At 37.9% G+C, this 121896-nt stretch overlaps 1 protein-coding gene across 3 annotated transcripts; it reads right to left on the bottom strand.

The window, feature by feature from the left end:
* Positions 1-369: 369 nt before the first annotated feature.
* Lnpep (leucyl and cystinyl aminopeptidase) lies at positions 370-87026 on the bottom strand. 3 transcript variants are annotated; one of them, XM_060373440.1, is made up of 19 exons: positions 86889-86995; positions 55044-55063; positions 51481-52321; positions 46672-46810; positions 45368-45499; positions 37502-37622; positions 36750-36904; positions 34339-34452; positions 32165-32296; positions 26494-26625; positions 24696-24856; positions 24397-24485; positions 18894-19077; positions 16435-16591; positions 13520-13704; positions 11682-11843; positions 10399-10539; positions 9703-9784; positions 370-8644 (listed from the first exon to the last, which is right to left on the bottom strand). In XM_060373440.1, the coding sequence occupies exons 3-19, from the start codon at positions 52296-52298 to the stop codon at positions 8513-8515; spliced, it is 3036 nt and encodes a 1011-aa protein (XP_060229423.1). In that variant the 5' UTR covers positions 52299-52321; positions 55044-55063; positions 86889-86995; the 3' UTR covers positions 370-8512. The 3 variants fall into 3 exon arrangements, with proteins under 3 accessions (XP_060229423.1, XP_021510631.1, XP_060229422.1); XM_021654956.2 differs by lacking the exon at positions 55044-55063 and having other exon boundaries at positions 86889-87026; XM_060373439.1 differs by lacking the exons at positions 55044-55063; positions 86889-86995 and adding an exon at positions 63256-63539.
* Positions 87027-121896: the final 34870 nt, after the last annotated feature.

The following is a 121896-nucleotide window of genomic DNA, read 5'->3' as shown; positions in this document are numbered from 1 at the left end:
GTTGTCCCAAGCATCCACATACAATTTTAATAACTGTCAGTCCAGGGAACATTTGTGTATAAATGAAGTAAACTTTTTAATTCTCAGAAGGGCTGGAGTGAGGTGTTGCTATCGGCAGTTGTTTATTTGTACTTGAAACTGGCACCAATAGTCAGGGTGGATGTTGAAAGCTCTATGGTCTGTATAACAATATCTCAAAGCAACAAAATAGTTGACAGTGAGTTTGGGTTCCTACATGTTAAGGATACTAGCGTGAGGCAGGAAGTAAACTGGATAAATTAATATATATAAGAACAGTTCTGATAAAACTTAGAACTGAGATGAAAAACTTGTAATATATAGTCTGTCTAATTAGATGAATCCACACAGTTATTTGTATTTAAATACTTTTATTTTCATTTTACAAAGAAAGCAACAGTGTTTGCAGTTAAACATGCTGTTCAATCAGTGCTGGTCATATGCAAAACAAGTACAAAGAAAAATAAGCATTTTCCCTTTACAAGTAAAACAATACAATTTGCATATACAATATTTAAACATACTATCTTCAAAAATTTCCACAAAAGACGGATTAGAATACAGATTTAGAATTCTACCCGCAAACTCAGACTGAATAAACTGAAGGTTTCTACTGGTGTTTAAATAAAAAAAAAAAAAAAAAGGTAATACCTTTGTAAATTTCCAAGTAATCACTTTCCAAAGTATTTGCAAGAAAGAGACTCTTCCTCCCAACCACAAGGAACACTTGGCTTTAATCAAGACAGCCGACTACAGTTTGACTCAGAGTGATTGGCTGATGAATGCAAATGCTCCAATTATGTGGCAATTCTCATTTCATACACACACACACACACACACACACACACACACACACACACAAAGGATATTATTGTACTGATGATTTATACAGCCCAACTTCTGGAGCATTTTTTTTTTTTTTGAGCTAAGCCATGACCTTTACTTCCTTTGAAGTATTTCAAATTAAAAACGGTTCAAAAATATCACTAATGACTACCATGACTAACTCCAAAAAGGTGGCCCTTTCTCTTTTATTTATGATCAAAGGTAAATGTGTCATGAATAAACTTTTTCCTACAGCAGCAGGTATAAGTAACAGCAATGTTACTAGGCTAATTTTCCAACACATTCCTGAGAGTTTGATATGCTAAATAATGTCTTTGAGAATTTCTAGGAGTCCTATCTATCACTCAGTGTTTCTTAAATGGATATGGGAAATCTTCCTCATGGAGTACCAGTAAAAATGTGAAAACAAGCTAAGATGCTGGAAGGACAGGAAGTTTTCACATGCATTTTCTCTAATGTAGACAAATGTGTAGTTGTAACATTTACCATGTGGTGGATAAAGAGACAATGTGAAATATAAGAATTCTGAGAGCAACATAGAGGCTCGGGTACAAGAAATGCACAGAGTCACAAAGCTAATGAGAAAGCAGCATTAGCTTAAATTTGTGAGTGCAACTTAAGATAGCATCTAACAACAATGAAGGCACTGAAGGCAAAGGCAAAACAGAACAGGAATGGTTCAGTTAAGAGAGAACTGGGGAGAGAGATGCAGCCACACCAAAGAGTTCTGGGTAAGAAAGGGCCAGTGTGCCCTGCCGCATGAAGATATTCTAAGATAGAAAGGCTTGCCCCTGAAATTCTTTTGGGACCATGTTGTCTGTCAGTCACCAGCGGAGCAGCAGTCATTCAGATGATCCATTCTAAGAATCACAATGACTTCTCCTGGGTACTCGAGAAGATTCAACAGAACTCTGAAGAGAACTCTGAACTCCAGGCCTCACAGTAAGACTACTCCTAAGGGCTCTTCAAGTCAGTTGTAGGAAACACTGATCCTGGTCATAAGCTTCAATAGCACACCTCCATCAAAATACAACTTTACTCAGCACTTCCGTCTGTTCTTCTGTTTTTTGGTTTTATGGAAATGCTGGCTCTAGTTAGTTTCCACAGTACAGCCACATCTGAGTGTCTTCTCCCACCTTATTTGCTGCATGCCCACTGCCACATCAGACATGGAATCGTAGGGCTACAATTCCAGTCAGATACCTAAGATGTAAGGAACCTTTACTTTTTCCTAGGTGCATGTAGAAACCTTCAAGGGAAAAAGTATTAAAGGGAAATGACGAGGGAAAGAGAGAAAATTAAATATGCATGCATATATATTTGCATCTTAAAAGATATATATCCAGAGAACAACCAGAAATAAACAGAAAACAACCGTACTACCTACTGCTAAGTAAGGAACTATGTATGAAAAGATGTGCCCTGTTATATTATGAAACTAATTTTCATTATGTCCTTTACAGTTAGGCAAAGGACAGAATACAAAATGAAATAAAGAAAACTTTATATTAAGAAATCTACTATCAAAAATATAAATCCAAAACAATTAAGTAAGTAACACACAAGTGCTCTACTAACTATTGCCAATACAGGCATAGGGGAGGGGGAGAATAGGAGATCTGTCTTACACTGACCCTTAATTTTGACTAGGTGCCCATTTATCCATGCAAAGGACTATGGGCCTAATCAGTACCGTGAAAAAATATATTTTAAAATCATGCACTCATCCCTTTCCCCAACCACTACCCACCTAAGCAATTCCACCCCCCCAAAAAAACACCAAACAGGTTATAAAAGTATTGCCTTTGTAGGCAACAAGGAAAAGGGAGCAGGATAGAGTTATCATACGCTGGACCTCAATGTTTCATTATATATCTACAAATCCCAGCAAACAACTGGTGCTATGTGGAATAACATATAGAAAGTACCAATTATTTATATACTTAAAAAATATGTATATATATATATACACACACCCAGAACACCCCCCCCAACAAACAAAAGATAAGTAAGTAAAACATCTAGTCTACCACTGCCTACCAGGCAATGAGGGATAGGGATTGGGGAGAGTTTTCATAGAATCAATCTCAGTGTTCATTAAGTACATATTAAAAAATAGTCACACCAAGGACCAGGTTCAAAATGAACTTAACACCACAAGGCATATACAATCATTTTCTAACAAGCATATTATAAGCAACAAACAAACAGACAAAACAAGAAGCCAAGCCTAACAGTACTTACACACTACAGTATGGCACAGTGATAGAGTAAAGGACAGACATTCCACGCTTCTGGGTACAGACTCTTGCTTCTTTAGACAACATCAAAGCAGACTGGGAGCGAAAAACTGAAATAACTGGCAATCTTTTAAAGACATTTCAAAAAGTAAAAACCCAGAAATCTTTTACTCCATACTCTATGCCAAAGCTACACAACTACTCTACAAGCCATTGCCCAGACAGGCAATGAGGGAAGGGGAAGGGGACATTTTTCATAGAATGAACCTCAATATTCCTTATGTACCTAAGTGTCCATAAACAGATTTAGGTACAAAAGAAGTAACAACAACAAAAAGATTAAAAAATTCATATTTACATTTTAAAGTATATACATACACACACATACATATATATATATATCAAGTTCCTCTGGGGGAACAGAATTAGAAAATCTATGCTACTCTATAACTATTGCCCACAGAGGCAATGAGGAAAAGGGAAAGAGGACGTTTTCATACATCCGGACCTCCACGTCTCATTAGGTACTTAGACACCCATGTAAGGGATTCAGTACCAAATGAAAAAAAAATATATATATATACACATATTTATATTTGTAAAGAGTATATCTCCTGCCCTTAAGTCCCCACTAAAGCTAACGGAAAAAACTGAAAAGAAAAACCTGCCTGTGGGAGGACACTAAATTCAGAGTTCCATGGTTCATCAGAAACCTACAAGTCCAAGTTCAGGACAGGCACCCCCACCAAAAAAAAAAAAAAAAAAAAAAAAAAAAAAAAAAAAAAAAAAAATGCAGTGACCAAGAAGCCAAAGCACATAGCAAAACACAGTGAAACCCTATGGCACCCCTCAACCCGGAGCAGCCCCTAAGCGTGGTCTGTGCTACTAAACACTCTGCATAGCCAATGCTAAGAGAAGGAAGAAGCTTCTCAGAGATCCCAGCTTTCCTCATAAATTCATGGAAAGGACAGGGAAACAAAGGAAGTAAAAATGCAGCAACAACATGTTCATACACTTAAAAAGTATATATACTCTTGCCCCCAAACTACTTTTCCTGCCTAGCAAAAACCAACCAAGCAAACCATGACCACCCTAAGTCCAAACCCAGCTATTTCAATTAACTCAAACTACTTTCAAAAGTATTGCACCCAGGCAATATTGGAAAGGGAAAGAGGACACTGTTATACATCTGAACTCCACAGTACAGTGGGTACCTTCCACTCTGAGCACCCAGTGAATTAATACAAGATAGCAGTAAGAAATAAACATATATCCAGACATTGCATACACCTCCCTGTGTCTCCCACACTCCACTCCCACTCTATGAACAGCTTTTGTTCAACAGGCAGGAAAAGATGAGAAGTGCTGGCTCTTCACATCTAGTCTTCCATGTTTCCCCAGGTATTTCCACATGCATTTAAAGGGCATAAGGCCAAATGAATTAGTAACAAAAAGCAATAGGAAGCACTACTCTACTCTCTTCCACACTCTCCCAAACAAAACAGTCAGCTCTTGCCTTAGGAGGCAACAAGAAAAAGGGTAGCATCTGCCATACTCAATCACACGGTAATTAAGTGTCTATGAAAACAAACCAGTCTAAGTGAAATATAAAAAGTGACACTGCGTTTATAAAAAGCTTGAAAGGCTGAGAGACAACCTAAGTTCCTAAGACTGGAACAAAACAGTAAGCACTACTATCATTCTCCTATTGCCAACACATCTGTGTGGCCTTGCATGGTTTATGTACATGTCCACAAGAAGAATGTAACGAGGGTGGCAATAAGAAAGTCCAAAATAGCAGCAAACTATTTCCATACACTTTTAAAAGAAGCTACCTTGCTCCCCTCCTTTCAAAAATTAAAACCAAATTACTCTATAACTCCTATAGCAGGCAACATGGGAAAATGAAAGATGAACACTCTTTACCAAGACAAAACTTAAAATATAAAAGCATATAAAATACATGTGTATGGCTCAAAATTATGTATCAGCCCCTCAAAAGCTCCTATAAACCCTCTAAAAGTCAATCACTTATTCTATTTATTGTCTACCCAGGCAATAAGGGATGGGGAAAAAGAGTAGATTTGTCATACTTTGGGACCTCCACTTTTTATTTGGTACTTCTTTGATATTTCAGAAATTTAAGAGCAAAATCAAAGAACACAAAACCCAGCAAAAACATACACCTGAGTTTTAAGAAATACAAATATAAGGAGACAGAACAGTTCCAAAAAAAGAGAATTAATCTTGTATACACAAAAGTAAGGCAAAGGTGAGAATATATACATTAAACCCATGATCCCAATTCTTAGAGGCCTATGTAAACCAAGCCATTCCTATGTAAACTCTGCCCCAGGACTGCAGTCCTCTGCAACAGTGCACCTGAGACGCACCGTGCCATCTCTGGAACCCACAGAACATATGGTCTTATAAGCAAGTGCTCAGCAGTCTGGCTGAAGATTATCATTCCAGGTGCTTTAGATTAGGTAAGCATCTTTAAAATTCAACTCTACAACAGGCTATCAATCATTCAACAACACAAGACCTATTTTTAATTTCTTGCTTCCCAATAATCAGAAAGGATTGTTTGGTACCCAGTAAACCTGATGCAGCTGGCTTTTTTTATACCCAGGACTCTACTGGCAGCTTTTGTTCTAATGGTAGCTAAAGTCTAATAAAATAAAAACACATATGGCAAAGAAAATCAGCTAAGAAGAACCTGTGATAGCGAGAAAGTCTGTAAACACTGAAGTAACGACAAATACAATTTCATTTTAAAAAAACAAATAAAAGGAGACAGAAGAAGGCACAAGCGTGTGGGTGGGGAGGGAATTGCCACTACTTTATTATAGCTAAACTCATACTAGTAGAGCAAACTTGTCTCCTCCAATTCCTAACTTTAATAAACTTTCAGATCTCCAAATCAATTTTTTTCCACAAACCGAGATTTCCAATTCTATCTTTCCTAATAATCAAGATGTAGCTTTCAAATTACATTCAATATACCCTTTCTTTGTAGTGAGCAGAATGCTCATTCAGCTGCTACCCAGTGATGTAAGGTCTTGGTGTGCTTACACCCAAACCACAAGCTGACCCTGTGCTTCAATCTTCCTTCTTAAAAGTACAGAGTGCAGGACTATACTTCAGAGGAGAAAAATCTGAATGCTACCAGTACATTTATCAGACTATAAAGGCCACTTCTCAGCCTTACAGCCCTGACTTTGAGTTAGCTGTAAGAAGTTGCACATAAAAAGGTTACCAAAACACGAAAATTTACACAATTCTGTGGGGGAATTAAGAGGCAGCCTACCAAAATTAAAAACCATTGAGGTGAATGTTATAGGTAAGACTGAAAATATTATGGCTCCAGTGTCCTGGGAATGAAAAGCTTGTTTTACCATTGGATCAAGAATTCCTTCTTTTTAGGCCCACACCTTCCTCAGGCTTTATTTACAACAGCACACACCATACACATTCACACTCATCCATGGAAAAAAGTGTTATTTAACACAAGATTTGCCATATGAAGAGTTGCAAAGTCTTTAGGATCAATGCCAAGATGGGCAGGTAAATCTCAAGATTGAACTGATCTTGAAAAGTAGCAAAAGTTAAACTCTGTATCAAAGTAGAATTTAGTAATACAACATGGTAAAAAACCAAAAAGGAGCAATCAAAACCTGTAAGAGTATTTTTCCTTCACTCTAAAAATACAAAACCCCACTAACCTTCAGTATCAACTGAACTATCACTCATTTACCAAAAGCACGGGGAAATAAAGATCTACAATTACATATTTTACTAAGATATCAAGATGATTCTGTGATTCTCAGGAATAACATTTTCTACTCAAAAACACAAAAATGTTTATAAAAGACAAAACTGGGATCAAACACTAGGATTAAAGCAGGCTATTTTTCAGCTTGTCAGCCATTAAAGTTTTGTTATATAAAAATATTCTCATAAAATAAACTATAATTTTGTATACAACTCCACATATTCTAACTTTACAACAGCTGAATAAAAAAAGTGGCCTTTCTGTGGTCTGACCCTGTGGAGTGTTTTCAGTGTTCACAAATGAGTAATTCCCTTTTATGTACATGGACACTGTTTTCAAACAAAATACAGAATTCTCATGAGTTACTAAGAAGAAAACTTTTCTCCTAAGAATCAAAGAAACACAGCAATCTAGGCATAAGTCTGCATAGCTCAAAAAATTCAAGTACAGTATTTCTCCTTCAGAAGGAGCGGAGACACCTGCATCCCTCTCTAGTCACCCTCCCTCACTTTTCCTTTGCTTGATCCTTGGCTACTTTGTTTAACATAGTTTGCCCATGATAAAAGAAAAAAAGCCTCTAATTTTTTCAACTAAACAAAAGCACTGTTTTTAACAGTGAAAAAAGAAGCCAGAGTCCACCATATTTTCAACTTATTCCTGTTCCACATTCTCATTGTCCCTTTAAGGTACTATGGTGAACTTCAAAATAAAAAGCTTTAATTTCTTGAAGACACTATTTAAGAAATGCTTTGAATACAGTCTTTAACATAAAGTAAAAACCCACGCCTGGGTATGATCCACAGAGAAAAGGGCATGGCTTGTTACACTCTTGGTGAGGAAGTAATGACAAAAACAGCTTAACAGAAAGCTCGCCACAGCTTATGAATAGCCTCTCCAGCAGGAAGTCTAACCAGGTACGCGCCATTGGGGGATACTGGCATTCCTGAATAAAATAATTAAGATTAACTCAGTTCAGAACCTACACAGTGCCATAAAGATGAAGCAAAAAGTGTTAGATATTTGGAAAACTGAAAATTTGAGTCTGTTTTTTCAGCTGTTCAACTTAAGAGAAACATGAAAACTTCCATAGAATTTTCTGTACGAAATATTATTCTATAGACATAGACTAGGATTTAAGAACACTAGTCAGGGTAGACATCCACAGCTGAGGTCACTTGTCTATAGCTGCATCTTCAATGCTTTTGTTACTGCACTCTTCCAGGCTAGCGCCCACATTCCAGTGTATCTATCAGCAAGAAGCAACAAACTGCTGACCAATCAGCAACCTACAACTACAGTTGTTCCTTCAGCAGACCTTCCTTGGTTGCACTATGCCAGTAACACTCTGGACACTAAGAAATACAGCAGAACTTCAAATCTGACTTTTTTCTCCATGTGTATGTCAAAGAAAAATTACTGTTTTTATATATGGTTGGCATACAGGTGAATATAATTTTGTAATAAATAACTATTTGCTGCCTAAAGACTTTTCAGAAAGGACATAAAAAATACAGTTGGGCCCTGAGCTAACTAGAACTCCTAACAGTGCAAACAACTCTGCAGCAGGCCTGCCTTCACCTCAACCTTTGCAAAAGCAGCAGAGCTGTGGGCATCAGAAGGTCAGCTGTGAGTGCTAGAGCCACCACGTCAGCGTTTTCAGATTCCTTGCCATCCACTGGATATTCAGCTGAATAACTTCCAAAGCCTCCTGGACACACCGAAGCTGCAAGGTTGCCTCTGACTGATTTTCAAAGAATGCCTGGACCTGCAAGTTCCACAAAGAAATATTTTAAACAAAGAAAGGCTGGGCCTCCTGAAGTAAGTTTTAACTATGTGATGGTAGCTCCAAGATCTGACATGTAGGAAGTAGGAGGAGCATACTAAAGTAAAAGAGTAGCCCTATACTTTACCATCCAAGGTATTTGCCTTAATCAAGTGAAGTAATCCTAAAAAAACAAAAACAAAAACGAACTTTTCTTCCCTGCTGGTGCCTCCACTCCCATATCTACTACTTCTTCTTTCCTTATTATGTCTTAAAATAGAAAAAGAACTCTGAAGAAAAAATGAGTCCTTATGGAAGAAGAGGGAGATAGAAAGACCTGGAGGGGACAGAACTCCACAAGGAGAACAACAGAGCCAAACTACCTGGGCCCAGGGGTCCCTGCAGAGTCCAATACTACACAGAAGGAGCTTGCATCAAGAGGACCTAGAACCCCCTGCTCAGAGGAAGCCCATAGACTGCTCGGTTTCCAAGTAGGTTTCCTAGTAAGGGGAGCAGGGACTGTCTCTGACATGAACTCAGTGGCTGGCTCTTTGATCACCTCCCCTTGGGGGTGCAGCCTTGACAGGCCATAGAGGAAGATGATGCAGCCAGTACTGTTGAGACATGATAGACAGATAGAAGGGGAGGAGATGCTCCCCTATCAGAGGACTAGGGAAAGGACATAGGGGGAGGAGGAGCGTGGGTGGGAATGGGAGGAGATGAGGGAGGGGGCTACAGCTGGGATACAAAGTGAATAAATTGTAAATAAATGGATGAATGAATAAATAGAAAAGAAAGAGAAAAAGTCAATCTAAAATTAGGCTTGATAAATTCACTCTGAATGGAATTTCTCAAAATAATTTCACTACTACTAACATTATTTATATTGAGGAGAGAGGAAGTAGTGCTGACAATGGAACCAGAGCTTCACCCCCGGCTATATATGCAACCATTTAAAAATAATCTCAATGCAGAATCATTAGCATTGGTGAAAGAAAACTGAAGGGACTAGAATTCGCACAGCAAGTCTCCACTCCTTGCTAGTATTTTGTATAACCAACCTCAGACAAATGTGTCTTTGTTGAAAACAAGTGAGTAGATCCAGCAACGATACTTTGCATGGTGTAGGAGCCCAGATGGAACCTGAAGAAACACAAATATAAGACAAAAAAAAAAAAAAAAAAAAAAAAAAAAATGAAGCAGCTGCTGACAACCAAAGCACTGTTCTAGAGTATGAAGGAAATGCTTTAATGTAAAGGCAGAGTGGGGTCTTCCTTTTGGAAATTCAGTTCAAAAGCTAGGGCATCTTTCACACTAACTGCCACTGGGCAGGAAAGGAGGTGGAGGCTTGGGATATTCTGATAGAATTTTAATCCGATTCTCAAAAATCAGCTATATCCAGAAAAAAAAATATTGCTTTACGAGAAGAAGAAAACACCTATATGTGCTACCTAGCTAAGTGTGATTCCTTAACTGATGTCTTGGCAATCAAGAAATATTTCTAACACATATAACCAAGCAGCTTCTCTGAAAAAGCCCATGGTCATGCTAGGTCCACTAGCTTATTAGGTGTCCCTGGCCTTGATCAGCATTTCAGTGGAATACCACTGTTACATAGTGTAATGCTTATAAATACAGAAAGCTGCTTCCTTAGACGTGGTAGGACAAATCATAACCGCAGGGAGCCAGCAAGGAACAATGAGCCTTTTGCAAATGTATAGCCTGAGAATATTAAAGTCATTTCCCAAGAAACTTACTTATGTACAAGCTTACTCCAGTTTTCTTTAACAAAATCCCATGCTAGCAAGTGTCCAGGAAAGTGTCTGCCCACTGTTCTAATGATAAGTGACAGCTTCTGTGTCCGGATGATATCACCATCAAGGCTACTTTTCATTAACCTGAAAAAGGAAACAGATTTAGCCTTCAAAATAATTGTTTTTGAAGTGATAAACAAACTGATATTAGCATCAGGTTTCAACGTAAAGCTCTTTATCAATTCACGGTAAATCAGGTTGGACTAGGCTAAGATTAGTATCCACGCTGAAACTTGTCAATTATTTTACAAGTCATGATACACACATTCATGTTTTGTCACAAAATGATTTGTGAAATATCAAGGAAAAAATTCTGCAACTTTCTACAGTTTTCTGGTTTTTAAGTCAGGAATTCTCAGCCTGTATATTTCTGTATACAAATACACAGATCAGTACTGATACTACTAAACAAGAAGAAAAATAGTACAAAGTGGACAAAAGTATTTTACATTGTATTCTCTATGTTCAGGTGCTGTTTGAATGTTTATAATGGAAATTTATAGTATACTGTGCTAAGGACAGAGGCTGGCCAGTGATTTAAAGATAATGCTTATTTACAAAGTGTCATTTAGCAAGTGGGTCTGGGCAGGGGCCAAGGATGTCTCCTGGAGACTGTTAGGATTTAGCTGAGGGGATTTATATAAGAGAAGAACCAGGCTAAGATGATCCCTCTACCCATGGTATGGCTTTCGGTGTCTATGTCCTACGATGAATGCACCTTTGATTTCACTTGGCCACTTGAACCTTTACTCTGCCTCTTTCTTTCTTTCTTTGTGTTGTATCTCACTGCCTTTCTTTCACCTGCATGAGGCTCCCAATTGGACATTACGAAGTATAAGCAATAAATTCATAGGAGGATAAAAATATACAGTTCTATAGTTATCTATTTTTGAAGTGTTTGCGTTTTCAAAATGACAGCATGAACAGATCATATATAGTACCAGTAGAGTTTAGAACATCATGCCAAGGCAGAACATTTTCTCCCTTGGGCATGGATGGTTTTGTGATTATTAACATCTTGAAATCTCTCAAACAAAGTGTATTCTGCACATCTGCCAAGGGTCAGTCCCCAAGAAGAAGTCAAGCTCATGCAAACTCTGCACGTACTGTCCAAGTCAGCAAGTAGTCAGATTGAGAACTCAAGAGAAAATGGGCTCCTGTCTTACAGAGCAAAGAGCTTTCATCTTTTGGTTTCCTTCTATCAAGTTCTTTGAGTGGTTCCATACCAGTGAAGTTTCCGTACATCCTCTGAGCTGGCAAGGGCTTCAAGTATTTTGTTCTTTTCTGCTTCAGAGCCCATGGAGGAATACATTCTTAACAGGAACAACCAGCCTTTCTCAGTTCTTGCTCCAACTTTGAACACAGTGGTCATGACATCAGTAGGCAGGCTATAAGAGAGATAATGAAGCACGAGAATAACAAGGAAAATATATTACTTCAAAGGCAAGAAGTTGACTGGTAGTGTTTCTGGGTTCAGGTTAAATAATAACTGTAAATCTTCATACACTTTATAGAGTTAATTCAATGATTGCTACTTTCCTACAGTTATGACTTTAAAGAACGTAAGTTCAATATAATAGTTATTTACTGAGAAGACACATGGCTGCATACTGAGGAGGAATAGAGGGAGGAAGGAGACACACTCTTTTCTCTGTAGGTGATTATGGGCTATGCCAAAGTATACACAGTAACAATACACATTATAATACAGTGTGCTAAGTTTTATGGTATAAATAAAGCAGTATATATATGTTTGGGAGACTGGGTGTACAAAGGGAATGAAACATAGCCAACTGCCTTTATTAAGATCTTAGATCTAGGAAATATTTCAGACCATTATTCAAATTACCCATTTCAACTTTCCAAATGAAATTTTAATCATTGTTCCAAAATTCTCAATAAGGAGACTGGAAAGAATTCTACATTCAGTAGCATGTCTTCTAACTACACACTGTACCAGTCATTTCACTTCTAAATTAAAGGAGACATCTCTCATACCCTGAGAATTATCTCCTATCAAAAACTCAGAAAATTGGGGTCATGGAGATAGCTCCATCATTTAAAGTACTCACCATATAAGCCGGAGGACCTGAGCTCAGCTACTACCCACCTAGTACCCATGAGTACAACAGAGCTGAGATTGGGAGGATGCACTGTGATTCCAGTGCTGGGGAAATGGGGATAGCTGAGCAGAGGTCGGTGGCAGAACATGTGTCTAACAAGCGTGGGACCCTGGGTTAGATGCTCAGCACCACAGGGGGAAAAGTTTTAAATACAAAGAAAGCAGAAAAGGAGGCCACGTATGGAAGTGCTTATTTTAATGTCAGCATTCAGGAGGCAGAGGTAGGCTAAGAAGGGCTACACAGTTAGACCCTATCTCAAAACCAAACCTTCCAAACATAACCAGAAAACATATGTTGGCAAGGATAGAGAAAAACTGGAATGTTTCTACTGTGTTGGTGGAAACATAAAATTAGAAATTACTATGGGAAACTACAACGGGAAATATTGAAGTTCCTCAAAAATTAAAAATGGAATGGTAGGGGAAATAGTTCAATCAGTAAAGAGCTTGCGAAGCAAGCATGAGTACATGAGTCTGATCTCCAGAACCCACATAATAAAGTCAAGTGCAGAAAACCAGGGGCTCTCTAGAGATCTAACCTAGGCTATTCAGTGAACACCAGGCCAGTGGAGGCCACTGTCTCAAAAAAAGTGTTTATCAGGATTGCCATCAGAGATGGTTTTCTGGCCTCCACACACATGTGTACTTACACAAATACATACATAGATATATGTATATGATAAAACAAAACAAATAATAAATTCTCTATGATCCAGCAATACCACTTTTGGATATATACCAAAAGAATTTAAATTAGGTTTGCAAGAGTTAAAAACTGTATGCTCAAATTCATGGCAGTAATATTTACAATGGGCAAGAAATAGAAGCAATTCAAAGGTCATAAAAATGTATTAAATAGGGCATGTGCATACAGGGGGATATCATGCTTTCCTTCTTTAGGAAGTAATAAATGGAAACCATTAAAATAGATGTGCACTTCACCTCTGAGTTCCATTTGATGCCATCCAATTGTCAAACAGCTTTGTAGCCATAGAGGTACAGTTCTCTAGGTTGTGGGCACAGGCAAATTCCAGTAAGGCTGACCGAAGCTCTCGCATGGATGGCATGCCCTCGTCAGTCCAAGTCTGCTGCTGGATTTGGTTCTGGAGCAATTTATATACCCTGGTCTACAAAGATGAAAATTTAAGGTACTTATCAGAAGCAAAGAAACAATGTGTGGAATCATATTGAGAGACATGGCAGCAACAGTGGAAACGGCACTTTGACTGGAGCAGAGAAAGCCTGACACTTGAAGAAGCTTACACTAAGCCCTAAGCACTCATACCCTAAAATCAGAGACCATGGTTTTGCTAGCCTCCTACACCAAATGATTGAGAAAGAATCTCAAAATATTTTATGTATATTTGAAAGTATGATAAACATTTTACTACAATCAATTATTCTATTTTCATAAAAATCTTGTTGTTGTAAATATGACTATTTAAATAAGTGATTCAGGTTTTGTCTTCAATATTATTTATATTAACAGCAGGCGTCTCCACTTGTCTTTTCCTCTTATGGAATGAAATATACTTCTCATATGGTTTCTAGATTAACCTTTTAAAGTTAAGGTAATTAAACAACTACCACTAATTTCATAAGGAATGGCAGGCAAAAAGAGGAAGAGAATAAAGAGATGTGTCATATAAGCTACCAATACTATATATATGCAATAAAATACAGCAACAATGACAAAATTACTTTAAAAATAAAACAGAAAAAAAATACTGACACTTTGCTACGTATTACATTTCGATTTACTGCTTTAATTTTACACCAATACACTCAGGAAGGTTCTTTCCTAAGTTAATGTCATTTCTTAAAAGAGAACTGTCAGCTTTATTGCAAAGGCTTATCCCACCAATGCTTCATATGAAGGAGAATGACAGATTTGTAAGTTATAAAACAGGAATATGACTAAAACCAGTCATTAACTTCAGATGTGAGCAATTTAACATAATTCAAATGTCCCCTCCAGACCTTTCCGACCAAACCAAAGCAAAGTCCACGAAATGTTGTATGCATCATGCACTGTTTTTAAGACAGAGTGACAGATTAATAAAAAGTGTTCTGGTTATAACAGCATAAATATTAATCAGACACCAATATCAAACAGCAATACACTTGAATTCAAGGGCTTGGAAATGTCTGCCATCCCACTTCCTAACTACAAAATGGTTTCACAATTTGATAGTTTTGAGGCTATCAAAATCCCCTAAGACTAAAACAGGAATTTTAATGTTTTTCCTCTTTATGTAAGGAGTTACAGCACTAAAAGAGTCCAAGTCTTAGAAATAGACATGAAGTTTCCCACCCTTGCCCTTTAGTCGTCAGTCCATGGATCTTACGCTATATTAGGTCTCAAGAATGGGGAGGAGGTCCCCCCCATCAGTGGACTTGGAAAGGGGCACGGTGGAGATGAGGGAGGGAGGGAGGGAGGGACTGGGAGGGAATGAGGGATCGGGACACGGCTGGGATACAGAGTTAATAAAATGTAACTGATAAAAAAAAATAAAATAAAAAAAAAGAAAAAAAAAAAAGACCAAAAAAAAAAAATAAAATAAAATAAAACTTAAAAAAAAAAACAAAAAAACAAACACCTGCAGCCACCGATGGTGAAGATGCCACAGGAGAGAGGTTACTTGAACACCAAAGGAAAATACTACAAAGACCCAATCTACGATTTTAACAAAGGGATAGCTTGAGGTACTCACCAAGTGTCTCCTAAGAGTAATCTTAAATAGAGTAGAGAAAGGCACACAGAAGAAGGGCTTCTACTACCATGAAACTAACAAGCTATACAGTTGGAATAGGCAGATGGTTTGGCTCCCTTTAGGATATTTTTTAAACCCTTCAAATCAGTGTCCTTCAAAAGTGGTAAAAATGAGTGATGTGCACTAGTCTTGTCTGTTACTACCCATACCACATACTACTGTACCTTCTCCCAATTTCTGTAACCTTAATTGGGACCAGTGTCTCTGGAGATATAATCAAGGAAAAACGAAGCTAAACAGGGTTACTACTATGGGCTCTAACCTAAGGGTTGGTACATCTATGACAACTGGCACATCTGGGCACAGAAACACAATACAGTGCTTTGTGAACAGAGACAGGACAGGAGTGACAGGGTTTAAGGAAGGAATGCCAAGGATTGGCAGCATTCAGTTTAAGCTAAAGGAAAGGCAGGTAGATTATCCTTTACAAAATACTCTACCCTGCCAACACCTTGACTTTAGCCTTCTACTGTCCAGAGGCATAATACATACATCTCTGCTCTCTTTGTACATTACAACTTTGTAATATAGTAAGAACATCCTAGGTAACTATTATACTACCTTAGTTAGTCTTGAAGTGTCAAAAGCAGCAGCTGTTGTGATTAGGTGACTAGTTTTAAGAAAGGTGACTTCTTTAGAGCTTGGACAGTCACTGCTACCTACTACCCAGGGCAGTGTAGTCAGCAACAACTCCTACGTAGGACATTTTCAGTCCATACATGCTGCATTTTATAATGACCACTAGCAAATTAATAGGCTATCTACATTCTAAAAGACCCTATTTTTATGTTGTGTAAAAACAAAAGAGGGTTCCCAGAGACATTTTCTTTTTAGATGGCTCCATTTGACAGCAGTCAATTGTCTGTGTTTTGATATTCAAACAATACTATTTCATGTAAAAGCTTCAACTCTTTATGGTTAGTAATGGCATTTTGATCTGGAGATTTTACAACTAGCAAAGTAAAGAAACTGGAAGTTAACTGCTTTTTTTTTTTTTTTTTTTAAAGTAATGTTAAGAGCCGAACAGAATGGTAAATACCAGTATTAAAGGTAGGCTACAAGAGAAACTGAAGAAAGACTTACCACCAATCTTGAGGCCAGGTCCATGTGTCCCAGTTTTTCCAGGAGGTTATAGATGAGGCCTGTCTGGTACAGGGCTTCAGCGATAGGTGCAGTATGGGTCTCATTTTTAAGATAGTCAATCAAATTAAATGCCATTTTAAGAGACACTTTGCCAAGGCTAAAGAATAAATGGAGAGGAAGTATAAATCCACTGAGGGAAACTTTACAGTGAGCTGGTAAGTTCTGCAGACAAGAAACTTAAGTAGCGCCAGACAAAGTTGGACTCAATTAATTATATTTAACTAGTTCCTAGGTAAAGATGCATTTTAACAGAAAGATATACAACAGCTCAGTTTTGGATCCAGAAGTCATCTATTATTTGCCACTGACTAAGTAAAAGCATCACACTGTCTTGGAAAAAACAACTGCTATCAATTTTATTTACTAATTACTTCTATTTCCCACATGATTAGGAGGGACATAATCACTATCTGAGCCAGTATCTGATTTAGAGCACCTGGATCAGAAAACAGACAAATCAAGCACCTGTTATGCTAGGAGGCGGTGGGGCACACTTTAATCCTAGCACTCGGGAGGCAGAGGCAGGTGGATCTTTGAGTGGTCTGAGTTCAAGACCAGCTTGGTCTACAGAGTGAGTTCTAGGACAGCCAGGGCTACACAGTGAAACCGTATCTCAAAACACAAAACAAACAAACAAACAGAAAGCAGACAAATCTTTTTTTTTTTTTTCTGTAAAAACAATCAGTCTGCCAAATTTGTTAATACAAGGTCTATTGTGAGTTTACAGTGAATGCCCTTTAAAAACTAAGCAGTTAGGTTGGGTAGGGCATTACATGCATTTAATTCTAATACCCAAGAGGAAGAGAGGTGGATCTCTGTGAGTTTGAAGCCAGCATGGTCCAGTTCCTGGCCAGTCAGCCAAGGCTAAAACACACACACACACACACACACACACACACACACACACACACACACACACACACACACACACAAAACATAGCAGTTTGAAAAAGGAACTTTTATTCTCCCGCTTCAGTTGTTGTCTTGGAGGATACTGCTTTCTTCTGCTAACTTAGGTCTTAGTCCTAGAAGCTTCTAGACTCTCTACAATCTACCCTGGGCTTAAAGGTCTTCAGCCCCTGAGACCTACTGCTTAATAAGCTCACCCGATCTTGTTCTTTCTGAGCTCTGGCCTGGGCTGGTTCAGTTGTTCTGGCTCAAACTCCTCTCCCCACTGACTTATTCAATTTGGCTTTTCTCTCAGCTCCTGAGTTGCTCTGCTTGGCCTCAAACTAAGTCCAGCAACCTTTTCTAAGCTTCTGGCTCCTTCTCATTCTCTGGCTGATTTGGTCTTCATCTGAGTTCTCTCTCAGCAACCTGTCTCTTTATTACTGTCTTGGTAAAACTGCCTCTTCTCTTTCTCTCTCTCTCTCTATGTATTGCCCCTTAAGTAGCTTCTCTTTCCTCTCTCTTTTCACAAGAGTTCACCATATCCTATTATGTCAAGTCTTTCTCTGATTTGTCACCTTTTCATTTAGACATCACTTTCAAACATGGGAGCTTTCTTCTACAAACTAACTTTACCTTTATTGTTCAGGATTAAAGGTGTGTGCCACCTTGCCTGGATCTATGCTTTTCTTTACATGGAACTGGCTCTATACCAGGCTGGCCTTGAACTCAGATATGCTTGCCTCTGTCTCCTGGATTAAATGCATGTTTGTTTCCAGCCAGATCACACAGACCTAGAAGGTCTTTGGAGGTGATCTTTTGCCAGAACAGCCATGTTCTGAATTAAAATTCCCCTACACTACTTCATATTTAAAACACAAGTCAAAACTGAAAAATAATGGTAAGTATTCCTTGTGTTTCTAGGAGTAGAATCAATCTAAATTTGTAAACTATTCAGAAGATACTTTTATGAAAGCCCATTGCCTCTCCTGGCCTTGGGCTTCTATAATGTGCGTGGCAGCTGGGGAGGCAAACCATGTCCACATAAAAGAGGCTCTGGGCACTAGAGAGGACAGTCAGCCCATAGGTTAGCACTAGGCTTTCGGCAGGAGCCAATTGCTTCATCAAGAGAACTCTTTCATGAAATGATGTGAAGCTTGAATTCCTACAACATTTTTACTGAACAAAGTATGTACCCAGCCTGTTGGTATCTACTCTTGAACTAGCAGTTGATCCTGCTAGTTTTTTGCTAATTATTTAATATGTTCATAGCTCATGTTTCTAATACATTATAAGCTCTCTAAAAGCAACGACCATGTCTTACATTTTCCAGAGTTTTAATACATTATAAACTCTCTGAAAGCAATGAACATGTCTTCCATTTTCCAAAGTTTCTAGGACCGTACCTAACAGCCAATATAACTGTTCTTTCAAACTGTTTTCTGAATTTTTCTTTACCGCAATAGCATTTTTAAAAATGACAACAACAATATAAATTGAGCATACTCTACCCTGCAAGTTCAAAGATATTATTGATGAGGTTGGCTCGGTCTCTGTCACTTAAAACATATGGATTTCTTTTTAACTGACTGATGAGAGCTGCCCAGTCGTCATCAGCATAGTGAACAATATAATAGCCAGTCATGTTTGCATTGACTTTGACCCACTGCACTTGTTCTGGGAGACTGATGACATCTAAAAGAGAGGAAAAATTAAAATATCAAGAGAGAAGACAATAGGGGACTTTAGTTTTTTCAAAGTTAACAAGGTATGTTTTCATATCTATGATTCTTTTAAGATACTAAATACTTGTGTGCTGGTACAGTAAGTGTCACATTAATGAAGGCTGCTACTCACTTATTTAAACATTATTTATTCATCACACACTATTAGTTCTAGGACAAGCACTGTAAAACAAACGACAAACAAGGCAGAGAGTCCTGTTTTTATGGGCTAATAAAAGCACCCAGATATAATATTACGTAAGTGTCATTGGTGGAAAAATAAAACACAACATTCCATGAAAGCACACAGAAATATTTCACTCTTAAGGGCAGTCTGGAAAGGCTTTATAAAAGAAAATATGTCTAAGATGTCATTCTTTTAAGTGACTTCAGAATACACATGCCTTAAGAAATTATGTATGGTGTGTGTGTATGTGGGGAAGGGATGGTGTGCAGAATGAAGCAGCAACTAAAATATGTCCCATCTCAAAATCTGTCTTTTATTATACTTGTTAAGAAAGAAAACAAAGTTATTTAGAAAATAATTCATAGTTATTAGAATAAACATTAAGAAAAGCTTAAGTTTTTGCTAGGCATAAGATAAGAAATAATCAAATTAAAATAATAGAATAATGAAAGTATTTTGTAACCCATACATGTATGTGCGCATATGCATGTCTGTGTACATGCGCAGTGTATGTGTTGAGAGAATTGTTAGAAATGTCTATTGTTTTTTTGGGGGGAATGGGAAGAGAATGTACAAACAACAAGGAACTGACTACAAAATATACTGATGAATTTTCAGCATAAGTTGAAATTAACAATTGAGTTAAAATAACAGAAGATTGGCAAGTATTTTTTAACCCATACGGTACCTGTGTCTGTGTGTGTGTGTGTTGAGAGAACTGTTAGAAATGCCTATGGATTTGTTTTTTGTGGGGTGAGAGAATGTACAAACAAGAAACTGACTATTGATATTTTCAACATGCTTAAAATTACTAATAAAAATGTTCTTAAAAGTTGACAATAAGGATGTAGGCACGATGTAGGCACAGCAGAAAAGTCATTCTTGGACAGACCTTGAGGTGAAGACTCCTAGAATACAAGTTTTATGTGCTGATCCTTCACTGCTAACTTCTCAGGTGATACAGTGAGGTACCTCGCAGATAACAAACTCTTATCAAATGAATGAATAAATAATGACTAATGTCTTAACAAATACTTTCAAATCAGATTAAAATCTGAGTAATATTTATCTTCTGATCTTAAAGTAAAAGCATACTTTTTATTTATAAAAAAGAAAAAAACCTAATCTAAACCCAATGATACCACAGCAGAGTATATTTATTGCCATGCTTTTCCTACACTTGTTTAACTGCCTGTACTATTTCCTACAGTATTGACGACTTTCATGCTGAAGCCTTTAAGGCTTCGCCACCCCCTGTCTTTATATGAACCGTTAAATACCCAACTTTTCACTTCAGGACTTGCCCACTCTAGCGAACTCTTCTTTTGAAATATCATTTTAAAAATTTTGCTATCATTATACTTATAAAATGAATTATTTGTATACAAATTGCTTTAGAAACACATTCTAAAAAAAGATGTTAGTACTTGAAGTTAGACTTACAGTTTGACAAGTTCAAAAGTACAAATTATTAGAATTTATTTGATTCCTTTTATTACTCTAATTTTGTTGATATTATGAAGATGGAAATGCATCTAATTATGTCTCAACAGAACTATCAGTCTTTTTTATTAAAAGATTCAGTATTAATTTCTGTTATATTCTTGACATAGTAACAGATGGAAAAGATCAGTTAGATGAACTAAATTTCTTTTTTCCAGAGCAGTATGTAGTTTTGTATAGTATTTGTGACAGAAAAAGTTATAGTTCCAGGTTAGGGTCATTGTAAACAGGTTTATAACTGATGAGATTAATTATATCTAGCTAATCCGAAAAGTACTAATACTCTACATCTGGGTTGGCAAGCACAGTCTTCTACGGAAGAGTTAAAGATAAAACGCTATGAAGAAGTATGATACATCTCTATCTCGACTGACCTAAAAAGGAAAGATAAGCATGATAAGCATTTCACTTGATAGGGTTAGGAAATGGTGTCCTCAAAACAAAATGACAGCCTACAGACTGGGAAAGGATCTTCACCAACCTTATATCTGACAGAGGGCAAAAAACAAAACAAAACAAAACAGTATATATAAAGAACTCAAGAAGTTAAACAGCAATAAATCAAGCAATCCAATTAAAAAATGGGGTATAGAGCTAAACAGAGAATTCTCAATAGAGGAACATCAAATGGCAGAGAAACACTTAAAGAAATGTTCAGTGTCCTTAGTCGTCAGGGAAATGCAAATCAAAACGACCCTGAGATTTCACCTTACACCCATCAGAATGGCTAAGATCAAAAACTCAAGTGACAACATATGCTGGAGAGGATGTGGGGAAAGGCAACTCTTCCTCCACTGCCAGTGGGAATGTAAACTTGCACAACCACTTTGGAAATCAAACTGGCCCTTTCTCAGACAGTTAGGAATAGTGTTTCCTCAAGATCCAGCTCTACCACTTCTGATGTTGAGGAATGGATAGAGAAATTGTGGTACATCTACATAATGGAATATTACTCAGCAAAAACAATAACAACAACAACAAGGAAATCATGAAATTTGCAGGTAAATGATGGGGACTGGAAAAGATCATCCTGAGTGAGGATGAAAAGCCGAAAAACACACAGTATATACACAGGGTATATACTCACTCATAAGTAGATATTAGATACATAATATAGGATAAACATACTAAAATCTGTCCACCTAAGGAAGCTAAACAAGAAGGACGACCCTGGGTAAGATGCTCAATCCCCATTCAGAAAGGCAAAAAGGATTGACATCGGAGGAGGGAGAAAACAGGGAACAGGACAGGAGCCTACCACAGAGGGCCTCTGAAAGGCTCTACCCGGCAGGGTATCAAGGCAGATGCTGAGACTCATAGCCAAACTTTGGGCAGAGTGCAAGGAAACTTATGACATTAATTCAGTGGCTGGCTCTTTGATCACCTCCCGATGAAGTGGATGCAGCCTTGCCAGGCCACAGAAGACAATGCAGCCACTCCTGATGAGACCTGATAGACTAGGATCAGAGGGAAGGGGAGGAGGACCTCCCCTATCAGTGGCACAGGTGGGAAAGAGGGAGGGAAGGTGAGATTGGGAAGGAAAGAGGGAGGGAGGTATGGGGGGGATACAAAATGAATAAATTGTAATTAATAAAAATAAAAATAATTTAAAAAATAGCATTTTCATTGATGAGCCCTTTGCCATACTGCATACATGGCCAACTCCAGATAGGAAAGAAAAGGAATACAGCTGAGAGTATATTTCAGATTATTACTGTCCTAAAGTTGCCAACACATGAGCAACACAGCTAACAGCAGAAGGAGAGAGGAAACTTATCATACCAAGAATAGTATGCACTAGGATTCAGGATCTCAAAACCACATGTATATAAAAAAAAATTGCTTTATACACAAGGGACTAAACTGGTTGCTAGCTCAAATGCAGATGAGACTACTTTTATATGTTTTCAATTTATTATAATTATTAGCAGATTAACAGTTTCATTTTTATAGTCTATTGTATAGTAAAATATTGAGCAATTTAATTTTAAGTGGCAAAAACCCAGGCAAAGTAATTTAATTGAGATTTTAAAAGCTAATTGTCAAAAAGCTATGAAAATCAACTACTGTTTTATAGATATTCAAGTCCTGAAACAAACAAAGATATGTGTTTACTATAAAATTAGAATATATGAGATCAAGTCTACTGCAGGGTTTACCATAGCACACAGTTTAACTACACCTCTTGCAAAAGTCCTTCCTTCTTTGATTCACTTCCGTTATTCTTTATCTTATTAAGTAGGAAAAAAGATCAAATAACAGCACATGAAGGTATGCTAATAAATCACTTCCCCTTATTTTTCTTTCTACTTGCTTTTTCTTCCAATGATACGTCTTTTAGTTTCATGGAAATATTTCTTGTATGATGATACACTTTTTCAGAAACATAACATTTCCTGTTAGAATTAAATACCTCCTACAGTTAAGGTTTTCAAACTTAAGGTTTGAAAAAAAATAGAGATAACAGAAAAAGCAGGAAGGACAAAATAGAAAATTTTAGTATAATCTAAAAATTGATCCGTTAGACCATTATTAGGCACAACAACAATTAAAAAATAATGTGTTTAGGACTGATATTAACACATATACACAACTGACCTACCAAACTAAGCCTGGAGCTCTGTAGACTTACGAAACCAGAGGATTCTGATATGGAAGAAGAGGGAGATAGAAAGACCTGGAGAGGAGAGGAACTCCACAAGGAGAACAACAGAGCCAAAAAAATCTGGGCCTGGGACGGCCTGCAGAGACTGATACTCCAACCAAGGACCATGCATGGAGATAACCTAGAACTCCTGCACAGATGTAGCCCATGGCAGCTCAGTGTCCAAGTGAGTTCCCTAGTAATGAATGGGAACAGGGCCTGTCTCTGACAAGAAATCAGTGGCTGGCTCTTTCCTCCCCCTGAGGGGTGGGTTGCAGCCTTGCCAGGCCACAGAGGAAGAGATACAGACAATTATGATGAGACCTGAAAGGCTAGGGTCATACAGAAGGGAAGGAGGTCCTCTCCTATCAGGGGACTAGGAAAAGGGGGAGAAAAGGGAGGGTGAGTGAGACTGGGAGGAGATGAGGGAGGGGAGCTGCAGGGGGGACACAAAGTGAATAAATTCTAATAAAGAAATATATAAATAAAATTAAATTTAAAAATTAAAACAAAAAGAAACCAGAGGATTCTATAGTGCAGCAATGTTGCATGACCTAAAATAAGCCTGAAGTCATCTTCTTTGCTACATTTTGAGAATAGAAAAAATGCAACTAAGGTGAAAGTAATTACTATTGGGGTATCAGGAGCCAAGAAGATTTAACTGTCCTTAGTGTCAAACATTTTCTTATAAGAGTATAGTGTTTTAAAATCTTAACCGGCAGAAATTAAAGCATCACAGCCATAGGGGAACAGAGCAAAACAGAGAATTCTCAACAGAGGAATATCGAATGGCAGAGATACACTTAAAGAAATGCTCAATGTCTTTAGTCATCTGAGAAATGCAAATCAAAATGACCCTGAGATTCCACCTCATGCCTATCAGATTGGCTAAGATCAAAATTTTAAACTACACTATTAGTAATTTTTTATCAGAAAAGTATTAACTATAGTCACACCTGATTTCTTGTCCAGTAGTGAGACTGATCGATATTCTGAATAGTTTCTTCCATCGGTGACATAGGATATTGGAATATGCCAAAGGTGGCTGTAAAAGGAAAACACAGGAGGTTAGCTCTCTTCCTAATATTTCAGTTAGTCAGGATTTGGTGGTATGGGACAATAACTGAATGTTTCCAAACTCCTTCCAGAAAGGGAAGACCTCATCAGGTTTCACAAAAATGATGGTATAGAACCTCTAAAATCCTTATAGCTGAAGGTGGGAACAAGATAGGCTGGGAAGAAAGAGGGATGATACCTTTCATCGGAAGCCTGAATTTCTGGTTGCTTGCTTAGAAAAAATCTTTCTTGTTTCAGAAGCAGCTCAGTACCCTTCCTCTGGACGGTCACTAATGGGAATCCTTTCTGTAGGGTCCAAGTTTTCATCATTTTCTTTACATCTAGTGTTTTGTTTGTGACCTATTAAATTAAGAAGAATTAATTTTGCTTAAAGATAAAATCAGCTTAAAAGTTTTAGTTTAATCTGCATGTCACTTTAACTCTTTCCCTAATGTACTTCATGAAGACCACATAGAATTGATCCTAAGGTTAGTTTACATTTTTCACCATGCTAAGAAGCTGTTTAAGCCAACTAGCTTGGAATATAAGTGAGAGTTTCAGTATGAATCCCGCTAAAAAGCAGCATGTGTGTTACCAACCGTAGACTTTAACATTAGAATCCATAGAGAATGTAAGTGCACTTTAGGTGACAGCATCTCCTCTTCACTGGATTGAATTGTTGCAACTCAGTTCTGAGAAGCAGCAAATCTACACTCTTCTTTATTCCCCTACTCTGCTTCTTCACTGTCTTTTAAAGACCCATTCTTGGGGGAGAGCTAATATCAGCAGCACTTATAGAAAACTCTGGTCCCTTAACTGAGTCTCTTAAAGAACAATAATAGTAAACTTGTTTTGGGATCATTTCCCACTCCCACCCCCCAAAATACACAAACTTTTCTGTAAAATCTAAGATCTAATGTATCAGGTTATTAGACCCTCTAAAGCTCACTACCCAGAAGACATCTGGTATCAATGACCAAAAAGCGATTTATAATAAATGGTCTCTTTAAAGCAGGAAGATCACGTTTATGATTTAGCCTATTTTTCTGGATACACATACATGTAAATTCAAGCCACCACATCATCAAAAGGCAGGTTCTACTTCAATCACTATATGGCTGTTTAAAGTACAGAAGTATGGAACAATGATTTCCAATTTCACTGAGGTATTAATCTTGCCTTTCTCATGGCTTCCACCTATCTACTTCAGGACCAAAGGCTGGGAAGAAAAGCAAGACACTTTGAGAAGTTGAAAACAGTAATAAAAAAAAGAGACTATCATATAGTTTGATAATGATGCTGAAAAAACTGAGAATAATGTTAGAAACTAGGTCGAGATGGGGCAGCAGCATTATTTGCAGTGAGTGATGAAGGCAGGCATATGTTCCAAATGTCAAGAGTTGTATAAACAGAAAGCAAAAAAGTGATGGCTCTAAACTGGAATGCCAACACATGATTAGAGGAAAAAAAATAATACAGAAGCAAGTGTTAGGTAATAAGAATTAATTCCTTTTCTCAAACAGGTAGGTCCTACATTTTGGACAAAAAGTTAATACTAGAGAACATCACCACCCACAGTGGGCAATGAGACTCATTCAAAGCAAGGGTTCTTGACCCAGCATCCACAGGACTCTGAAACTATGTGTGATGTTCTGCATGTGGTTTTTCTGAGGCAGATGACAGGAACTTTTATCAGATTCTCAGATATATCTGTGATCTTGCAGAGCACAAAGAACTACCAATCTAGATCAGAATAGCAAACTTAAGAGGTCTATCAGAATTGTGTAGCCAACATATGTGTATAGGCAAGCTGGATTCATACATGCTCTGAAGAATAGCTTCTATCTAAGTACACTGCTTGTTAGAAAATGGAAGTGTCAATAATCTATCCCTTTTATCTCTTAGATATCATTGGTACCATTTATGTATGTGATAGAAATGTAAATTGAGGACCTCTTACAGCTTGTAGACAGGAATGAATTATCCAGGTTCCTTACCTCATTAAAGCTGTCCCAGAGATCATCGCTTTGAATGGATGCATAGCTGTGATTGTGCAGGTAAAGAATGATAGCATGCTGAAACACATCTTCACTAAGGTAAGTTTTCAGCATCAACAACAGAGAAGCTCCCTGTTCAAAAAATTGAGAGAAAAAAAAAACCAAAAACACCCAGATTATTACAGAATCAAAAATCTAAGACTGAAAAACATATAATTTCAAAAACATGTGATTTCATATATACAACATATATACACTACACATATATACTACATAATTAATTTTGTATACATAGATATAGACCATATTCAAATACAATTATTTAAAGATATAAATACTAGCAAAGGGAATTAGATTCTTATGCACACAAAATCGACCATGAGCCATTCTTTGTGTCCTATAAGTGTACTTTGTTGTTTTTGTCAGTATCGAAATGGTTAGCATTTATGTATTTTTAAATAAAAACATATGACAAATTTTCTATGGCATCTCTTCCCCCATCTCTAATGCTTAAAGTGCTAGCTGCACCTATGTACAAACACCAAGGAAGACAAAAGCAGCAGAACTTTCAAAATCTCTCTGCTGGCAGTAATTACACTGTAATTTTAGTCTCCCATGTTGCTGAAATAGTCAGGATCTTTCTTCTTCTGAACTATACTAATGAATGTACAAGGGAGCAAGCACACTAAGGGTCCATAACCAGGTTTGCAAATATTCGGGCAGTAACAGACTCCCTCATACATACAGCACACTCCAGCTAGAAAACAAATACCTGTTTGGTGTCCTTTCTGACTTGAGAGAGAAATTGAGTTGGTCTATTAGGAACTGATATTATTTTCTATATCTAGGATATGTTTATATCTTCTTCTATAGTGAAGGCCAGTTGAGCAAATAATTTCAAAGATGCAAATACAGAAACAATACCTACTACAATACCTAGCAGCAGGCACTAAACACAGTGTTTGAATGAATTTCACTTGTGATAAAAATGTAGCAATATCAAGTCATCAAGATACAGCTATACTTTATAGGTTTTATACCCATTTACATTTTACAATTGTGTTTATTCTACATATTTAAGCATTCCTGTTCTCAACAGTTCCTGGTTTTCTCATACATTACCAACTTTTCTCTTCTACACTATAATATTTCCATTAATAAAATAAACACTGTTAAACATTCTTAATTATATATGTCTATATACACATGTATGTATATATGTATTGACTCTCTGCTTTTCCTTAATATCATGTCTCCTCTAGTTATCACACTAGTTATTGCTTCTCATTTGTAGTAAAACTCTTCAGAGTCATCTGCATTTGTTCTCTTCCCATGTTCATTTCAACCACAGAATAACCATTATTCTACTAGCAATGGTCACTGGTGAGTTTCCTGGTGCCAGATAAATCTCAGTTTCTTACTTGCCTTATCAATAATGCACCAATAGCAGTTAATATGATTAACAACCCACTCCTGCTTGAAAGTCTTTATATACCCAGACTTGAGATAGTGTTCCTGATTTTACCTCTAATTCAGTGCTCTATCCATGATCTCTTTTACTGAATCTTATCTTCTCAATGACTAAAGCTTGGTGTGCCCTGCCATTTTCTCTTTAGCCCCTTGGGCTTCTCTTTTTCTCCACTGAATTTGCTTTCTAGTTGCTCTCTAGTCTAGCAGCTCTAACCTCTATTTATATAACCAGTTAGATTTTACTTCTGAATTCCAGACTCAAATTCAACCGCCTACTTTGTATCTCTACTTGATTATCTAACATGCACTTCCTATTTTAAAATTCAGTTTTTTCTTTGCCCCAATTCTAGTTATCCGGTAGTCTTCTCCACTTCAGTAAATGCCAATCCTAATTTCCAGTTGTTGAAAAAAAAATTAATTACATTTCCTTCTTCTCTCTGCCACCCCTCTCTGTGTATGTATGTAAATGTGAAGGGATAGCTTTCATGATTTGGTACTCTCCATGTGGATCCCAGGAACAGAACTCAGGTCTAGCTGGCCCCCAGGGAAAGAAAAAACTGTTAATATTGTGTTTGACTCTACTCATACAGTCTATACAGAATTTATTAGTGAATGCTACTAGATTTTTTTTTATAACACTTATCAGGTCCAACCATTATCTCATTACCATCATACTCCACTATGACAACTACCTAATCAGTTGTCCTGACTATGAGCTGTTGCTCAACACGGGGCATAATTTTTAAAACAATTAAACATATCACGATACTTCCCTGACCAAATGTTTTTTTTTTTTCACCTAGAATAAAAGGTCCTTATCATATATTACACTTCACAGTGACTTCACTTTATAAGTCTGTTGACATCATATATTTTCTATTGTTTATTCTATTCCAAAATAGCCTGCTCTTAACTTATGCTTGAACATGAAAAGCAATCTGTCATCTTAAGCTGTGTGGGACTTCCTAACATCAGTACCAGGTTTGATGTAGCACTAAAATGGATTCACAAAACTCAAATGATAGGCACACACACAATTATAATCTATTACAATCAAAAGATTCAAGGTAAAATCATCTTAGGAGTAGTTATAAAGTCTAAAAAAAGCTAGCCCTCAATTTCTCTGAGTCCTTTCCTAGTAAACAGGATGTACTTCTTTCCTTTAGCAAGCTGTCATAATTGTATGGAATACTGTTAGCCAGGGTAACTGTTAAAAAAGAAATTCAGGATCCAAATTTTGTTTTGCTTTGCCTAGGGGTAAAGACATAGAAGCACCTTCAAGCTTGCAAGTAACCAAATTCTAGAGCTCCCAAAGAATAGAAAACACTGAGCATAAATATATTTTTTATACAGCTTAGGCAGAGTAAGTAATTTTCATCGTGAACAATACAGTCAGCCCCAAACCTGATCTGCCCGATGCCAGCCAAGGAACAGCCTTGTTGGTAGACTACCAAAGGATAGTTGTTCTAACACTGTGATATTAACTCTTTTCTGCACACAAAATCTATACTTTAATTAGTTTTGCATAAACTATGTCACTGGCAGCCCATATGCTTAATTCTCAAATAGGTTACAAATATTGCCTCTTCACAAGTGGCCTTCCCTGACTATGCAATATCAAATGGCATTTTCTTTGCTATTCTCATTTCTCTTCTTTATTTCATCTAATACAACACTTGTTAATTCTTTTGTATAGCTAATGACTACCTCTAAATTTGAACCATGAAATGGATACCCCAGAAAAACATTCTCCAGTTTGTCTCCTGAAGAATCTCCAGCATCTAGGACAGTAATTGGCGTATGGTACTTTCAAAACTGGCTAATGAATGAACCCCCATAAGGCAACCTGTGTTAGTGGCTTGGAGACTGTGAAGAACAAATGGAACATATCTGTTAAACATACTTCCACAGGCATTTCTTCTTTCACAAAATACTAGAATTATTCTGTGCTCTATTTTACTTGGTGATATGGGCTATTGGTCAAATTTTCAGTTGTAAAATAAGCAGTTACCATATTGTGAAGGGTTAGGCATGCTATTGAAATCTTATGATCAGTAGGCATGAATTCTGATTTTAGATGGATGATTGGTGCCAGAGCTTTGTCATAACACATCTTGAAATAGCAACTTTGTTTACCCTCTGTATAGCAACAGAAACACATTTAAAGTTTTTCCTTATCAACCGTTCAAGTATGGGCTTTAACAATCACTATAGTAAATAACTGAATATAGTAGTTTCCTTATCCACAAGGGATAATTTTCAAGATCCCTAGTGGATTCCAGACATCACATAGCACAAAACTTTACATATGCTATGCTCTCACCTATAATAAAATTTAATCAGTGGATTAGTTATAGAAGGATTAATAATTCCTAATAAGAGAAATAATTATAAACAATACACTGTAATAAGTCTTATGAATGTAGTCCCTTTCAAAATAGTTTACTGTAGTACAGATCAGATCTTAGGAAGAAATGCCTATGATTTCCTTTCCTTGTAAACTTAACAACTTTGACCTAGTCACTTAAAGGAATCACTTCGTACCTTTGCTTTGGCAACTACAGAATTCTTGTGCATTAGGGATCATTAATAAATAACGTAAGAGATACCTGACCACAAGCCTTAACTAAGCCAGTTAATCTGATAATTGATACAGTATTTAGTCATGAACAGATGGGTAGCATGTTCATGGATACATCGAAGAAATGGCTGACTCATGGGAGGGGAGGACAGCATGAGCTTTTCCCATTACTCAGAATGACATGTAGTTTAAAATTTATGAATTGCTTATTTATGTACTTTTCCTTTTAGCATTTTTCATTAGATGGTTAGTGATGGTAACTGAAGCTACAGAAAGAAAAACAGCAGATAAGGGGGATGAGTGCCTATATTTTTAGAGCAAATTATTAAACTCCTGGTTTCTTGTTAAAAGTACTATTATTTCATCAGGCTTAAATCTGGAAAACATTTTTGCCTTCTTTTCTGTCTTATTCTAAGTCCTTACCAAGGACTAAGCCCTTACCTTTACTAAGTCCCTCAAGTACAAAACCTCACTTTATTTTCAGAGCTATTTTCTTCCCATTGTTGTGCGCTCATTTCAAACATTCTCCACTGCATGTCTGATTATTAGTGCCAGCTTCCATCTTCAGTCTCTCCCTACTGGAATCTACTTATAAAATGAATGCAATTTAAAGTTTCTAAATATTGACTTTAATCAGGTCATCCTTATGTCAAAAAAACAAAAACAAAAACAAAACAAAAAACATCTAGATTTCTTATGGAATTCAGGACCGCGTGTAGCCGGGCTCAAGCTTCCTTCCTTACCTTCCTACACCCTGGCTCCATCCCTGAAGAAAGCCTCAGCCATTAGCACTGCTGGCTCTTTTCTGCAGAGAACACGGGTGCATCCCTGCCCAGCCACAGTACCTGTGTGCTTAGAGGTATTTCGGATCTCACCATCCTCCGTTCTCTCTTCAGCGTGCATGCTGTACTACTTCAGCACATACAACCTCTCTTACGCCTCCCCATGTATTTACTACCCAATTTTGAGCTTTCTGATAATACAAATTCTATCCTCACATAATTACTGTATTTTCTTTGCTATCTGACATAGAGATTTACTAACCAAGCAATCTGACAACCAAACACAACAGGCTAATCACTTCTGACATGACCCCTCTGACATAAAATATTTGAGTAACACCAGAACCATGTCCTCTGTTCTCCAGCCTGCTCAGATCTCAACAGAGCTTCTACTTTCCATCCACAAACCTCAAGTCTATGCTCCACATCCTCAAGGTTAATTGCCAATTATTAAAATAACTTTTTTGTTTAATTGTTTTGGTGATCTTGATTCTAGAAAATACCTTATCTGAGTAGCACAATAAAAGGCTTTACTCAGGACCTTCTGAGCATATGTTCTAATTGTAGATCAACAGAGAAAACAAACTTTGAAAGATGAATTCTTACAGGAGCTGCTTCACTGCCTGAATACTAGTCACAGTGACTTAAAGAAAGACAGAGAAACATTCACAAAAGTTAAAACCAAAATGTAAACAGTTTTACATGTTTAAAATTTAAACTTTAAAAGGATACTCAAAGGCAATACTTATTCAATCTTTAATATAACTCAGGCTGTTGGCTGATGTACAAAATGTGTTTGAAGTCTATTAAAAGTGCATTTCTTTGTGCACAGTAATACCTTAAAATAAGAGAGAGAATCAAACATCTCTTCTATTTGTTCTGAAGACTGAACAGATGATGATATTGGATGAGATGAATTCAAGGAATCTTTCCTCATGGTTTTAAATCGAGCATCTAAGAAGTCTTCATACTACCAAAAAATAAAACAGTAGGAAGTCATAACCATTACAAAGGCAATTATAGCATTTATACAAATTACACAAATTGATACAGAATGAAAAGACCTGGACTCACTAAAGTTTAGCATATAACCAAATGAAAATACAGTGTATGCATAATCCTTAAATTTAAAACTGCACTTATAATTGAGGGATGTGAGAATCAGCATTTCTGAAAGCGCGTAACTGTAAAATTAAGAATCTATGACTACCAAAAGCAAATTCCAAATATTAATATCCAAGATAAATATGCAATACCAGTTAAAGTATATTTTTACAATAAAAGTTGAAACTTAGGGCAGAAACGTGGTCCTTTCCTTGATTTTCTATTAAAACATATACAATTCCTAGTTAAGGTTATTTTCAATAAAGTACAACTCTTGGTCTGAAAGAATTGAGAGCTCAGCTAAGCGTGCCCCTAGAGTGTCTATCAGAATTTTAAGTATTCTGGGCACCCCCAAGTGGTAAAACTGTGTATTTCACTGCTTAGTTAAAAAGCACACATGATTTAAACTACCTACTTAGTATCTGAACTAAAAATTACTTGCAGTTGTCATCAAGCCCTATGTGCAGAAATGTCAGACTGGAAACTCTCAAGAGTACTTTCTGCAGTCCATGACTAATGCGTGGAAGTAGTCTGCTAGCAAGTCACAGATTTTTAGGGTTGAAAATATTTCTGTGTGGGAGGTTTTCCTACAGTTTGAGGGACCCATGTTTCAGGTTTCCCCTCAGGTGCCCAATAATACTTGCGTTATTTCAGCAATAACTGTCAAAAATGGCCTACTGTGTCTAAGCAGCCTTGAGTACAGGAAATATCTCCAAACTCTAATGACATACTCATAACACAATGCCTTCTTTTTTCTTTTTTAAAATATTTATTTTTTTAATTAATCACAGTTTATTCACTTTGTAACCCAACTGTAGCCCCCTCTCTTGTCCCCTTCCAATCCCACCCTCCCTTCCTCTTCCCCTCCCATGCCCCTCCCCAAGTCCACTGATAGGGGAGGTCCTCCTCCCCTTCCCTCTGACCCTAGCCTATCAGGTCTCATCAGGACTGGCTGCATTGTCTTCCTCTGTGGCCTGGTAAGGCTGCACCCACTTCAGGTGATCAAAGAGCCAGCCACTGAGTTCGTGTCAGAGACATTCCCTGTTCTTCTTATGAGGGAACCACTCAGAGACTGAGCTGCCAAGGCCTGCACAATGCCTTTCTATAACAAGTATTCTAGTCTTTGAAATAAACACATGGTTTGTCCATAGCAAGGTCAATTTACTTATTTGTTTTATTTAAGCAGCTTATATGTTATTTAAAAATATACTCAATAACAATATAAAAAGCAATATTAAAGTCAGTCTTCATTTCATTTCTCTTTAAACAAAGGATTTTCAAATTATTCTTTTAGATTTATTTTTTATTGTTTATGTGTGTGGGTGTTTTGCTTTCACATGTATCTATCTGTACCTCACAGGTGCTAGTAGTGGGTGCTGGGAAATGAACCAGGGTCCTTTGCAACAAGTTTTCTTAACCACTGAGCCAACTCTTCAGCCCTTAAGTTATTTTTTTAGGGCTTCTCTGTGTAGCCCCAGCTGTCCTGGAACTCACACTGTAGACCAACCAGGCTGGTCTCGAACTCACAGAGCCCCCTGCCTCTGGCTCCTGAGTGCTGGGATTAAAGGCAAGCACCACCATGGCCAGCTAAGTTATTTAAAAAAACAAAACAAAACAAAACAAAATTTCCAGCTTATCTATATTCCTTCAAAAGGACCCTATCTATTAAAAATAAAATGTAGCAGTTAAAATATTCATCCTGAATTAAAAAATATAATCATTTCAGTGTTCAATGAAATATAGCAATGAGCAAAAGTGAGATTTTTTCACTGTCAAATTTCCAGAACTGCAGTTTTTACTATACCTTTAAAAAAATTTCATTACCTCAAGTGCATAGAAAATACATGGTAAATATAACTTTTAATCTGGTTATTTCCTCTTTATAGGACAAAAAAACTTAGTACTTACACTATTAAGCTCTTTGAATATTTTTTCCACAGAGAAGTACTCCATGAAAGTGGCAAAGCCTTCATTTAGCCATAGGTCATTCCACCACCGCATTGTAACCAGATTACCAAACCACTGTAAGAGAGAACATTAGTAACCAGCGTGACATGTACATTCTCAGGAATTTCTTAGTTGGATGTACTGTCAGGTTCTTTGAAGATAATCAAATTAAAATATCTTAAACTATACTCAGAGTAATTAAAGACTTATAAAAGTTATACAAAATATACCAAAAAAATGAAGGATTTTAAGTTATATGAATTTATTCTAGAAGTAAAATAAAACTTCAATATTTTACCTTAACTGAATGTGAAAAAAAGCAGGAAAGGCTATGAATATATTTATTTACTAAAATATGTACGAAATTTTAACATATGCTATACATCATGCTATATAAAGTTGTTAAAGTGAATCTTCTTAGATAATGAAATTATTTGAGCTAATATCAATTAATAAGATTACTTTCTGTTATATACATAATAACCTATGACAACTAAAGATTTCCCTATGTTTCACGAGTGTCTGGGTTTCACGTTGCTCTATTACCTCATTTCAAGACACATGGATTCACCTCAGAATTCAAGTAGCATTCCTATAAAAACCTGGAATGAACACAGGCATAAACACACACATACACACACACACACACACACACACACACACCAACACCACAAAGAAAATCAGAGAAATCTTTAAATGCTTCCTTATGTACTTCAGGAAAAGAAAGAGAGAAAAAGGGTAAGAATTCTTTGTAAATAATGTTTGCTTAAAATGCTCTTGGGTCTGGAGAGATGGCTCAGCAGTTAGCACTTGCCCTGCGACCCTGAGGACCTGAATTTGGATCTTAGCACCCATGTAACAAGTCACCATGCCATTCTCCACAAATGTCTGCAATCCCAGTCTGAGGGAGGTACAAACATGCAATTACTGAGGTTTGCTGACTCCCAACCTTACTAAGAGGCGAGTTCTAGGTTTAGAAAGAGACCCTTCCTCAGGACAAGTAGAGAATGATGGAGGATGACATTTGACACTCTTCTGTCCCCCACAGGTGTGCACACATGCTCATACATTCATGTAGGCAGAACACACATATGTCCATGTACACATACAAATAAATTTCTTTTAAACATACTTGCAATAAAATGTCTTATGGTATGCAAATTTGTCAATGTAGTCTGGGGTTTATTTCACAAAAATAAGCAAAAAATAAGATTATTAATAAAACCAAACAAAACTTTGGAGAGTTGTAATCATTTATTTTTCAATGACACTATTTTTTTTAAAAAAAAAATCTGTTTAATAGGAAGATAAGATATAAGCCCCAAACAAAAGCAAAAATAAGAGACATATTCTAAGTGGTAATGAGTAGTCTCAGAAATAACAGGGTTAGAAGAAATCTCAAAAAAGACAACTTTTTCTTCAGCTCACTTAAGTATATGCTTAACATATCAGCTTGCCAAGAAGTTCTTATAAGGGTCAGAATCATCTACAAATGATGTTTGATTCAGAGTTAACTGGCAATGGGACTTTCTAGTCATCTTTCAAGTACTGCCACTTCATAGCTTCTAAAACCATGGAAAAGCATCTTGATCCCAGAGCACAACAAAGATAATGTGTTGGGAATGGTGATGTTCATGAATTTTTTTTCTTTTTTCCATCTTATACAAAAAAAATTCCTTCTCTCCAAAGGAGAGAAATCTCCTTCTCCACATCAATTAAGAATTCAGTTCTAGCAGGAAACAGAAAAAGGAATTTAGTCCTGACAACTGTGATTCAAGAATTGTTACAAAGCTGGATGTGGTAGCCCAGAGTTGAGGCAGGAGTAACACATAAGGGAGATAGTGTAAGTGAGGGGGCAAGTTCTACCCTACAAGCTTACACCAAGCATCTGGCAGTTGCTAGATTTGACACAGATACGTATTATTAAGGGAAGTGCTATTCCAGGGTTAGATAATTGAACTCGGTGATATAGCACTGTCCAGCAAACACAAAGTCCTGGGCGTGGTCCCAGCACTGGGGTCATAAAAAAGACAATCTGAAGATACAGTTATTCTTCAAGGCTCAATGGTACCACTTAATAGCTGGGTGGGTTTGAACAGTCATTTCTTAGCGCTAAGTCTCAGTTTCTCTACCTGTAAAATGGGGTGACCACTCACCTTAGGACATTCATGAGATGAGATAATGATGTGAAAATGACTTAAATGTAAAGTCTTAGCAGATAATATTTTCTGTTGTCATTAAGTTTGTTTTCAAAATGCATCATTTTAATATAATAGCAATACTAAAACCACAGAAATATAATATACTTAATACTATACAGGTATTTACTAAAATTCCAGGGAGTAATAGATAATGGCACTGCTTGGTAATACCTGATGTGCCAGCTCATGAGCAATGATTTTAGTGACCAGTTTTCTATCTGCTACTGAAGAAGTGGTATTGTCATACAGAAGTGTCTCTTCTCGGAATGTAAGCAGGCCCCAATTTTCCATTGCTCCTGCTTCAAAGTCAGGAATGGCCACCAAATCTGGACATGACAAGAAAGAAGAGATCAGCTTCTCATCTAAGTAACTCCCCAAGTCAAGATGTTCTGCCCAATAAGGACAGTGGGATCTTTCATGATCTTTAACATGCAGAATTGTCCTTTTCCTAGATCTAAATGCTCTGTACCTGATGCCAGCTGAGAAAGACTTGATCAAACCCTTTTATGATCAACAATTCCTCTGTACCATAAAAAAGACAAAAATACCCTATTCCCTTCCCGATGAATCAGATTAGGGTAAGCAAGACAGAGGCAAATTGGGCTCCATAACGTTCTTCAGAATCAGAATCACACTCAACAGAACTTAAATCTTCTTGCTTTCAGGGGATCCCAGTATGTACTTTTTAATCATCTGAATCACAAATTTATTGGAAGTTAGAGTCTATCAAACTCCAGATGAAGCCTTAAGCAAATTTCTATAACCCCATAAACTTTTAAGTTGTCTAAGTAAGTTAAAGGCTAAGTTCAGACACATGTAGCTTGTTTTAAAATTTGACAAAACTGCTTTTCTAAAGTATCGTTTGTGAAGCACATCTTCACTATAAATTGGAATAAAAACCAAAGGCACTATTTAATTCTTACCTAATTTCTTCAGTGGGTATTGAATTTCAAAGTAATTTTGGTAAAACTCAAGGAGCTTTACAGTTGTGTCCAAGGCATGGTGAACTTGATCAATCTTTTCTGGTACAGCATATATAGAAACCTAAGGAGAAACATAATCCATGATGTAAACATTAGACAGGTAAAAATTAAAATGACATGGGACTCAGCTGAGCAAATTCTTATAATTCTGCCATCCACACAGAACAAGTTATTCACATCCACACTTAGAAAAAAAAATTTTCCTAACGTTTTATTCTTTTTAAGCTTTACCAATATCTCAAATAAATTACGGTGGCACATCTCAAAGCAAATTATAATGCTGCATTTTTGCACTCCTATGACCTCCGAGTGCTCTTACTTGTGAAGTATGAAGACAAGTTACATGCAGCACAGAACTAAGGTGTTAATCCTTTTGGTACCTATTACTGTTAACTCTCATCCAGTAGGCACTAACTACATACTAGCAAATAAACATTAACAAGTTGTTGGCTTGCTTTTATGAATCATGTAATAAAAACTAATCATATAAGATGGCCTCACTATGATCCAGCCTCACCTTGCTCATTCCCTTCAGGCTATGCACTCAGGAGGGAATCACACAGGTTGCTTAAATACCTACGCTTTCCACCTTCACTTGGAAGATAAATGTATAGTTTCAGCACTATGCTATGATTATAAAAGAAACTGAAATTTGACCAAGGGATGCAATTATTCTCAATCATGGAATACAATTAGGAGAAGGGTAGCTTGAATTGTATCTTTCCTTTCCACCTCTTTTTCTTTTCCTTAAAAGAACACATGCTTTTAACTTCTTAATACACATATATCATGCTCATTATATTTATAGCAACCTTATTCTAAAAAATAATAAAACAGTAGAAAATAAGCAAAGAGAACAATGTGCCTTGGCAGAAATGTCCTTTGCCCTTCCGTGGTCTGAGGGATTTAAACTATGGTCCATGCATATTCAGCCAGCTTTCCACCACTGAGCTATTTCCCCAGGCCTCTTTTTACTTTTTATTTAGACACAGGGTCTCATTAAATTCTCTAGACTCATCCAAGTCTTTCTATCTTCCCCTTCTTCTATAAGATTCTCTGGACTCTGCCCAAAGTTTAACTATGAGTGTCAGCATCTGCTTTGATACCTGCTGGGTAGTCTTTCTGAGGCCCTCTGTGGTGGGCTCTTATCCTGTTCCATATCTTCTCCCACTTCCGATGTCTATCCAGTTTTACCTTCTGAATGAGGATTAAGCATCTTTCCTAGGGTCCTCCTTGTTTAGCTTCTTTAGGACTATAGATTTTAGTATGTTTACCCTATATTATATGTCTAATATCTACTTATAAGTTAGTATACACCATGTGTGTTTTTCTGCTTCTAGGTTACCTCACTAAGGATGATCTTTTCTAGTTCCCACCATTTGCCTGCAAAGTTCATGATTTCCTTATTTTTAATAGCTGAGTAGTATTCCATTGTGTAAATATACCACACTTTCTGTATCCATTCCTCCAGTAAGGACCTAAAACCCCTGCACAGATGTAGCCCATGGACTCAGCCTCCAAGTGGGTTCCCTAGTAAGGGGTACAGGGGCTGTCTCTGACATGAACTCAGTGGCACACTCTCTGATCACCTCCCCCTGGGGGATGCAGTCTTACCAGGCCACAGAGGAAGATGATGCAGCCAGACCTGATGAGACCAGATAGAAGGGGAGGAAGACCTCCCCTATCAGTGGAACAGGGGAGGGGCATAGGGAGAGAAGAGGAAGAGAGGGTAGGAGGACATGAGGGGGAAGGCTACAGCCAGGATACAAAGTGAATAAACTGTAATGAATAAGTAAATAAATACATAAGTAAATGAATCAATAAGTAATTCTCTAGGCTTGGTTCTGAACTCACGTGGTAGCTCAGGCATGTCTTGAGCCTGAGATCCTTGTACCCCACCATTCTGAGTTGGTGGATTATAGGTATTCATTATCATGCACACAAGAGGAAAGATGTCTTAGACAACATTTTGGGTTGGGTAAGCAAACACTACTTACTACTGTATGGGGTTTGTGGTATAGCTCTGTGGTAGAGGAGATGGTTAGCAAGCCTAAGGCTCTGGGTTCAAACTTAATAAAAAAAAATAAGAAAAAAAGATAAGCAAAACAAATATTCTAGTTACTGTCAAATGAAAGCCCATGGGTAATTAAGCCTTGATAGTTATAGCCTAATGCTTTCTTGCTATCTCTTGCAAGAACCCTTTAAGAGATTTCTATAACTACAACTATGAAAGTCCCTGGCTCCTCACAGCAAGGGGTACTTAATGATGAAAGAATAGAGGATTTGGTAGGTTTAACCTGTCTGTGCCTTAAAGTATTAAGTTCAAAACTAGCTAACAACAGCAGGACCAAACTTTTTTAAATTTTAATTTTTTTTCACAATTTATTCATTATATATCCTCATTGAAGCCCCCTCCTTCAACTCCCCCCAGTCACACCCTCCTTCCCTATTCCCTCCTATCTCCTTCCCCTAGTCCACTGAAAGGGGGAGTTCTCCTCTTTTGCCATCTGCCCATAGATTAACAAGTCTCATCATGATGGTGTGGATCTCTTCCTCTCTGGCCTGGTATGGCCACATCACCAGGGGGAAGTGATCAAGGAGCAGGCAACGGAGTTCATTACAGAGGTAGCCCCTGCTCCTCTTACTTGGGAATCCACATGCAGACTGAGGTGCCAATCAGCTACATCTGAGCACGGGGTCTAGGAAGCAGGACCAAACTTTATCACCCCATGAAAATCAGTAATAGGGCCTGAAGGAGATAAAGAACACACTCGCCTTCCAAAACAGGGTAATTGAGCATACTGCACAAAGCCAGAGTTCCTGACAGAAACAATGTCTTGAATCCCTTCCTAATGACTGATTAGATGCACTAGAAGGGAATGATATCAAATGTCCAATGTGTACCAGGATGTTTAAAAGACACTTGGGATTTGTCCTGGCTAGTTTAATGTCAACTTGACACAAACCAGAGTCATCTGAAAGGAGGGAACCTCAATTGAGTAAATGCTGCTGTAAGATCCAGCTGTAAGAATTTTCTTAATTAATGATTGATGGGGTAGAGCCCAGACCCTGGTAGGTGGTGCTATTCCTGGGCTGGTGGTCTTGGGTTCTATAAGAAAGCAGGCTGAGCAAAGCCTTAGAAACAAACCAGTAAGCAACATTTCCCCATGGCTTCTATATCAGCTCCTATTTCCAGAATTCTTGCTGTTTGAGCTCTTGTCCTGACTTCCTTCAGTGATGAACAGTGTTGTAGAGGTGTAGGTCAAATAAACCCTTTCCTCCCCAAGTATCTTTGGTCATTGTGGTTCATCACAGCAATAGCAACCCCAACTAAGACAGGACAGAAATTACTTTAGAAATCTTGCATAAAAATCATGTTAGTGAGTAAATTAACATTATAGCTATATTGATAGTTCTGTTGAGGGCTCTAGTTAAGCGCTACATGTCAGATGTGATACTCATATTTGGCTGATTAAACTGATTCTAACAACTAGCCCAACTATAGCAAAAATAAATGCAGGAAGCAAGGAAACAAAACAAAAATCATAAGAAAAGCATGAAACAGAATTTTTCACAATTGGCTTACAAATTTCCAATTAATTCTGACATGCCTAAGAAGGAAAGAAAAATCCTTTTTTTTTTGACCAAGTGGATCTTTCACCTTCTACTAAAGAAAAAAGTTTAAGGGATAAAATCTGCAGGAAAGAAAGGAGAGGGTTATGTCTGAGATATAAAATAAATAAATAAAATTTAAAATAAGGGATAAAATCTGAAACATAAAAGGTATCGGGAGGTGTTACTAGTACTGAACCTAGGGCTTAGCTAGTGTCCAGTGAACTGGACTATATCTCTAAGTCCTGTTTTTTCTTTGAGGTTTTGATATAAAAGCAGAATTCATTAATAAACAGGAATATAGTATTCCACAGTCATTGATAAAAATAAGTTTATTAGTCAACTCTACCTCTTTATTCCTAAATCTTGTTAAACAGACTTACTATCTAAATTCCCATCAAATTACCAACACAATTCTTTACAGACCTTGAAAAAAAAATTCTCAACTTCATATGGAATAACAAGAAACCCAGAATTGCTAAAACAATCCTCTACAATAAAAGATCTTCTGGAGGTATCTCCATCCCTGATCTTAAGCTGTACTATAGAACAACAGTAATAAAAACTGCATGGTACTGGAATAGAAACAGAATGGTGAATCAATGCAACTGAACAGAAGACCCAGAAATAAACCCACACACTTATGGACACCTGTTCTTTGACAAAGATGCCAAAACCATACAATGGAAAAAAGATAGCATCTTCAACAAATGGTGCTGGTCTAACAGGATGTCTACATGTAGAAAAATGCAAATAGATCCATACTTATCACCCTGCACAAAACTGAAGTCCAAGTGGATCAAAGACCTCAACATAAAACCAGACACATTAAATCGATTAGAAGAAAAAGTGGGAATACTCTTGAACTCATTGGCATAGGAGACAACTTCCTGAACAGAACACCAACAGCACAGGCTCTAAGAGCAACAATCAATAAATGGGACGTCATGAAACTGAAAAGTTTCTATAAAGGAAAAGACATTATTGTCAAATCAAAACAACAGATTTGACTACAGATTGGGAAAGAATCTTCACCAACCCTTTATCTGACAGAGGGCTAATATCCAGAATATATAAAGAACTAAAGAAGCTGAAAGCAGCAAACCAAGTAATCCAATTAAAAAATGGGGAACAGAGCTAAACAGAGAACTCTCTGTAGAGGAATATCGAATGGCAGAGAAACGCTTAAAGAAATGCTCTATGTCATTAGCCATTAGGAAAATGCAAATCAAAACGACCCTGAGATTTCACCTTACATCCATCAAAATGGCCAAGATGAAAAACTCAAGTGACAACACATGCTGGAGAGGTTGTGGAGAAAGGGGAACCCTCTTCCACTGCTGGTGGGAATGTAAACTTGTACAACCACTCTGGAAAGCAATCTGGAGCTTTCTCAGACAAGTAGGAATAGCGCTTCCTCAAGATCCAGCCATACCACTCCTAGGCATATATCCAAAAGGGGCTCAAGCACACAATAAGGACATTTGCTCAACCATGTTTATAGCAGCTTTATTTGTAATAGCCAGAAGCTGGAAACAGCCCAGATGCCCCTCAACTGAAGAATGGATGCAGAAATTGTGGTACATCTACACAATGGAATATTACTCAGCAATGAAAATAAGGAAATCATGAAATTTGCAGGTAAATGGAGGGACATGGAAAGGATCATCCTGAGTGAGCTGTCCCAGAAGCAGAAAGACACACATGGTATATACTCAAATTCATATAGACATATAACATAGGATAAACCTACTAAAATCTGTACATCTAAAGAAACTAATCAAGAGAGAGGACCCTGACTAAAATGCTCAATTCCCATCCCGAAAGGCAAAGAGGATGGACATCAGAAGAAGAAAACAGGGAACAAGCTAGGAACCTGTCACAGAGGGCCTCTGAAAGGCTCTGCCCTGCAGACTATCAAAGCAGATGCTGAGACTTATGGCCAACAGTTAGGTAGAGTACATGTAAGAAGTGGGAAAGAGTAAGAGCTGGAGAGGACGGGAACCCCACAAGGAGAGCAACAGAACCAGAAGATTTGAACACAGGGGTCTTCCCAGAGACTTATACTCCAAACAAGTACCAGGCATGGAGATAACCTAGAACCCCTGCACAGATGTAGCCCATGGCAGTTTAGTGTCCAAGTGGGTTACATAGTAATGGGAAGAGGGACTGCCTCTGATATAATCTGATTGGCCTGCTCTTTGATCACCTCCCCCTGAGTGGGGAACAGCTTTACCAGGCCATAGAAGATGACAATGCACCCACTCCTGATGTGATCTGATAGACTAAGATCAGAAGGAAGGAGAGGAGGACCTCCCCTATCAGTGGACTTGGGGAGAGGCATGTGTGAAGAAAGGGGAGGGAGGGTGGGACCGGGAGGGGAGTAGAAAGGGGCTTATGGGGGGGATACAAAGTGAATAAAGAGTAATTAATAAAATAAAATTCAATGAAAACAAAACAAAACAAAATATTATATAATAGAAGCTGTTTTTCAACTTCTTAAATGACAAAAATCCTTCACTACCTTCTAAGTTTTAGATTTCTGGCTGCAACACCTATGCAAGTTCCTAATATCAGCAATATACAATGTGGAGAGTAAAACTGTCTTCTACTGGCTCTGTGGTCCAGTACAGAGGTCAATCACTTAAGCTCTCGGAGACACTCTCCCATCAGTGATATGGGGCTAGTGCTGTGGCCCTCTTCTTTTTATAAAATAAAGATGTTTATATTGATTTCCTAGTACAGCTGCTAACACAAAAATACTCTTATCCATTTCCTAATAAAAAAGAAGAAAAATAGTAAAACTATTATTTAAATAAGATTACATCTTGGTGTGCAAAAGATTAAACAACATATGGAGAAAAGGGAATGTGTACTCTACTTATATGTGTATACGTAATACATATATTTGTGTAGATGGCTTTCCTTTTCTGTGTATGTCTGTATATGATATTACAGCCCTAGAAAGGAGATGCAGAGGGGATGACAATGCAGTCTCTTCAGGAGATTAGTGCTAATAATTGTGAAGGGTCAATTCCATACCAAGGTCTCATTCTTGTTAAACTGTGCTGATGCCTAACACAGATGAATAAAAGCCTCTGCCCATCCACCTAAAAACGCTGTATGAAACTTTCTTCAACTTTCATCCCGACATCAAGCATACATGAGGACGAGTTACATATGTGATAACAAACTAGAGCACTAGGAGAGATAGAAGACTTCACACTAGAGCAACTGAAAATACTGCTGAGCTTATAAAAGGTCTTAGTATCAAAATGATGAATTTTAGTGTAATTCTACAGACAATACCAAGCTTACATAGTAGATGGGCAGGGGGTAAGGTTATGAAAGGTAAGTAAAAGAAACTATTATCTCTCATCAGTGCTTATATCTCTACTATAAAATAAAAATTCAAATCAAACTATTTGTACATAGATATTAATGACAAAAGCAAAAGCATTACTAAACCATAAATTATGAAAAAGGAAAATAAACTAGGCCCTTACGTTAAACAATTGTACACATTTTCTATGAATAATCTAAACTAGGATTTGTGTTTTTCTTTTTTTTTTTTTCTTCTTCTTGTTTTGGGGGACTGAAACTAGAGTCTGTGCACCACTCTATCTGGCTTTTTTTTAATAATTTATTTTATTTTTTATTTTATGTGTGAAGGATTCCTTGCAATTGGTGGTATAGACAGTTATGGGCTGCCATGTGGGTGCTGGGAATTGAACCCGGGTCCATTTGGAAGAACAGACAGTGCTCTTAACCACTGAGCCATCTCTCCAGCCCCTGGCTTTTTTTTTTTTTAAGAGTAATCATCTTATTTTTTTTTATAGCAAATACAATATGATACCCACTAGCTACACAAACTACTATTAACTCTTAAAGCATGACAAGTAGAGACTCTTAAATTAAACCTAAAGAGTGATATAAAATTACTGAACATCATATTCCACAGTACAGTTCTAGAAATATTGTCTTACTATAATTTTCTTATAAAAGAAGAAACTTAAAAACGATTGACTTTCAGGTATTAAATGGATAACAGTAAGTTATGAGTTAAATAAGAGTGGTATTTCCGGTATAAAATGTTAGAGTCTGATATAAAAGCTTCTCTTCATGAGGCAGCCACCATAAACCCTCGCTAGCTTACTATAAACAGGCTTTCAGAGCATTAGTACACCAACATACCAGGGTTCCATTTACATCCTGACTCAGGTTCCGCATCTCCCCTACAATGAAAGCAACCAGGTATGTGCTCATTTTCACACTTTCAGAAAACTCATCCTGGATAAGTCCTTCTTCTGCAGGGACTGATGACTTCTATAGCCAAAGGAAAAAAGATGACAGTTTTGTAATTAAAAGAATCAATGACAAACTAAAAAACTCATGCAGGTAATAGTTGCCTATTTTAATCTTTCAACACAAATTTCTGGAGAGCGTAGCCCTGGTTTAGTCTCGTCTACCACACTTGATCAAGAAGACACACAGCAATGAGAACCTCAACATTACTCTCAATATATTCAAGTTACAGGGAGCACTAGTTTTGTCTCTCCATTTTAAAACTGTAGCATAACTGAAATCCTTCCCTGACCACAGAACCTTAGGATCATTGACTTCAAGAAGGAACTGTAACTAAGATATCCCCTAACATGATCTAGTGCTCCATGGAGGATTCCCAGGAAAATGAAATCAAAGGCGTTAAGTCTCTAGAGAAGTCTGCAACAGACTAAAGGTGGAGAAATACCAGAAACTCTTGGAATTCACTAACCATCAATCAGTTTTTTACTCTGGGTTACTAGACAAGTAGGTGCCCACCTCTTTAAGAGATTGATTAAGGTGAAGAGTTGGGCTATGAGTGGGGCTGTGACAATGAAAAATCATGTTATTTGTTGTCTATGGGGATAGACTGCATTACCTTCTGGCTATAGCGCCTCTTCACCTCTAGCCATACATGTTCTAGGAAGCACTACACAGGCTGCACAAAACCAGTCAGGTAGACACAAAAGGAACCCAAGTTCTGTTTAGCAGAACTTCTTGTTGTTAACCCTAATACCTCCCACACAGTAAACACCCAAGAAAGAAGCTCCTCTTCTTGTTGTCTATTTCCACATGAAAATAATCCAAAGTTTCATTTGCCAAAACACCAAGAATAGTCACAATTCCATACTCTTAACACTGCTTAAAAGAGCAAATTCACTATGTCTGAAGTAATTTCCTGGGCTTGCACTAGTTCACAGTATTCTTATTTGTGCAACTGGAGAGCAGGAAGACACCTACCCATGCATTCTAAGTCCTGCAGGGTCTCTTTCCTTCCTCAAGTGCTCCTCAGACTCACAAAGTCCTTTTCTTTCCATTTTTATTTAATTATTTCAGAAAGACTATATATTTACATATGATTCTAAATACTCCTACCAATAGTACAGTAAAAAGGAACCCAACTGTTCTCAGAGATAAGAGATCTATCCAAAGGTTTTACCTTCATGTCACAGTACCTTAGGCATATTTGATAACGCAGTGTGGTGCTCGTTCCTTGTGATCTTGATGATAAAAGTGGCCTTAAATGCTGGTTCATCAAAACAAGGAAAAGCAGATCTCGCTGCCAGAGGTTCAAACTGAGTTGCTGCAAAGAACCTAAAAACAAATGCATATGCAATGCTATAGTTATGGAGTGCCTGCCACTAGACAGGGCACCCTGCCATCTACCGGAGGTACAGAAACAAATACATTCAGATACAAATACAATTTCAGACTTTAAAGGACCCAGGATTAACTAAGGCAGGTGGAGGACTAGAGTGGACAGAATTTTCTAATAGGCTTCAAATCGCATCCTAACAGTGAAAGCACATTAGTGGGATCAAATGGCATTGAAACAAATTCTGCTGGAGCTGAAGACACTGTAAAGAAACGAGCACCAAGTCTGAACTGGTCCTTGAGTACCAAGAATCCCTACTAAAGTATAGAACTGAAAAGTGCCCTTGAGAAAGAGGACAGCACAAGGCAAGAAGGCAGTATGCGCCAATATGCTACGGCAGCTGCTGGGTGTGGTGGAGGGAGGATTGTCATTATTTGCTACTAGGCATATGGGTTTGCAACACTGCATCTCAAATCTACAACATGCATTTTCACGAAAATAAGAAAAGTTGTTCTTTAACAGTGTTCTGTTTTCCTTTTTCTCTTTTTCAGAGATGAACAGAAATGTTTTTCTCCCTTCCACACCAAAACAGCAGCAGTTAAGACTAATACTTACAGAGGTCCTGAATTACAGGTCATGTGAAAAGCCCCCCCCCCGAAAAAAAAAAGCAAGGGCTAATGGTAGATTCTTAAGCCCCCTTCTTTTACCAGCTTATATACACCAGCCACAGGCACTCTGGTCTTGGCACCTTCTGTTCCTCAGTCCTTAGACTCCACTTTTAGAAGATAAACAGGAAAGAGGGAATTGGGTTTGGAGTCTACATTTATTAACCTTATGATTCTGGTTATTAAGTCTATAACCTATATCTCAGTTTTGTATATTATATATTCTGACTGAGATATGATTCCCTGCACCAAGCCCAGGGTTTTGTAAGAATCCAGGAAAACTTTACATAAAACAAAACATTTGTATACTATGTAGGTGGTTTTATATATATGCATATTACTAATACTAGGTAACTACAACTTTATCCCATTCTTAAAATGACCATGTCTTTCCTGATAAGCCTGGCCCAGGAAAGGCAGAATTAACTTCATGTCATATTTCCATGCTATTTCTAACATTCATTCCTTTTGGTCATCCACTGCCAACATTCTTACCTAATAAACAGAACAGTTTAATTATATCCCTATTACTCAAATTAGGGGAGCTATTTATGGAAAAAAAGTAACATCATAATGTTCTTTGTTTGAGACGAGATTTCAAATAGCCCAAATTGGCCTCATATTCACTATCTACAATCCCCCCAACACACACACCTTGAATTTCTGATCCTCCTGCCTCTACCTCCCAAGTTCTGGGACTGCGAGTGCATTCTATCATGCCTGACTATAGATACTAACATTCCAAGATAAAACAAGCAAATTTAAAAAAGTTCCTTAAATTACTATTAAAGCAATATAACAACTATCTCACACAAGTCTTTGAGAGGGTTACTTTTTGAAGATACTTTATTCTAAATATCTGATGCCTATTCTTTCCTTGTGACTGTTTTCTTTCAGAAACACTTGTTACAGCATTTCCTCAAGCCTATTTGAAGACAGGAATTAGCTGAGAGTTGAGCAAGAGAATCCCAAGCACTGGCCAAAATAATGTGTAAAAGAAAAGAAGTGTGAACTAGGAAAGTAGTTCAGTGCAGTGAGGAGGTTTGAGCTCCCTCTCTGCTACCTGTCAGCCCTGTGAGACTATTAGTACTTTGTGCATATTTTGTCTTGGTATTGCGAATCTATTAGTGAATATGTTCTTACTGAGACAAGGTAGAAGACTAAAGAAATATAAAGTGTTTTGAGCGGTTTCTAGCACTTTAGTTCCCAGTAAGTACTGGCTACTGTTATCCTTTGTTTTAGGGAATAGAGTTCAACGTGGTAGGAAAGTAAGGGCTGTGAGAGAAAACAAAGGCCAGATAAAGAAGATCTTCAAAATGTTATCAACAAGAACTGTGGAAGGACTGTACACCAAAGAAACAAGCGCAAAGACAAGAATGGGCATGGATTACGTTGGTAACAGTGTGGAAAGTAGGTAAAGTTTCCTGACCACAAGCAGTGTCTATTCAAAGCATATGACATTTGCAGACTTTTCCAGGCAACTACAGCACTGGTGGCAAAGTGATGAGAACAGATGCCTTCCAAGCTACAAGGAATGCATCCCCCAATCACTTTATCAGTTTAGATACTTATTCCAACTATAGTGGGGGTGGAATAAAAGTCTGTCAAAATAAAGCAAAATCGTAAGGCACACACAAATTGCTTAGGATTAATAGTTTTCAGATATCCTGAAGGTAAGAATGATCTAAACTTTATTCTTTGTCAAGAAACAATCATGTGGGGTCTTCACTTTAACAGGCAGGTAACTAAACTTAGAGTCTGTCTGTTCCAAAATTTCAGTTTAAGATATTATTTTAAATTCGAATTCTTACTTTCAAGGACCCACATTTTTCTACCATGTGTCATAACTCAATCCAGCCTATGTCAAGAACTTACATATGCTCATACTAAAATTCACTGGATTCTACTGTACAATATAATTTTTCCCATTATGTAGCAAAGGTCCAAAATTTCCAGGAAATAACCAGATTAGATGAGATAGCTCTGAGCCTTCTCTCAGAGTCCTGTTTCCATTATTAACTCACCATTTCATTCATTCATTCATTTGGTTTTTCATGAAAGTTTCTCTGTGTAGCCTTGGCCATCCTGGAACTTGTTCTGTAGAACAGGCTGACCTCAAAATCTAAGTCATTGTTTCATAACGTGAGTGGTGTGTGTGTGTGTGTGTGTGTGTGTGTGTGTGTGTCTATCTACCTACATATCATCTCTATCTATATATGTAGATCATTCTACATACAAAATGTGTAATGCAAATAGGGTATTAAATATTATATTTCCTAGCGATTACAAACCAAGAACTAAAGCTAAAATCTCCAAGGCTACTATTTCAATCACAGATTTGTGATCAGTTTTCGAGAATCATTCAACTAAATAATCAACAACTAAAATATACAGACTGCAAGATATTTGTTTAAAAAGTGAAAAAAAATCATTTATCTGACATTCATAGTAGTTGCAAAAATCTAACCATGTTTCAAATTTAAACTATCAGTGTAAAATTCTCAAATATATGTGAAAAACAGATACAGAATTTGATGTAAAAAGAAAATTACAGCAGTTTTTGATTCTTAATTTTCAACAGAGGGCTGCAGCTTTGTATTAGAAATCTGTTTAGTACTTTGAATAAGAAAGAAGAGAAATAATTTTTTCCATTGACAAAAGCTAAGAAAGAAAATGCCACACATACCTACCTCTCTTTGATTTTTTAAGACAGGGTTTCTCTGTATAGCCTTGGCTGTCCTGAAACTCACTTTGTAGAAGTTGGCCTCACAAGAGATTTGCCTGCCTCTGACTCCTGAGTGCTGGGATTAAAGGCATATGCCACCACACCCAGCTTGAAAATGGCCATTCTATAGCTAATTAAATATGTCTTGGGTGGAGAAAAAAGAACTAACGTTTTTATTTTTAGGTGGTGAAATTACTCTTTTAAGATTATTTTTTCTTTCAATAAATTGAAAAAAATCTCTGAAAAACTGAACATAACGATAAGAATATATTAATATATGTTAGCCAAATGGCCAGTGTCAGTATTTCTTAAACTGGTCTACAGAGTATTATAAGAGCATTCTCTGCTAACATAAAACACATACAAATAGTGCACAGATGAGACATGACACTATCATTATATACAAATATTCTATAGAAATATAAACAACATCTTTAATAAAATTCAGTTATGATATGACCATGAAGATTAAACCTCAGAGTGTGATTCAAATAGGCTGTGGAATACTTTTATATTTTGTCCCCCCACCACCTTTTTTTTTCTGAGACAGGGTTTCTCTGTGTAACTCTGGCTGTCCAGGACTTGCTTTTTAGAACAGGCTGGCCTTGAACTCAGAGATCGGCCTGCGTCTGCCTCCTGAGTGCTGGGACTACAGGTGTGTACCATTACTGCCCAGCTTCACCATTTTTTTTTTTTTGAGGTGGATACTTTCCTACACTTTTAAAGTTTCCACACTAAAACTAGCATTTTTAAAAGTACCAGGGGGCTGGAGAGATGACTCAGCAGTTAAGGGTACTGACTGCTCTGCCAGAGGACCCAAGTTCAAATCCCAGCACCCATATGGCAGCTCACAATTGTCTGTACTCCAAGATCTGATACCTCATATAGACATATACATAGGCAAAACACCAATGCATATAAAATAAAAGTAGTTTTTTTTTTTTTTAAGTAAACCAGTAAAGATTAAGGACACTAAGAATGATATATTCAGTATGCCACATTTCAGACCCTCTTTCTCCAACTCCTTAAAGCCCTTCCGGTCAGAAAAATAGCCCATATCCCCAACTCTGCCTCCTATAGCTTCACGGAAGGAAGGCAATTAATACTCATCTCATAAAACATGAAAAGCCCAAGAGAAGTATATTCTTTCATATTACCATTCTATTTTGCACATAACTTTCTAAATATAAAACCTCTATGGTGTGGGCCAAAGGATCTCTATTTCAGAAGTTACATGCAGAAGAGCACAGAACAAGAACCATTTCAGAGTTTTACATACTTTTTCTCGTTATTTGTATCTGTGTAGGTGATGCCATAAAACCCATAGTAAGAGTTAGATATATTTGCTGAATACTCTATCTTCAAGGTATAATTGTGCCCTGCTAGAAGGGGTTCAGGGGCCACAACAGCGATTTGTTCATGATATGGGTATTCCAGGAATTCAACTTGTTTTTCTTGACTTGAAACTGCTGACATAAATGTCACTCTTGAAATATTATGTCCTGTGCTATGGAGAATGATATTCCATGTGGCTTGAAGAGCCTGAAGTGAAATTGTCACAGAGCCCCTGAATGTCATTGATGTTAGGTTTGGATGTAGGCTGAGTTCATAGCGCTGAGGAATGACGGCAGTGGGAAGCCTAATTTGTGCCCATGGAAACAATTTCCCATTTGTGGCAATTGGCTGGATTAGGCCTGCTGACTGGTTTGTTTTGTGGCAGCCTTCTTTGGTAAAGGTACATCTAGGCAGTAGATAAATCACCATGATTATAGAGACAGCAACCACAATGACAAAAACACAGATAATTAAGGTCCTGGCAGAGGGTACTGAACAAGTCCCATCTGGACTCTGCCTGTAGCCCGTTGCACTGTTCCGAAGTCCTGAGCTTCTGTTCATGAAGGACATGCCCAGCAGCTTTGCAGATGACTCATAATCCTCTTCATCCTCATCCATCTCATGCTCACCAAGACCTCGCACCAGCAGCCTTGAACCCCGGGGCTCATATTCAACTTCATCAGGTTCCAGAGGATGTAAACAAGGTTCTTTGGCTAAATCTACCACATCTGGTTCTTCTTCAAACATGCTATTTTCAATCATATTCCTTGGAAGCTGAAGTCGATCTACAAAATTAAGACAAAAAGATAAGACCGAAGTGGGGGAAAGCTCATAATACAATGCTTCTTGGAAACACAAAACTTGATTTTTTACTCACTTGATTTTTTAATCACTAAGAATTATTTCCATTTTAAAGCTATTTGAATTAAACAGAGGCTTTATGGAATTTTTGGGTTATTCATTAAAAACTCAAGTATGTATAAAAAAGCACACTACAGACATTACTCAAAATCAACAACAAAAACAAGCAAATTACTAAGTAGGCTAATATTAAAGAAGAGGGTATAAAGATAATTGTTTTTCTAGTTATAATCTGTCACAGATTTTTCATTGTTGATGGTCACTAAATACATAAAAATATATCTGAGTGAAAAAAATGGCTATTATACCTACATAGAAGCTTACTCAGATGTATATAGGCTTGAGGCCTGGATAATTTTGGTGTGTGATATATATTTTATTTTTCCTTTTAATAATAAAAGTATATTAATATTTTTTAAACAGCTGTGATTTCATAGTACTTTCCTTAATACAGGCCTACCAAACACCCTGAATCCCTGGCTTGCCTTCAGAGGATATCACTCTGGCTATCCCTGAACAGTTAGGTGTCTGTCAGTGGGATCAAAGACAGTGTACTCAGTGTCTTTCTTCTGGGTCTGGACACCAGAAGCCCAGAATTCTTGAACAAATACTGCAAACCAGGTTGTAAGACCTGTACAGGTCTCCTTCTTCCTGAGTTCCATTCTCCCTCAGGTAAATCACAAACTGGTCTGCTTGCTTCTAGGCTCATCAAGAGAATGGGCTACTGTTTTTCTCAGGAGAAAAATGTTTCCACCCCATAGTAAGCTGAAAGTAGAAAAGTACTTATGAAATTTTGGTAAGCAAGAAATAGTGACATGGACAAAAAACTTAAAAAACAGGTCAAACCACAGTTTACCCTTCTGTAGCATTCAAGTACAACAGTTCCCATCTTTAAAAACAGAACAAACACCATGAGTGCCAGCATATCCTGAGACAGGAAAGTGGTGGGACCTTTTCTAAACTGCAACCACACACCCTGCCAACAATCACTGAAGAGAAAGGTCTCAAGAGACAAAGGGATAAATAATATTATATATGTATCAATAACTCAGTATTAGCATATCTAATATTTTACATTCAAAATTACACCTTTTAAGAGATTTCAAGAGTTTAACACATTGAAATCACGTTTAAGTTGTTTTCACAAGGCACTTTACAGTTATCATTTCCAATCTTCACAACAGTTCTATAAAGTGGCATAAATTAAAATTAAGGCATGAAAAAACAAACAGAAATGGATTAATTTGATTTCAAAGCTATACAGATATTTAATTATATATTTGAGCCCAGGTCTAAAAAACTGATTTTAAATTTTCTTATTCTCATTAATGTACTGCATCATCTGACTCATGTTCATTTAACAAAAGGGAATGGCTCTTAACAATTTGGTATCTGGAAATGAAATTTTTAAAAATATTATTTCATCATCAGTAGGCTAAAACTGATATTAACTACTTAATATCCAGAAAAATATTTCTCAATAAAGAGTAAACAATGATAACTCATAACTCACAAAATAAAAGCACTGCTAATATTAGGATAAAGTTTAAAGAAGGAAGACCACAGTACCCAAATTATTTTGCAGCTTTTTTTTTTCCTGTCTTTCTGAGGCATGGCTTTTCTGTGTAGCCTTGGCTGTCCTGGATTTGTAGACCAGGCTGGCTTTGAACTTATAAAGATCTGCCTGCCTCTGCCTCCCGAGTCTAGGGATTACAGGTGTGTGCCACAACACCCAGCAACATTACAGCTTCTTAAAAAGCAGACTCCTTCCTTTCTAGGCCTGAATTTCAGGAAATTAGCTGGTGACTTGTGTGCACTGATCAGATCCTGCAAGCACCAATCACACTAGTTTGGGGTGTGCTCAGGCCATAGCACACTGTTCTACATCTCTGAGAAAGTCAGGCTAATTCTCTTTCTCACAGGCCTTTTTTCCTTAGTTCCTTCTGTCTGGATGCCACGATTTCCTCTTTTTACCTTCATTTCAGTTTGATACACAGCTGTTACTGGATAACTAAACTCACTAGAACATGAATCAAGAAAACTCATTTTCTTTTACCAGTAAGCCGTCACTCCCACTTTTGTGCACTTCTGAACTTGAGTTCCTAGGCCCCCTATATGGCCAACCAATTTCTACTTCTCTACTCTGAAATTGGTAAAAATTATATGCATGCCTGTAATCCCAGCACTCTGGGAGGCAGAGGCAGGTAGATCCCTGTGAGCTCTAGGCCAGCATGCTCTACAAAGCGAGTACAATACAGCCAAGGCTGCACAGAGAAACCCAGTCACAACAACACAATAAAATTATGCTACCTTAAAAAGATTCCTCTGAATAAAACTTCTACTCATTTATAGGTGTAGATTTAGCAACTGCTCACCTGCCCATCCCCTGTTAATGGTGTTTATAGAGAACAGTGGGTACAATATCCTGTTTTTTATTATTTAATTTTCTAAGCTTCCAATATTGTTTCCATTGCCTTGTGATGTAATGGCTATTCGTTTGGTGTTGTATTAAAAGTTACTTTCTGTTATTGTGATAAACACCAAAAACAAAATCAACTTGAAGAAAAGTTTTTTGGGGTCTGTTTGTTTGTTGGCTTCGGATCCACAGGGTTAAGCCACTTTAGCAGGTAACATATGATGACATACCTACATGAACAAGAAGCTGGCTGATCACATTTCCATCCAAACACAGGAAGCAGAGAGAGAAAGCAGGAAGTGGGGTTAGGCTATAAACTCAAAGCATGTTACGATGACAGACTTCTCCCAGCAAGGTTCAACCTCCTAAGGTTTCCATAATCACCCAAAGCACCACCAAGTGGGGACCGAATGTTCAAATACATAAGCCCATAGGGGTCATTTCTCACTCATACCACCAAAGGGGTTACTTCATTCATGCAATCTCACATTGAAATATTAAAAATTGTTTGTAAGCCTTTAGTAAATTCTTAACCTTTCTGATGTGTTTCAGCTCCTGTGAGACGAGATGTTCCTTAAGTACCTCACTCACCTCATGTAGACAAATAGGAGCTCTAGTCAGCATGGTTAATTCAGTAAATGTCTATCATTGGGTAACGTCAGAGCTTAACATTAGAGCATTCCCATTAACCACCTAGGATCCATTTTGAGTCTGGCTTTTGTCTTAGGGGTTCTATTGTTGTGATAAAACACCATGACCGAACTTGGGATGGAAGGCATTTATCTTACAACTTTGAGGTCACACTCATCACTAAGAGAAGTCAGGCAGAACCTGGAAGCAGGAACTGATAGAGAGGTTAGATGTAGTGTGCTGTTTCCTGGCTTGATCCTCCTAACTTGTTCAGTTTGTTTTCTTACACATCCCAGGACCACCTGCCCAGGGATAGCACTAACCACAATGGCATTGGCCCTCTCACATCAATTACCAACCAAGAATGTACCCTCCTGACTTGCCTGCAGGCCAGTCCTGTGGAGGTGTTCTCTTGATTAAGATTCCTTCTTCCCAGAGGTCTGTACCTTGTGTCAAGCTGACATAAAAATTAGCCAGCACAACTGCTTAGCCACGATTTGTTTAAAGCCAAGGAATATTTAACAGCTGATCATTTACCGTGTCCTTTCTGCATCAAATCTGAGAATTGGCCAGTCAGCACTCTGCCAAAATGCAGATAACTTATTTTTATTAAACACCTCAGCAGATTAATATCTACATAGAACTTTATTCTTCCAGTAATAAAGCAAACCAAATTACCTGCTGCTATATTATACTGAATATTAGAAGCACACAATTTTGATGTATATAATCATCTCCATTTAAATACCAACCTGGGAAAACCTTTTATTACAGGCCAATCAAAAGACAGCATTTTAAACCTGTTTTTTTTTAAATGTCTTAATTCTTATGTAAATACACTTTTATTTTAGCATAATTACAAGGTTATTCTATATAACTGGACTAATTCCTTCTTTTTTTTTTTTTCAGAATCTTGAGAGAATATAATTACGTCATTAGTTTAAGAAGGAAATACAAATTCTAAAAGATGTCCTATATCCCCCCAAAGCACGTGACTTGCTGATGATAAACAAAGTAACATGTTAAAATTAAAAAAATGCCAGAAGTTGTTGAAACCTTCAGACTTGCAGTTATTTCTGATTCTGCTTTTTCCTCTAACACACATGTATACATGCGACTAATTCCTTCTTAAAAAAAAAGCAGAATCCTATTTAATATATCCTATTTAATATATAAATGGTAAAGGTATAATTTAATTTAACTGGAGTACAAATGTGTTTTCTTAGTAAGTATAAGTAGCTTGATATATAACAATTCATATTATAAAGCTTTCACATTTAAAAAATAAAAACAAACAAACAGTATCCTAAAGAAACAGTGTATTTTCTTGCTGTTTTGTCTGTGAGCCTGTCCTTACTGCCTGAACCATCACTATAGCCAAGAAGCAGAGTTTTCTCAAGCCTTCCAAAGTTACACACAGATGCTGTCTGTAACCCAAAAACCCCTAGTTATACTTTCACTTCTAAATAACATAGATCCATGTGGCTATAATCTAAGAAAACTGAAAACATTTCTATCCCTTAGATGTTGTGCCTAGACTCAATGCTTATGGACCGGAGCCAATCTGCAAAATGTTTATTACCTTTCTATGACAGGACAGTCATATAAAATTAGCTTCTAAAACCTTTTATTACAATTGGAAAGAGTAATTTTATGTCTGTTGGATTCAATGTTAATTAAAATGACTTATTTTTGCATATCTTTTTAAACTTTTCTAATAATTCTTTTTATATAATCATAATTTTAGCAATGGATTAAAGGTTTTAATAAACATCTAGATGAAAAATCTGAATAAAAACAAAAACAAGACACTCTGGTTGTTCAGGTCTGATAATCTGGAAGCAATGGGTCTGGACCACAGCAGTCCAAGTAAAGAAGTCCTAGGAGGTGGGGTGGGGTTAGAGGCTACTAGTCATATGACAGATGTAAAAGGTACAGTGATACTCCTTTGGCTTGGATGGGCCAGTCACGTGGAGACAAAGAGGGAAATTCACATCTATCAAGTCCTACAAATACACTCTGGCCAGGAAAACTGAAAGAAGGAAAATCAGATCCTGAGATTCAGAACACAGATTTTCATTTATCTCTCTGTAGTTTTCTTCATCTTTCTCCCTGACTCTCTGTGTCACTCCTGCAGCCCCTCCCCCCCCCACTCATGAATGAAAGCAGTAAGTATAGCATATGGACCATGATAAATTTAATATGCTTAGAAATATTTAAGTAGCAGCATAATATAGAAATTACACTTTCATTTTCAGATGAATGTTTGAATCTTAGCTCTTTTCTTGACTTATTCTTTTAGTTTCAGTCTCCTTACCTTATAATGCAGACACCATGATTTTATAAGACTGTCAAAAGGAGTCTTGGGCTCAAAAGAAGGATGCAGATGGATGAGTAAGATTACTAAATCGATAGTCTGCAGGGCAGAGCCTTTCACAGGTCCTCTGTGTCAAGCTCCTGGCTTGTTCCCTCTTTTCTCCTTCTTCTGATGTCCATCCTCTTTGCCTTTCTGGATAGGGATTGAGCATTTTAGCAAGAGTCCTCCTTCTTGATTAGTTTCTTTAGGTGTACAGATTTTAGTAGGTTTATCCTATATTATATGTCTATATGAGTGAGTATATACCATGTGCGTCTTTCTGTGGGTTCCATTGTAATAGGAACAGGGACTGTCTCTGACATGAACTGATTGGCCTGCTCTTTAGTTGCCTCCCCCTGAGGGGGAAGCAGCATTACCAGGCCACAGAAGAAGACATTGCAGCCACTCCTGATGAGACCTAATTGACTAGGATCAGAAGGAAGGAAAAGAAGACCTCCACTATCAGTGGACTTGGGGAGGGGCATGCATGCAGAGGGTGGAGGAAGGGAGGGATTGGAATGGGAGAAGGGAGGGAACCACAGAGGGGATACAAAGTGAATAAAGTATAATTAATAAAAAATTAAAAAAAAAGATTACTAAATCATAATTTAAATCACACAGGTGGCTGAAACCACTGAAAGGGAGACAAGAATCAGAGAAGGGACAGAGTTTCTAAGAAGGGACAGAGGAAGTAGGGCAACATAGGAAAGTAAGAAAGAACAGAATGAGCAAATCAGGAGAAGAGCATGCCCAGAACCAACACTAAGGTTTCATAAAGAAAGGGACTGATAGTAAATGTATTAAAAAGGTCAAGTAAACCAGGGCCTAGAAATCCCCTTTCAGTCCCTGTATTTGGCAACTAAAAAAAAGAAAAAAAAAAAAAAACAAAAAAAACAGGAACTTCTAAGATATGCTTTCAGTAGAAAGATGAGAATGCAGGCCTCAGGCAAGTTTCCCAAGGAAATAACATGCAAGGGAAGGACTGTGCACTATTCTTTCAAAGTACATGGCTATTTGTTAAGGAAAAATAGAATTAATGTTTTTAAAATTTTGGAGTAGGTAGAAAAGTTAAATCCTCTTGTTTTTGATAGTCTATGTTTAAGGTGGAAGCAAGTTAAGCATGCATTGCATGTAAAAGAAAAAGAAAGATAAAATGTGGAAGTAGAGGAAGAGCTGAGGGAAAGTCCAAGGACCGTATTGAAGATGGACTGCGAGAGGTCACAAGAGCTCCAAGGAGGATGACCATAACTAAGCCAGACACTTTTCCTCTGAGCCTAAGAACTGGAGGAAAAGACTGAGAAGAGTGACATCCCAGAGGAAATGCAGATGTGTCCTCAGTGACAGGAGATACAACTCCAAATTCCTAGCACAACAGGCAAGAGTGGAGAAGGTAACGATATCTGAGAAGAAGAATAAAAGATAAGTCCCATAGAGAGGATCAGGGAGTGCCGACCCAAGAACAGGTACAGCTGAGACATTTACACAGTCCGGTGCTTAACAGGCCTAAAGAAAATGTGTATTCTACCACTATTAAAGTAGAAAAATAGTTAATAATCAAAACATAGAAGAAGCAAGTCCTGACTCTAGAGCTTCACATGCAGGGAGGATGTGTTAAGAGGCTAGGGGAAGTAGGTGCTGGCAAGAGAATGATCAACTGAGGTGCAGTTTGGAGGTCAAGACAAAATGCAAACCAAGACAAATAACATAGCACAAGACATGGATTAAAAGAAGCAAACTTTCTACAAATACAACCCCTTTAAATGGCCATCTCATTTTCTAAGACAATGAAATAGTACGTATTTTTAAATTAACATGCCAAATCCCCCCTCCCTTTCCAAAACCTAAACAAAACTTCTTGGGCAGATACAAGGCTTGCTCTATTCAAACAAGGCTGTAAGAGTTAATAAGCACTGCTCTGCTTCTGAGACACCCTTTCCCCTTGATCTACTGCTATAAAGCCAAATACTGAAACATGGAAAATCATTTATTTACATAATATATTCTAGACTATTAACTCTAGGCAGAAGCTCCACTAATGTTCTTCTAACTCAGTGTGTTTACTCTGTGAAAAAGCTGGACATAGGAAGCAAGATCATGGAGAAATCAAGCTTTATTATTCCGAGCTGAGTGCAGTGGCTGGCATACACCTCTTGGTCCTGCTACTTCTAAGGCTGAGGTAGGTAGATCACCCCAGGGACAGAAAGTTAGCATAGAAAACACAGCAAGACCTCATAGAAGGAAGAAAAAAAGAAGGGAGGGAAAGAAGATTTGCTTTTGTTTTTTATATATAAGCTACCTACCAAACAGTAAAAGTTCATTTCAAAACATTAAAATTGCTGTTCCAATCAGACAAAACTGTTGCTGGTGCTAAACTGTTGAAGTTTAGTTAGTTCAGCACAAGATTATACCTTTTAATCTACTATTCATCTGCACAAATGAAGCAAGTATTTTCACATACTAGACAACAGACAAATCAAGAATGTGACCTCTAAGAGGAAAAAAAGAGGTGAGTATGAATGTAAATTTAGGATAAATAGTTATGCTGATCCATTTTTGACTTAGGGCAAGACCATCATTGCTTACAGGACAGATTGTTGATAAGCACAATAAGGCCCAACCACAAGTTTTCAGAGCACTGTGACACTGAAATACTGCTTGACTGCCCACCAGAAACCCCACCTCCACAAAAACTGGCCTCTTAAGTGCTTCCAGACAGTTTCTCTTTGCTCTCTTGTCCACTGCAAGTTTTACCACAGAACATCTAATAAACCCACTTCTGCATTTTCTTTTCTTGGTGAATTCTTTCCTCTATCTGAGTCACAAGGTTGTGACCTTTATTTTACATAAATGAGCCCCAAATAACACTGGTTCTCTGCCTTGGGACAATTTTCCAATAGTAGAATGACAAGCTAGAGTCCAACTGGAACAGGGCTGATAGACACAGGTTGGGGCAGGAGAGAAAAAGAGCTAAGTACAGGGACCACACAGGCTTGCACAGGATTCCCTGGGAGCCCTTTGTCAAACGCAGCACATATCAGCACAGGCTCATGAAAGCAAGGAACAATATCCCTGAAAGGAAATTTAAGTACCAGAGGTCAAGCAATATAGGGAAGTACACCCCAGCCACAATAAAGAGAACTCATTATACCTCTGGCATCAACTTGAAACACCAGGGAGCAGAAGTCACACCCTCAAGGAAGGCCCACTGTACACCCAAGCCCTAAGGAAACCCACAGGAGAAAACAAATTTGAGAATGAGTCTTGCCAAGTTCGAAAGACCTCAGAATCCACCCTGAGATAAAACTAAGCCAGGTGTTCAGTAATTAAGCAGCCTTGAAAATACCAACACTCCATGGAAAAATTAAAAAAAAAAAACAAAACTGTACAATATTTCTTCAGTATTGTCCAAAGTGTAATTAGAAAATCACTAGTCATTCAATGAGACAAGAAAATGTGACCCATTAGAAAACAAGTCAGTTGCTGCACTACTTAACTTTAGAGCAGTTGCTGCAAATGCGTTCCAAAGAATAAAGGAAAGGGGCTTTAAAAAGTAAAACAGAGGACTATGTGAACAGATAGGACTTTCACCAGAAAAACTGAAACTATTTAAAGGGACCAGAGGCTGGAGAGATGGATCAATGGGTAAGTTATAAAAACATGAAGACCTGGGTTTAAATTTCCAGCACCCAAGTAAAATAGGTGGTGTGATCCTGCATTCCTGGAACCCCAGCATTGGGCAGAGAAGACAGGTGAACCCTGCCAGCACAGCAAAAAGGGCACACAGCATCTTCCTTTGGCCTCTTACAGCCCCTTCCCTACACACACACACACACACACACACACACACACACACACAGTCACACAGAGAGAAAGAGAGTTTGGAGAAGGTCAAAATAGACAATTGGACAATACTGCAGTACTAAAATGTCCAATAATTAAAATGAAAAAAAAAATCAATGAATGGACTTAACAGCAACTGGAAGGTGGGGAAAGCCACATGAATCTGACAGGCCATTAAAAATTACCAATTTAAGAAACAAAGGGATAAAATGTTGAGGAAAAATGAATACTCCATTGGGTACTTGTGGGTTAATATCAAATACTGTAATGTAAGTTAACAAAAGCCCCAGAAAATACATGTGAAAATGAGACACAAATGACTAGTTAAAATTTTCCTGTTTAGTTTTTAAAAAATCCAAAATGTTGAGTGTATCCATAAGAAAATAAATTAAAAAAAAATCATACTAGACACATCATGGCCAAACTGCCTAAAACAAAGAGAAGCATATTCTCTTTAAGGAAGCCTCAAAATGGCACATTATCTTTAAGAGAAAACAACACTAGTTTTAATAGGTGGGCCATAAAACAGTGTAGCATTTTTAAGAGTCTAAGAGTAAAACTATGACATCAACTATGCATCTCATCCTCTGTAACAACAGCCTTCAGAAAGAAGGACAGTATGTAGGCACTTTCTCCATAGATGAAATCTGACGAAATTCATCTCAAGCAATTCTACACTATAAAAAATTTCAGAGCAGACAACTTAGAATAAATAAAAGTTTTATCAGACATGTTACATAGATAGGAAGGGGGAAACATGATATTATAGAAAAATATGATAATATATCAAAATAAAATATGATAACACACATAGCAAAAATGATTATATGTAAAAAATTAAAATGTTTTAATCTATCATTCCTTAAAATATGTTCAAAGTAAGAAATAACATTGTAGATATCTGTAAAACGTAAATAAAAGCTGCAGAGGGACTTTGGGAAAGTAAGTGGCGTGATGGCACAAATAAAGAAGAGGTTGAATAAAAAGAATGAGAATATAAATTGAGAAGGAAAAATAAGTTATTTCAAGAGAAGAGGTAGGAAATAAAAAGTTAAATGCAAAATGTGAAATCATTCAATATACTGTATACATAGACTTGAATGAGTTAAAAATGAATCCTATTAGCCACACAAGACTGAACAAATTATTAGAAATATATAGTTAGCAGAAGAGAACTAAAATGAAATTATATAAAATTAAAATAATATAAATGTAATGCTAAAATTAAATAATATAAAATAAAAACTAAAAAATACTAAAGAAAATAAAATAGATACAAAAAATAATCATTGACCCAAAAGATATGATATAAAAGCAATAGAGAATACATTATCAGAAACAAAAGCAAAAGAGTAGACGAAAATATGATAAAATGGTAAGCTTAACCTCATACACAATTATGTTAATTTTAAACAGATTAAATGGTGAACTGAATTCAATTAAATGCTGTTTATAAGGCACATTTTAAATTTAAAGACACAGACAGGTTAACAAACTTCATGGAAATTTTATAAAAATCCAGTATAGTTACATACCCCTCTTAGTTATACATATACCTAATTACAGAGTTTCCAAATCCATCAGGAAAAATGAAATTCAAAAAGCAAAAGAATTACCAGTCATCATGGCTGAAGAATCTATCACCTTTCTCTTCATAATTCATAGGATGAGAAGGTAACAGGTCAAGGAGGGTACTGAAAGTACCATCAGCTAATTTTGCCTAACTCACATCTACAGAACTTTGAGGCAAACAACTGCAGAAGAAACATGGAGCACTTGGCAAGATGGAATAAAAAAAAAAAATCAGTAAATTTCAGAAAACTATATACTGCTATTATTATTATTGATAATAGCATTAGTAGTGTAGGGATTAAGCACACGGCCTCACCCATGCTAAGCACAGGCTCTACCAATACAAAAATTCTAGGTTTTTTTTATGCCTATGTATTAGAAAAAAAATGTTCAAAACTAGTAACAGAACTTTTCGCCCTAAGGAGCTAAAAAGACTAGTAAATCAAGTATCAGTAAAGTAGAAGAGGGAATAAAAGACCAGAAACCAGTGAAATACAAAACGGAAACAGAAAGTCAAAGCAAAGCTCGCTGTTCCTGCCGGGAACTAGCCTTAAAGACCACACCGTCCCAAGTACTGGTGGGGCTCCAAGACAAACTCAAGGCCGAGGCCACAGACAACACTTGCCCTTCTCCAAAAGCATCTGGTAAACAGAAACCATTAGTGACACTTCTACTAGGCCCAAGTTAAGAAAATATACCTCCCATCCTCCTATCCCCCACTGCCCAGGTGAAAGCTCCCACACATCTCTATATTTTAATTTGTACCTTTTTAGTCCTTAAAATTTAAAACTTTTAACTGTGTAGTTCTGAATGTGAGAAGGGAGGAGGGGCTCATCTGTTTGGGTCGCTGTTTGAAAATTTTCACTTCATTTCAGGTAACCACAACTCGGAGGCTCAAAATATGACCATCCTACACAGAAGTTTAGGTTACAGCTCTGCACGACAATCTACATAGCCAGCACCTTTGCTGACTCTCAGAGACCCACTGACCAAGCTTACATATTAGCTAACTAAATCAGTCCCTGTCTCAGCTGAGCTTTTACAATTTCAGAAAGCACACACCATGCAAGTGCTGATCTACCTGACAGAAAATGAGACCACATGTGTTACAAACACTGCGACTTCTCCGATGGGTACATGGCTGCACAGCATTCTTTTCTTCCTATTCCATACATCTTTCTCCTCCTTCCAATGTAATTTTTTCCATATCTCTAGTTTCTTTTAAAAAGCAATCCAACTAATTTTAAAATGCCTGCCTATAACCAAATCTCCTCTACTCCCTAATAAGCATACCATAAAATACAAGATACATAATTTTTAAGGAGAAAAGGGTAGAAATAGTATGGCAAAAAAAAAAAAACTGTTAAAGGCCCTAAAAATTAATAACCATGATTTCCACAGATATTACTGTTACATAACCCACTTTCCTTCTACATTAAACCTTCTGGTCAATCAAGGAAAAGCAACCTAACTTTTAGTAAATTTTACACTATTATTCTAAATTAGTCCTGCCAACTTGAAAGTAAGCACAGCTTACTTCCTGGTAACCACTGTACATGGAGTTTTGTTTATAATTAGATGTGTGGTCCTAATTATAGCAGTAGCCCTGTCAATGCTCTATAGAGACAAGGAGAGTCAAAAGATTCATTCCAGAATCATGAGTCATCTCCCTCCCCACAATGCACACCACTAATTACCTGTCAAACTCTACAGGGAACTCATCCACATGGCTTTTAGAGTTTAGGATGGAATATGTCCAAAATCTATACTCTATTTATTCCAGAATAATAAATACATTTTAATACTTATGTTTTCTTTCTTATTGTTAAAAAGGAAGCAAGATTAATAAAATTCCAAGGGCTAGTTTACTTTGTAGAACAGGGAATTTTTCCATTAAGAAAACCATACTTAAGACATCTGCTTCACTCACAGATAATTCTTTGAGAGGGAGATCCATGTCATTCACCTTGTTAAATATTGTGCCTAAAAGGGGAGAAGCCTGCGATAAACACCTGAAATAAAAGTAGCAGCCAATACATTAAAATTAAGTCATAATTAATGAAGATTACCCATGTTTATACATTAACTTTTCAAAGACTAAACCTAGATTTACTAATACTTGGGGCATGACAGATTTCACACGCTTCTTCTAGCAGCATATCTTTTTTAAAAATATTTTTTATTTAACTTTTATTAATTACAGTTTATTCACTTTGTATCCCCCCCATAAGTCCCTCCCTCCTCCCCTCCTGATCCCACCATCCCTCCCCCCTTCTTCATGCATGCCCCTCCCCAAGTCCACTGATAGGGGAGGTCTGCCTCTCCTTTCTGATCTTAGTCTATCAGTTCTCATCAGAAGTGGCTGCATTGTCATCTTCTATGGCCTGGTAAGGCTGCTCCCCCCTCAGGGGGAGGTGATCAAAGAGCAGGCCAATCAGATTATGTCAGAGGCAGTCCCACTTCCCATTACTATGTAACCCACTTGGACACTGAACTGCCATGGGCTACATCTGTGCAGGGGTTTTAAGTTATCTCTATGAATAGTCCTTGTTTGGAGTATGAGTCTCTGGGAAGTTCCCTGTGTTCAAATTTTCTTGTTCTGTTGCTCTTCCTGTGGAGTTCCTGTCCTCTTCAGCTCTTACTATTTCCCACTTCTTACATAAGAGTCCATTCACTCTGCCCAACAGTTGGCCATCAGGCTTAGCATCTGCTTTGATAGTCTAGCAGCATATCTTAAAGAAGACCTCACAATACTTCAGAGATTATGAGCAGTAGCCACATTTCATTTCTACTGGATACCAGCTTTTGAGAATCAGCAGCTGCATCTCTTCTCCTAGAAGCTTGTTATAATTAAATTTAAATTGGTTATAGTTCATAGGGCCTTAAGTAATACTAAAAAAGAGACTGAGAGGACTATTTCTGGCTCCATCATGGTAGTTACTATTGGAACCCCAGTTAAAAGTTGGGTAGAGTACAGCGGGGTAACTGGCTTTTCTGTGATTATCCAGGGGTCAAATAAAGGAGTACTCTGAAAACTATGAAACCTCATATTAACAATGACTTTGTTGCTATTTACATAGTTAGAATAGAAACTTCAAATTTTATTGCAATAAATCGTAAATAAATATACCATTTTACTTTTTGGCCAAGCATACTGGTATTTCTTATCCATAAGAATAAGTAATTACCTTGCCAATGTCTTTACTTTAAAAGATAACTGCTAAAATGTCATTTGTATCACATTAGTAGACAAATTCAAAAATAGATTCCAGAAATCTCACTTTTTCCTTGAGACCCACAAATACCAACAAATTACTTTTTTTTAAAGATTTACAACAGTGTTACAGTGGATCTCAGAGACAACAGATTTATATGCTTGTTTCTGGGAGATTTCAATGTCCACATTCCACACTTTAAGTCATCTGTTCTCCTAGGCACTTGCCAAATGTCTGTCCTGACACGAAAGATGCTACAATTGTTTCTAATACCCTTAGGGATTGGGAATACCTAAAGCTATGCTCATTTGCTTTTACAGAACAAAACAGGTAACTCGCAACTACAGTCATACAACTATAATATATAGGAAGGAAGTTTAATTTTAATTTTCAGACTTTTCTGATTAAAATAACCTAAAGGGCACCATTACACAGACACCTAGTATAATTTACCAAGCTGATAAATAGAGTCAATGAATTTCCTACCACTTGCAAATTATCTACTGTATTATATAAAGAGCCTATTCATAACTTCTATTTTCTGTAGTTTTGTATATGATCAGCAAAAGTTAATACTTCTTTATTAAAGAGAAGCACAAAGATAAATTCCTAACTGGTTTAGTTCTGCAGCTAAAACATGTTTTAAGCATCCTTACCACCCAACAAACAATAATGGTAAGCAGCAATACTTACCAAGGGCTCTCTCACATAACACACTGGAATGAACCACAGAAATAATAGAGGAGAGCTAAGGACTTCTCTGGAACAAGACATTCTGCCACCTCCTATGTAATCATGGCTGACCCCTCCAAGCTCAATTTGCTCATCTGTAAGCAGTCCCATTAATAATACCTATGTTGGAGAGGAGATGATAATAGCACACATGATATATATGCATATATATCACTGATATATATTTTGCAAAATATATAATATATAAAATCACTGGGAAGAACTGTCCACCTCACTAAGTTATATAAGACAAAAAAAAATCTAGTACATAAACAAGTACTTAATTAGCCTCATGTATTACCAGTATTTTATGACATCTCATTTCTCATCCACAGATATCCAAAAATGTTTATGTTGTCCACTAAGTTCACTGTCTTACCAAGCAGAGGCAATAAGATGGACTTTTGCCCTCTCTCATAAAATTAGGAAATTTGATTCGGCCATGGTGGCACACATTTCTAACCCCAGCACTTGGGAGACAAAGGCAGGATGATCTCGGAGTTTGAAACTAGCCTGGCCTACATAGTGAATTCCAGGACAGCTGGGGTTATGTAGAAAGACACAGTATTTAAAAAAAACTAAGTGCTATTATAAGAAATAAAACATTGGGATATTAAATAAGCCTTTAAAGAGAACCCTTAGAAATTTCATGTATTTTAATAATTACATTTGTTGAAGGATATTTACTAAAAATTATAGAAAAAACATTTTAAAATAATTACTTTTATTTTTGAGATTATAATTACATTATTCTCGCCTTTGCATTCCTCCCTACAAACTTTCAAGTTCACAGTCTCCTTTTTAAATTGTTTAGGTAGATAGATGATAGAGCGATAGATGATAGAAAAAGATGGACAGAAAAAAGATGGATGGATAAATGATGGTGTGTGTGCATGTGTCCACACGCAGGCACACACATACACACACATCTGTAAATATATAAATGCAACCTGCTCAGTCTGTAAGTTTACAGGAAGATGGAAGTGAAACTGTTCAGTCCCCCCACGCTGAGCAGAGTGATTCTGAAAGCAGCCAGTTTCTCAGAGTAAAAGGATATGGTTAAGCAACCTCAGAGCAGGCATTTGTTTTTTTACCACAAATATTTTTTTCAAAATAATTATTTTCAAAGAATAGAGTATCAAGTTGGGTGTGGTGATGCATGCCTGCAATCCTTTCACTCTAGCAGGCAGGCAGATCTCTGTGAGTTTGAAGATAGCTTGGTCTACAACAAAGTGAGTCCCTGACAGCCAAGGCTACACAGAGAAACCCTGTCTCAAAAAAAAAACCAAAACAAACCAAAACAAAACAAAACCAAAAAAATAATAAGATATCTTAAAAATTTCCCAAGTATTCATCGAGATAAACAAGTCTACTTATTATCGAGATAATACAAGTTACTATCCTGTTTGAAACCTTTTTGAAAAAAGCAACGGGAACTCATATTTTAATGAGTTTTTATACTTTCATACTAACATAAATTCTTAAAATCTAATCAGAAAGATAAAAATCACAGTAAGATAAAAAACAAAGCAACAAAGTTCAATACCAATCTCAGACAAAACAGACTAAACATGATGGGAGGTCATATCTTTAGAGAACTCTGATTCTTTCATAGTTGATGGTTTTTGAGAAAACTCATTTCTTTTTCTCCTGTACTACTCACTGACTCTTGATACAGTAAATTAAATATCTGAATGAGATTCTGTAATCTAAATTTTTCTAAGTGATGAAATTATGTAAAATTTTTAAATGGCTTTATAAAGTCTTTTAAATACATTTTACTATTTTCTATTTCCTAAAGGAAACTATTCTGACCATGGTTATCACTGGCAGAGAGACAGGGGGATTAATGATTTCACTGTTACTTTTAAAAACATAGAACTCAGTGTTCTGTCTGAAAAGGAAACTCAAGTAGGCACTGGTCCTTCTCAGGCAAACTCCAGAATTTGGCCAAGTTGTCTCATACCCCTAATATATAGCAAATAATACTGCACTGAGTTTTGCTGTTTAGTTTTCTTTAGACAGGATTTCACTCTTGGCTCAGGCTGGCCTTGAACTCACTACCCATGCAACTTTGACTGGCCTCAATTTAGTGGTGGTGCCCTTGTCTTGGCCTTGGCAAAAATTGCTTGTGCTAAGAATACTGGAATGAGTCACTATGCCCAGCATAGATTTTTTTGTTTTGTTTTAAGTTTTAGTTTAGACTTTTTTCATAGCACTACATTTTATTGTAGTTGTATTTTTCAGGGGATTTATAATCATTATGATTTAGAATATCAGGTAACAAGCATTTCTTTTACTTAATATTTAATTGAAAAATTCTATGCAATCTCAGAGTTACAAAAATATTTAAAAGAAACTGGTTGGATTAAAACATATTGAAATATGTTTTAATGAAATATGTTATTACTACTTATGAGCATTATAGTCATTTATAAGGCTTGTGATTTTAAATACAGAGGAAATTCTGGTCCCTAGAAATTTTCTATCTTCCCAGGCTCAGGCACAATTCCTGGGTTTGATTCCTAGAACCATACCCAAAACAAAACAATCCAACAACAAAAACAAACAGAAAAACCAAACTCTACAAATTATCAAAAGTTAAAATGAAGATTTCAGCAAATTATTAAGTTAGGTGAGAATCATTGCTACTTGGCTCCTTGGGTGATGCAACCAAGGATCAAATATTAGTGTCAGTTAACCAAGTTACAACAATCCCATTCATATCTCTTCCTAGATTCTGAACGTGGAACACCTCAACAAAACACAGAGACACTTCAATTAATTGCATAATAATCATGAAGAAAGCAGAACTCAATCCTGCAGAAACAATTCTGGGCTTAACGTAATCAAAAAGTGGAGGTAGAGGCAGCGAAGATTAGAGTGAAGTAGTATAAAAACAGTATGGCTTGCCGTTTGCAGCTTTGAAGATGAAAGAGGGAGCAGGAAGAAATGTGTGACATTTAGAAGCTGGGAGACTGAAGGCCATGGCTCCCACTCAGAGCCTACAGAGAACTTTTACTGGCAACACCTGGGGGTCAGGGTAATCTTTTTGTACTCTGTGAAGGATCTATCTGTATATTCAATTGCTGATTGCTAAGCTGGCAGAGAGCTTAGTACTGTCTGACTTTGGTACTGTTATTCTTATGGTTCATCACCTGCCTCTTATTTTGTCCACTCTTCCTCTCTCACCTTTTGGTTGGCTTAATAAAAACCTGACAGCCAATAGCTAGGCAGGAGAGGAAAGGCAGGACTTCTGGGCCGAGAGAGGGTCTCTGAAGAAGACACAACAAGGGGCATTTGCCAGCGAGACACAGGAAGGAGTTGGTTGCCAGGACTGAGTGGGAGAGAGGTAGAAAAATTTTTGGGTTAGAGTAGCTGAGACCCTGCACGTGTATATTGGCTAGGCCTCTATAAAGATTAATAAGTCTGTGTCTTTATTCTCCTGCTGGTGCTTCTTCTTATGGTGACAATGGAAGATCAGTAAACTTCTATGTAGTACACCGTATCTACATCTGTAGCTGGTCAGTTCCCCTCTTAATAGTCCAAGGATACCCAGAGTCAGAAGTGACATTTCTAGGCATGCATGCTTGGTATAGCTATTAGGTAACTAACTAGCTCATGAAACATGAAGAAATTCATTCTGACAAGTTGGCTGAAATCGCTGGAAAAGTTTACTAAAGGGACAGTCCTAAAACTGTTCTTGAATTAGGTGTGAGACAACTCTAAGAGCCTGGTAAATCTACTAACGTCTACACAAGCTTTGCTCCCAGATAACTTCACAGCTGTCCACGGTTCACTTGGCCTTACAGTAGATAAAGAGAAAAAACTTGGCAAAGTAATCTACATGAGGATTAGCATCTATTTCAATACTGTTCTCTTTTCTTTGACCATTCTGCCCTTAGGACAGGCTTCAGTCATAAAGTAGTATGCTGGTGCCAGTTAAGTAAAATTTAATCGAGCCTGATATTTTTGTATAGAGGAACCAGGAAAAGTTGTCCCGCAGGCTACAGTATTGACAGAACGCTAAAGAGAAGAAAATCAGACAGATAATTTTCTATGAACCTATAAAGACTACAGGATAACTATTGAATTATGTATGTACGGAATAGATCAAAACTGCAATGTAGCAGTGTGCATTCGTGTCTATTCCTGCTTGCAGTATTACTATTCTTATCACTGTGACAAAATACCTGATATAAGTAAAGAAGTATTCACTTGAGCACATTGTCCAGACGGATGGCTGTCATGAGCACAAAGGTGTTATGCCTCAAGGGCTCTCAGGTGCTAACAGTGGGAGTTGGGCCACAATGTTCACATCATGGCAGAAAGGATGCAGGGAGCAGAACTGGAAGCAAGGGCCAGGGTATAACATCAAAGTGTCACTCCTAGTCACCAACACCCCGCTATCCACCATCACGTCCATAATGTTCAGTAACTTCTCAAAGCATCATCACCAATGCAAGATCAAGTCATACAGTGCTACAACACTTGCCACAAGTCTGAAAAGCTTATTATAACAACACAGATTAATTCTCACAAAGTTCTAGATGCAAAAAGTCCAAAATGGGACTCACTGAAGCAAAGATCATGTTAACAATGCTATGATGCCCTGAAAGCTCCTGGGAAGCACTCATTTCCGTATCTTTTCCATATTCTAAAACTGCATCCAGCGAAAGCCAGCTACATCTTTCTCATACTTCATCACACTGATATTAACACTTAACAAATCTTTATGACTTCAGTGGGCCTGGCTAGTCTTGGATAACTCTTTAAGATTAGCTGACAAAAACTTTTGTGTTTTGTGTGGGTTTTTTGGAAACAGTGTTTCACTACATAGTTTTAGCTTACCTCCTGAATGCTGGAGTTGTTGGTGTATACCACCATACCTGACACAATTTTAACTCCTATCTGAAACTTTAACTCCCTTTAATTAATGACACAATTTACCACCAGCTGCCAGGATCACAACATGGAAGTGTTTAGGAACCACTATTATGCCTACCATGCAAAGGCTAGAAGAACTGAACTGAAATTGGAGCTGCTAACCACACAAAGTAAAAGGTCTCAAGAGCTGAATCTGAGCTATTTGATTGAGTGCTAAAATAAAAATATTCAAGTTCTCCAGAGGACAAAAACAGATACTGAATCTATACTGCATAACATGAGCAACCTGAAAGTCACAATGCAAGACTACATACAAAGCATTGAGAAAATGTTAATTTTCCTTGTAAAAGGCAATCAGGACCTGATGAAAATTTCAGCTTTAAGCTGTTATAACTTTGATCTGAAACAAAGTAGACTTTGTTGTGATAAATGAGAATAAAAGTATCAGGAAAAATTTGTTTATGTTTTTGTTTTGTTTTGTTTCTGTTTTGTTTTTCTAGACAGGGTTTCTCTGTGCAGCCTTGGCTCTCTTGGACTCACTTTGTAGACCAGGCTGGCCTTGAACTCACAGAGATCCGCCTTTGCCTCCCTGAGTGCTGGTATTTTAGGCTTGTGTCACCATGCCTGGCTGGAGAAATTTGTTTAATTAAAAATTTAATTGAAAAAAATTCTAAAAATTAAAAAACAAAACAAAACAAAACAAACAAACAAACAAAAAACCAAAACAAAACCAAATAAACCTGAACAATGTTTGTGGTGGTCTGTATGTCTCCCTATAGGCTCAGTTGTTTGAATACTTGGTCTCTAGTTGATGGCACTGTTTGGATAAATTTAAGAGTTGTAGCATCACTGGAAGAAGTATGTCACTAGGGTCTGGCGTGGAGGCTTAAAAGCCACACCATTATTCCAGGTGCATTCATTCTCAGTCTCTCAATCCCTCTCTTTCTTTCTCTCCCTTCCTTCCTCTCTACTTCTCCCCACCTTATCTCTCTCCCCTTGTTGCTTAAATTAAGTTTAAGATGTGAGCCCCCGACCTCTGTTCCAACATCTATGCCTGCTGCTTGCTTCCGGCTACTTCCTCGCCACACAGACCCTTCTTCCTCTGGCACTGCAAAGACTAAAGAACACATGTTGCCCACGGTATGGTATTTATCACAGCAGCAGAATGTTAATTAATACTCTCAAAACCAAAATTGAATGATATCAAAGGGAAGAGTATCAGGGCTCCAGGATTATCTTTTTTAATGAAGCAATAAAAAAAAATATATAGGGAGATCTCTGAGTTATCTATGTGCAGAACAGATAAAAATCAATGTAGCAAAGTCTATTAATTTTCATTGCTGTCTCTATAACTCACTGTTCTTACATTGTTGAAAAATATCTGACAGAAACAATCAAGACTGTTTGCTTTGGTCTGCCATGGTCCAGAGAGACAGTTCATCATGCCAAGTAAAAAAAGCTAAGAAGTAAACAAATATTAACACCTATAGGACAATACTAAATGGCCTAAACTACATGTAGTTTGGAGTTCCAGTATAATAAGTGAAAAATTACAATAAAAATCTTTTGAAGAAACAATAACCCAAGACTAAAATTATGACCAAAGGCATACACTTACAAGTTCAAGAATATTAATGAAACAAAAAGGTATGAGGTGTGACTGAGGAAGAGTCCCAACATCTACCACTATTATTTGTATGTTCACACAAACATGTTACAACCACATACCACACACAGAGAAAACTATTATTGCAAATACATATAAGTACATATACATATATTTATTATCATCTCATATATCTAGAATATCTGAAAAAAATCTTCCCACTCAGCAAGACACAAAATGATCTAATTTAAAAAAATGTCAAAAGATTAAACAGCCATTTCCAAAGAAACTGAACTAATAGTCAAAAATGTAAAACTCAGAAAATTCTCAACGTCCTTGGGGAAATACAAATTACTAAGATAATCACCATGCATACCTACTGGATTGCATAGAATTAAAATATTAACCATTATAAGTTAATAAACACTCTTTATATCTTTATTGCCTATGAAGAGTAAAGTGATACAACTAATGTAAAAGTTGTAACTGTTTCTTAAAACATAAGTAACAGATATCCCTAAACCCACAACAGACACTCCTATTTACTTACCCAGGAGCAACAAACATCTACAAAGACTTCCTGAGGTGTTCATCAGGTGGCAACAGACAGATCATGGTATGGCTAGATACACAGTGCAATGCTATTCAAATTCTTGTGAAAGAAGCCAGTCCCCAAAGAAATACTGAGCTGGGACTGGTGGCACACCTCTTTAATCCCAGCACTTGGGAGGCAGAGGCAGGAAGATTTCTGTGATTTCCAGGCCAGCCGGTTCTACAAAGACAGTCCAGGACAGCAAGGGCTGTTACATGGAGAAACTCTGTCTTGAAAAACAAAACAAAACAAACAAACCCCACAAAACAAAAGGAATTCTGTTTTTCTACATTTATATAGAATCAATTTATTACATTTATAACCAATTTTAGGTTTTTACAAATTTTCAAATTTGCAACACAACTGCAAAATTGTTATGACAAAAAGTAGATTTTGAATGCCAAAGAACTGGAATGAAATGAAAAATGCATTGTAAAGCTTTTTGGTTTTTATGATTGTTAATTTGCCCTGACTTTAAGCTTAGAAACCCTAATATCCCAAGTGAGGAGTTTGCAGCACCTGAATACTCTCATTTTAATCACACTAAGGTCAGTTCGGGAGGTTAATGAATACACTTGAACAATTGCTATATACTCACAGTCTAGACTCTAGGTCTTTGTTTCACAATTACCTTCAGTTCTTTCACACAAAGAAACGGCACAGAATCTTCTGTGTCAAAATATTTGTGATACTTACAATAAAACCAGCAAAGTGAAGGGCTAATTGTCTAAACACAGCAATAAGTATTTCCTATGGATGGGTCAGAGTGGACAGGTACATCATCTAGTTTTGCAGGACTCTAGTTTACATCTGAAGTTTAGCATGTCATCAGGTTTTAGCAAGAAAGGAAGGGAAGACAGCTTTAGAATAGCCACTGATAGTGTAAACTGAATTGAACAGATTCAATGACCAGTATTTTATCATTAAATTAACATCTGTAGAGATCCTTAAGTCAACTGACAAGCTGGCTGCGGCCACATTAATAGAGACGGATAGAATAAGATATTATTTACTGTAGAATATGTCTGATAGTCAGAGGCTTGGCAAATATTTTTAATATCTAGTAAGAATTCCTTAACCTTGACAATAAAACATGTATAAACTGATAAACCCTAGGTGGAAACAGCGACAGATTTAGAATTAAAGATAACTTTTAAATTATGTCAGAGAAGGAGCTAGAGAGATGGCTCAGAGGTTAAGAGCACTGGCTGCTCTTCCAAAGGTCCTGAGTTCAATTCCCAGTAAACACACGGTGGCTCACAATCAACTATAGTGAGATCTGGTGCTCTCTTCTCTTGTGTATGTGTACATGCTGACAGAACATTGTCTACATAATAAATACATCTTTAAAAAAAATTATGCCAAAAATATATTTCAACTTCTGCTTAAAAAACACAAAACTTAGTCTTACAAATTCATTATTTTAGTTAAAAAAGAAAATGCCAAAATACAGTTGGGTAAGAGAAAACTTTCAGATACACACTTGAGTCCAAGAAATGGAAGCACTGAACAGCATGTGTGGCAACGTATTACTTGCCCACATTTTATGCTCCACAGATGGGAAGCCAAAGTAGGGAGTAAAACCCTCTCCATCTTGCCTCGCTTGATGCAATTAAATGAATCGCAACTAGCCTCATAAGTCTTTGTGTGATATGGCTAGTGGAGCAGTTAAGTACTGCTGATAAAAAAAAGGAAGAAATTAGCAGTTTGGACTCAAGCAAGTTTTATATGGTAAACTCTTATTAAATTTGCTCTAAGAGAAAGATATAACAAAAGATTTCTGCCTTTCTGTGATGAAACCTGTTTCTGTGTATACCTAACCCTCATGTTATACTAACAAAACACCAGTCAGGCATTTAGATGAAATTAGCACATAGCTCACAGGAATCGCTTCCTCTTCCCACAGCCACCAAATGGTAATTATAAATTTGACACAGTAATGATAGATGAGCTTTATGTACTAGGTAATGTCTAAGCCCACATGCTGACCTGATTCTTAGAGCAAAACTTGAGAAAACAGATCAAGCCTACGTATTTATGGTACAAGAGAACCCACAAAAAAAAAAAAAAAAAAAAAAGAGAATCAATCCTGGTCCTCTTAAAGGTGCAGAACATTCTGTGTGAGGAGAGATATGGAAGAAAAAACTTTTTAATTCTTCACTCCTGTTTCCATATTAGGACATGCAGAGAAGGAAAAAAAAAAAAAAACAACTTAGCCATGGAGATGTTTAAGTCATTAAAATCCTACCAATTTAATTCAAAAAACAGAAAAGGGTTAAGAAGTGAAGTGATAATCTGTGCTACAAGTGTTGGAGGTCTGAGAGTGCTGTGGGAGCAGCATGTTGAAACCCTGCAGTCATAAACAGAAACAAGGAATCAAAACAGCATTCTTACTTTTATTGTCTCTGTGTGCAAATGCCTGCTCCTTTATATTAAACTGTATCTACCTAAGTTTTTGTATTTTTTTAAAACAGAGTCTTATTTAGCTCCAGCTGGCCTGAGACTTGCTACTTTGAGCAGGCTGACCTCATGCCAAATGCTGAGATCACAGGTGTGCAGCAGTGTGCTCTACTAATTAAAGTTTAATGAGGCCATGAGAGCAGGTTCTAAATCTGACAGAAATAGTGTACTTATAAGAAGAAAAAAACATCAATGCTTGCTTGCTTGCTCCATATCTGCAAAAGAAAGGACACTTAGGGACACCGCAAGAAGATGATTACATGCCCCCTTTTTTTTACTTTGGCCTCCAGGCTGCTGACTTGGTTCTCCCCTCTTCTTCCTCCTCACGATTTCCCCATGTGTTTCATGGTCATGACCACTCTGGACTCTCCCAGATATGTCTAGCCCTGGCTATACTCTCCCACATATCTATAGTAAACTTTCTCCTCTACAATACCTAGGAGCAGAAGCAATTCCCTGAGAACCACTTGCCAGTCGAAGACCATACCCACCAATCTGAGGAGGGCTTCTTCGGGAACATTCAGCTTCCTGCCCAGGGCTCTTCCTGTACTCCCAACCTCCTCTGCCCCTCAGACTCCAGCCGGCACCGGAAACTACCAGCCAAAGCCACAGACAACCAGATGACTTAAAGGCCAGCATAAAAACACAATCAACATGGCATCTCCAGAACCTAGTTATCCAATAGAAAGTAGCCCTGAATACCCTAACACAACTGAAACACAAGAAAACAACCTTAAATCTATGTGTAGGAAGATGACAATGGAAAAAAAAACTAATAAAATCAGTAAAGAAATACAGGAAGATGCAGTCAAACAAATTGAGGCCATTAGAGAGGCAGGTAGAAGGACATGAATAAATCACTCAGAAATACAGGAAAATGCAAACAATCAGGTGAAGGAAATCAATAAAATGGTTCAAAATCTGAAGATGGAAACAATAAAGAAAGCACAAACTGAGGCAATTCTGGAAAGAGAGAACACAGGAACTACAGAGTTAAGCATCTCCAACAGAATACTATACCCAGCAAAATGCTCAATCATCATAGATAGAAAAACAAGATATTCCAGGACAAAAACAAATTTAAACAGTACCTTCTATAAATACAGTCCTACAAAAGATACTAGAAGGAAAAATCCAACTCAAGAAGGCTAACTATACCCAGGAAAACACAGGAAATAAATAACTTCACTACAGCAAAACTAAATGTAGACAAACACACAAACACACTACCACAACCAACATCAAAATAAAAGGAACTAATTGTCACTATTGGTCATTAATATCTCTCAACATCAATGGACCCAACTCTCCAATAAAAAGACACAAACTAAAAGAATGGATGCATAAAAGGACTCAATATTCTTCTGTATACAAGAAACACACCTCAGCAACAAAAATAGACATTACCTGAGAGTAAAGGACTAAAAGAAGGTTTTCTAAGCAAATGGACCCAAAAAAGCAAACTGGAGTAGCCATTCTAATATCTATAAAATAGACTTTCAACCAAAATTAATCAAAAGAGATGAGGAAAGGCAGTTAATATTCATCAAAGGAAAATTCTACCAAGATGACATCTCAATTCTGAACATCTATGCCCCAAATACATGGGCACCCACATTTGTAAAAGAAACATTAATAAAGTTTAAACCACACATCGATCCCCACAGATTAATAGTGGGAGACTTCAACACCCAACTTTCATCAAAGGACAGATCAATGATTAGAAGCTAAACTAAGAAATAATGACACTAACAGATATCATGAATCAAATGGACCTAACAGACATCTACAGAACTTTTCACCCAAACACACAAAAAAAATATACCTTCTTCTCAGCACCTCACAGAACCTTCTCCAAAACTGACCATATAGTAGGTCACAAAGCAAGTCTCAATAGATACTAGAAGACTGAAAGAATACCTGGTATCCTATCAGACCATGATGGACCTCAACAACAACAGAAGTAACAAAAATCCTACACGCACATGAAAACTAAACAACTCCCTATTTAATGTCAACAGGGTCAGGGAGTCATAGGAAAGAGTGGGAGAATAGAAGGACCTGGAGTGAACAGGAACTTCATAAAGGGAGGGAAGGTGAGTCCAGGAAGCGAGAAGGAGGGGGCTACAATCATGATGTAAAGTGAATAAATTACAAAAAATAAATTTGAATTAAAAATGACATGTAAATTAAAGAAAAAAATTTACTCTTAACCTGGTGTGGTGGTGCATACCTGTAATCTTAGCACTCTGGGAGGCAGAGGCAGGCAGATCTCTGTGGGTTCAAGGCCAGCCTAGTCTATAGGAAGGCTACACAGAAAAACCCTATCTCCAACATCAAACAAACAAAACCCACAAATGAACAAACAAGCAAACAAAAAACCAAACTAAACCAACAACCAAACAAATAAAAACAACACACTAAAAGTTACTCCTGCCAGAATGTAATCTCTCCAAGGGCAGGAGCCAGGTCACAATCCTATCCAGACTCACTATTTAAGAACAAAGCTTGGAGTAAATTAAGATTTACTCCATAAGTTCCATGTTTTATTTGTGAGGGTATTTTTTTGAAATATTCTTTTTAAAAAATTTTTGTATTTATTATAATTTATTCACTTTGTATCCCAGCTGAGAAAAAAAAAACATACTTAAATAGACAAAAGCAAAAAAAACAAAACAACAACATTTATACCAGATACCATCTATATCCCATCCAACATGAAAGGCTCAGGGAATATTACAGAGAAAGAGGCAGAAAGAATTGGAGAGCCTGAGAATAGTGCTGAGAAATTATATCTTCACGACACGGTATGGCTACTCACAGCAGCTGTGGTTATAAAGCCAAAGAAAATTCTAACAAGGAATGAGGAGGAGCTCACCAGACCCCATGCCCAGTTGAGGAGCGATTGCTAACTGAGAGCTACTGAAAGTGAGAGGCCATTTTTCTTTGGATGTGTGGCTACTGTTATATTGTCTATATTCTAGTGAAGGGTCATGGCCATGCCTATGAGGCCAGTATTAATTAGTGTCAGTGAGTTACGGGGTGGGAGGGTGAGGGTAGAAGAAGAAAGAGAAGGGCGGCTAGAAGGAATTAGAATGAAGGAGTGAATGTAACCAAATACATTGCACAAATGTATGAAATTCTCAAAGAATAAATAAAAAGTATTATTTAAAAAAATTTATATTAGAAAGGATCTTCCTGAACAGTTCCTGGTATTTTTAAAATAAAGGATTAACCTTAAGTTTGATGCAGTTATTGGATACAAAGTTAAATGACAAATACTGTCTGGTTTTCTTAAAAACGGATTTACTGGGCTTAAGTTGATTTAACCTAATTAATCAAAATATTAATGTTTTTAATTTATTTTTCTCATTATCTTGTTTCTTCACTGTCTCCTTTTCTCCTTTTGAGGTTCTGACCATGCTCATGAAAGCTAGTTTCACATCATAAAACCAAATGGCCTTAAGAGTTGCTCTTATGGATAAAATCTATATGGAGGGGTGGAACACAATCAAATTCATGATAATAATTCTCAAAATTTTGTAGCTCATCACCAAGTTTTTGAAACTTGTACTATAAATTTTTATTTAAGATATTTGTAATTATACTTCAAATATCAAATTGAACTTCAAATATACTTCAAGTTTATATAATTCACATTTCTTCTTCTACTCCATATAAAATTAGAAGCTTTAACCTCAGAAGAAGGAGTAAAGGGGTAGATATAGCGTTATTCCACAACGTATTTCCATGTGCTCTGAAACATGCCATCCTACATATCAGCATTCTGTTTTCTGTGATTCCAGCCCAGGGAAGGGAAGTTCAGCTGAGGTACAGGACAATGTGATTATCAATAACAGGATCGATAAGGAAAATGAATGACATTTCAACATAGGCAAAAAGCATGTCAGAAAATATTTCAGTTGGTGAATAAATTTGCCAGCCTAATCTCAGAAAAATTTACCAGGCAACTATTTTGCAGATAATTTGTTGAAATACTCTTTTTTGCAATAATTCTTTCTGATTCATCAGACTAATAAAATACAAACTAAATGACAAAAATACAAAGTATATGACAATCTTAAACCACTAAAGCAGTGATCTTCTCACCAATTTACAACCATCTGTGGTCTTTTGAATGCAGTTTGATTTACAAAGTGAGTTGAGGGCTACACAGAGAAATCCTGTCTTGAAAAACCAGTAATAAATAAATAAATAAATAAATAAATTAATTAATTAATTAATAAATAAAGTCTTTTCTTTAGGCATTGCATTCCTCAATCCCTACTACTAATCTCTATGCAAGTTTCCTCCCATTCCTAAAATGATGTCATGCTTTTTGGGTAATGAAAGTTCTGATAGTTGTTTCAAAATCTTCAGAAGTAAGTTTCAGCTAGCGCCATGCCTCCAGTTGGGGAGATGGCTCAGTGAGTTAAAAGTACTTGTACGAGGACCTGAGTTTGAGGCAGCAGAACCCTATCTCCCTCTGAAAAAGCTGGGCAAGGCCACATGTGCCTCTAATCCTACAAGAGGTAAGTCAGGAGGATCCCCAGGCTTTGTTAGCTGTCAGCCTAGGCATAACACACAGTGAGTTCCAGGGTTAGGGAGAGAGACCGCCTCAAGGGAATTAAGGCAGGGACAGAGGACAAAAACACCACCTCACACACACCCTTTAGCGTAAGCACAATACCCAGAGCCTCCTCTGCTATCAGGAATATCCTCTATGGCACTTGAAGCAGTTGCCTGGGAAACACTTCCACTGAGCGACCTTTTGGTATAAGGGAACAACCCAAGGTGACCTCTCACAGTATCCCCGAATCTCCTGGTCCCTCAACTGAAGAAGCTTTCCCCACAGAAACATCAGGAAGCCTTCTCTAATTCCCCTCACCCCCATCAATCAGCCTCCTCCAGTAGCTATGGAAAAGTTTGGATCCCTCCTCCCAAAATTTGGAGAACTGAATCAAATTTTGTTCCATTGATTATATTCTGGAAATATGTGGAAGGCCGAAGAGGCCTTTCATTAAGCAGTGCATATGAGAAGGAAAAGAACATCAAAGGTTCTCCTATAAATAAACTTAACACTCCACTGTTTTTGGAAGCTTCCTTGAATGCCTCAATTTTGTTGGGTAAGTGGCTTGGTTCCTAGTTTAGATGCTATGGTTAGAATTAAAAGTCAATCAGCTCTTTGTTCAACCATATGCTCCAACAGCAAAGTGGAACAGAGCCAAGTAATAAGCATAGGAAAAGATTGCTATCATGGTAGAAAAGGGAGGATAGTCTTGCCTATATTTTGTTTTCTTCAAATCCAGAATATTCTAGACAGTAAACAGTAATGCCTTAAAGTGACTGAATTTTTCTGAGTAGAAAAAAAGAAAGCACAGTTAAATTCCTAGCAAATGTTTTCTATCTCCTGTCAGCACCTTCATTCCTTGATAACGACCCTTTCATGGCTATCACAATTACTGTGACTTTTAACGGTCTACACTACAGCAACATGTAACATTCTCTACAGGCCACTAGATATGAAGAGTTATGACACCATAGGGCTTCAGAATTTCCTTCATTCCTATTCCTGGTTTTCCACTAATGGAATAGGTGTAAGTGTACATGTACGTGTGTGTGAGTGTGTTTGGGGGAGAGGTTGTCAAGTCCTTAGGAAATGCTTAGCAGTAAGGGCTCAACTCCGATCCCATAGACTTTTCCAGACGCCAAGTAAGGGATACAGCTGCACCACACACAGCCTAACTGCCAGGAACCATGGCCCTAGTCTGGTTTTACCCCAGGGTGACCTTGGCTAAGTTTTGTAGAAGATAAAGATGCTGTGTTCTAATAGAAGTATTATGTGACATTAGTGAAATGTAACCTTGTTAGCGACAAATGTTATATGAATAGGTCAAAAAAACAATTCTGCATATCTCTTTAACAATTAGAATATTATCTTAGGCAAAGCTGCATTGTTTACCTTTTCTATATTTACACATTTTTATAGTAGCATGAAAACAAAACTAAATTATTTCAGTCCGTTTCTTATTTGGGCAAGTATTATTTTATGATATTTTTGTGAAACTTTCCTAGCATAAAATCTACCTCTAAAGTAAGCATTTTAAAGAGGCAATGTGACTGAATTACTAAGCAGAAAATCACCACTGGATTTTCCAAATAATAACTCCTTATCCTTTTATTCTCATATCTTTCAGGCTGAGTTATCAAAGATCAAAACAGATAAATGGCAATCCAGTGCTGTAAGTTTCTAAAATATGCTATCTTTTATTCTGTCTCAAGACACTTTTGAAAATGAATATATAACAAAGAATTTCTCTAACCCTGCTCACTGATGCAATCGGACGGAGATACATTCTAGCTACCCTTCCTACTTTGTTTATGCTAGCTAGCCATTGATTTCTTTTTGTTGTTGTTCTTGTTTTGTTATTGTTGTTGTTTTCTTAGCCCTGAATTGCCTGGAACTTGCTATGTAAACGAAGCTGGCCCAGAACTCACCCAGGTCTACCTGCCTCTATGTCCCCGCCCGCTGGGATCAACTGGGAATTTTGGCATGGGACATCACTCCTGGCTAACCCTTAATTTCTCTATCAGATTTCCCCAACTGAAATTTAAAAGATAAGGCAGAATGGGAAAACATGCACACACACACACACGCACGCGCACACACGCGCGCGCGCACACACACACACACACACACAATTTAATTCATATTCCATTACAAAAACATTAATGAGTTTTCTTTCAATGAAGTAATTCAGCACAGAACAAAAATAAATGTATATGTAAATGTACATATAAACAGTATATAGTGAGCTCTTACTTTTGAGATGATTCTATAAAGTTGTTTTTGGAAAGATACACATCTCTATAACAAGTGTTATTTACAGGATAAAGAATGGCATTATAATTTTATACTGTTTTACAACCTATAGATGGATAATTTATTGTCAACACTTTCCATTTTAAAAGTTGGAAAACACTTTCAACTGGATATCAATCTAAAAACACACACATACAATTCTGAAAGACAGGAGGTTTCCCTTGACAAGATTATATACAAGTGCATAGTAATAAAATGATTTGTGTGGAGGCTACATAATTAATATATAAATGAAAAACTCTACTAAGCTTTTAGTTATGGCACTTCAACGTTATCAATGATTTTCCAACCACTAGATTTACCTGTAATCACAGCACCAACTAGCATCTATTAGCAAAATATATACTAAATAATAACAAAAAATTAATTCATCCCTGTATTTATAAAGTCTGTATTTATTTACCTGATAAACTTCTCCCCAAACACTCGTTAAGTGAATATTCCTAGTATCCTCAAAGTACACTCAGAGATTTTCAGACCTGAAAATCTGGACCTCTTCAATTGCAATTGAGCCCTGAATCTTAGCATGCCTTAACACAAATTTAAATTATTCTTAGATATCCCAAATAAACGATAAAGGCAGATGAATATCAAATAATTAGCTCTCTTAATCTAGGTATTTCTCTCTAGAAAACCTAAATAGTTTCATCAACTTTCTGCGGTGCTGGTAAATAGACAAGTCACTACTACTAAAGGTTTCACTTCTACCTGCCTAACAGGGCATGGCAGCTGCTGTCAAACCAATCTATGTACTAGTCAACACATTCCTCTACCCATAAAAAGTCACCAGAGAACTAAAGCCAGAGCAGATGTCCAGTCTTCAGTGTGGTAACAGGCCCTCTCAAGGTCAACGCCAAAAATATTTCCTGAGTCAAAAAGGAATTCCTAGTACTAAAGTCCATTCTTACAGGCCTTTTCTAGAAACATGAGATTTGGTTTACAATAGTTGTAAACTGGACAGATGAAAACAAGATATATAACACATGAACTCATTACTTCGGGCAGAGAGCAGTGCTCATGAAAATGAGCCACAGCCAGCAGCACCTTTCACAGAAAATAGGGAAACTATAGAAAAATGCTACTGAAATCAACCAGTTCTGAAGGTTGCAATGACAAGACTAAATTCATTTCCTTTACAAACTTTAGGTCACCCAATGACAGTATTTTAAAAAAGCCAGGGGTCCAAAGTTACTGAAACTGTTCTTTATTATATACCCATACATACTTCTTTATGCAGGGACAGACAAGAGCATGTAAATGAGAAATTTACTAAAAGAGGATCAGTGTATAACAAATGACAATATTAAGCTTGATAAATCCTTCAATTACAAATTCTAAGAGGACAATATAGTCTGTAAGAGAATATCTGTAGAATTACATGTGCGTGTTTTGCACTCAAAACAACCAAATACAAAAATACAGTTTCCATTATGTACTATTATATTTGAAGACACTAGAAAATTATACAGCAAACTTTCAGAAGTTTTGAAATACCTAGTCCACCTTAAAATTTGTAAAGCACCTTAAATTAGCAGTATCCAAGGTATTTTTAATGTTATATATTGTAGTTCCTATTTTCTTTGTTAAAGGAGGACAGATAAGATTACATTAACTAAAATGATATATTGCCAAGAGGTCTCCAGCATCAACTGTGAAAAACTGGTAGATAGAAAAGAATTAGGAACCCAACTTCCTATATGAAAGTTGAACCTTTGCTTCATTATTTTCTTCTCTAGGATTTTTCCACTGTCCTCCCAAATGAGACAATTTGCAAACACACCTAAAGGAGAATGTTCTGTAGGAGGAGAAAAGATTTTATCTTTAAGGTGTGAGAGTGTACTTTAATTCTGTTGATCAAATTCTGTTGATTTGTTCAGCAAATCAACCAGCATTAAACATGACTCATTCTTGTGCATACATTATTTTCAATTGGGTGAAGTTTCATACTTAAAATCCTACAAAAAACAAGGAGGCTCCAAGGATTCTGCCTAGAAGAAAAAAAGCCTTGGAATACTGATTTTCAAAGACCTAATACCTGTTTTAAAATTATTTTACATTCAAGTACTAGCCGGTCTCTACGGTGCCTTTCAGTTCAAATCTTCCTTAATTCTCTGGTTAAGTTTACCAGACTATTCTTAGAGCCTTGGTAATTACAAATAGAACACAAATGAAAAAAAAAAAAAACAAAAAACTGGAGTTAAGGCTGCTATCATTACGCCTAATCAAGCACTGCAGACAGAAAGATGACAGTAAAGCATTCTGAATTAGGGAAAAGGAGAACATAATGAGTAGGTCACAGTTCCAGGAATGTGTTGAAGTATGTTAAAGTACACAACGAAGTCTGGCCTGAGAGTAGATAGAGTGGGCGTCCCCTCCCCCAGTTCGCTAAGTGGCAAGCAACCCACCCAAACAGTAATGCACTTCTCTCCCGTTAATCTGATTTTCTACCTACCTGAAGTAACCAACCACAGTGGAAATACATGCCAACTAGAAAGTGGATCCTTTAATTTCAGTAATGCCCTACCTTTTATTAGCAGTTTTTCTACATTACATCCTAAATGGGGAATCCATGGATGGAACACCATAAAATGGCAAGACATCTCACCGCTATATGGTGACTCCAGCACTTCTAAGCCCAGACAAAAGCCATGGAGTGAAGGGCTGTGGCTGTTGGCTGGACGCAGGCTGCTCTGACTTTCACCCCATGACACCTTAAGATAAAAGCAGCGCTCGGACCACTGATAGACAGTGGGTCTCTGAGTTAAATTAAAAAAAAATAATAATAATCAATATTCCCGGCTGGTAAAAAGAAGCCCGGTCGTGCTGCGGAGTGCTTCCAGCAGCGGGAGGCAGAAGGGGTGGCGATGCGGGGCAGCGACAGCCGGCCTCCGGTAAGTTTCCTCCCCTGCGGGGCACCAGATCCCGCGGCCAGCCCCGCGGCCCCACCCCGCCCGGGTACGGAAAGGCAGCGAGCCCCTCGCTGAAGGACGGGCGGACAGCTCCGGGCAGGAGGGGGCCGCCCGCCGCCTCCCCCGGGACCAACGCAGCTGCCAACTTTGCCGCCCTCCCCGCCCCCACCCCACCTCCGTGCGAGCATCCCAAACTTTGCCGCGACCTCACCCGGCAGCTCGGGGCTGGCCCCGGGGGGGAGGGCTGACCGTCACGCCCGCCCCGGTGCCCCCGGCCCCTCGGCCGCCCCCGGCCCGCCGTGCACACCCTCGGCGGAGACGCCCGCGGCCCGACCCCGCGCGCCGCGGACCCGCGGGGGGCCCGGGAGTCCTAGACTCGGGCTAACCACTCACCATTGGTGAAGGGCTCCATCTTCGCCCCCCGTCGCGGGGTCCTCACGAGCCGCGCGCCCCGAGCCTCCTACTCCCAGAGCTGAAGCGGCCCTGCCGACTGAGCATGCCCAGCGAGGCCTCCGAAGGCTGCCCAGGAGGTGCGGCGAGGGGCGGCGCCGGTCCGCCGCGCGGCTGCAACACCTTCGTTCCGGGTTTTCGTAACCGCTGTGCAGAGCTCAGCCCGGGGCCGACTCCGCGGGGGGAGAGGCGGGGCCTCGACAAGCCCCGCCCCCAGAGGCCCCGCCCCCGGCCTTGCGCGCTGCTCTTGCCCCGGAGCCGCGGTCCTGTCCGGACGGCGGGTTCACCCACTGGGTCCGGTCGTGTTTCGGGCGCGGCCACCCCCAACCCTGAGGCCGGAAACGCGGCCGGTGATGGCGGAGGGGTTGTCGGAGCCGCGATCCAAGTGCAGAGCCGGGCCCGGGGAGCGGCGGTGTCTGCGGTGCGGTAGCCCGGGACGGGGCTCTTCCCAGCCGCAGGAGCGAGCCCTGCGGCGCCGCTCGGCCGCACTTCCTTCCAGAAGCGGAACGCCCTGCGGCTGCCGCAGCCAAACCGGGACGGAGGGAAGGAAGGGGGGAGGGGAGGAGGGGGGAGGGCCCCGTGCAGGTCCCCGCTGGTTGCTCCCGGCCCGGTTTAGGACGGAGGGAAGATCCCAAAACACGGCGCCGGGTAGAGGAGCGCGGAGCGCGCGCAGAGGCCGTAGGTAGAGGTCCGCCAGCCGAGTCCCGTCCTAACGCGACCCCTGCACGCGGCTGGGGGCGCGGGGCCCGGTCGGAGGGAGCCAGGGTGCCCTCTCCCCCAGCACTCACGCCGTTACCTCGGGCCCCACGGCTTCCGGTGCCCAATCGGAGCAGCCTCCGTCAGCTGGGGAGACCCTAGAGACCGCGCGGCCCGGGAGCTGCTGGAAAGGCTCTCAAGGGCGCTCGCTCCCCCTTCCCGACTGCGGGGCGCCAGCACCCCGCGGTGAGCCCCCACCCCGCCCCCGCCTCGTCCTTCCTGGCGACAGTCACGGCTCCTCTTCCCCCCCTCCCTGCGCACAGCCTCGGCCCCTGCGGTGACCTGGCTGGGCCTCGGCCTCGGCGCTAGCCAACTGTCACACACTCCTCCCAGGCTGTCAACCCTTGCAAACAAATCTAGGCTTGCGCAAATAATCCTGGGCGAAAGGGAGGGGAGGGGGGAGCGGCGATACTGTTCGGCGGATAAGGAAATTTGAATAACGTTCAAAGAAGTAAAAACCTAAGTGCAGTGTTTTTAAGATGCCAATTGTATAATGTCCCCTACTCCCCACTCCTGATTTGCAAAGTCCTGTGAATACCAACGGTACTTGGAGTAAACTCCTTACCTAACTCTGGGGCCTCATTAACATTCTCATCCTTTGCTGGCCCCTGAGGCCTTCATAAGGTTCCTAAAAGTTGCCAAGTTTCATTCAGCATTTTTAACCGTTCCTTTATAAAAGTTGTTTTGTTTTGTTTTGTTTTGTTCTTTTGCAAAGCTGTTCCACAGCTTGTTGTTTTGTTTGCTTACTTCTTCCAGTCTTTTTCTTTGCTCAAATGTCACCCCTGTAGAGAATCCTAAAATAGGACCACACACCTAAAATAGCAACAACCACGTCGGTTCTATAAAGATTTTGCCTGCCGTTCTCTCCAGAACACTCTTAGCTGTCGAAAAGCTTATTGTTTATCAACCTTGCTCTTAAGAATGAAGGTTCCGTGATGCAGCTGTGCCTTCGTGGTTCGAAATCGTTATACAATATTTTAAACAAATAAAATATAGTGTTTAGAGTCCTGACTTCCTGCCCATATTGGAACCTTTTCAGTGAATGTCTTTACATTGAATGTCTCCGATTGGTCTGTTTATGGTCAATACAAAGAAAATGTTCACCACGTCATAGCTCAGCGCTGCTGCTCTTTTCACTGTAGGAAAGATAGGCTGAGCTCTTAGACTGGTCGCCGTTTCAGAGCAATTCAGAACCAAAAGTAGAAAATGAGTCATAAGAACTCCTTTAATGGATTTTGTTCAAATGAGCCTGGTTCACATTGGTATTGCTTAGATGAGAAACGCCTTTCTACTAGGCCATTTTATGCTCCTTTGGGTTTATTTCCTTTGCCAGAGCACTTAGTTCCAGAGATATTTAAAACTCCACAGCGTGTTAAATCACCTCACCTCACCTGTCAGCTACACTCCATCATGCTTTTAAGTGTGAATCACATTATCTTGGGTTTTGTTTGGAAGTCTTCGACTCTGAAGACTTCATGGTACAAAGTGCATTCACAAATTTGAGGGAATCAGAAGGTGTTTTTGACAAGGAGGCTATTTCTTTGCTAGCCTCTTGCATCTCATCTCTGCTATCAACAAATACAAGGAAAGACACTGAGGACCATTTATTTAGTCTTAGGACTTTTTAGGGGGAGGCAAACAGTAAATATAACCAACATATTTCAAAATCCCACCTAGCACTACAGGAAAAATAGTGAATTTTGTTCTGTCAAATACTGTTTTATATTTGCCTTTGTAAAGCCTTTTTGAGGGGAAACGGTCACAGAGGTTTTGTTCCTGCAATCTATTATGTTCCTATCATTAACATTTTCTTTCTTCCACACGGATCTTCCTCTTTTTTAAGGGTCTAACAGTTGAGGTTATTACAAAGTTACTTTATATTACCAGAGAAGGCAGGGTGTCATCTTACCATTTTCAGAGTCATCACTGCATATTTCTTAACATTTAAATTATAACAGAACAAATATTAATATCGTGAGATGAAAAATAGTAGCACCCTGGATAACATTTGTTTGTAAAGAAACAAACAAACAAAAAAATGGGAGCATAAGTTAGTGCAGCCATTATGGAAAATAGTAGCGAGCCATGGGATACTATAAATAGATCTGTGCTAGGATGCTAGGAAATTCTATCTGTTTTCAGAGACGTGTCTGAACACCCATTTTTTTTTTTTTTTACTGCATTATTAGCTAAGACAAGGAATCAAAATGGATACCCAACAACAGCTGGATGTGTATGTATACAGTGACTATCCCTCAGCCGTAAAAAGAAATATTTTACGACCGATAGCAAAATGGCCAGTATTTACAGACGTTATGATAATTTGTTAGAAACAGAAGAACAAACAAACAAACAAACAAACCACCATATATTTCCTTATGTATATGTTTGCCTAAAAAATCATCAACCTAAAGAATAGTAGTGACTACAGAGACCAGGAATTTGAAAGGTGGAAACTGGGAAGTCAGCACTGTAGGACAAGAAGCATTGAGTTCTGCAGCAGAGTGGGGTGACTGTGACTGACAATAACTTGTTACAGTTGGCATGAATAAGTAGAAGTACGCAAAGTCTCCAAACACAGAGTAGTAAGCGGACAGACACATGAACTACCCTGATTTGGTTGGTGCATATATGCATATGTTGAAATACTACACTATCTCAAAAATGTGTAATTTTTACGTATGTTCTAAATTGAAGGAGACAATTTTAATTACTGTTTGATCATTATTCACTGTGCACATGTATGAAATCATCACACTGTACTCCATAACCTTAACCCTGACCCTGGGTAACAATTCTTTTGCCAAACCTCTATCTCCAAAAATATTTATGTTACAATTCATAACAATAGAAAAATTACAGTTATAAAGTAGGGTCACCACACCGTAAGGAAGGGTCATGTTAAAGGGTCATAGCATAGGAAAGTTGAGGGCCACTGCCATAAATACAGAATTTTAAAGCTGTGACTCTGCAAAATGGCTTGACAGGTAAATGTCCTTGCCACCAAGCCCTGGAACCTACATAGTAGATGGAGAAAGCCAGGACCAGGAAGTTTCCCTCTGACTTCCACATGTATGCCATGTGATGCATGGAACATACTTATGCAGGTACAAAAATTAACACTTTTAAAACCCACAACATTTCAATTTTTCAGCTGAAATTAGATTTCTCCATTTAAATAAACTTCCAATTTAATAAGCAACAAGCTAGGTCATGATACACATAATTATTTTTAAAAAGATCAAAACAGAATGCACGATCTGCTATTTATCACCTAATTCATACCTCATATTAAGTATGTGAGAGATGAGAGTAGGTAGATGATCTACTCATACTCCTGGGAAAGGCAGAGACTGGAATTAGAGCCATCTGTGTTCTAAGCCAGAGCACTGGAGATTGCTACACTTTACCGATACACACAAGGGAGTTAGTGTCAATGACTGCAGTCTATAAGAGTGAGTATATATATAAATGACGATTAATTTATATTCCAAGTCAGACTTTTACACACTTGAAAGTGTTTATTACAGGTATTGAACAAATGAAAGATGCTGCTTGCTAACCAAAAGAGAATGAGCATTGTGGGATTTCGCATCACTCTAAGGTCAGCATCTCACTTCTCCGTAACTCATTTGCTGCACAAAAAAAAAAAAAAAAAAAAAAAAAACTACATTGACCGGTGATGTTCGAAGTTATATAAAATTTTAAAATATTTATAAAAGCAGAATAATCAATATAACTTGTAGAGCTCTGATATTAGCAAGAAGATTCATCCAAATTAAAAAAGGGTTTTATCAGGAAGAAATAGCTACCTACCAGTTCAGCTCCTTTGGACTACAAAAATCTAATGTCCCTGAACCAAAATTGCTTAAATGATAATAAATTTTAAAATTTAAAAATAATCTGTCATTACACAGAAGGATCCAAAGACAGAGTGATCCTTAGCCACAGCACCACAGCCTCATCAGGAGGCCAGATGCTCGCTTCTGCCCTCTCCTCAGAGTGATTGTTCTGAAAGTCTGTTATGTGGTCCAAAAGGCAGAAGCTGCAAGAGGGCAGGCAGAAGGGACTTTCTCTTTCATGTCTCCTTCTTGAAAACAAGAAAACTTTCCTCAGAAAACCCTCAGAATTGCTATGTCTCATTTCTGAAAACTGTAATTTGTGCATTTCTAAAGAAACCACTGGGAATGAAAAAGTTTCTTAGACAACAGTCTTAAAGGTCTGAGGTTAGAGCTTGCCTTCTCTGTTTCATGTAAGGGAAGGGTGAGGTTATTTGAATACAAATTTAAAATCCATATCCAATAAAGGTAGATATATTTTAATACTATTTTTATAATTTTGTGTCCAATGATACTTGTATGGGAAAATTATGATCTAGCCCCTCACATGCAATGTAAATTTCCATATAATAGTATAATATACATGCGATATAATTAAGATTACAAACCAAGAAATACTACATGAGTAGACTTTGAATTTTGATATAATGTAACTACCAAAAAAAGAAAAGTAAACCTGATTTTCATCTGTATTAGTCTGCTAGTATTACTACAGTAAAGGCCTCTAAAATCTGCATGACTGTGGAATTTGTTGTATCATACTCCTACAGGATGTAAGTCCAAGTTCAAGGACAGGTGCCCTTTGAAGACACCAGAGAAAGATGCTTCAGAACTGTCTTCAAGGTACTGGTAGTTTCTTGACTGGAGATAAGATGACCCCTGTGTTCATGTGGCATTCCTCCCGAATGCATGTATGTCCACAATTTTCCGTTCTTAGAAGGACTCCGCTCACATTAGGCTAGAGGACCAATCTACTCCATTTTAGCCTTAAATTAAAGAACTTTAATCTTTGTCAACTCTATCTCCAAGTGAGATCACATTCTGTCATCTTTTTTGTTTGTTTGTTTGTTTGTTTTTCAAGACAGGGTTTTTCTCTGTAGCCTTGTTGGTCCTGGACTCACTTTGTAGACCAGGCTGGCCTTGAACTCACAGAAATCTGCCTGCAGGTGCCCAGAGTGCTGGATTTTGGAAGTGCACCATCCCGTCTGGCTGAGATCACAGTCTGAGATATTGAGATTTATAACTATAGCATGACAAATTTTGGAGGAAACTATTTACCTCCTGACATCTTTATAAGAGAAAGTAGGATGAAGTTAAGTGTCAAGATAGATTTAGCTTCAAAGAATAGCATTATGCCATGAGTAAACAACCTACAGAATTTGAGAAACATTTGCATATCATATGCTTTACAATAAATTTGCATCTAATATATAAAAAACTCAAAATTCCATTAAAAAAATCATGTATTTATTCCTAAACTATTGAGGCAACATAATGCCTCCAGTGTGTGTACTGATATAAAGCTATCCATGAGAGAATGGGCAGCCTTTCAGAGGCTACATCCTAAGAAAACTGAGTCTCTTTCCTGCAACCACTATAAATTACCAATAGCTCTTCAGGTAGGGGAGGGACTTTGTCGGCACAACCCCCATACATGGTGGAGTTTTGGTAGGCTTTGTGTGTGTGTGTGTGTGTGTGTGTGTGTGTGTGTGTGTGTAGGCTTTGTGCATGCCTGTGAACTCATGTGTGCAGTGGCCCTGATGTCAGCTATCCTCCACTGCTTCTGGCTCTTACAATCTTTCGTTCCTTCTGATGACCGTATCCATTCACACATTTAAAAAGTTTATATGGAGTTATGCTATGCAGAGAGATAAATACCTCTCCCATATGGAACAGGCTATCAAACAAAATATGTGTTTTTATTAATGGTGATTATACAGGTGACATTTGGCTTAGCTATGTGCAGTTGTATTCATGGAGACACAAGACACAGCACAAGACTGAAGCTGGCTTCAGAAGCCAGTTCACAGAGGTCAACTTCTGCCTCTGCCTGTGTGGCTGAGCAGCTTACTCCGAACTGATTATTTACATTGATGTCCTGAGTAATCCAAGTTTGGGTATTGAGTTGCTATCAGATATTCAGTGAAACTTGACTTTAGAAGGAGTCTTCTTACAGAGGAATGAATCTTAAATATTATATTAAACTTTAAAAATATGGCATAATTCAAAAGTATGATACAGGCATTTTTTTTATTGACATCTACATCAGAATTGCTTAGTCCTGTAATGAAAGTAAAAAAAAAAAACAGCTTATCAACTTGAAAATATGGGTATAATTGAAACATCTGCGGATAAGAGAATAAATTAATTCAAAACCTGAAACTTATACCTGGGAACTAAAATTTACAGTAAGTGATAAGTATATTTTTTTCTGTCACTTTGACTTAAATCCTGGATAAGTGACCTGGGTTTTTTTTTGGGGGGGGGTTGTTTTGTTTTTTTTTTTTACCAATATGATGTTGTTTATGAGAACTCAGACCTAAGAAAACAAAGAAAGTGAAGAACACTCCTCTTGGGAAAGAACGCAGCACTTACAGGGTCAACATTCTTTTTTTTTTTTTTAGCAAAGCCTAAAGTGATTTATTTAGTAGGAACTATGGTTTTTTTTTTTTTCAATGCAGTTTATTCAGGAACCTTGAACAATCATCTGACCCTGGGGAAAGCCAGCCCACAGCTTAAATAGCCTCTGGGTAGCCAACCCCAGCGTGCCATGTGGGCAATGCAGATAGGTCCACATACATGGAAGCAAGCCAGATCTTCGGCCTTAGCCAAATGTGGAATTGTTCGTGACAGAGAGCACTCACCATCGGGAAGGTGGAAGGCGGAAACCAGCTCCATCTTTAAGGCACGGCATTACGCAGCTCTCTACAGTTCCCCCTTTTTGTTTTAGACGCATCAGGCAAGAGTAGAGGTCTGATCTCTGATATTAGAAATAAATTGGGACTTTGTACTGATGTTCATTTAGGTGTCATCCACCCAAAGAGCATCAGACCTGTCCGATACCTTTTTCTCAGAGGCGGGACCTGGGGCATCAACCCGCATGCAATCAGACATGCTCTTCTCTGGGTCCAAAGCTGCCAGGGTCAACATTCTTGACCAATTTCTATATCAAGGAGCTTCGTATATAAAAATGTCAAGCATTTATAAATTAGAATATAGATTATGATGGCTTCTGGGAATATTCGGCACTAGGTACCCTGACTGAATTTCTTGCTAAAAGTGGTGTAAATTAAAAGTTGTTTTCATGTATTGAAGCTATAAAATTATAAATAAAAAATTATAAATAAATGCGCTGAATTATTATAAAATCCCTCTGGGTTAAAGGAAGGCAGGAATGAAAGGGAGAGAGCCAAAGCCAGGGCAACTTTTTCTTTGGTGCACCTGAATCTTCAGTTTTCATGCTGTTCAGGGTGCTAGGGATGTCGTGCTGCAAGTCTTACCCAAGTCTGGGAAAATAGGAACTGAAACTGAGGTATGATGAGCCTGCTTACAACAGACTTGTATAAAACGAAAGGACACCAAGTCAAAAGTCAAAGAGACTGAAGTATAGGTACATCAGAGGAAGCAGTGATTTTGCATGTCAAGTGTAACAACAGGTAGAAGATTAATATCTGCTGCTGATTAGTGTAGGGTCTAAGGAAACTAAGAAAGTGCTGCGCTTGGGGAAGGATACAGCACAACTTCTTAAAAATATGATATGTAAAATGCACATATACGTTGACATACAAAAGACACTTTTCTCCTTTTCCCCAGTGACTTGGCGGCTAGATTATAATGAGATCAAGGTATCAAGAAGCAAACAATCTAATATAGTCATTCTTCTCTATTACTGGGTTATTAGTTCCCAGACCTCCAAGAGTACCAAGATGCATAGATTCAAAACAGATTGGATAACACCCTCTCCTCCTGCCCTGAAATCCTCATCTTCCTTTATTGTCCAAATACAGTCAGCAGTATATTGATTTGTTTTTATGAAACTAATTTATATTATACTGATTTGTTAAGTTTCTTTATTAAAAACCATCTTACACAAAAAGTTGAGAAGCATTGAGTGCTCAGCCTGGGACACCAATATTGAGCTGTCCCTCTCCCCACACACACCACAGTCAGAGAACATCCTAGAAGGGGAACAAAAAAACAACAACATGAGAGGCAGATGATGGGGAAGAGGGATATGAGATGCTACCTTCCAGACAGAATATGGCCACTGCACCCATGAACTCACTCTAACTACGGTTAATTGCAACATAATCAGTCAGCATTTCAAGAGGCAGCACCAACTGAACTCTGTGGATTATTAAAAAGAAAAAGGAAGGGGGCGACATGAAGGAAGACAGGGGGTGTGTCAAGGGTCTGAGATTTGGGGTGAAACGGAAGAACAGAAGAGTCCTGAGGAAAATGGAAAGGGAGTAGGATGGATGACACATGATCTACATGCACTCTTTATAGGTATGAAATTGTCAAAGAATAAATACAAACTAATAGTCTATTAAATAAATCTGACAAAAGGAGTAGGTTTTTTTATTTTAATTCAAACACTAGCTATTTTTTTTTTCACTTAGGAAAATTTTGTCTCTTTGTCATTGTCCTTTTAACTTGGAATCTACAGTTCATGATGGAGGGCCCAGAGCATCACCATTACATAGAAATGTACTATGAACTATCTACATATTAATTTTTCTGGTAGGTATGTTAAAAATAAGAAGCATCTACCCGAGTTTATCAAAGATCAAGAGGTTTCCTGAAAATATGAGAAAACACTAAAATTAAGCTACAAAATGTGTTGCTGCACTTAAATATCTACGTTAAACAATGATTTAACCTAGAATACATAGAAAAATCTAACTACACGCTTCAAAAGATTTGTTAAAAAGCAATAATTTATAGATAATATTATATGTATTAGCAGTACTAGTAAGTACATGATAAGTTAAACATTACAAGAAATACTATTAATTAATATAAAATAAGTAACTAATTGGGTATAATCCTGAATTTATGAAATAATACTATAAAATGAAAATGTAAATGAAAAGTTTTGGAGAAATATAATTAGATTATCAGAAGTGTTCCTGCTTACATTTGTTATATTTGTAAATATTATTCTCTATTTTTATGTAACCCTGACAATAAAAAGATTTTAAGTAAGAAATTTCGTGTGTGTGTGTGTGTGTGTACCAAGGATCACAGCCTGGACCCTTGCACATACTACACAAATGCTCTATATTGAGCTATATGCCCAACTTCCAGTATACATAATTTTGTTTCTGAATTGTCTGTGCATATTATGAAGAAGACTGCAAATCAGGAAATAATATAATAAACAGCCTATCCATTTTATTCTTATGTGCTTATGTTTAATCAGAAAAATGCAAAGTTAAAAACACAGGATGAACAATATATGTTAATATCGTCTGTCTACATTCTACTGTAGTGTCTTATACACTTCCTTATCACATTTTGGATGCCATGAATTTTAAACACTATGAAGAAAGATGGTGTTACTTGGTTGAAGTCTCATTCACAGCTTTTTTAAAATTTTTATTAATTACACTTTATTCACTTTGTATCCCTCCATAAGCCCCTCCCCCCTCCCCTCCCAGTTCCAACCTCCCTCCCCTTTATTCATGCATGCCCATCCCCAAGTCCACTGATAGGGGAGGTCCTCCTCTCCTTCCTTCTGATCTTAGTCTATTAGATCACATCAGGAGTGGCTGCATTGTCATCTTCTGTGGCCTGGTATCATTCACAGCTTTTACCTCAATATTTTATACTTGTACCAGAGGGCAAAATGATTCATATCAAGGAAGCCAAGCCAACTAGGCATTCCTCAAGGTTTAGCACATGATAGGAAGAGCTTAATTTCCAGTTACAAAGAAAATCCACAGCATTGCAGGAAAAATGTCAACTCTTTAATGGACACTGATAATCATGGAAACAATCACACCAGCATTTATGGTCCTTTAAAGAAATAGGCATATGCATACCATAACTCTGCATTAAAAAAGATAGTTTCTATTTAAGATCACATAGATGTCATTTCATTTTGCCGCACTAATACAATCCATAAAAAGGAACAAAGAATGACAGATCTAAAAGAAGTTCTTCTAACACTGATTTCAAGCATAACTTTCAACAACCAGAAAAGTCCAAAAAGAGGAAAAATAAAACTTCAATTTGTTTCCTTAAAAAAAAATTCCAGGGCTGGAGAGATGGCTCAGCGGTTAAAAGTACTGACTGCTCTTCCAGAGGACCTAGGTTCAATCCCCACTACCTACATGACAATTCACTACTCTCTGTAACTCCTGATCTGACACCCTTTCACAGACCTACATGGAGACAAGACACCAATACACATAATAAAGTAAAATAAAATAAAATAAATCACTATTCAAAAAAAAAAAAACAGAATTCTACATAGAATTTCAAACAACTTTCTGAGAATCAGTTATGGGGAGAAAAATTATGTCAGCACATTTCAGCCACCTGGCATAGAAATAATTAACACCATTGCATTCCATGGCTCCAAATTTTTGGAAATAATTCTATTTAAAAATTTCTTAATCTACAAATAAATTTTTTTCTGAAACATTCTATATGATATGACTATCGAGACAGAATTTTAAAAATAATGTGTTGGCCAGAAATTAAAGTTTATATTAAAACGTTAGAGGTACTGCAACAACTAAGCTAAATTGTTATAATCATTGATCGCCTTTCTGGATATAATCATCCTCAGAATCAATTTTACCACGATGCCAGTTCTTCAGTGGCCCAAATCATTAGTTCTCCATCAAAGTTGAAACATGAGGCCTAGCATGCCTTTGGTATTGATTGCTAAAGAGAATAAAAATAGATTTTTAAATATAAGTTACTTCAAAAATTATTTCACCAAATCTTACTGTGTTTTAACTGTATGCATACTTCACATTGTTATTTCTAATATAGCTTTGTCTTTAAAAGGGATCAGATTTTGGCTCCTACGTAAAAACCCACTGGCTATCTTATTGCTGTTGTCACACCAGTGTTTTCTACCTCTCCTTAGGATTATTACTTCCTAGGAAATCTTTTGAGCACCTACTATGTGGGATCATGAAATGAAATGTGTAACTCCTAGCATTTCTATTTCTTTTCAACCTTACCAAGAGGCTTTAGATCTAATGTCTTGCTTGATCAAAGGCTTTTATATCAAAGGAAAAGAACAAAGAATAGGGCAGTAATAGACCTACTTTAATTTTCCTTTAGATTTTATCTACTGGGAGAAGAGCTCCATTGCTTTCTGAATACAAGAAGTGGTGTAGGTCACAGGCCAACTTCAGGAGTATTAGAAGCATCCTCTCCCTGACTGAGCCTCATCATTTCATATTTGTGAGTCTATCACTTGCTTAAAATACTGGAGAATGTAATGCTGCCAGAAACAGGAGATGGTTTACAAAGCAGATAAATTTAATTTTGACCACTCCTACCGTGGAAGGCCCAACTCTGAACTTTCTGCATGAATCAATCTTATCTTTTCCTGGCTCCCACCCAACATACTAATACAAAATGGAATTTTAACATTAAAAATGAATGGGCAACTTCTTGTCTGAGAGAAGTCCGGGAGATAGATGATAAAGTCTCCATTACTAAATACTTCTGCTGTAACTCTGAAAGATTCATGTTATCCAGCTCCCAGGATTAACTATGACAAAGGCTATTCAACCATTAGGTAATAGGATGTTGCCTGGGCTATCATCCAAAGGCATCAGCTTCTCAGTGGTTTATCTCTAACAAGTTTACACAGAACACACGGCCTCTTGCCAATCGTCTTGGCACTGTGTATTTGCTTAACAAGTGTTTTGAAAGTTATGCAAACCCTGAAGTTTTCAGTGACATCGGAAATGTTCCATCTCTAAGTAGTTCGGACCTTCCAGTAGCGCAGGACTGCTTGTTTCATGCTGGTTACAGTAAGTCAGTTCAAGGGCTTTGCCCGGGGTCAACGTTCCTGCACTGAAGTTTAAAACAAATGTGGGTTGTTCATATGTATTCTTACAGTTCTTAATATTCCTAATCTTAGAGGATTTGTCCATAGAGCAGTACAGAAGTGGTTCATCATAACCAGACCATTTAGTTTAGTTTCAGTCCTAGCTTCATTACTGAAGAGCTATGTGGTCTTGGGAAAATTACCTAACCTTTCTGTGGCTTCCATTCTCTCCCCTAAACAATGGGGATCAACAGAGAGCATCTCCATGAGCTTGTTGTGCAGATTAAATGATTTGATATTTTAAAAACACTTCATGATGTCTAATACACGGTAAAAAGTTAATTAAATAAAAAAATAAAGCACTGCCCAGTTTTAACATTTAGTAATAAGCAAACAAAAATTATTTTATATTCATTCTCTCTTGTTTCATTTTTGGATTTGAGTTGTTCCTATAAGAAAATTTAGAACTTTGAAGACAGATATAACAATCCTCCCACCCATCCCACCCCCGCAACCATAATTGTCCTTACAGAACAAGGGAAGCTGAAAACACAAACAAACAAAAGCTCCAGCTTTACTAGTTACCTCGCTTTTAGTTACTTGCTCTTAGTAGATTTTAAAAATCCCTAATTTGGGAAAGCACTCAGTTAAACAATGTAGTAGATAATACCTCGATTTGAGAGTGATGGTGATAATGGTTGCCTCGGTTGCTTTTCAGGGACTTGCACGACATTTTTGTTGAACCACTGACTTTCCATCTGGGCCTGTGTAGGTGCTATATGCAGATCAGGAGGCTGAAAACTGATCCTCGGAACATATTAACATTGCCATTTTCTGAACTGGTGTCTCAGGAAGAGATAAGAGATTTGACTGTACGTACGTGTGCCACTGTCTTCTCCACCGTGATCACCGTTTCCTAAACCAAAAATCACCTGCCTTCAAATCCCACCAGTGTCCCCTCCTCCCGTCTTCCAGGGGATAGGCTTGAGACTTGTCTCCAACACCATCCTTAGGAATAAGTTCTTTGTCTTCTGTAGAAACCGTTTCAGTGCTTTGCAGTGGGAAAAACAGGCTAAGTTTGTTAACACTTAATTCTATTAGAAAAGTAATGATCATCAGGAGGACAAAACATGGTTTGTTTGGTTTTTTTGGTAGTACTTAGATTCTAAAGTTATAATGTCTCTTTATTTCCTTTAATAAGAAGGCGGCTATGGTGTCTTTGTGAAGGAAATAAACCATTATCTCATAAAATGGTTCTCAAATGACAATTTTGAATTTGTCTCTTTAAAAATGTGGCGGGCTGGGTGACCTGAGAGTGGACCCGACTGATTCCCACACCATGGAGTTTCCTCTCACCTGGGAAACACGATCTGTTGTTTTAGGGCCCAGAGTTCAGTCTCTTGGTCGCTGTACTGACATTGCTGTCCTGCTCTTCAGACACAGTGTCCTCCTGGCGCCCATCTTGGCCAGGGTTTGTGCCCTGGCATACACGCCATTTGGATGTGAATGAGACACATATTTCAAAGGCTCATAGTTTTGTGGAGAGAAAAGGTAGAGTTGGCTTGGTTATAAAGAAGTAGGTCACTTTCCTCATGCCGTCGCTAGCTTACTAATGTGGTTTGAATCTGAAATTCCTTCTACATGCTCATGTCTTGAACGCTTGTTCCATAAGAGTTTTGGGTGTCTGTGGTATCTTTGAGAGGCAGAAACTAGCTAGTATAAGTAGGTCTGCAGAGCAGGCCTTTGAGAGTTATATCTCATCTGACTTCCTCTTGGTTCCCTGGCTATCTCCTTTTGCTGCCATGGCATTTTATTCAAACACAGGGCCAAGCTACTGCCAACTAAATCCTTTGGGGTCATGGGCTAAAATAAATTTGTTTTCCCTCAAATTGTTTCTGTCAATTTATTTTGTTTACAATAAATATTAAGAAATAAAAAGAACTCCAATTGTAACACAAGAATAAACATATTTTTAAATATTATGTCTTGCATAAGACATAAACAAGGCACCTGAATATTAGCACTCATAATTGGAAAGACCTATTAATATTTGTTTTTTAAATAATTATTTTTTTCATTTAAAAAAATGTGGCAGGCTACAGATTCACATAGCATTTGGCTGAGCTCTCTCTTCAGAGGAAAATTTTGGAGAAATTTCCCCAACTCAGGTGTAAAGTAGTATGTCATTGTGGTTTAGAAAAGTAAGGCTACAACACAACTGTTGAAAGATGACTAATATTTAATACCGATTTATGTTTTCAGTAAAGCAGCAGTTACCCCCTGACCAGCTATATACTGAAATAACTGCACAGAGAGACTAGGACTCCTTTAACTAGCGTAGAGCACAATGTTGCGCCAATGATCACTCTGTGGGCAACCTCCAAGCTAGTCTAGCTTCCTTCCATTCACATTTCTCACATTATACCTGTTTTTTTTTTTTTTTTTTTTTTTTTTTTTTAAAATCCTATCCTAAGTCTGGTTCATTTCCCAGTTCTCTCCTCACAGATCCACCCTGGACTTCCTGTCCTTTCTCCTCCCCTCACCAGACCAGGATATCCTACCCTATTCTCTCCATTGCTCAGCATTGGTTGGTTGGCTTTTATTGGCAATACAATAGAGAACAAATGCTGGCATGTTTAGACAAATTTGAGACAGGAGATGCTTAGAATAGACATCGCAATGCAATGTCCAGATTGAAACCAGGGAGTCAGGTAGAGAAAACGGCATGTGAATGAACAAGAATAAACTGTACACAGACAAGAAAGAACATTATGACAACTCAAAACTTAGTCCTTTTTTCTTTCCCTTCTTTCTAGTTTCTATACTCTTTTTTTTTTTTTTTTTTTTAGATAACAACTTCAGATTTTAGAAGTGCAAAGTAGGAATGGGATTGTCTGTGGTCTGTGATCTATTTGTATATCATATAAGAGTATTTAATTGGGAGCTGAATATCTTATTCAAGCTCAGACAGTAAGAGAAGAGCTAGCGTTTACTCACCTGTTTAACCCTGAACTTTTATTCTGGTAACCAATCTACCTCATAGAAGAAAGATTGTTTTCCCATAGAAGTGATGAAGACCATAGTGTTCTTCCTAATAGTTTTAAACTGTACATACGTTTAGAATAAAAACATAAAAAGGAATTTTTATGCTGCTTGAAAAATTGGATTCGATTGGCAGAGTTGTCATTTTTTTTCATTTTCTCAGATCTCAAAATTTGTATCTGCCAAGCCTACTTCCTACTCAGCCCCCCATGTCATGTGTCTTATGTGAGGTGCTGTTTATTCTCATCTCGGCTTTCCTGTGGCACCACATTGTTCCGGGAAGATAAAGAATCACTCCTCTCTGCTTTCTAGCTAAGAAATCTTATTGTGCTAATAGGCCTTAATTGAGATATATCCCGAAGCTATATTCCTTCATTTTCACCTAACTAAGCTTTGTTGGTGGTTGATCTGTGCAACGGTATTCTAATGGTCATTACTGGCTCCCGAGATCTGCTCGCTGCCCAGATAGGCAGAACACATTCATATATGCCTAGCCTTATTGTGTAATTTACCTAAGAAATTATTAGGTAATTTGATTGATTAATAATAAAATGCTGACATACCTGGGCAGGCTGAAAGGAGGTAGGCATTGCTAAAGTTTGTGGGCTTTGGAAACAGAAGGATCTTGGGAAGGAGAGACAGGTATCTGAGGAAGAAAGCAGAAGGCTGTGATGAGTTAGTGTGGGGAAAAGCACATGGCCATATCAGCCTGGATGGAGGAACATGGTTCAAATGAAAGAATAAACAAGAATTAATGGAATTATGGATGGGAGATAGCCCATATAGAAATTATCGGACCGGATGGTGTGGGATGGGGGCTTGGGAGGTAAAGATAGCTTAGGAAATAATATCTGCCATGCCCCAGGTGATATCAGGCTATTTTCTAAAATCTGTCAGGTTTTTTATTGATTGTGATAGTAGGGTCAGATAATATTGCTGTAATAATTATGTCATTAATAATAAACATTATTAGACCATATCATTAACTGCAACCAAGCATGTAAAGGGAAACAATGCACCGTCCTAATAAAGTGAATGTATAAAGTGCTAAGATGCAACCAGATCTTCAATTTCCCCCCTGTTGGCAATCTTGAAACTTGATTTATTCTACATTATATTCTGTTTACACTAAGCCAAAAAGAAAAGAAAACTTTTTTTTTTTTTCAGAAATTCTGAAGAGGAACAGATATAAACAGCCAGTCCTTTCTTCATTTCCTACCACTCTAAGTAAAGCAATGAATGGCTTCTGCTCTAGGCTAACACCTTATTTAAAATCAGAAACAATAGTACTGTATCTATTGCCCTTAGATTAGATGGGTATTTGACGTGAAGGTTGCTAGCATAAACATTTTCAATTTGAGACAGGTCGTTGTGCATTGGGACTTTTGGACGTAAGAGACTGCAGGCCTAGCCTGAAGGTTTCCTGGATGATTGCGTATTTGTCTGTGTTGGCCTGTGGGCATGAACACTGACAGCTGCCAAATTTCAGTTTTTAGAGATACCCCAGAAATCATGATTTAGATATAAAGTGTTACAAATTTGAAAGTGTCGAGTTAAATCTATGTAAATACTGTATTTGCCAAAAATATCTCATTGTTAAATAGTATTTGGCTTTGTAAGAAAACACAGCATTTTAATTTTTATTTTGAAATCTAGCATATCTGGTCATGAGACATATGTTTCTTATATAAGCAGATGACATTTTGCGTTAACAGCCGGAAGGGTCATGAATCAGAACTACTCTATCCTTAGGTCTTAGAGGTGTATCTGCTTTGCAATCAACTCGTCCCATTCTTGCCCTGAATAGTAAGAATTTAGTAGCCATGTGCATCCATATTGAACTTCATCCAACTGGAGCCTTCAAGTAAATCTAGAGTATCTAAGAAGAGGAAAATGGATTAGACATTTCACTATTAATATGTACATCAGAATTATCTTTAGAACTGTTTTTTTTTTTTTTTAAATATGGGTTTGTTGTTGTTTTGAGACAAGGTCCTTCAAAGTACCTTGTAAGTGTTAAGAAGTGACATGTTCGTTCGATTTTTATTATGTGAAAGACCCAGTTTGAGCTTGAAATTGTGGTGAAAACTTTTCAAATTTTATTGGTACCTAGAGGTCTAATTTAAATTAGTATTATATGCCAGGAATGGTGCAACACACTCGTAATTTCAAAACTTGGGAGGTGGAGGCAAAAGGATGAGGAATTTCAACTAAATAGTGAGGCCGGCCTAGACTATATGAAACCCTGTCTTAAAAAATTGAAACAAGATTATATCATGATATCACATATTTTCAACATACTAACCATCATAGTAAGCTGTGAAATTTAATAGTGTTTCAGCCACTCTTTGAAGCATGTTAATTTTTTAAAATGAGATGAGAAAATTGAAGTTCTGAAGAACTTTTAATGTTTTTGAATGTCACATATCTAATAAGTGACAGACTGAGGATTTAGACCCAGATCAATTCTGAAGTGTATGCTTTTCAGTAAATGCTTTTACTTCATGAAATCCATGAAAATGCATAACTGGATGTTAAATGACATAATATAGTAATCTGTTGTTTATTGACATAAACTCAACATTATGTCCAAATATTAAAGGCACAGGTGAGCTGCCCACTGAATGAAAAATACACTTTATAGCTGAAGGGTTATTGTAACAAGTAATAGATAAATGAAAACTCTCCAACACAAATCTTTTATCATTAGCTTTCCTTATAGACACGGCCCTCCAAATATCTCTACACATGCTTGATTTCCGGACTGAAATGTCTATTTGGACATTAGTTCATTACCTGTTTTAGATCTTAGAATGTGTCTATGAATCTGATTTGAGGAACGTACTGAGTAGATAAATGGGGTATGCCACAAATACCCGAATTAGAGAATAAAGAAGTTAACAGAATGAATGAATGGCAATTGTAGGGTGAACCAGCTGCAGAAGGCATCTAAATATACATCCTTCCCATTATGATGTCATACGGATTATATGGGTTCAGACTAGCATATCTTTGAGCAGGTAGAATTTTTTTTCATAATAGGTGGCTGAGCTCTACCTCAAAGCCCACACATGCCATTTACTTGTCCAAATCTTGTAACAAATTGCACTTTTTTTTTTTAACAATGGAAGAGATCCAGTCTTCTTTTTATATTTTTAAGCTTCGAGAGCTTGATGTTGATTGAGATAGCTAAACCAAGGCTGTAGAAAAAAACTCTTAAGATGAGAAGAACCAGTTCCAGTATGACTTTTCACCTCCCTTCTTGTTCATCAGAACTACTTCCAAACTGCTAAACACTGCAAGTGGTCCTCATACTTTAGCCAGGGCAGGAAAGCCAGGCAGAGAGTGGAACAGTGCGGACTGGAGGACAGAGCCTCAGTTCCTTTTCCATGGCCCTGCTCTAATAGCAGAATTGGACTTTTTAAACAAATTTTATTTTATTTTTATTAATTACAGTTTATTCACTTTGCATTCCAGCTGTAGCCCCGTCCCGCAGCCCCTCCCAATCCCACCCTCTCTCCTTCTTTCCTATGCCCCTCCCCCAGTCCAATGATAGGGGAGGTCCTCCTCCCCTTCCATACCAGTCCAGAGAGGAAGACAATGAAACCTGACCTGATGAGACCTCATAGACTAGGGGCAGAAATTGGATTTTTTCCTCCAATTTTCTAATAGCTTACAGAATAATGTCTTTTATTAAATGAAAATATCTTAGTTTCAGTAGTTCCACACACATGTAAAAGTACATTCTTGACCACCCTGAAGGTTATAGAAAAGAAAATGTCGTACCCATTTGTCCTTTAAATGTTGATTAAATGGGAATAACACTACTGAACTCATCTACTAAGAGGACAGAATAAGTAATCTACAAAGTACAGATAAGAAGAAAATGTATAATATTTACACAGAAGGGTAGCAGGCCCCCTGGATATTGCTAGGAGTTAGTGGGTTAAGATTCATTGATAGGTCTATAAGAAAAGTGTTTTTTTCCCAAATATGTACATATATCCAATATGGATGGACAATCATAAATAGAAAAGAATTATTTGAGATGTTTAAATACTGCCCTATATAGAAGGAAATATTAATCATTATAGGAGCTAGTTTGGTCATGGGTCATTTATGGTTTTGAACACTTATGACATTTTGTTTGCATTTTAGGGTGGTGGCTACTGCTTTCACAATATTTAACCAGACATTAAATTTACTAGATTGCATTACTGGGTTATAAGTTCTCTGGTACAGATTGCAAAAGAACACACAGAAAAGATGTATGTGTGTAGAAAAGTTCCATAAGAATTGCTTTTAGGTTGGGAATAATGTAACTAATTAAAAATATATAGCAGATTCTCTGTTTTAAAGACCATGGCTTCCTTCCAACTCTCAGATTAATCATAGGATGATTAGATATTTGAGCTCCTAGAAAAAGAAATAACACTCTAAAGAGCCAGCACACTTTCACTTTTGATTATTTCATTTTAAATTAACTTCAGTCATCTTATTAATGGGACTAATAGATCACATAAGTGTGGATAACTTTTATGTTTCTGGATTTCAGCCCTTTAGAACGTTTCCTCAGGACAGGGGGAAGAACAAGATTACAGTATGGCCAGCTGTATTTTCTCTTATTGTTACTAAGAACATTATATGTTTTCAGACTTGTATTTATAGTCTATTGTTGTCTTTAAAAGGCAACAGGAGACCTTAGCATTCAGGTTATTACACAGTGGTACTTTTTTCTCTACTGATATTTTTTTTCTGTAAGTTTTATAGAACTTCCTAGGTGAAGGCTAGTCATAACTTTAAGAACCAGACATCCGTATAATACAATCAAAATGTAGCCAACCATTCTCTGTATCAGAACAGAGGCTCTGAAAGCTTCATGGAATTGTTAAGAACGAGGTTGCTGAACAAGGTTAACTGTTCCATGAGAAGCTATTTATACTTGTTGCTAAGGCTCCTTCAGGCCTCTGATTCCTGAATAGAAATGGCATCCTACAGAGCTGACAGAGGACCTTAAAAAAAGTTAACAAAATTATGAACAAATTGGGATGAAAAAGCCAGATCAAAAGCAGAAAAGCTGCCACCTTTCCTGCAGCGCCCTGCACTCACTGTCCTCTTTGAACACCCCATTCAGGAAGTGAACCTACTGTAGCCTGAGCGAACACCTATCTTGTTCAACAACCGCTCGCAGGAATCTTTTCTTCAGAGTCTAAGTAGTCATCATTTCTTTGACCTCTTCATTCTCCTCCAGGCAGGCAAGCTGAAATGACAAGTATCTTTGACGGCTAAAGAGAAAGTAGACACTTCCAAAAGAGTTCAGAAGTGTCCATGTCCTTAAATTCCAAAAACCATGTTGGGGAGGGAGATCAGGAGAGGACTTAGGGTGTACCTGGATTATCTGGATTCAGGGCGGCCATCCCAGGGTTTATCTGCAAATAAGATGAGCAGAGTTCATCTATGGCAGGAAAAGCCAGCCTAGAAGGCATTGAAAGTGGGGGCCTCCTCTGGTCCTTTCCAAAACAAACAAGTAACTCCTATCCTGTCCTATAATAACCCGAGGGTAGGTTTAAGAGGGAAATCCTATCACTTTCCAGTATTTCAAAGGAAAACTTTTATTTAAGCGATGTGTTTGTGAAGAGCAAATTTTCTACTCTCTATGCTTTCTGGTGCGTTTCTATCACTGAGAATGCCGAAACTCTTTGGAGGCCATAACTTAGGGTGGATCCTCCTCTATGAGCTTTTGTCAGTTTTAATCTACTCCTCACTTCTTCCCCACTCATGCCTGGTTGAAAATATAATCTTTCTTCTCCTTGAAGTGTCCAAAGGTAAGGAAAAGATCGAGATCAAGCCTCCAGATAAGCCAGAAAGACAGCGCTGAACTCTATAACAACATACTTGTCTTGACATTTTCTTAGAGCCTAAGGCATGCACAGTAATAACAATTCAAAACACTTTTGAGCCAACATATTTTTAGCTAATAGAGGAGAGCTGACAACAACTAAAAATAGTAATACAGTGACCTACTCTCCTTCAGCCAGCACTGTTTCATGGAAAACTGTGGAGTCCTCCTTCTCCAGTTATTTAGATGATCGGGGGTCACTCTATATGCTGTAGATACTCCAAGTCAGTCAATAGGGCCACTTCTCTTATCTCCTTGTACTTACTGGGTTATTTTCATCTTGGGATCAGAATACCAAACTGCACTAGATGTAAAATCACCCTTTTAAAAATATTTTAGTTTTATTTATATATTTACTTATTACAGTTTATTCACTTTGTATCCCTGCTGCAGCCTCCTCCCTTGTCTCCTCCTGGTTCCACCCACCCTCCCACTTCTCCCCCAGGCCCTTTCCCTAGTTTCCTGATAGGGATGGAACCTCCTCCCCTTCTATCTCATCCTAGCTTATCAAGTCTCATCAAGGCTGGCTGCATCATCTTCCTCTGTGGCCTGGCAAGGCTGCACCCCCTCCCCCCAGAGGGAGGTGATCAAAGAGCTGGCCATTGAGTTCATGTTATAGACAGCCTGTGCTCTCCATATTAGGGAACCCACTTGGAAACTGAGTAGTCAATGGGCTTCCTTTGAACAGGGGTCTAGGTCCTCTCCATGCATGGTCCTTAGTTGGAGTATCAGTCTCTGAATATTTTAGTATTTTGGCTCTGTTGTTTTCATTTTTGAGTTCCTGTCCTCTACAAGTCTTTCTGTCTCCCTCTTCTGTAAGGATTCTGGCACTCTGCTGCAAGTTTGGCTGTGAGTCTCAATATCTCCTTCGATACCCTGGTGGGTAGATTCTTTCAGAGGTCATCTGTGGAAGGCTCCTGTCCTGTTCCTTGTCTTCTCCTACTTCCGATGTCTATTCCAATGTTTGCCCTTCTGAATGAGGATTAAGCATCTTCCCTAGGATCTTCCTTGTTTAGCGTCTTTAGGGCTATAGGTTTTAGTATGTTTATCCTATATTATATGGCTAGTATCCACTTATAAGTGCATATATATCATATATGTCTTCCTCCTTCCGGGTTACCTCACTCAGGATGATCTTTTCTAGTTCCCACCATCTGCAAAGTTCATGATTTCCTTGTTTTTAATTGCTGAGTAGTATTCCATTGTGTAAATGTACCACACTTTCTGTATCCATCTCTCCGTTGAGGGACATCTGGGTTGTTTCCAGATTATGGCTATTCCGAAAAGAGCTGCTACAAACATGGTTGACCAAATGTCCTTATTAAATCGTGGGGTATCTTTGGGGTATATGATAGGAGTGGTATAACTGGATCTTGAAGTAACACTATTCCTAATTTTCTGAAAAAGCACCAGATTGACTTCCAAAGTGGTTGTATAAAAGTTTCATTCCTACCAGCAATGGAGGAGGGTTCCCCCTTCTCCACATCCTCTCCAGCATGCATCATCCCTTGAGTTTTTGAACTTAGCCATTCTTATGGGTGTGAGGTGAAATCTCAGTGTCGTTTTGACTTGCATTAACCCAATGACTAAGGATGTTGACCATTTCTTTAAGTGTTTCCCTGCCTTTCCATATTCCTCTGTTGAGAATTCTCTGTTTAGCTCTGTACCCTGTTTTTTAATTGGATCATTTGGTTTGTTGGTGTCTAATTTCTTAAGTTTCTTTATAAATGCTGGATATTAGCCCCTTTTCCCAGTATGTAGGCTGTCGTTTTGTTCTCTTGACAGTGTCCTTTGCTTTATAGGAGCTTTTAAGTTTCATAGGTCCCATTTATTGGTTGTTGATCTTAGAGCCTGTGCTGTTGGTGTTCTGTTCAGGAGTAACATCACCTTCTAAATAATTCTATAAAACAAGAGTAAAATCACTGTTTGTAGGTACCAATAGTTAGCTGGATATACAAATTAAGCATGAATGCATGTCTAATGTAGTTAAAATGTAGTTCATGTAGACACTGAGGATACCAACATGAAGTACTTTTTAAACCATGAAACGTTATGCAAATGTCAAGCAATGTTATTATTTCCCTAGGGACACAAAACTGTCTTTAAAATATTCAGTATGATTAGTAACTTTAAAGAAAGAATTGGCTTGTTGACTTTTCCTTCATTTTCTCCTTTGCCATGTGAAAGGTCTTGCTCTTTTATTAGGTACATTACTCAAGCCCTTATTTAGGATTTAGGCAACGCTCTCCTCTGTCATATTGCAAGTACCTGGACAGTGGGGGAAACTTTTGCTTACTTGGATATTCCTATGATAACTATCACAGCAATGTGTAATCTAGCTACATAGGATTAAAATGGGACCTAAGATAATAATGACTTGACATGTGACCCTAGACTAATCAGTGGTTAATGGTCTGAGGGGGATTGCAAATGGAAAACAAACAGACAACAACAACAATGAAATCTGTACTAATGTTCTCAAGTAGATGCTCTTTTGAAAAGATGGCAAAATGTTCTGATTCTTAGATTATTAATGACACACTAGAACTGATTTTGTGATACATAATTACAACATATTTTAAGAAACTTATTTATGAATCACAATGCTATTTGGTAGCAGAAGGGGCTACTCAAAATATAGAACCTTTAGGGAAAGGCTGATAGGTAACTTTTCTGATAATTTGAAAGTAATTGGTGTGTCTGAAAGAATAAACACAGGAATTGGCATTAGAACACAAGCTGGGAAGAGCCTCAGAGGTAAGTCACTTGTACAAAGTGTACAAAGTCCTGGGTTCAAACCATAGTGCCATCAAAACAAGAGACGACCTAGACCCCCTGTTCAGAGGAAGCCCATAAGCTGCTCAGTTTCCAAGTCGGTTCCTTGGGAAGGGGAACAGGGACTGTCTCTGACATGAACTCAGTGCTCACTTCCCCCTGGGCAGTGCAGCCTTGACAGGCCGCAGAGGGATATGATGCAGACAGTCCTGATGAGACCTGATAAGCTAGGGTCAGATAGAAGGGGAAGAGGACCTCCCATATCAAGGGACTAGGGCATAGGGGGAGAAGAGGGAGGGATGGTGAGACTGAGAGGAGATGAGGGAGGGGGCTGCAGTGGGGATACAAAGTGAATAAGTTGTAATAAATAAATAAATAGGAAAATTTAAAAAAAAAAACAACAAAAACCTCAGAAACAAACATTAGATTACCCCCAGCCAAAAAAAAAAAAAAAAAAAAAAAAAAAAAAAAAGAACAGCTTAAGAATCAGAAGGCAAATTTCAAGGCCTGGCTCTTTTACTGACTTGGTGACCTCAGGAAAATCTTTTCTTTGGTATTAATTAATTTTCAACTATAAAAATAGGATACACAGACCTGATGTAGGCTTACTCATGGAACTCTGACACTTGGGAGGCTTAGGCAGGAGCTCCCAATGTTTGGCCTTGGCTACACAAAAGATTTCCGGCCAACATGGGGTAAGAGTACGATGGTATCTTAAAAACACAAATACACAACAAAAATAGGGCAATTGTGCCTACTTTGTTCTTCAAAGAGGTTATCGTTAATGTAGTAATTATGGATTGTGTCTCCCTTCGGTTACCCTATCCTCAGTTCACACAGGAAACAACAGATTCTTTCTTGTTGGAGAGGGTTAGGTTGATATCTACACAAAAACATTAGTCACGTGTGCATTCATGACAAGAGAGAAGGAAGAAGGGAGGGATGGGAAAGAGGAGCTCAATTCAGGAATCATAAAAAGCACTCAAATAACATTTTTCTGAATGCTAGCAAGAACTGTAGACCTGAATGCACCTCAAGATTGACAAAATACAAGGGCAAACATTTAAGCTACTTTGAAATAATTTTTGATTGTTGAAGTTTGCTTCTTTGGCCACAAAACCAAACATAAATTGTGGCTCTGAAGGGCTTTATAAGGGCACAAATCCCAAGAAAGAGCACATGAAGTGCCTTTAAAAATGTGTTATACAAATATCAAGGAAGATTAATGCCGAGTCTAGGAATACATGCTTATGAAAAATAGGGCTTCATCTGTATTTCATTTTAGATTGTTTTATCTGCAGGCAACTTTTCCTGGTCTAATTGCTGTTTATTTTCGTTTCAGAAAAGATAAAATATTTTAGTAATTTTTAGAGTGTTTTTCCTACTCTCCAGCAAGGAATTCAAAGATGAAGAGGCTATATTTTCTTTAAACATCATTAACTTTATTAATCACCATTGGTGGGTTAATAGCACTCTAGTGCCATAGTGTTAGAGAAGGAGAAGAGGACTAATTGTTATTCTGAAGCAAATTATCATTATTATTACTACACCAACAGAAAACAGTTTTGTGGAACGGATCTTAAGTGCATTCACCAAGCACAAATCGACAGTTCTGGAGTAGCCCAGAGAGAAAACATGCCCTCAACTGTATCTTGAATACAGAGTAGAGTTAGCTTTTTTTAAATTTTATTTTTATAATTTTTATTTTTTATATTAATCACAGGTTATTTACTTTGTATCTCAGCCGTAGCTCCTTCCCTCATTCCCTCCCAATCCCACCCTCTCTTCCTTATCTCCTTCCTGACCCTTTCCAAGTCCACTGATAGGGGAGGTCCTCCTCCCCTTCCATCTGACCCTAGCTTATCAGGTATCTTCAGGACTGGCTGCAATGTCCTCCTCAGTGGCCTAGCAAGTCTGCTCCTCCCTCTTTGAAGTCAAAGAGCCAGTCATTGAGTTCATGTCAGAAATAGTCCCTGTTCCCCTTACTAGACACCCACTTGGATACTGAGCTGCCATGGGCTATAATCCAAGCAGGAGTTCTAGGTTATATCCATACATGGTCCTTGGTTGGAGAAACAGGCTCATAGAAGATCCCTGTGTCCAGATATATTTGGTCCTTATGGAACTCCTGTCCTTTCCATGTCATACTAACTCCCCCTTCTTTCATATGATTCCCTGCACTCTGCTGAAAGTTTGGTTATGAGTCTCAGTATCTGCTTTGATACACTGCTAGGTAGAGTCCTTCAGAGCCCTTCTGTGGTAGGCTACTGTCCTGTTACTTGTTTTCTTCTACTTCCAATGTTCATCCCATTTGTCTTTCTAAGTGAGGATTGATCATCTTACCCTGGGTCCTCTTTTTTGTTTATCTTCTTTAGTATTCCACAAAATAGAAATAGAAGGAACATTACCAAACTCATTCTATGAAGCCACAGTCACCTTGATACCTAAACCACACAAAGACCCAAAAAATAAAGAGAACTTCAGACCTATCTCTCTTATGAACATTGATGCAAAAATACTCAATAAAATACTTGCAAACCGAATCCGAGAATACATAAAAGATATCATCCACCATGACCAAGTAGGTTTCATCCCAGGCATGCAAGGGTGGTTCAATATACGGAAATCCATCAATGTAATCCATCATATAAACAAACTGAAGGAGAAATACCTGTAAGATAGAGTTAGCTTTTAAGTTATTAGGTAGAATCAGGGCGTTTCAGGTATCAGAGGCACTGAAACAAAGGCATGTCTATGTTAGGATTGAGCAAGATTGTGTGAAGGTTAATTTCACACACAAAAAGTGCACATTAGGGTGTCTATGTGAACAATGAAAGTTTAATCTTAAAAACGGACAGAGAAAATTCATGTTAAATGGTAGAGATTACAAAGTAAACATTACGGAGGAAAGGAAGATGAATGTAGAGGGAACCAAGAAGGAGAGAGCCGTCTCATGTGGCATTCAGGTGGGGCATGGTGTCAGAGAAGGGATAGGGCATGTCCAGCAGCAGGAATGTGTGTTGATAGCAGCATGCCTATTAAAAAATCATTATCCTATCAGATTTCAGACTTAAAAGTCGACTGTAACCCAACATAGGACTTACACTAGGCAGACTATCCCATAAATTCTCATTCCTGACATTTTTGTAGCTGTACTTCCCTAAGTAGTAATTCCATTCTAGAATTTCTTCTCACTCAGAAAATCCTTGAGCATATTCAAAATGCAAGCTCCCCGAAATGAAAACAAAGAGAATGGAGATCAAAGGAAAAACAGCATGATATGTTAACAGAAACTTAACATATGTGTGATGTCTCTAGGTGAGTAGCAAATAAAAAGTAAAATAGAAAGCAATAACCCAGCACTAATGACTTAAACTGTTGATTTTACAGTTGCCACTATATTTCTCCTGAAAAAAAAAAAAAAAAAGAGTTCCCTCCTGCACATTTTCTAACTTTTTACAGGAAACTTAATCAAACATCACTTGTGTTTTAGTAGGACTTTCTGCTGCTTTGCAGCTGGACAGAGATGATATCAATGAATGTCTTGTGATTATTCAAAGCACATATCCTAAACATAGCCATCCTGAACAAGGGAGAGAAAAATCTTAGTTTGTGTTTGACACCACAAGCAATAGGAAATGAGTTAACTTTAGTAACATATTAGCAAGTAAGTTAACGTTTTAAATTAATTTTTCTTTTTCTTTTTTATTAATTAAGTTTATTCACTTTGTATTCCCCCTATAACTTCCTCCATCCCTCCCTCTGAATCTCACCCTCCCTTCCCCCTTCTTTAACCCCTGCCCTTCTCCCAGTCCACTGATAGGGGAGGTCCTCCTCCCATTCCTTCTGATCATAGTCTATTAGGCCTCATCAGGAGTGGCTGCTTTGTCTTCCTCTGTGGCCTGGTAAGGCTGCTCCCCCTTCAGGGGGAGGTGATCAAACAGCAGACCAATCAGTTTATGTCAGAGACATTGCCTGTTGCTATTACTATGGAACCCACTTGGACACTGAACTGCCACGGGCTACATCTGAGCAGGGGTTCTAGGTTATCTCCATGAATGGTCCTTCGTTGAAGTATCAGTCTCAGAAAAGACCCCTGAGCCCAGATTACTAAAGATTTAGTAAGATTAAGATTCAAACAATATGTCTTATAAACTGTTTCCTTTTTATTCCTCTTTAACCAATTGTCTAGAAGGTTCAAATCCAATATTTTTCAGAGATCGCTTAAATTTTTACTCTATACCAAACACTTGACTACAGGAATAAAAACAATAGTTTCTATTTAGTGACTACTTACACTGTGTAAGTATCCATTGCCCACAATCCTTTTAAATACCTTTGCAAGGGAGATATGTTATTTGCATTTTGCAAATGAGTGTATACAAAGGTTTGGGACTGAACTGTAGGTTCAGTGCATAGGAGACAATAGGAAAACTCTAGTCCAGGTATGCGTACAAATAAAAACATGAATTTTAAAAGAGAAAATAAAAATTTTGTTAACATAGGGCCATTCTATCAACTGTAAACTTGAAAAATAATATGTTTTATAACTTAAAATTTCTTTTTCATTATTATTATTATTAATTATTATTATCAATTACAATTTATTCACTTTGTATCCCAGCTGTAGGCTCCTCCCTCATCTCCTCTTAGTCCCACCCACCCTCCCGCTTCTCCCCCTATGCCCTTTCCCTAGTCCCCTGATAGGGGAGGACCTCCTCCCCTTCTATCTTACCATCACTTATCAGGTCTCAACAAGGCTGGCTGCATCATCTTCCTCTGTGGCCTGGCAAGGTTGCACCCCCCAGAGGGAGGTGATCAAAGAGCCTACCACTGAGTTCATGTCAGAAACAGCCCCTGTATCCCTTACTAGGGTACCCACTTGGAAACTGAGTAGCCAATGTGCTTTCTTTGGTCAGGGGGTCTAGGTCCTCTCCATGCACGGTCCTTAGTTGGATTATCGGTCTCTGCAGGCACCGTTGGGTTTTTTGGCTCTGTTGTTCTCCTTATGGAGTTCCTGTCCCCTCCAGGTCTTTCTATCTACCTCTTCTTCTGTAATGATTCTGGCACTCTGCTATGAGTCTCAATATCTCCTTTGATACCCTGGTGGGTAACAGTGACCAGGTCTTCCATGGAAGGCTCCTATCCTGTTCCTTGTTTTCTACTTCTGATGTCTATTCTGTTTTCCCTTCTGAATGAGGATTAAGCATCTTCCCTAGGGTCCTCCTTATTGTTTAGCTTCTTTAGGGCTATAGATTTTAGTATGTTTATCCTATTTATATGTTTAATATCTGCTTATAGGTGAGCATATACTATGTGTGTCTTTCTGCTTCTGGGTTACCTCACTCAGGATGATCTTTTCTAGTTCCCACCATCTGTAAGGTTCATGATTTCCTTGTTTTTAATTACTGAGTAGAATTCCATTGAGTAAATGTACCACACTTTCTGTATCCATCTCTCCATTGAGGGACAGCTAGGCTGTTCCCAGATTCTGGCTATTATGAATAAAGCTGCTGTGAACACAGCTAAAAAAATGTCCTTGTTGTATGCTTGAGCATATTTCAGATATATATGCTCAGGAGTTGTATAGCTGGATCTTGAGGTAGAACTATTCCTAATTTTCTGCAAAGTGCCAGATTGATTTCCAAAGTGGTTGTAAAAGTTTACATTCCCACCAGCAATGGCAGAGGGTTTACCTTTCTCCACATCCTCTTCAGCATGAATCATCCCTTGAATTTTTGTTATTAGCCATTCTGATGGGTGTAAGGTGGAATCTTAGGGTTGTTCTGATTTGCATTAACTGAATAAGAATGTTGACCATTTCTTTAAGTGTTTCTCAGCATTCCATATTCCTCTGTTGAGAATTCTCTGTTTAGTTCTGTAACCCATTTTTAAATGGGCTTACTTGGTTTGTTGGTGTTTAACTTCTTGAGTTCTTTATAAATTTTGGATATTAACCCTCTGTCATATATAGGATTGATAAAGATCTTTTCCCATTCAGTATGTAGGCTGTCTGTTGACAGTGTCTTTGGCTTTACAGAAGCTTTTCAGGTCCTATTTATTAATTGTTGATCTTAGAGCCTGTGCTGTTGGTGTTCTGTTCAGAAAGTTGTCTCCTTCGCCAATGAAGTCAAGGCCCTTCCCCATTTTTTTTTTCTTGATTGATTTAGTGTGGTTTTATGTGGAGAACTTCGTTCCACTTGGACTTGAGTTTTTGTTTTTCCACTTTTTAAAAATTTATTTATATTTTTATGAATTACAGTTTATTCACTTTGTATATCTGCTGTAGTCCCCTCCCTCATCGCCTCCCAACCCCCCCATCCCTCCCTCATCTTCTTGCATGCACTTCCCCAAGTCCTTCCTACACTTCCCTCTGGTCCTAGCCTATCAAGACTCATCAGAACTGGCTGCATTGTTTTCCTCTGTGACCTGGTAAGGGTGCTCACCTCTCAGGGGAGGTGATCAAAAAGCCAGCCACTGAGTTCATGTCAGAGACAGTCCCTGTTCCCATTACTAGGGAACCCACTTGGAGACTGAGCTGCCATGGGCTATATCTTTGCAGGGGTTCTAGGGGTTCCAGGTTATCTCCATGCATGGTCCTTGGTTGGAGTATCAGTCTCAGAAAAGATCCCTGTACTCAGAATTTTTTGATCTGTTGCTCTCCTTGTGGAGCTCCTGTCCTCTACAGGTCTTCCTATCTCCCCCTTCTTTCATAAGATTCCTTGCACTCTGCCTAAAATTTGACTATGAGTCTCAGCATCTCCTTTGATACCTTGCTGGGTACAGTCTGTCAATGGCCCTCTGTGGAAGCCTTCTATCCTGTTGCCTGTTTTCGCCCTCTTCCAATGTCCACCACCTTCACCTTACAGCATGAGGACTGATCATCTTACCCAGGGTTCTCCTCCTTGCTTTGCTTCTTTAGGTGTACAGATTTTCAGTATGTTTATGTTTTATTATATGTCTAATATCCACTCCTAAGTGAGTATATACCATGTGTGTCTTTTTGCTTCTGGGATAACTCACTCAGGATGATCATTTCTGATTCCATTCATTTGCTGGCAAATTTCATGATTTCCTTGCTTTTAATTGGTGAGTACTATTCCATTGTACCACAATTTCTATGTCCATTCCTCCGTTGAGGAACACCTTGGTTATTTCCAGATTCTGGCTATAACAAATAAAGCTGCTATGAACATGGTTGAGCAAATGTCCCTGTTGTATACCTGACCATTTTTTTTGAAATATGCCTAGGAGTGGTATAGCTGGATCTTGAGGAAGCGCTATTCCTATTTGTCTGAGAAAGCACCAGATTGATTTCCAAAGTGGTTGTACCAGTTTACATTCCCACCAGCAATGGGAAAGGGTTCTCCTTTCTCCACATCCTCTCCAGCATGTAATGTCACGTGAGTTTTTGATCTTAGCCATTCTGATGTGTGTAAGGTGAAATCTCAGGGTTGTTTTCATTTGCATCTCCTTGATGACTAAGGATGTTGAGCATCTCTTTAAGTGTTTCTCTGTCATTATATATTCCTCTACAGAGAATTCTCTGTTTAGCTTCATACCCTATTTTTTAATTGGATTGCTTGATTTATTGCCTTTTAACTTCTTTAGTTCTTTATATATTCTGGATATCAACCCTCTATCAGATATAGGGTTGGTGAAGATCCTTTCCCATTCTGTAGGCTGTCTTTTTGATAGAAATTGTGGTACTTTTATACAATGGAATACTACTCAGCAATTAAAAACAAGGAAATCATGAAATTTGCAGGCAAATGGTGGGATCTAGAAAAGATCATCCTGAGTAAGGTATCCCAGGAGCAGAAAACACACACAGTATATACTCACTTATAAGTGGGTACTAGACCTATAAGACAGGATAAACATACTAAAATCTGTACACCTAAAGAAGATAAACAAGAAAGAGGACCCAGGGTAAGATGATCAATCCTCACTTAGAAAGACAAATGGGATGTGCTACACCCACGCCAGTGTCGCCATAGTAGCATAAGCTACAGGGCGGGGGATATGATTTCCCCGGAAATAAGCCACCTGGAAGGTCCCTGGCAAACTCATCCCACTTGGAAAAGAGATGTGTTTTGAGATTTCTACGCTTCTTCAGTTGTGGCTCTGGGGCTGGAATAATGAATTCTTTTATCTTTTTCTGTGACACCTGAAACAGCACAACTAACTTTATAAAGAAATTTATTATTAGTAGATTGTTAAAGGCTTTAATAAAAATAATAAGTTTAAGAAAGGTAATGAATTAGATTTAGCATTAATAGGCATTAAGAATAGTAAAATAATAATAGGCTCCTTCTTAAGAAATAATAGCATGAGAGGTGCAGCTGGCGGGAGTTTCCCCCTCCCTTCAGTACCTTGTTACCAGAGAAGATCATAAATCTTGAGCTAGACATATGGGAGGATGGTTAACAAAGGTGTAGTTAGATTTTGATATAGAGAGGGACTTTGGCAGGCATCTGACTTAGCTCCTGACTTTTCTCTTCACTGGTTAGCAATAATGAAACTATATTTGAGGTTTCTTTTCCTTTGTTTGCTCTGATCAAAAAGTTTTTAGGCCAAGATTACTTGTGGGTACTGCTTTATGTTTGACTGCATTTTGAGTTAAAATGTAAACTTTGTATTCTTGGTAAAAAGTCTAAATGTTCTGGGAAGCATGCCAATTTTAAGGTGCCTTTTGTATAAAAATACTAGCTTGATTTCAGTAAAGTTGCAGCAGAGTCAAACCATCAAGGTGTCTCTGTCTGTCAATTCTTCACCGAAACCGTGTCTGCCTGTCCAAAGCCTTGTTCTCCCGCGGACGACGGGAGCCCGACTGGGCCGGTCCGTGGCAGGGATGGACATTGGAACTAGGAGAAAACAAATAGGACAGGAGCCTACCACTGAGGGCCTCTGAAAGTCTCTACCTGGATGTGTATCAAAGCAGATACTGATACTCATAACCAAACCTCCGGCAGAGTGCAGGGAATCATGTGAAAGAAGGGGGAGTTAGTATGACTTGGAGAAGACAGGAGCTCCACAAGGACCAAATATATCTGGGCACAGGGGTCTTCTATGAGACTGTTTCTCCAACCAAGGACCATGTATGGATATAACCTAGAACCCCCACTCGGATATAGTCCATGGTAGCTCAGTATCCAAGTGGGTATCTTAGTAAGGGGAACAGGAACTATTTCTGACATGAACTCAATGACTGGCTCTTTGACTTCCCCCAAGAGGGAGGAGCAGCCTTGCTAGGCCACAGAGGAAGATATTGCAGACAGTCCTGAAGATACTTGGTAAGCTAAGGTAAGATGGAAGGGGAGGAGGACCTCCCCTATTTTTGGACTTGGAAAGGGCCAGGGAGAAGGTGAGGGAGGGCGGATGGAATTGGGAAGGAGTGAGAGAGGGGGCTACGGCTAGGATACAAGGTAAATAACTTGTGATTAATATAAAAAAATAAAAATTATTAAAAAAAAGAAATGATCAAAGTCATCAGGGAAATGCAAATCAAAAGGAGCCTGAGATTTCACCTTACACCCATCAGAATGACTATGATCAAAAACTCAAGTGACAACGCATGCTGGAGAGGATGTGGAGAAAGGGGAACCTTCCTCCACTGCTGATGGGACTGTAAACTTGTACAATCACTTTGGAAATCAATCAGGTGCTTTCTCAGACAATTAGGAATAGTTCTACCTCAAGATCCAGCTATACCATTCCTGGGCATATATATCTGAAATAAACTCAAACACACAACAAGGACATTTTTTCAGCTATGTTCATAGCATCTTTATTCGTAATAGCCAGAACCTGGAAACAACCCAGATGCCCCTCAGTTGAGGAATGGATACAGAAATTGTGGTACATCTACACAATGGAATATTATTCAGCAGTAAGTTAATTTAGTAAGATATTTAGTAAGATATATTAGTAAGTAAGATAAGTTAATTTTAGTAAGATTCATTTTGATTTGCATCTCCCTGATGACTAGGGATGTTTAGCATTTCTTTAAGTGTTTCTCTGCAATCGATATTCTTCTATTGATAATTCTCTGTTTAGCTCTATATCCCATTTTTTATTTGGGTTACTTGATTATTTGTTGTTTAACTTCTTCAATTCTATATATATCTTAGATATTAGCACTCTGTCAGATACAGGGTTGGTGAAGATCCTTTCCCAGTGTGTAGGCAGTCGTTTTGTTCTGACGACAGTGTCTTTTGCTTTACAGAAGCTTTTCAGTTTCATGAGGTTCATTTATTGATTGTTGATCTTAGAGCCTGTGCTGTTGGTGTTCTGTTCAGGAAGTTGTCTCCTGTGCCGATGAGTTCAAGGCTCCACCCCTCTTTTTCTTCTAACAGATTTAGTATGTCTGGTTTTATGTTGAAGTCTTTGATCCACTTGGACTTTAGTTTTGTGCAGGGCGATAAATATGGATCTATTTTCATTTTTCTACATGTAGACATCCAGTTAGACCAACACCATTTGTTGAAGATGCTATTTTTTTTCCATTGTATGGTTTTAGCTTCTTTGTCAAAAATCAAGTATACATAGGTGTGTGGGTTTGTTTCTGGATCTTCTATTTGATTCCATTGATCCACCATTCTCTTTCTATGCCAT

This window comes from Meriones unguiculatus, chromosome 20 (assembly GCF_030254825.1).
Source record: "Meriones unguiculatus strain TT.TT164.6M chromosome 20, Bangor_MerUng_6.1, whole genome shotgun sequence".
In the NCBI taxonomy this organism is placed as follows: domain Eukaryota; kingdom Metazoa; phylum Chordata; class Mammalia; order Rodentia; family Muridae; genus Meriones; species Meriones unguiculatus.
This window is presented reverse-complemented; position numbering and strand designations above follow the sequence as displayed.

Coding starts and splice junctions, on each gene's coding strand:
- Lnpep (XM_060373439.1), bottom strand. CDS start 63,295: ATGAAGAGAAAGGTGATAGATTCTTCAGCCATGATGACTG. Junction 52,322..63,255: donor TTCTTCAGCCATGATGACTG/GTAATTCTTTTG, acceptor TTAATTTTGTAG/ATCGACTTCAGCTTCCAAGG. Junction 32,297..34,338: donor TATTCAAAGAGCTTAATAGT/GTAAGTACTAAG, acceptor ATTTTTTGGTAG/TATGAAGACTTCTTAGATGC.